Source organism: Adiantum capillus-veneris, chromosome 29 (genome assembly GCF_014529385.1).
Source record: "Adiantum capillus-veneris isolate H3 chromosome 29, ASM1452938v2, whole genome shotgun sequence".
Classification (NCBI taxonomy): domain Eukaryota; kingdom Viridiplantae; phylum Streptophyta; class Polypodiopsida; order Polypodiales; family Pteridaceae; genus Adiantum; species Adiantum capillus-veneris.
In genome coordinates, this window is record NC_140959.1 from 34890677 (window position 1) to 35034855 (window position 144179).

At 41.2% G+C, this 144179-nt stretch overlaps 4 pseudogenes; 2 read left to right on the top strand and 2 right to left on the bottom strand.

Annotated features, from left to right (window-relative positions):
* Positions 1–64914: 64914 nt before the first annotated feature.
* Positions 64915–102522, bottom strand: LOC147419024 (uncharacterized; annotated as a pseudogene).
* LOC147419025 (uncharacterized) lies at positions 67122–72894 on the bottom strand (annotated as a pseudogene).
* On the top strand, positions 72930–74065 carry LOC147419026 (cell number regulator 6 pseudogene; annotated as a pseudogene).
* LOC147419027 (uncharacterized) lies at positions 86524–87052 on the top strand (annotated as a pseudogene).
* Positions 102523–144179: the final 41657 nt, after the last annotated feature.

Below are 144179 nucleotides of genomic sequence, written 5' to 3' on the forward strand. Positions count from 1 at the left end.
TTTTAGTCAATTTGGACACATGTCTGACATTACAAAGTAAAGTGCGTGGCATTCCTTAGATGCAATTTGATGTTTCCGACACCCTCAATGTCTAGTTCATAAGCATCACCAAGTCTCACTTTGCCACAAGAGTGAGAATAAGTAGAGAACCAATCTCTATGTGGTGTCACATGGAAACTCGCACCAGAATCTATTATCCAATTATGTGCATACTGCACATCTTCTGTAACAAGAGCCTCGACAAGTAGATCTGTTGTGAAGACCAATACGTCAGATGTAAGTGGCATAACAACCGCTAGAAGAGTCTCTACAATAGGAGCATTTGAAGACTCTAGCACATTGATCTCTTCTAACTTTGCTTTACCCTTGTTTGAATCATCAGATTTAGAAGTTTTGCCAGATTGTTTATCCTTCTTGCTTTGCTACCATTTTCTACAATCCTTCTTCACATGCCCTTTTTTAGGGCAGTGATACCACTTGACATTACGCATAGAACCCCGAGACTTACTACGTGAGCCCCCACGTTCCTTGCTTTTGGCATGACATTGAGTGCGACCCCTCTGTCTATCACTACAATATTGTTGGAATTAGGGATGCAAAGAAACACACACAGCTTGGAGAAGACGAAGGAAGCTCGAGGCACACAATAGAGAGTGTGTTACTTAGTATGAAATGGAAAGATAGATAGCCCTAGAGTGATGGGCGTATATGCAATGCTCGGGGGAAAAAACCTCCTAAAGAGGGAAAAAATGCCCCGACGGTCCTAGTGTGTTCACACACATCACTACCACATGTATACGGTAACAAATACCCCCTAGAGTGATGTGGTGAACGAGAGCTGGCACACGAGTAAAGGGAAGTTCCATGCCCTGAGGACATGATCAATCCACAAAGGGGAGTAAGCCCAAAGCTTTGCGGAAATCTTCAAGCTTCTCCCGAGACAATGCCTTTGTGAAAAGATCTGCAAGGTTGTCCTGTGTTGGCACATAAGCCAACCTGATCTCTCTTGCTGAGAGCCTCTCCCTAACATAGTGGTAATGCACCTCAATGTGCTTTGTGCGAGCATGAAAAATTGGGTTCCTTGCAACTGCCAATGCGCTCTGACTGTCAATGTAGATAGTGTTGGCAGTGTCCTGTCCAACACCCAAATCAGCCATAAGGCGTCTGAGCTATACACACTCAACCGTAGCTGTGAAGACTGCCTTGTACTCATCCTCACAACTTGAAGTGGCCATAGTAGGTTGCTTCTTGCTCAGCCATGATATACATGAACTTACAAGAATGAAACAAAAACCACTTGTGGACACTCGTGTGTCAAAACAACCAGCCCAATCTGAGTCTGAAAAAGCATGTAAGTCTGGCGGCAATGATTCCCCCTTGGGATAAAACAAGCCAAGATCTAAAGTGCCACTAAGGTAGCGGAAAATCCTCTTGACATCCTGCCAATGCTTGGACCCTGGGCTATGCAGAAATCTGCTGACCTGTGAGACTGCAAACTGAATATCGGGCCTTGTGTTGCATACATAAATGAGGCAACCAACAACAGTTTGGTAAAGAGTGGCATCATCAGGATCGCCAACATCATGTAGACTCAACTTCAAACCTGTTTCCATGGGAGTGGCAATAGGTTTGCAATCCTCAAGTCTGAACCTACATAGTAATGTCTCTATGTAACTTTTCTGACACAAAGCAATACCACTATCACACTGCTTAAACTCTATACCCAAGTAATGATGCAACAGCCCCAAATATTTCATCTTGAAATTAGCATTCAAATCAGCCTTAAATTCAGCAATATGTTTCTCATTTAGCCCAGTGATCAGCAAATCATAGACATAAAGAACCACAATGAGAAGTACATCACCCTCACGCTTTACATACAATGTGCTTTCTGCTGGACTGTTACGAAAACCTTGTTTGTCCAAATGAGTGTCAGCTTTCTCATACCAAGAACAAGGAGATTGCTTCAACCCATACAAAGCCTTCTTACATCTGCACACTTTGTCCTCCTGTCCTTTTATGACAAAATCGTGAGGCTGTGTTACATAAACTTCCTCAAATATGTCACCATTCAAGAAAGCAGTAACAATGTCTGATTGATGTACATCCCAACCAAAATGAGCTACCAATGCACATAGAAAAAGCACATTAGTCATACGACAAGTGGGAGAAAAATTCTCTTCATAACCTATGTCTTTTTGTTGTGCATAACCCTTTGCAACAAGTCGAGCCTTATGGCGATCAATCTCACCATCCGGCTTGCGTTTCAACTTGTAAAACCACTTCATACCAATGGCCTTTTTTTCTAGGAGGCAAATCACATAAAGTCCATGTGTCATTTTCTATAAGTGCATCATATTCTGATTGCATGGCAGCCATCCAATTTTTGAATTCTGTGCTTCATCAAAAGACAGAGGCTCCTCAACATCATGTAAGCTAGACACAACCAAAGAATAAAAATCTGATGCATAAGATGCATGGCGAGAGCCTGAACGAGTACGACTAGACAAAGGTGCATCCAGTTTACTGTCCCGCAAAGTGTGCACTAGTCATTTTGGCATACCTCTAGCCTACTCATTCTCAGCCCTTTCCTCATCAAGTACATCATGTACATCTGCATCAGTAATAGGCTGATCTATAACATTTCAAGAAACCCCCATAGGCTGTACATTTGCCTCGTTGGAAATTACATTCGTATTTCCACCACTGAAAAGAGGCAACAAAGTGTCATAAATGTCCTGCGAGCTTACATTACTGTCTCTAGTACATGATAGCAGGGGCTGAACAGAATCTTCCACAAACACTACATCTCGTGAAACCAGAATACGCTTTGTTTGTGGATGATATAATCTGTATCCTTTGCTTTCATCACTATGACCAACCAAAATACATTTGACAGCCTTATCATCCTATTTTTTGCGCTGCACTTGTGGCACCAAAGCATATGCCAAACAACCAAAAACATGCATGTGCTCAATAGAAGGCTTTCTATCATGCCATGCTTCATATAGAGTAATAGACTGCAAAGCTTTCGTAGGACACCTGCTTAGTACAAAAGTGGCACACATGATGGCCTCAAGCCAAAAAGAATGCGGCAAAGCTTGACTTTTGACCATACATCGTGCCATTTCCGTCAGTGACCTGTTTTTCCTCTCAGCAATATTATTTTGCCGAGGTGTATAAGGCACTGTACATTGGTGTTTTATCCCACAACTAGCCAGAAATGCATTAAATTCATGAGACATATACTCCCCCCCTCGATCGGAACGAAGGGTGCCCATAGTACATTTTGATACATTTTCAGCCATAGCCAGAAATTTTTTGAAGCACATAAAAACTTCAGACTTTGCTTTAAGCGGAAATACCCATGCATGCCTGGAGTAATCATCAATGAAAGTCACGAAGTAAAGGTAATTGCCAAAGGACGGAGTTTGAATGGGCCCACAAACATCACTATGCACAAGCTGCAACCTGCATGTGGCCCGAATTGAACCATCTTTTGGAAACTTAGAACGCTGCATCTTACCCAAAAGACAGCCTTTACAAACATGTTTGATAGGTGTTTCAAGAGGGGGCAAAGAAGCAACCATGTCAGATTTCTGCAAACGCAGCAAACTGCCAAAATTCAGATGACCAAAACGTACATGCCAAAGTTTTCCATCTGAAATATCCCTTGAATCTGCAGCAGAATTTGCAAAATTTTGTCCACACTTGTCATACAACGTGAGCTTATACAGCCCACGACACAAAAGGCCAGATGCAACAATTTCATCACCAAAACTGAGATCATGAACTGTACATCTGTCATCCACAAATTTGACTACAAGTCCAAGTCTAGCAAGTGCAGATACAAACAAGAGATTCTTTTTGATCCCTGGTACATAAAGTGCATCAACAAGTGTGAAGGAACTGTCATTAGCAGTAGTGAGCACAATCTTTCCAACTCCCTGAACTGGAAAAGAGGCATTGTTGGCACAAGTGACAGAATTCCCATGAGGGACAAACTCGAGAGAGGTAAACAATTCACGATGTGAGGTAATGTGCTTTGTAGCACCACTATCGAAATACCACACATGTGAATCTGTAGCAACTGACAAGCATGCATCATGGACAACAGGATTGTAAGTGCACTCTGCGCTAAAAGCCCATTCTGCATCAACATCAGCATCACAGTCTCCTTTCACAAAAGTCTCAACAATGGCTGCATTTGTAGTGGAACCAGCAGTTGCAGTGGAACCACCCTCTTTCTTCTTAGCCTCTTTCGCCTTCAACTTAGGACACGACTTGATCAAGTGATCATTAGCTTTACAATAATGGCAACGCATCTTCTTTTTGCCCTTATCACCATGATTTCCAGACGAAGTGCTGCCAGCCGAAGCATTAGGAACATAAGTTTTGCCACTCGTAGCAGAACAATAAGAAGTGGTTACATTGCTGTTACCACCCTTTCGTTGAGAAGCAATAAAAGCCTGTTCAATTGCACGTTGTCTAGTCCTATTTTTCTCGAAAGTGACTCTTGCAACAGCAATGTGCATAATGCATCAAACTTGACAACTTCTGGATTTCCTTGGGTCATAAGTCTCCAAGTACTAGCAAAAGTCTGGTAAGAATCTGGTAAGGCATCAAGAACAGTCTGCACAAGGGAGCTGTCTGAAATGAATTCTTCTGCAGAAATAAGTTGCTCATTGATATCCTTGACTCTAGCAAGGAAAGTGTCCATATCATCCTCCTCATGCATAATCTTCGACTCTAGCTCTTTACGCAGAAAAGCGCCTATTTTGCCGATTTTGTTGAAGGGATGTGAGGAACAATGGTGCGATTCACAGACAACACAATCAATGCATGAGCTTGCGTATCCTTAACATCCCAATGAGCTTGTTCTGCCATAGGCAAAACAACTCTAATAGCACCAAGCCTTGCAGCAAGACCTGCAACATCCTCAACATCGCCTACATCCTCAGAACTAGGACGTACATCAATGCCATGCACAATATTCCAGACGCCCTTTGACACAAGAACATGTTGCATCATATAAGCCCACATAGGGTAATTGTCCCCATCGAACCTATCCTCAACAACAAACATCTTAAACACATCTTCGTTGTTGTTGTTAGCCATGGTAAATGCTACACTTGATGTGAAAATTTCCCGAAAATAGAAGAAACGGAGCAAGAACAACACGTGCTATATAGCACAAACCGTAGAAGACTATAAGGCACTTGTTATGCAGAAAACATCACTGACAAAAATTTTGCACAAAATGACGAAATTGCATGTGCAGACTTGCCTGTAGTGGAAACGGAGGCCGAAATGAGCCCAAATCAAAAATCTGAGCAGACTATGCTCTACGAGCTCCCCTGAAATATTTGTCGACTTTCAAACGCTCGCCAAAGCTCACTGAAATCGGAGAAAGTGAGCAGGCGTGCGCTTGAGCAGCTGGCGACTAAGCCCGGGATGACGCAACCTGCTCTGATACCAATTGTTGGAATTAGGATTGCAGAGAAACGCACACAGCTTGGAGAAGACGAAGGAAGCTCAAGGCACACAATAGAGAGTGTGTTACTTAGTATAAAATGGAAAGATAGATAGCCCTAGAGTGATGGGCGTATATACAATGCTTGGGGGAAAAAAACTCCTAAAGAGGGAAAAAATGCCCTGGCGGTCCTAGTGTGTTCACACACATCACTACCACATGTATATGGTAACAAATATACGCATCACCATCCTTCTTGCCTTCGAGAGATTTCTTGCGAATCTCTTCGGTGAATAGACTCCCAAGGACGTCATTGTACACTAGACCGGTACCATGTGCTGAGTTGCTAATCGCAGTACAGAACGTATCCCAAGACGAGGGTAAACTGCATAGCAAGAAGATACATTTGATTTCCTCATCGAAGACCAAACCCTGAGTGAAAATGATATTGAACTCATTAATGGGAGTAGAAATAGTGCCCTCTTCCTTCATACAAAGGTCAAACATCTTCTTCATCAAGAAAACCTTTTTAGTGGCAGTTTTGTCCTTGTAACTAGAACACAACTTATCCCATACATCTCTAGCAGTCCTTTCTCCAACTATAGTTAAGTACACAGATTTGTCCAAATGCAAACGGAGGGTAGATTTGGACTTAGCATCAAGTTTCTCCCACTCAACATCTGTATACTCACCCTCTGGGTGCTCCATGATAGGATTTAGCTTGCCCTTTTGTATAAGAACATCTTGAATCTGCTCTTTCCAGATAGCAAAATTTGTTCCATCAAAATTTCAGATATTGTAAATATCCTTTTCACCACTAGATGACATGACTTCAAGCTAAAGATAATATGGCGATAACACTGGTAATTCTGGGAAACATTCGGCCAAGTTTCCCCAGAAAACCTGATAGAATCTCAATCCAAAATTGTCACAAGAGATCAGTAACACATCAAAATTAATGCTCTCACACCATAAGACACGCGCATCAACCACTAACTGTGCATAAAAATGTCAAAAACTGACCCAAGACTTCCAACACGGCGTCAAATGCACCTAGCCCTCTCTATACATGTCCTATGGCGAGGCCACAAAAAAGGGGTACTCCGCATTTTGTATCACCGAAATGATCTCAACATTTGAGAATCCCCCAGCTCAAGAAAACCTCATGCTATCGTCCCTCACAAAAGGTTATGTAGACAAGAAACCAGCCCAGTATCAGAAAAGGGCCTCTGAACCGAGTCTCAAAAACGGTTGGGACTGCCAGAAACAAGCCAAATTGGCTCCACAAAAGGTACATGTGGAAATTTCCACAACTCAATGTACATTCACTGTCAAAAATAGTGCAAGGTGCAATATACGTGCTCAAACAAGCACCACACAAAATGTGCAAGAAATAACAAATTCCTGCAAGGAGTAATACCTCTCTCAAAAGAGCTCAAGCACTATCAAGAGTGCCAAAACAATGCATATGTGCATCAAGTACTCCCACGGAAATCTGTGCTGATGCAAAACACTGCAACCTGCAAGAAACCCGGATGTCCTGTATGTATGCAAGAACTTGTGAGGAGATGGATGCCTGAAAAACCCAAGACAATGTTGATGCCAAAAGTTGCTCCTAATCAGCCCATAAACACCATATCAATAGCACATAATGTCCATAAAACGGCTACATACAATCCCAAAATAGTCTCTGAACAACTTGCACCTGTACCTGTACCTCTAGCAAAAGTGGAGTTGAAAAATAAAACTCCTAAAGCGTAGCTCAGATGAAGCTTTCGATTGCACGAACAGCTTTGAAAGGGGGGTAAAATCCCAAGATGCCTATTGGAAACGCTCTCGAAATGCTGAATTTGCCGATGCCAAAATCAAAAACTTGTTTGGACTTTTGAAAGTGCACGCCTATGCGGAACCAAAAACGGCAAGCACAAACCTTGCTCTAATACTAGTTGAAGGTTCCGCGGGAAGCATGTGCGAGTGCAAGTGCAAGAGCAGAGAGAGAGACATACTATTGGGTGGAGCACACATCAACGTTATCTTGTTGCAGCTCCTTATTCTGTTTGTATTAAAGAATAAGTGTATATATGGTTAAGTTAGTAGATGGGTTAATGAAAATAGGTTTGGACTCCTCACTTGGGTCTGCTAACCCTATTTCCTTAACTATCACTCGACCATCATAGACTCCATTACTTCCATTGATAGGTGTTCTCTAGGCCTTTGTATACACAGCCTTATGCTCCTCCATGGTGTAGGATTTGAAATGCTCAGGTGCAAGGTGTAAGTCTGTGGGATCTTGTTGTGTTGTGGACTCCAATTTTGCTTCCACTTCCCTTAGTTGTTGAGCTAACTCTCGGTGGCGTCTCCTTATAGTACGGCTCGACTTTGGATTCTTTGAGGCCTCTAACTATGCAATGTCAGTGGGTTGTGGGTTGTACCACATGACGCTTTGAAGGTATTCAACCCAATTCTCTACCAACTTTCAATGAGCATCACATGCCCCCACATAATTAAGTCATTCTGTGGTAGATTTCTTTTCATTTATCCTAGCATGCACATTTGCTTGATATCATCGCCTCTTATATCTCTTACTTCTCTTGTTTAATTTTTTTATTATGACCATCCTCCAGTGAAGAGTCACTACATGAATCGCTACTCGTGTCTTCTCCTCTCCTGGGGGATATATTCTCAATTAGGGCATTGTTGGGCTCCGTATGGTTTGTTTTCATATTTGCACCAATATTTAACTCAAATTCTTTATCCTTAGAGTCAATCTCAATTGATGATTCCGACTCCAAATCGTGTGGGCTATAGTCTTTTGAGACACTACTGGTTGTAGTGTCCATCAAGCCTTCACCTTGTAGGTCCCTGCGAGCTATATGCCTTGCTACTATCATATTTAAAGGTACAAGTTGTGGCATTTCATCCCCCTCAGGTGTTACCCAGGTTGTTCCCCTATTTCTCCAAGTGTTTATGGTGCTAGGTGGACCCAATCCACATTGTCAGACTCAGTCATTCCAGGTAGAACATCCATATAAGCGCAATCTTCCCTAGCATCAATGTCCTTTTTACATGTGCACCAATATCGCAATGGGGCCGAGTGATTGTGGTGTCAGATCTATGATCAATTATACATCTGTTTCCTGGAGGATGTGCTCGACCAGTTACAAGATCAACTCGAATAACAAAGCCTTGGAACTACAAGTAGACATGGTTTTTAGACCATTCATGCACCATTTTTTCTTCCCTCATCAAAGGACGTCCTAAGATCGTCTCAGATGACATAGTGTGCTTGAAAAAATCCATAACAATGAAGGTATGCCTTATTTTGTGTCCAAGGACCTTGACCTTGAGACCTTCAACATCCCAATAGGTTTAACAATAGTCCCATTGGCCATCTTTACCACTATATCTGTAGTCCCAAGGTGAGGTAGTCCCATAGATTCACATCAATTTTTAGTTATAATGCTAACCCCAACACCACCATCAAGGATTTCCTTCACAGTTAATCCCTTGGTAGTGATTGGTATGGCTACATTGAATTCATCGCCTTCAAAGTATTGTCCCAACTCATTAATATGTATTTCAACAACAGAGTTCTCATCTAGGTTGGGTTGTGGATCTAAGTATTACTCTTCTATTGGAACCTCCCTAGATCCATCCATCTGTGAAATTGTGGTAGCCCGACTTTCAGTTCTCCATTGAGGAAAGCTCGAAGAGCTAAGAATACATGATGGTGGTTCTAACTTCTGAATCCATGAAATCCATCAATTTAGCAATATTTAATGTCACTTTTTGAGCTTCAGTCCCTTGACGTGGGAGTCAATTTTTTCTTGGATGACACTAGGTATGGCTAGTGGTCTATGGTTTTTGCGAGGTTGATTTTGCATAGGGAACACTATGTCTGTAATCTAGATTTTCCTAGGTGCTAGTTGTAGACCCCTTTGGGTCTCTTTCTACCAAACTCATTAATTGCTTGACTCATTCAATCTCCTCTATAGGGTTTAGGTAAGCTCCTATATTCTTCTTGGGTTTGCTGGGTCCTGGTCATCCTTGGTTGTTTCTTTCCTAGTGACCATTTTAGTCTCGATGGTCTCATTCAAATTAGAATCCTCTTTAGCGTCATTCATATACATGGGGTCCTCAACAGTCCTTATGTTGGTCTTTGAACTGGGGTCTGATTTCGCTGCTTTTTGCCATCTCTTTCAATGTATTCTTCTTCTTTTGAAATTGAGCAATTGATGCCGTGTCTCTTTCTTCAAGAATATAATTTTGGTTTTGGAGCATCGGTTGTGTGAGTACATTTACTGGCACCACATGTGTACTTTGTGATGGCTCCTTGATAACCTCAATTAAGTTCAATGGCATGAGCTTTGGTGCATTTGGAGTATTAGGACGTTGGGCAATCAAATGATCTATGCCACATCGATTACACATGAGTATCGGTGTCCTACTTGTACTCGCTTGATTGGTTTGCATTAGTGTGGAATTCTTTTGTAGTCTAATTGGACACTCGGCTACACGGTGTGGGTCCCCACACTTGTAGCACTAAAGAGGTGGTCTCTTGGTAGTGAAATTGATATTTTAGTCTCTTGCTGCAAGAGCAGCTACTTGATAGACATGTTTAACTTGTCCCCACTAGTCCTCCATGTAGTACTGTGGACTTTCTTCAAGCGCATCAATCCCATACGCAATATTAGGGACTAACTCATCCTGGCAACCCACACAAGCAATAGATGACTCACAACCCACTTGATTCAAAGAAGTGATTCTCAGATGTGGGGGTTGTGGTCCTAGCACTGGAGGTGGTAATGGTGTTGTTTGAACAACATTTTGGGCCCTAGAGATCATGTGTTGTGATGGTTGTTCAAGAGATGGGACCGACATCAATGCAGACACTTGAGGTGTGTCCGTACATGCTAAGGTTTTTCTATTGCTATTGTGCATTTAAATATTGTGCAATCCTTGGCTTGATGACCATATCTCCCACATGCATTGAAATTCCCATTAACTTTTAGTCTAAATGTAGGGCATTCACTGGTACTATGTGGACCAAATCAAAATGAGCACCATTGTTGCTCCCTTTTGGGCTACATATGATTGTTTTGTGGAGCACGATTGTCTTTAATAATTTCTTGAATGGACTTGGTGAGATCTGCTAAAGTCATCTCAGATATATTTGCCTCTTTAGCAATAGGCTTTATGGTCATTGGCTCATGCCCCGATGCTTGCGAGCTAGTAGATTTAGGCTCAACAGACACTCTTTCTCCTTGAATCATTAAATTGTCCTCCAATTGGATCGCATTCGTGGTGATTGCTTCCCAAGTGGTGAGACCTCTAATGACTAAGCCATTGTAGATATCCTCATGTTGTAGTCCCCTAATGAATCTATCAAGCAATTAATTATTATTGAAGCATTCATTTGGATTACAACAAGAATTCAAATGCTTCAAGTGACTAATAAAGTCTCTTGCGGACTCTCCTTCCTCTCATTGGGCTTTTTGGAGCTGAGAGGCTACACCCAAAGCACTCCCTCTTGTATGTACTCTTCCAAGAACATTCTCCTAAGAGTAGGGTAAATCATTTTATCTTTCACCCTTAGGGTCCTAAACAAATACCTATCCTTCCTAGTCAAGGTCAGGCTTAAAGCATTACTCTTATGCACCTCATTGTGTTCTCCTAGGGAATCACATATTTGTTCAAATAGTTCGATATGATTTCTCACATCCCCATCTCCACTAAATTTTTGTGTGAGCTTGGCTATTTGTACTGCCTTACTTCTAGGCTCTCTATTAGGCGTGCTATGTAAATTTTCAGTAATAGATCGATCGATAACTTGAGTAAATGTTGCCAAGTCACCCAAGTGAGCAGGTATAGTGGGGACATGCGCTCTTGAGACTGCATGTAGAATGGGGGTTTGCATCGGGTTAGGAATACAAGTGATCCTCGGGTCCCAATCTGGGTATAATGTTGTGCCATGTGGTGGCCCAAAGCTCATTTGTGTGGCCCTAGGTATAGCACACGTGGGATGTGACATGCTAATGCTAGAAAAGATGGTCTAATTGAAATAAGGGCTTGTATGTTGTGGCTGTGGAGCATAAGTTGTTGAAACAATGGGAGGGGTAGGAGATACATGAGCACAAGGGCCCATAGGTGCTTATGATTGATACACACTTGTAGGTACTGTTGTAAGGATTGGGCCACCATGTAGTGGTGATTTACTAATAAATGAGGTCCATAGCTTGTTTTTTTTCATGCCCATTACTGGGATAGGCATGGTAGCCATGGTGTCATCAAGAGAAAGATGAGCCAGATTTGGAAAGGTAAAGCTATGTTTGTGGGATCAAACGGGAGTCTCCATTTGTGATAAATTTGGTTTCTTAGCCTTTCCTGTATCCAAGAATCTCATGAGACCCGTTGAAGGCATGTGGATCCCACTATTCTGCCTCTCCAACTCAATAACCCTATGGATGACATCACAAACTCTTTTTTGCTGCTCCTCTACACTAGTATCACCCGATGTGGATTGTAGGACATCTAGCCAACCCAGGTGATAGGTGTGACATGTATATAGGTCGATTAAAATTCCCATTTGTAGTTCATACTCCCAATTTTCATTTAAAAATGCTCCATCTAGAATTGAGGTGCCAGGGATGTCCATTGAACTAGATGTAATGTGGCTCTGACCCTTAGTGGTTGCTAATTTAGGAGCACTCGATTGCTCGACTAGCATGGATGCTGACATAGGGACCTTCGCCTTTATCTCTCTCCGTTGTTGTGCCTTGCATAAGTTTTCAATTTTCTTTTCCCTAGTTGCTGCAAGGAGATATCAAAATTAGTCAGTCCAAGGGTGTCATTGTGAAGGGAAGGGTGGAGGACTTGAAGGAATTGTCCCACATGCCCTCCCTTCCTCTTGAGGGGGTAGTCTATATATATATATATATATATATATATATATATATATAGTAGTGTCTATATTATATCATAAGATTGAGGATTGAGGCCGGGGCTTGGGCTTGGGTTTGGGAAATAATCCCAATCTCTTCCTTCCTTTTAATATAAGCAAAATTTTCAGGCATTTTTTAAAGAACTTTTTTTAAAGATTACTTTTTTACTTTTAATTTTATATATATTTTTATGTGGATAAGGTTGTGCTACGTGGACGTCGAGCTCACGGACATAGAGCGTTCCTATGTACATAGTGCACCTTGCAACTCCGTCAGAAGTACAACTACGTGCTCCATGCCTAGTAGAACTAATTAACAATGCCCACTGCAACACTAACAGAACTAACAACCTTCTACAAAAAACCTGCACATTACAGAGCTACTAACACTAACAAGTATGCTCAAACCTTCACATTACAAAGCTTTAGTATATCTAACAAAATCTGCACAAAGTAGCACCTTGCAGCACTAACAAATCTAATCAAAACTCAAGAAAAACCAAAAAGGATATAAATGAATGGCTTCACGAGGCAACACAAAGTGCTCCTCAAGCTTGGTGTAGGGCATTGTTTGACAGTGGTGCCAAAAAATGTGCACTTCTATCGCACGTGTCGGAGGCTGGGGACTTGTCGAACATTGTGTGTGAGCCACGAATGGCTACAAGCACACAAGCAGAATATCCTAGTAAGCTCAAAGGGGGCAATGGTGTGTCACTCACCGCTCTATGCTTGCCGTCGTGAAAGATTCCGTGCCGCAAAGAAGAGGGAGCCACCGCTGTCGTGCTCAATTGCCTTGCCATGGCTGATGCAGCCGCAATGCTTGATCTCTCTCTCTCTCTCTCTCTCTCTCTCTCTCAAGAATACACACACATACACACTCGTTGAGCACACGATGGAGAAGAAGGTAGAGGTAGAGTAAGAGCATTTCTTTAGCATGTACCTCAAGAATGAGGATTGCAGGTCAAAATGGACCTTTTATATGAATCTGACCCATTCACACATGGGCACCCACAATGGTCGATCATAGCAAAAATAATGTAAAAATGAGATAAGTGGTGCGTATCTCATCGGTGATCACCTACGCACCTATAGGACTAACAAGCCTGGTCCATGACTCAAATAAAGTGATAAGGCGTCCGTCAAAGGTGATAGGGTGTCCGTAAGTGGTTAAAATTAAAACTAAAATAAAATTCATTTGAGGCTTCTGTTTAGAAGGCCATCACCCCTTCTAATACAAGTGGTATTTTTTACAATAGGTTGTAAAAGTAAGTAGTTAACCCGTTTTTTAACAAAAATTTATATATACTAATTAGATTACATTATGTTCAGAAGGTCATCACCTCTTCTAATCCAAGTGTTATCACCTCTTTTTATCCAAGTGTTTTAACCATTTATCCGTGTAAAGCCTTTTTATCAAACCACTTTCAGGTTTCAAGATGTTCTTGCTTGTAATGAAATCTAAGGTCAACAAATGGTTTAATCTCATCTTAGTCCAAAAAATCTATGGTTTACTCAATTCTTAGTAAAAGAATGGTTTACTCATCACTAACTATCAATACAATATATATGTCTAGTTTTTAAGGCATGTAGTTTAGTCATTACAAATGTTAAATCCTTCCTAGTTAATAACATAGCATAAGCTAGTTAGTAGAAGGTATTATCAACCAAGCATTAGGTATGTTATGAACCCACATTTATCAAAGTAAGTGACATTAATAAGCTAGGGTTGTGATGAAAAAGGGGGTTAAAGTGAACAATTTAACATGTGTAACCTAGAAACATTACCAAGTAGGAAAACCTAGCAGCCCTAAATCAACCAGGTAATCCAAGCTAGTAAGTGGGCGCTAACGGGTATCCTGAGCTATCACGAGACATTATTCCGAAACAACCTTTTTGCTAAACTACTTGCAGTCCAAATTAGTTTTTGTAAACAAGAGATAGACCTAAGATCTTACATGTGTCATAAGCAAGATCCTAAACCAGCTAATGTCCAACCCATTGGTGAGGTTTACTCACTGTAATGACCGAAAGGTATGCTAACCTTTAACCAATAATTTAGGTGATAGTTTATGCCAAGCTGAATCTACATATGAGGTAGAAATTTCCTATCAGATTTAGTAAAACCATATGCTAACATCCAGCGGGCATTACTTCCAGTAATCCTTATAGACAAACCACATATAGATTATAGTGATTTTATCAAAGAAGTCAAAATTATGAAAAACTTGTTAGTAGCTAGGCATTATAACTTGACTGAGATCATAAGAGAGTAGATGATCAAAGAAAACCTAAATTATATCTACCATAAGGTATAGTATAATGTAGGAAATCCTAATAGCACTATATCAGCTAGGTAATTTGAACCAACAGATGCCCAATCAGTGCCAAGTCTAGTATAGCTCCATTAGTTTTAGATATAAATGATCATAATTCCTATAAACAACCAATCGATGAAAGCATCAGGAGCTAGCAAGTTCTCAGCCAACATGAGTCAAAACTTAAAATTAGGAGCAGTAGTCTAAGGCCAAAGTAAGCCCGTCCTAGTCAAGTTATGAAATTCCCATTACCAAGGTATGCAGCACCGATGAGCGAGTAGGTGACATAGCCTAGGCCAGCAAAAAATCATTATCACTCTGAGAAAAGTATCATATTAAGAGTTGCCCAAAGTATCCCAAGGAAGTAAATAATCCAAGGAGACCCAACCAATTAACGGTAACTAGGATCAACTTGTAATTAGAGTGTAAGTATTATAAACAGCATCATGGGGAGTAATAGGTAGGTAATGGTCTTTACCCTAAGCAATGGAAGTAAACAACCATCAGGAGCATATTCATTACTTGCAAACAAATCAAGAAGGGAGTGCTAGAAAGAGTAGAGCTTTTACGATTGTAAAAAACTTATCTTTTACGATTGTAGTAAGATCTGAACAAATAATTCTTATTCCCAACAAAGGAGCAGATTTCAATGCCTAAAAAAGTGTTCCGAGTTTATGCAATCTACAAAAAACAATACCCTCCCTAGCTTAATTTATTTCAGAGCCCTAATATACCATGTAGACTCCTAAAGTGAACCCAACCCTAGGTAGGTCATGAAATAGTTGTAACCAAGGTATGCAACATAGGTATCCATTCTTAGAATAGTCAGCCACAATGAAAGTGGGATATGTGTGTGTGTGTGTGTGTGTGTGTGTGTTGGTGTTTTTAGACTTATACTTATACACAAAAGAACATAACAGTTCAAAAGATAGCTAGCTTTAGACAAAGGACAATGATTAGCACAAAAATACAACTCAATCTTTGATTCATTTTTTACATCATAGTAAGAATGAGGTATCATTCTAGTGTTTTGTACATAAGATAGTCAAGAACAACTTATTCTGAAGTGAAAAAGGCCAGGTTCGATAGTGATGGATAGAAGCTTAGACAAAAAGATCCTAAGTAAAGATAGAGTCCTCACCTACATCCATATAAACAAGACAATAGATTTGTTAGTCTTGAGTACGTATTACAAGTGTCAACGAACTTATAAGTTTTTTTCCATATTCTAGTTATAACCTTTTTAACTTATACCTACCATCCATGTAGTGTTAATTATCACCAAGTATCCATTCTTAGAACAGTAAGCAAAAGATGAAAGTGACATGTGTGTGTGTGTGTGTGTGTGCGCGCGCATGCACTCACCCTAGCCCATGCACCATAGTCAATGAGTCAACAATAGGACCATTCAGTATGGGCCTACGGCCTCATCAAGTAGATGAGAATAGAATAGTTAAATCTGAAGCCAAAGAGTTGTACTATATTAGAAAATCCATGAGTCTCATCGGAGCTATAAGTGAAAATTTTAATAGAGAGGATATACTCCAATCAGAGAGTAGAGAATAGTATGGATGTCGTTCATAGTCAGTCATAGAAGTTTTCCATGCTTTAACCAGTTTCTATGGATAGTCCTCAAAGGAACCGTCCATCCAAGAGTAGTTCATTTATAGGTAAAATGTTCCTAAAATCATAAGAATCGAAATAATTACACAAGAGTAAATAATTTTGGATTAACTTGCAACCTAAAACCAGCAGAGTCAAAGACTACAATAGCTGTGAGCAAGAATCCAATCTATAGACAAGAAAAGACCACATAACAACTATCAACCTAACAAGGAATTATAGAGAGTGGGTCCATCAAAGCCTATAGGAAAAAATCTCCAAGTCCAACGTCTTGGTTTTTCAACTTTCTAGGAAAACCTTGTGTTTAGGATGTGTGTGTTGGTTTTTTTAGACTTATACACAAAACAACATAACAGCTCAAAAGAGAGTTGACTTTAGACAAAGGACAATGATTAACACAAAAACAACTTAGTCTTTCATTCATTTTTGTACATCATAGTGAGAATGAGGTATCATTATAGTGTTTTGTACATAAGGTAGTGAAGGAAAACTTATTTTGAAGTAAAAGAGGCCAGCTTCGAGAGTGATGGATAGAAGTTTAGCTAAAAAGATCTTAAGTAAAGATAGAGTACATAAGGTAGTGAAGGACAACTTATTCTGAAGTAAAAGAGGCCAGCTTCGAGAGTGATGGATAGAAGTTTAGCTAAAACAATCTTAAGTAAAGATAGAGTACATAAGGTAGTGAAGGACAACTTATTCTGAAGTAAAAGAGGCCAGCTTCGAGAGTGATGGATAGAAGTTTAGCTAAAAAGATCTTAAGTAAAGATAGAGTCCTCACCTGCATCCATATAAACAAGACAATAAATTCATTAGCCTTGAATACGTATTACACGTATCAATGAACCTATCATTTGTTATCCATGTCCTACTTAAAACCTTTTTAACTTATACCTACCATCCATGTAGTGTTAAATATCAGTAAGTATCCATTCTTAGAACAGTAAGTCACAAATGAAAGTGACATGTGTGTGTGTGTGTGTTCTTGGGTTTTTGGAGAGATGGTGAGACGTTGATGGTGAAAAAATATTGAATAGTTGAAGCTTCAATTCTCACAAACTCCTAATAGTGGTATCAAAGCAAAGATTCATGGAAAACTTGATTTCAATTTCTAAGAAGGAATTTTTGAATTTGCAACATCGGATTTGGAAATCAAAGCTTAATAAAAAAATCAATCAACCAATCACGCTTATCCATTGTCGTAATCCGGTATGACAAGCTTTTAATTTACAACAATGGCTAAAGTTTTGTGGATTGTGTAGTATGAATATGCTAGAAGAGGAAGTTTTTGAAGAGATAGGCTAAGCAAAGATCTCAACTCAAAAATCAAGGAGCCTTGAAAGAGTTTGGAAGAATCGGCCTCAACGTAATAAAAGGAAAGTAGAAGAGAAAATCTCTTGATTCTGCTAAAAGAACAATCATATAAACATTTGCAAGGTTTCAAAGGCTCTATTGGCAGATTGAAATCTCTAATAATCAAAATTTAATGGCTTGAGAAATCCAAAATTTTTTGACCTAGAGTTTAGCGATGAACTTACACTCAAAATTTGAGAATCCTTGATGATGTATCCTACTGCTCAAGAATATTTTTGCTTGAGGAGATAATTGATTGATCAATTTTGGGCTTCTTTTGACCTTCATCTTTATTGAACAACTCATCTCGACACAAAATCCATGTGATCCACCCCTTACACACATGTAAGCTTTGTTTTTTATCTACAACAAACTACAACTACAGGATTTCAAAGTGGCACCTTGTATTGCTGACCAATTTAGTCTTCTTACTCATTTACACAGCTCACTGCACGTTACTATCTCCCCAGTAGTACTCTTGTTTCCTCTCAGCTCACTGTCAACCAACTCTTTTCACACACTATCAGCCAACTCTTTTCACACACTTTTAGCAAAAGGGATGTGGTTACACTATTGATTACTTGGTCGGACGCCCATTGGTTGTCCAAACTCCAAGGCCACCCACTTTCAAAGTCCTTTGGTTGGCTGCTAATTTGATCAATTCTGGGTGGTCGTTACATAACCACAAATCCTTTTTCCACCCACAAACCCTTCAGCCAAAGCCTAACTTTCACAACTCTCTTCAATCGTCCACTTTGGTTTCTTCAAGCTATCCAATTTAAATTCTTATCCGATTGTCCACCTAGCCAATGTAATGTACCCAATATTTTTCAATAAAACTATTGAGATTACTTTGCAAAAGTATTTGATGTTCCCATTTTGTTAAGTCATAGAGCATTTCAACAGAACAATCGTATCGGAAATCGGACTCCTTGACTATTAATTATGGCCCTTACTAACATGGGAACAATAGGTTGCTATGAGAAACTTAAGCCTTAAGACTATAATTGAAGATGAGAGTTGACCCTTAAGAAATAAGGAGAAATTTTAGGCTAAGGTTTAGGAAAGAAGAAGTAGTTTTAGAAAAGAAAGAATGTTTTTAGGAAAGGTAGAATATTATTATGAAAGAAAGAGTATTTTTAGAAAAGAAAGAATGCTTTTAGGAAATGAGTATTTTTGAGAAATAATGTATGTTTTTAGAGAAGTAAATCGACATTAGAGCTTCTTTTCTTGGAAGCCAGGCTTCTCTTAAAATTAGAAATTCAAAATCTTGCATCAGGATGTGTGTCTGAAAAAAAAATAAAATAAAAATAAAGACGAAAGTGGACAAACTTATCTCTATGCCTTTTGCTATTCTTAGCTTTTGATTTTGGCCTTGAGAGCCTATAGGAACGGAAGCTCTCTTGCCTTGATGCCGGAGTTACCTTCTCTCCCTCAACCTCTCACCCACAATCATCTCTATCTCCATCTCCATTTCCAACTACAAATCCTTCTCTACCACCATCGTGTTGTCCCTCGGATTTCTCGAGCTCTCTTTAGACTCTCTTTCCCTTTTCTCTTCCGCGACATGATGGCCCCGAAGCAAGTGACTCGTAGGTCCAAGGATGCTCTAGTCACTCCACCTCTAAGAAACGTACAAAGGAAGACATCAACTACTCCAATTATGACTCAAGCGGAGGTATCAACTGTAGAAGAAGTTGAAGCCGCCCAACCCCCAACACAGGAGGTAGTCGAACATATTGCTGATCCGATGGAACTCACGATCAACGAGATGATTTCGTAGTTAGCAGAGAATAACGTGAGATTATCAGCTCTCTTTTTGTCCCTTGCGATTAGCAAGATGCCTTATGGTTAGCAGGATGCCTTGCGGTTAGTGATTGGAGAAGTTTGCACATTTTGTGATTAGCAAATAAGCGTTGTTTATAGATTCTAAATATTTCAATGGGATTTCATCTTTATGTTATAGGAAATCACTTCCATTAGAATCCTTCATTTATCAACCTGGCTTGTGGTGTATGACCATTATAACCATGATCATGATGGATAGAGGACTTCCTCTCTTTTGTTGCTTGGATCCTTACTTCATGGAATCAGAGTAAAGGTGTTGTCAATGGATGAGGATCAAGGAAGGCCACCTATCAAGTCACCCCAATCTTTCGGGTTGGGGACCTCACAATTCGTAGCAGAGTGTTAGGTTTAAAGTTTGGTTTCTTAATAGTCTGCACTATTCTTGGGATTGATTGCATGAATACTTAGATTGATTGCAGAGTGTTAGGTTTAAAGTTTGGTTTCTTAATAGTCTGCACTATTCTTGGGATTTATTGCATGAATACTTAGCTTGACAATGTTATCTTGTTTTTTTGGTAGCATACATTTATGGACACCAGTTGTTTAACTGTATTTAAAGAAATGCATCACACTACTTGCCAATCACCAATCTTCATATTCCGAGGGAACGTGTTCTGCATTCTTGACAAGTTTTTTGCACCTCACATAAATTTTGACCCACCAAATACATGGTTATATACAAGTCGCTGGGTTCATGGAACAAACTTGCTATCCGAGCACATCACGATTCACATTAAACACTTGGAGATTGACCTACATCAAATCAAGTGGGTTGAAGACTTGAAGTTGGTTCTACACTTTCAATTTTACGAAGCACCACTAACTGTCATTCCTTTGATGGAGTCACAATTTGTAATCAATGGGTATATGACAAACTGACATCAATTATCTTGACAATCGAGTTGTTATCGACAATCACACTTGACCGACCTTCAAGGAAAAAGTTTTCATTGGCTATCCCAAACTTCCTCTTGTGTATTGTTTTCTACCCATGGCCCGACCCACCAAAATATTACGACATGCCAGATGATGTGTATCACAACTATGGTTGAAACCTCTATTATATTTTCTCATGGAGAGATCTTTTGTAGACCCCTATATGACTTTTTGATGATTTTATGAATAGTAAATCAAGTTGTTTTGCTTCAAAAGATTTTTTTTTATTGGTTAAGTCATTTGATTGAGTTTTCGTAGATTAGATAATTCATGAATGGTTAAGTCATGTGATTGTAAGTCATGATTGGTTAAGTCATATGATTGAGATTTTAGCAGATTGGTTAAGTCTAAGCTGGAAAATATCTTAGTATTTTAAGTTATTACAAACATTGATATTAATATATGCGTACACTCAGAGGAACCCTCAAATCACTCCTATAATGGAAAACCCTTAGAATGATGCTATTTACATGAAAAATAAAGAGAAAAAATTGTTGCTCAAACAAATGCAACCACCTTCTTTTAAAGGAGAGGGTTTTGATATTGAGAAGGACTCAAAACTATGGCTTAAAGCTATGGATGATTACTTCTTGGCTGCAAAGACTGCACTTGCAAACCAAGTGATGCTAGGAATGTTTCGCCTCTCAGGTGAAGCAAAATTATGGTGGAAACAACATTGCCACAACATGGGGGTATTGAAAAACTCCCAGACTTGGAGGGAAATTAAACAAACAGTGAAGGAAAGATACTTATTTCTTTCCCATGAAGCATTAAAGATGAATGAGTTCTTTAGCTTGTAACAACACAACTTATCCTTGGAAGAGTACTACTCAAAGTTTGTAAGGCTTAGGCGTTATACTCTGCCAATGACCATAGAGTGCCAAGTAGCCCGTTTCTATCAAGGTTTAAGAGAACCAATTAGCTCAAGATTAGAAATTCCATGAAACCTACCAGTGTGCAAGATGCCTTACTACAAGCTAAGCCCTTAATGAAGGAGTAAGGCATTAGAAGAGTTGAACAAAATTAGAGTTCTAATGGTGCTAGACGATCGGCAAGGTTTTCCAATAACAATGGACAACCCCAAAGATCTTATGTCGCTAATGCCCAAAATCTTTCACACTTGGATATTCGATGCTTCAAATGTGGAGAGTTGGGACATTATCGGAACAGATGACATGTCTAACTAATATAGCAGTAGCAATGATTGAAGCAAACCAAAGACACTGCCCTTTTGGACATAAGGTGGACGAGGTAGAGGGCGAGGAAGAGAAGCCAGAGCCTTTGAAAGAGGACAAGGTAGGAATGCCCATAGACATGTAGGAGAGCCTACTCTTGGTGAAGAAGAAGAGAGAGCAACTATTTATGCATCTATTGACAATCCTGGAGCCCAGAGAAAATTTACTGTTATTCAAACACCGACCATCCATTAAGGTAAATATTTTAATCTCCTCATCAATTGTGGCAATACTCATTCTTTTGTATCCCCAAAATGCTTGCAAAAGTTGAACCCAACTAAAAAACAAGCTAACCCCGTGAAAGTAGAACTCGTGGTATCACAACATTCTGTGGGAACCCTTGATTTTGAACTAGGAGGGCATGCTACTTCAGCTTTCTTTAAAACCCTACCAATTGGGATGTATGATGGGATTCTTAGGATTCATTGGTTATCTAGAAACTAGGCTAGCATCCACTATGGCCAAGGTAGTGTGAGATTTAGAGATAGTCAAGAAAGGCAAGTTGAAGTACAGGGAAAGAATGGGATTCCAAGGATTTAGTTAGTTAAAGCAAACACTCTACTCAAAAGTATGAGAGCTGGGCAAGCTGAATAAGGTTGATCCAAAATCAAGCATTACAAAACCCTCTTGGCTTCATGAATATAAAGATGTCTTTCTTGAAGACCTCACCTCTCTTCCTCTCAATTGAGAGATTGATCATGAGATAGAGATTCTCCCAGGAAGTGAATGAGTGTCAAAGAGACCTTATAAAATGGTGCTACTAGAGGCCATTGGATTGAAGGGACATCTTCCTCAACTTATAGAATAGAGATTTATTAGCGTAAGTAAATCAATTTGGGGAGCACCAATACTCTTTCAAAAGAAGAAAGATAGGATTCTATGACTCTGCATTGATTACAAAGGATTGAACCAGGAAACAATCAAGAACAACTATCATATACCACAAATCCATGAATTGTTGGATAGGCTACATGGTTCCAAGGTCTTCTCAAAGATAGATCTAAGGTCTGGATATGATAAAATCACATATTCCAAACACAGCTTTCAACACTCGATATGGCCATTTTGAATTTATAGTAAAGTCATTTGGTCTGACTAATTAGCGTAAGTAAATCAATTTTGGGAGCACCAATACTCTTTCAAAAGAAGAAAGATAGGATTCTATGACTCTGCATTGATTACAAAGGATTGAACCAGGAAACAATCAAGAACAACTATCATATACCACAAATCCATGAATTGTTGGATAGGCTACATGGTTCCAAGGTCTTCTCAAAGATAGATCTAAGGTCTGGATATGATAAAATCACATATTCCAAACACAGCTTTCAACACTCGATATGGCCATTTTGAATTTATAGTAAAGTCATTTGGTCTGACTAATCTACTCAAAGAATGAAAAAGAACATGAAGGCCACCTGAGGAAGGTGTTAAAATTCTTCAAGATCACAAGCTATATGCAAAGATGAGCAAGTGTTCATTTTTCACTCCGAGTATTGAGTATTTGGGAATTATTGCTACACATGAAGGAATCTCAATGGATCCTGCTAAAGTTCAAGACATTGTTGAATGGCCTCAGCCATCTAATGTAAGTGAGCTTAGAGTATTCTTGGGAATCAGAAGCTGGTATAGAATCTTTATAAAGGGTAATGGGGTGATCGCTTCACCCTTGACTGACCTTCTGAAGAAAGGAGTGAAGATAAGCTAGGAACAAATTCACCAAGAAAGGTGTGACGAACTTAATTAATATGTGACTACAGCTACCAGATTTTAATCAAGCCTTTGAAGTCATCACTGATGCTAGTGGAATAGCAAATGGAGGAGTATTAGTTCAAGAAGGCAGACCAATAGCTTCACCTTACGTAAGCTTAAGATTCATGAAAAGAACTACCCAACTCATGACCTCAAACTATCGGCAGTCATTCACGCTCTGATGTTGTGGAAACACTGCTTATTGGAAAGAAAGTTTGACTTATAACCGACCATAAAAGTTTAAAGTAATCTTCACCCAAGCAACCTTGAATATGAAACAAAGGAGATGGGTAGAAATTGGAATTCCTATAGTTTTAAAATGGAAAGTTAGAACCACATTCCCATGCAATTGATGGCGGTGATTTTGAAAAAACCATTTGGAGTTCCAACTTGATCTTGGGAGTCAGATATGTTGAGATGTCGAGCTCTACACCTTGAGCTGGCATCCACTACGGTTCTTGGCCGCTTACGGCATTTACTCATTGGCGCGTTAGGTGACCAACACGGAGGATCTCTGCCAGTGATTCTACAGCTGGACTACACTTATAGTGCCAGCCTAGTACGCTTCTAGCGAGTTCACACTTAGTGACCGCATGTACATATGTGCTACTTTTCAGCTTTAGCACTTAGTCATTTTGTACTCTCTTTTCTTTGAAGAAGAAGAAGAAGCTTTCCATCTCTGTGTGCTTTGTGCTTGTCTTGTGTAGCTCTCTTGCATCCTCATTCTTTACATGGTATCAGAGCCTGGTGCAGGCAAGAGAGGCTAAGAGAGCAAGAGCATCACAATCCCTTCGTTCGCAATCCACGACCAGATGCTGATTAAGTTTTAGGGGTTTTTCGCACAAGTTTCTGAACAGGTCTCCAAAGTGCAGTATACAGAGATTTACTGTACAAGTACAGTGGTTTTATGTACGCTTGATTGTGGACACTCATTGAGTGTAGAAAGCGTTACAGGTACCACGATAGCAGGTTCAACAGATTTGCAGGTTTTTGCAGATTGCAGCTATTTTGTCTTAGTGCTTCAAGATGTCTGACGATTTCAGTCAAATTGTTACTGAGAAGCTTGAGAAAAAAAAATACCCTGCATGGAAGTTCAGAATAACAAATTTCCTAAAAGGAAAAGGTTATTGGGACTATGTAGAAGGAGACAATGAAAAGGAACCAGAGATTCCCGAGGCAAATGCTACAACAGAACAAAGGAAAGCTTTGAGGGACTGGCAACAAGGCCAGAGCAAAGTGATGTATTGGCTTTCTATGAGCATCACAGATGGAATGATGGGCTATCTACAGGATGCTGAAACCCCCGCCATTGCATGGAGAAACTTAGGCAGAGTGTTCGAGGTGAGCACCAAGGCCAGGAAGCTTAAACTAAAGTCGGAGCTAAATCAGGTTAAGAGGAACAACCTCTCAATCAATGATTATGCCTTGAAGATCAAGAGTATCATTGAGTCTCTTCGATCTATTAAAGTCTCAGTGGAAGATGATGACATTGTCCGTGCATGCTTGGATGGTCTAGGAGATGAGTATGTACATTTTAGGTCTTCCATGAATACAAGAGACGACATCCCCGTGTTCCAAGATTTGATTTCTATGCTTATTCTTGAGGAGAAGAACCTTGACACATCTTCTTCTCATGGCAGAAATAATTCTGAACAGGCCTTCTATTCTAACTCCAACAGAGGTAGAGGTAGAGGTCGTGGTCGAGGCCCAAGGGGTTGCAGGGGCCAATTTCTGGAAGGTAAATCAAATCAAAACAATACAGGTGGCAGGGGAAACCAATCTCAAGGCAGGGGGAGTCAAAGAGGTCGTGGTGCAGGATCAAGCAGGCAGCAACATACTCCAGATAGCAGAGAATGTTGGACTTGTGGTGAAAGAGGTCACATGTCACGTGACTGTCCAAAGGGAAAAGCAAGTGGAAAGAGAGAACAGGGAAACTATGCATCTACTAGCAGACATGCAGATGACAACAAAAACGAGCGCATGTTTGTTATGCAGCATGTAATGAATACAATGACTGCAGAGAATTCCACCCAAGATGATGTTTGGTATGTGGATTTAGGTGCCTCTAATCACATGACGTCTCGTGTAGAGTGGTTTAGAGATATGCGCAAACCAGATGTGTCAGGCTATGTGCAGACAGGAGATGACACAGCTCACCCCATTGCTCATGTAGGGGACATACCTCTAAATACGAAGAGTGGGAAATCAAAGTACTTAGCAGATGTACTTCATGTCCCAAACATTACAAAGAATCTTGTTTCTGTTGGACAAATGGTTGAGCAGGGTTTGCAGGTTCGCTTCAATCCAAATGGCTGTTATGTAGAAGATTTCCAGAATGGCTGTAAGCTGATCATAGAGGGCAAATGTGTGGGCAAAATTTTTACGCTGAATGTAGACATGCCTAAGGTAAAAGCTGCATTATTTGCACAGGGCACAATTGTTGTGTCTGATGTTGATATTTGGCACACGCATTGGCCATGTCAATGAGCAGAGATTGTGCAGCATGCAATCAAAACAGATTGTAAAAGGTTTGCCCAAATTCAAGGTGGATGGTATGCATAAAGTGTGTGCAGCATGCCAGTTTGGAAAACAGTCAAAGGGCTCATTTCCACATGAGCGCAATGTATGTAAAAAGCCACTTGAGGTGGTGCACACAGATGTTTGGGGTCCAACCGATACTGCAAGTATACATGGTTGCAGGTATTATGTCTCTTTCATTGATGACCATACAAGGAAAGTATGGGTCTACTTCATGCGTAACAAAAGTGAAGTGTTTGGTCACTTTCAAGACTTCAAAGTCATGATTGAGAAGGAGACAGATATGCAAATCAAGACATTGAGGTCAGATGGAGGTGGAGAGTACTTCTCCAATGATTTTTCAGATTTTCTGCGAATGCATGATATACGCAGGCAGTTTACATGCAGATATACTCCACAACAGAATGGGGTCGCAAAAAGGAAAAACAGGCACATTGTAGAGGTTGCACGTGCATTGATGAATGAGAAGAACATGCCTCATCATTTATGGGTTGAAGCCGTAAATATAGATGTGTACATTATGAATAGGACACCTACAGCTGCGGTGCATGATGTAACACCTGAGGAAAAGTTTACAGGTACAAAGCCTGATTTGGCACACTTGAAAGTGTTTGGCTGCATAGCTTACATGCATGTACCAGATGAGTTGCGTAGGAAATTGGATCCTAAAGCAGAGAAATGTATTCTTGTGGGATATTCCCTTGAACAAAAGGGGTACAGGTGCTACAATCCTACTACACAAGAATTACGAGTGAGCAGAGATGTAGTCTTTGATGAGATGAGCAGCTGGTACAGTAATGCACATGGCACTATTGGGACTGATGTAAAAGATGATGTGGTTGTACAAAATGTGAGGCCACAGTCACAGGTTTTGAGTGGACCACAAGAGTCCTCTTCTCGTGGCTCTATTGAGAAACCATGGAATGGTAGACTACGTACACAGGTTACTCCACCAACAGGTACAGGGAATGTATCACGAAAAGGAAAGGAAAAGTTTGATGAACCTCCCTTTATGGCTGATGCATCATCAGGTTTTTCACATGTAGACATGGATTCAGATGGTTCTGAACAAAGTCTTGATGAGGAATTTGGAATTCCGGCTGTCAGGAAACCTGGTGTAAGGAAAGTACAAGAAGATGCTAGAGGGAAAAGGAGTGACCCAGGACCGCGCAGATCTAATAGAGTCAGAAATCCAGTTCAGAAATTGACTTATGATGGGTATCTAGCGCATCACCAAGCCTACATGGCTAAGGTGATACAGGATGTGGAGCCCACATGTTTTGAGGATGCACTTGGAAATGTGCATTGGGATGATGCAATGAATGAAGAGATGGCTGCATTGGAAGCAAACGACAAATGGGATTTGGTGCCATTTCCAAGTGGCAAGAAAGCTATTGGCTGTAAACGGGTGTATAAAACCAAGCATAAGGCTGATGGTAACATTGAGCGTCACAAGGCAAGGCTGGTCGCAAAGGGTTATGCACAGACGTATGGCCTAGACTATGAGGAGACCTTTGCTCCAGTGGCAAAGATGACGACTGTGAGAGCTGTCATAGCAGTGGCTGCATGTAGAGGATGGATTATGCATCAAATGGATGTAAAGAATGCCTTCTTGAATGGTGAGTTGCAAGAGGAAGTGTATATGGATCAGCCACTTGGTTATGTCGATCCAGGTTACCCAGATTATGTATGCAGACTTCTCAAAGCTTTGTATGGTTTGAAGCAGGGCTCTAGAGCATGGTATGACAGGATTGCCAAGTAGCTTGTCAGTATTGGTTTCAGGAGAGCTCATGGTGATCATTCACTCTATGTACGTGATAGTGATGTGGGGATTGTGGTCATTACCATATATGTAGATGACCTTATTATTGTTGGTGACAATGCTATGGAGATTGACCATGTGAAGGGTCTTCTCAAACAGGAGTTTGAAATGAAATATTTAGGCGAGTTGCGCTACTTTCTTGGCATTGAGGTGATCAGGACTCCAGAGGGTGTATGGCTATCACAGAGACATTATGCTTTGGAAATGTTGTCAAAGTATGGTATGGCTGATTGTAAGCCAATTTCTATTCCCTTGGATGTGAATGCAAAGCTGAGTGGAGAGAAGGGTGATGTTGTTGAGGATGTCAACATGTACAGGAAGATTGTGGGTAGTCTAATCTACTTGACTATCATGAGGCCAGACTTGAGCTACACAGTAGGCTTGGAGAGTCAGTTCATGCAGCTTCCGAGGAAGCCACATTTGGATGGAGTACGACGCACACTTAGGTATGTGCAAGGTACTCTTGACTACGCATTGTTCTATGCAGCAGATGCACCATTAGCATTGTATGGGTATACAGATGTAGATTGGGCACGTAGCATTGTTGATAGGATATCTACGAGTGGCTTCATGTTCTCTTTTGGGAGTGCTGCTGTTACTTGGAGCAGCAAAAAACAGCCTACGGTTGCTTTATCGAGCACAGAGGCCGAGTACGTAGGTGCAGCAGTTGCGGCGTGCGAGGTAGCTTGGCTACGCACATTACTTGAGGACTTGGGAGTGCAGGTAGACCAGCAGATTTTCATCCATTGTCACAACCTCAGCAGCATGCAGTTGGCTAGGAACCCAGTGTTCCATGCGAGGACCAAACACATAGAGGTCCATTACCACTACGTTCGAGAGCGAGTGTTGGCGGGCGACATCGACTTGGTCTACGTCAGCACAGAGGAGCAGATAGCGGATATCTTTACCAAGGCCCTCGGAGCTGAGAAGCTTCGACGTTTTCGGACTATGCTTGGACTCTGCGACATGCAGAGCTCGAGGGGGAGTGTTGAGATGTCGATCTCTACACCTTGAAGTGGCATCCACTACGGGTCTTGGCCGCTTACGGCATTTACTCACTGGCGTGTTAGGTGACTGACACGGAGGATCTCTGCCAGTGATTCTACAGCTGGACTACACTTATAGTGCCAGCCTAGTACGCTAGCAAGTTCACACTTAGTGACCGCATGTACATATGTGCTACTTTTCAGCTTTAGCACTTTGTCATTTTGTACTCTCTTTTCTGTGAAGAAGAAGAAGAAGCTTTCCATCTCTGTGTGCTTTGTGCTTGTCTTGTGTAGCTCTCTTGCATCCTCATTCTTTACAAGATACACAAGAACTTCTCTCTTTTTTTCTCGTTTGATCACGATTGTAGTATTTTCAATTTCCTATTGTTATGATTTGATGGCTTATGCATAGATTGTGGAAAGAGTTCCTTATGCATTGTAAGAAATTTTGTAGCGTACCTAGGAAGGTGCTGGCCTTTGACTGTGAGAGTTTGCCGCTAAATTGATGACCTTGGAGTGTGAGAGTTTGCCACTTCCTCGATGAAAAAAACAACTTATTCAAAAGATAAAAACAAAAAGAAAAACACTTCAATTTAGCCATGTAAGCTCCACTCAATCATAAGGCCAACAAGAATCCAAAATTGATGTGTGTGTGATGGTATTATGTAGCTTCAAATAGAGTGCATGCTTGCTTTGGCGGAAAACAACTTCCTTTCTCAACGTAGAGATGATTTCATGGAAGCTTGGGAATTTCCATAGATAAGCTCACACACCATTTTGAATAGAGATAACCCTAATGGGAACCCTCACACACTTGAATACAAGGTAGGAGCAACACACCATTTTGAAGAGACAAAACCCTAATTGGAACCTTCACACATCATTATGAAGAGAGAAAATCCTAATTGGAACCCTCACATACTCGAATACAAGGTAGGAGCAACACGGGATTGCACTCACACACCATAGGAGAAGCCTACATACTCTTCAAAGAGGCTTGAAATGCTGATCTTTTGCCCAAACGAGCCAGCCCCTTGCATGGCATGAGTGATGTGGCATTTTTAGTCTATTTTTCTTGAAATAGTATTTGTTTTTTATTTCATGGCCTTTTTTAATCCATTTTTAGCTGAAAAATGACCCATTTTGGTCGTGAAAAGCCCAAACAAGCTCAAAAACACCACTAAAATAGTCGCAAAATTCCCTTGAGCTCAAATTTTTTTTATAGCCCATCTCTCTAATGTCTTGACCTCTAATCACACCATTGACGACTATGTATTCCAATTGCTATTTTTGAACGGTGTTTGCCTGCATTGAGCTTTCTAAGTGAAACAAGTTCAACACCATGATGCACATGACATATGTACATTTATATACCAAATTAGACATGTTCCAATGTGATAAAACACGCAACAATATTACTTCTAGGGCCTTGACTCCCTGGTAAGGTATGTAACAATTGCAACCACTACAAGTGCTTTTACACATATGACACTATATGTTGGGGTAAAGGCTTATGGTTCTACAGGTAGCTATTTACTCTTCAAGTGTACCCAATAAAGGGAACACGCACACTATTCTTGATGTGTGGTATTTCTCCCAAACTTGCTTCTCCTCTTCTTCCCCTTCCCGCATGCACGGGCATGCTCCTCCCCTTTCAACTGGTAGCTGAGCTGCTGGTTGGTGGCATCGAATGCTTCATGAGGATCTTCTACTCACTCTTAATGGTGGAGGAGAAACCTAAAGGAGATAGCACATAAGCCTTTGCTATGGGGCTTCCAACTTGAGCCGATTATAGAAATAGAAGCTTCTTTGAAGCTTTTGGGGAATCTTGTTGAACATTAGTAAACAAAGATTTTCAACAACGATGAAGTTTTGATTTTTCTTGGAAAAATGGGACCTGCCATGGTAGCATTGGAGTTTTGAGAAAGCAAGCAGTCAACATTTCCAGAATCTAGTAAAAATTTGCAAAGCAATGTTGGCTTGGGAAAGTGTATGCACACACACATTTTTTCTAAATTTAGTAATATCAGATTGAATTACTAATGGGAAACCTCAAAATGAGGAAAAACCATAAAAACAGTACACGTGGAAAATCAGAAACAATCAAAGTAGAGCTCATAATGAAGGGAGGAGAGCTCATCCAAGTCATGAGAAAATTTAAGGGATTGACAAAGAGAGGTTTTGAAGAGGAATATGTAGTCCACTTGTACTTTGCTGAAACATGAGAAGAGTACGTGCTCTCCTAACTGTCTAGAGCACCCAAAAACGAACCCACGTAAAAAAGTATGCATACACCTTAAGCAATGGAAAAAGTATTCCAAAAAGACATAAATATTGACCAAAATATATCCCAAGGAAGGTAATGCGAAGGCATGTAGAGATGTAATCAACAAACCGATGTGTATGAAAGAAATACCACAACAAATGCGGGATAGTCTCAATCTTTGCATAGCAACGAATGCATTGTGAACCTCTACACCGGAAACCTTCAAACTTAGCTTGACAGACGTCTTCAGCTAACGGCAACTACCTAGGCTTTGGCAAACGACCACTACCTAAGTATCAACTACTCTTCACAGGCGGCCTTCTGACACTGGGGCAACAACTACTCGCTCCGCCTTGGGGTCACTACACTAGCAGCCTCTAAAGATAGTGGCATCTTGCCTATCTACTCTCTGCAGTCGCGACACCTACAACACCTATGGCCTGTAACACTAGTGGCGTCCCCCGCAGCCAGTAGTTCCCCTTAATCTCTTCAAAGCCTTGACTTTGGAAAATTTCACTACAATTGGCGGCTGTCAACCAAGCACTAATCACCTCAAGTAGCTGCAATGACCTCCTCATGGAATTTTTCTCTACAATTGGTGGCAGTCAACCTAGCGCTAATCACCTCAAGTAGCGTCAACCAAAGCGCCAATCACCTCAAGAAGTTTCAACCACCTCTATGTCGTTAACTGCAATCACTTATTAGTCGTAGGATTGCAGTAAACCTCACAAATTTTTGCCTTTTCTTCTTATTCCCTTCCCCTCCCCACCCTTAAACCAAGTTCCCGTTATGGAAACCCCTCCCTCTCCTTTTACTCCCACAACCTTAACCCCTGTTCCCGAAGCAATGGTGATAGATGGAGGGTCCGGTCGTCCACTCGCAAATCCCCCCTCGACCATCTTTGTGGCAAACCCTCCAAACCACCAATCTTTCCCGCCCGCCCCCCCAACCCTTGCCGTTACCCTAACCCGCAATACCCCTCTCGTAGGCAATAGGCCCTTTGCCGGCTTTGTCTTGGCGGCTAGCCTCATTGACCCACCTTTGTCAAACTTAACCACCCCGATGCAACCTTGTACCCCTTCAATTATGTCCTCTAAGAAGGTTTTTTTTTAGCCCAAAAGAAATCTTGGGGCTTACCGTGAACTTTCCAATAGAAGATCTCAACCAACTCTCCATTCCCTTTACAAATAACCGTGGCAAGGGTACCCTTTTTATTCGTCTTTCTCTAACTCTGGCATGGCTAGCCCCTCTTTCTCTAACTCCAGAGGATTTTTCTCCAATATCCTTCATAATGGCATCCTCACTAATCCCCCCCTTACCTTACCCTTTTCCTTTGGCTCTCTCTCTGCTAGCTCTTCAAACTTGACCCCTTCTCCCTCTCCAATATCTCCTCCCATTTTGCCGGCATTAGACAAACCATTGGAATTTAAAAATTTGTATCCCTCTCCTTGGAAGAGTTTAAAGCCCTCAATTGTAAACTCAACAAATCTAAGTCTCACCTTACCTACCTTCAAAGCCTTCTCGCCAACCAAAGAGCACCTCATAGTCTTTGCATGAAGCCTCCGTGTCTTACCTTAGAAGACTCGCATGCACAAGCACTCTTTAGCGCCAAGATAGAAACCCTCAATATCCAATTTCAACTAGATTGCACAAAAGTCTACATCCAAGCCCAAACCCTACTTGTAAAGAATCTCCAAAAGAGCTTTGATGATTACCACGACATTATGGAAGAAAGTGTGGGATGGGTGTCTAACCTCACTCCTATCTTATTGCAAATTTAGCAAGAACCACAATTAAATTGTCAATCCATGGGACGAAACTGACTTGACTAGTGCATAGAGGCTACAAGAGGTTGTTAATCTCTCAGAAAACAACAAACAATTCACATCTAACTCAAGCTACACTCAAGTGACTGAAATCACCAAAAGCCAATCGCTCATTGGCAAACAAATCACATTCGTTACAGCATCAAACGACATCCAAATGTAGCAAAACTTCTAGGACAAGTTTATAAGACGTAAGAACACTTGCTTATGGTCTCAAATCCCACTTTAGGTCTAGTGCAAAAATTACGATTATTAATAGCAGTGGATTTTTGACCTGGTTGTTTTCGACCCAGAATGCATCTAAATGCTTAGCAATGATGCCCCAATACCCCGTCTATACATAGTTTTTGATTTTGAAGTGTAAATTCCTACTTATGATGAAATTAGGCAGCGGATCGACGATGCCAAAAGCTACGAAATATCGTGAAATGCTTATGTCAATGCGTAGAGCTCTTACCTGCGGTTGCAATGCAACAGACACGATTGCAATGTGACAATTGGGGAGGAAGTAGGAAGCGTGAGAAGGAGAGAAATAAGCTCTGTTAGCTTACGCTGTGTATTTCATTATCCAAAACTCAAAAATAACTTACAAAAATTGGCTTTTATACCTTACCCAAGGTTTTTGGTGGTCAAAACTAATAATCTGGGAGCTCTAACTAAAGATGGGTAAAGACAGGTTGATACAATCTGGAAGCTTGTAGCCCCGGCTCATCAATTACAAAGCTTATCCATAAAATAGGAGTTACAATATTCTCGATTCATCAAAATAATAAGTGTTTTTTCAAAGAGAGCTCCAGAAAATGGTACTCGAGTTAGCTTGCTGCTAACATTCCCCCCCTCCCCACCTGTGTCATCCCTTGACACAGCTTTATGGGTTGAAATAATCTTTGGGTTGATGACTGGCGAGGTGGTCTTTAACTGCATGTAGAGCCTTTTCATATCTGATCTTTCTCTCTTTGTCTTGAACCTGCAAAAACTGCATAGTGACTTTGTTTTTAAGCTCGACTACATAGTAGCCTACAAATCTTGAAGTCGGGTTGATGATCACTCGCCCAAAAATCTTCGTTTGGAAAGTGAAAAACCCTATGTAGACGCTTCCTCACATGCCAACATATTATGAGAAGGTAAGAACATGCATCGGGCATAGAACCCATAGAGGACTTCTTTGGAAGGTTGACCACTGAGATCGTAGCATAAACCCTTATTGCCCTCGAGAAAAGACATCCACGGGGCTTCTCCTTGCTCTGGCTCATGAAAAATTTCAATGCAGGTAAGCAGCATTCAGAAAATTTTATAAAGCATAGCACATGAAAGATCAGGTAGACGTTTGAAGAATGCCATGGCGCCCGTTAGGGTTTCCACCATGTATGCTTTGGTCGGCGATCCCTCTTCTGAAGCTGGGAATCTTAAATAATTTAGCCATGTAGGCCGCTTCTTTGTGATTGCCTCATGTGCTTGCTATGTCCTTACTCTTGGTATAGGGAAAAAAGTTCGATCCTTTTGAAGTGCGGTAGGTGCTCTTGTGAACAGAATCAAGTATCTTGGATTCTTGTTCAACCAGCTCTTCCTCCACTTAGGGTGAACTTCATCTATGCCTTCTACTTGCATGTCTTTATAAAGTCTTCCCTTGACCTATAGCAGCTCCATCTTTATTAAGGGATATGGTAGTGATTGTTGATGCCATTGTGCATTGATTTGATTGGGAGTGAGTTGAGTAGCATTGATAGAGTGAATAACTCTCAACTCCCAATCCATCCTTGCTTTCCACTGCTCATCAGTCTCTTGTCTAACCTTTTCCTTAAGTGCATCTTTCTCAGCTTTTGACAGCTGAACCATTCGCACCTCATCAGCTTCTATTAATGGTACTTGGAAATCCTCTTCACCACCTGGACCTTCCGCTAGCTGTGTTTCCATCTGAACAAAAGAGAATGAGGGAATATCCATATGTAGCTGCTTTGACGTACTTGCTTCTTGATGTGTCTCTTGTTGTCCATCTCGCAGTAGCTGATTGACTCTTTTCAACTTGGCTATTTCCTTGAGCAGCTCTTCTTCTCGTTGTACCCGCATTAATGCAAGGTCTCTATGTTGTGATTGCTCTAGCTTTAGCTCTCGCTCGAGATCTTTGTTCTTTTTCTCTAGTGCTTTGTACACTTCGTCTGTTCCTTTGATCGAGGCAACTGCGGGATTTTTCCTAATTTGTTGTAAAGGTTGCCTAATTGTTGATCCTCTGATCTGAATATTGCAATCAGATGTTTTCCACGTCTACCTGCACTTGAATCTTTTGAACAGAGAGAGTTGTAGTTAAAAGTTTGTTAGTAACCTCTGTCAGTTGTTCGTCTTTAGTTTTGTAGGCATCTGTTAACTTCATGAGAAGTTTTCCTAACTTTTCCATTTCCTTTTGTTGCTTGTCTCTTGCTAGGTGGTGTTGTTCAGCTTTAACTTTCAATTCTTGGACTTATCTTTGCAGATAAATGATGACATTTAATCTGTCTTCTAACTCTCCTTGGAGAGTGTCGATCACTATCTCCAATTCTTTACCTTTTGTGCTACGACTAAGTGCAGCTGATTGTAGTTTTTCTGTCATATCCTGCGTTTGCTTTGCATATTCATTGACTTGTAAAATTACCTCCTCATTGGTCTACCAGTCTTCATTTGTGTGAGCTGCCTAGACGTTTTGGCAGTCTCTTGTGATTCTCTTGGTGGGGTTGTGGCGGCTGGTTGTGGTAACGGCCGGATTTGTTCTTGCCCTTGAGGCTCTGCTTGGCCCTCTTCTGCTTTGTCTTCTTGAGGCTTCGTGGATGCCTCGACCGTTTCTTGCTGGGTGGTGGTAGATGGGGTTTCCTCTGTTTCTTGTTCCTTTGTTTTCTCAAACCTTGTTGACGCACTCCTCTGGTTCAGGACTTGCTTCTCTTTGCGGTTCTCGTTCTTTTGCTTGGGCTTGCTCTTGAGTAATTGCTGCATGTTGTGCAAATTTTGCTGCTTCTTTCTGTTCAGGCTTTTTTTCTTTAGTGGGCTGACCTTGTGTGGTTCTATTTGTTAGTGATAGTGGAGGGCTTGCCAAGGGGTGGTCGTGCTATTCAATAGGTGATGATGGTCGGGGAGACATATCCCTTTGTTCATGTTGGATTTCTGTTGTGTCTCTTTGACTTGTCCTTACTGCTCCGCCGCATCTTTAGCTTTTCTTTCTTGTTCTTGAGGTTCTTTCAACTTCAATGCCTCCGCCTCCTAATACATTCTTTCCAATAGGTCGTTCAGATTTCCTGCTTCTCATTGTGAAGGGTTCTTTGTTCTTGGTCCTTTCAATTCTATAGGTACCCACTTTGCAGGGTCCTTGCCTTGAGCTTGGCGGCTTCGTTCATAAGAGTGCTTCTCTCTCTCTCAAACCTTGCCTGTTTTTGTTGAGGCTCCTCTTGATGTGCTGCGATTGCTTTTCTTTTCATTTCTTCAATACGTGCTCTTGTTTCATCATTTTCAGAGCTTTGGCTACTATGCCTTTCTGGAGAGCTCTTAGCAGACTCTTCATCGGATTTGTAAGTTCTTTTGGTGGATCTTGTGGCTCGAGGGGATGGTTGTGCAGACACGATCCATGAATTTTGATATGGAGCAGGTGGCACGTTGTCTGCCATGCCGATAGCATGGTAGGAAATTCTTGTGAGTACCTTAGGTGTCTTCATTTTTTCCATCTGAGCTTCGTTGCTATTTATTATTAATTTTTGACCTGTTTATTGAAAAAATCAAGGAAAATAACAAAATACGCTAAAAAGTAAAGTGAAAATCCAATAATTAAGAAAATCCATTAAAAAACATAGCTTTATTGTTTTCTGTTGGATTTCTTTGGTTCTTAAGTCTCAATATCAAGAAAAATGATAAAAAATAAATAAAAAGGACTATTTTTTGATAATATATACACTATTTACACTCATTGGGGAGATATTATCAGTTAAATTCCCCTGTTGATGATTTATAAGGGCATTACTAGGTAATTTTGCCAAAAATCACACGTTAACATCAAACTTTTTCCTCCCTCTTCAAAAACTGCCCTTAATTACTTACTGCCCTTCCACCCCTCCTAGATGGCGTACTCCGGGATGACTGTGTGCATGGGTTGAAATAATCATGTCTAAGCATAGCCTTGGTTGGCTCTACCATGCTTTGAGGATCAATGCAAATCAAACCATCATGCTGTGCAAGAGTTGGGTTTTGAGTAATTAACTCAAGGGTTTCTTATGTCGAGGCTTGCTGCTGTTGTCTACCAAAGAGCAAATCTTGTAGCTTGTGTGCTCTTTGCTTGATTGTTCCATCAGGATTCTCTAGCACGATGATTTCTTTAGCTGTTGGTATTACTTTTGACTGTTATCAAGCTTTTACCCGCCATTGATATCTTGGTTCATCTTGGTTAGAATGGTGTGGTTGAGTTTTTTGAGACTTAACTCTCCATTGCTTGATCGGTTTTACAGTTTGTGGAGAAGATAAGTGTTCCTTTTTCTTCCAAATCCATTTCATGTTAGGTTCCTTGCTTGGAGATGCTCGTCTCTGTGTTTTGAACCTTGGACCCGTCTTTGGTATTGTCGATGATGTTTTGGGCACCCAGATTTGAATCGGCTTGTCCTTAAGCTGTGCTTTTGATACCCAAATTTTATTGACTCCTTGCATGCTACTTGTAGCATTTACTTGTCGATAGGATGGAGAAGATTAATTACTTTGTGGTTTGCTCTGCTAGTAATTGCCTTTCCATTCCTCCTTGCTTGGTGCAATTGACAATGAGTTGTCCACCTTTACGTGATAGCTTGAGCTGATTGGTAATCTGGTACTGCCTTGTATGTCTGCATCCACGGGATTCCAAGAATCATTGTCTCATTCATGTGTTCATCTAGTAAGCATACAAACAGATGAGGACATGAACATCCATGTACTATCACATTCGAGTTGACTACTCCCAATGTTGGTGTTGGGTTCTTGTTGCAGCCTTTGATAGTCACTATTCCTGCTGTCAAAGACTGACTTGTTGCTTTCTTGTATGTGGAATAACTGATTGAATTTACTCTAGCTCCTATATCGTCCAATTCCTTTGTGCTATGGTTGTTGAGCTGTACTTTGATGCGAAGGTCCATTCCATCTAACCATTCATCATCTGTTGGCACTACATCTTTCCGCAATTCCCAGTGTTGTTCATCTATTTCCACGGTGTTGATGGGAATAGGTATTTGTTGATTCTTGAGAGCAGCTTTCCTTTTTAGTACTCAAATCCAAGCTTCTTCTTGGGCTTCATCAATAACCTGCTGTTGTTTTATCTTCGTTTTCTTAGCTACATGCATCCTCTTTAGCAATTCATTGGCTAGTGGCAAATTGTACTTCTTTAAACCACATCCACTAATCCAATTAGCCATTGGTTCAACTTAGCTACTCCACTTGGAGATACATCTTCATTGATAAATGGTCGTTTCCCTTTTTCTTAAACTTGGGAATGTGTTGCTTAAGGGAATATACTAAAACTAAGCTCCCTTTTTTGAAGATTTTTGTAATTAAATGGGAATCAAAAAACTGTTTTTGTTTCCGCTTTTGTGCATAGATGTGAGCTACAACAGTTAGTCTTTGCTCATCTAGTTTCTCTAAATCTTCAAGTCTCTCTAACAGTTGATGCCCAGTCCACTCAAGATCCTTAGCTACCCTTAGTGTCGGCAATAGAAACGCTATTGGCAATATGGCATCAAGACCATAAACAAGGTTAAAGGGTGTAGCATTTGAAACTGTTTTGAATGAAACTCGATAGGCCCATAGAGCTTCATGGAGATTCATCTCCTAGTCTGTCCTTCCTGAACTAACCACTTTAGCCAATACCGAGTAAGAATTCTATTCGTATGCTCAACTTGTCCGTTTGCTTGTGGGTGATAGGGAGCTGATTTATTATGGATGGCCATAAATTTGTTAAGCAGATACTCGATTACCTCTTGAGGAAATGAGTTCCCCTATCAGTGAAAATTTCTATTGGTAGTCCATAACACATACTCATATAAGAATGGGTACATATGCAACTTTATCCTCTTGTCCTTTCTTGACAAAACTGCAAGGCTGTGTTACATAAACTTCCTCAAATATGTCACCATTTAAGAAAGTAGTAACAATGTCTGACTGATGTACATCCCAACAAAAATGAGCTGCCAATGCACATGGAAAATGCATAGTAGTCATACAACAAGTGGGAGCAAAAGTCTCTTCATGTAATCTATACCTTTTTGCTGTGCATAACCTTTTGCAACAAGCCGAGCCTAGTGATCAATCTCACCATCTGGCTTGTATTTCAACTTGTAAACCCACTTCATACCAATGGTCTTTTTTCCAGGATCAAATCACATAATGTTCATATTCTGATTGCATGGCAACCATCCAATTTTTTTAGTTTTGTGCTTCATCAAACGATAGAGATTCGTCATGTAAGCTAGAAACAACCAAAGCATAACAATATGATGCATAAGATGCATGGTGAGAACCAGAACCAGTACTAAACAAAGGTGCATCCAATTTTCTGTCACGCAAAGTATGCACCAGCCATTCAGGCATACCTCTAGCTTGATCATTCTCATCCCTTTCCTCATCAAGTACATCATGTATATCTGCATCAGTAATAGGATTCTCTATAAAATTTTAGAAACCGTACCCCCATAGACTGTACATTTTCCTCATTGGAATCTCGGGGGGTTCACTTAATAATTATGTGATTATCACGTGAGTGCAGCAGAAGGGGTTATTAATTTTTATTTTTTCTCACATTTCACGTACAGAAGGATACCATAAAATCAAATTTGAAAAAAATTTACAGATTGGATAGGTAAAGGATATATTTTATTCGTAAAAAAATAACAAATAAGGAGTTAAAAAAATAGTCCTTGAATGCACGTGATATACACAAATTATGCATAGTGACCCCTCGGAGATTGGAATTCACATTCAAACTTCCACCACTGAAAAGAGGCAACAAAGTGTCATAAATCTCTTGTGAGCTTACATTACTTCTCTAGTACATGATAACAAGGGCTGAATTGAATCCCGTGAGACCAAGATACACTTTGTTTGCGGATGATAAAACCTGTAACCTTTGCTTTTAACACTATAACCAACAAAAATACATTTGATAACCTTATCATCCAATTTTTTGCGCTATGTTTGTGGCACCAAAGCATATGCCAAACAACCAAAAACACTGTCACGCGACAGGAAACATGCAAATACATTGATAATGAACAAAGAATATACAGAGTACGCATAGTAAATAGATGAAATAAAGAGTCTGTATGGATACAAGGTAATCATTATAAGAAGAGCATAGCTCGTTTCATAACCTCCCGACCACCCCCGAGCTATCTCAATCACACTCTCACTCTCACTCTCAATCTCAATGTTATGCATAATCTCAATCTCAATCACACTCTCACTCTCAATCTCAATCACAATCACACTCTCAATCTCAATCTCTTGATGATAGCAACGATCATAATCGAAATCGCAACACGATCACAATCCCAATATCATGACACCCTGCATCGTCTACAAAATAGCCAAAAGAACATACTCGTGCAACCAAATCAACATGGTGATCAAATTCAAAACATCAATTTTTACCATCATAAAAGAGTATAATCACTTCTTGATTGGATCAAACAAAAGAGATATTACTTGTGTATATCTGTTTGTAAGCTAACATGTTGTTGCTTGTAGGTAAGCCTGTTTTTGCTGGCAATTTGTTTCTGTCATAACTTGGTCAAACAAACTCAGAACATAGACTTCCAGGTACTCAAAACGACGGAAACAGGTCTGGTCTACAAGGCTTCGCGTACAGAATTGTGAAAAACCTCTTTATTTGGCTGAAAACGTAATTTTAGGTCGCGACTCCTAAAAACACTATTTTTGGGTCTCCACTACTTTTTCAACTTATTTTAAGCCTAACCATGATTTTTAAGCTAAAACACATAAATATAACACATTGATACTAATAAAAATCTCAGTTTTAATTACGTTTTTATTATACTGTTCATAGACAGACTATCTGTTGTTCATTAATCTTTATGAAATATGTCTTTGGTGTAGTATTTGAAAAGAGGAGAGTATATTTTCTCTCTTAATATCTTAAACTCATTCATATAAGCTCTATCTAATAGACTATTCAACAATCTTTCAAATCGTGCTAAACAAAAGATATGGCTTACTACATTCTTTTCGACTTTAAGAACTTCAAAATTTAGTCCTATTACATTCTTCCCTTATCAAAATTAACTCTGTCCTGAGAGTTGGAAAGAGGGGTTTTTAACATACAAAACATCAAATTCAATCTAAAAGGAATCTTTTACATGATAAGAAGAATCCTACTTCTAAGTTGTCTAACTCTAGAATCAAATTGGTTTTTAGTATTGCATTCACATCTTTTCTTTAGGTTAAGATTTCAAAGAAGAATTTACAAACACACATAAGCAATCATGATAATACAAATAATCCTTATGTAAACAAAATTTCTTCTTAACCATCTCTCGTAATTTTTTGGTTTAATTTCAGGTTTAATTTCTCAGCCATATTAGAGGACAAGAATCAATGTGTACTACTCGGATCAATTAAAAAATTCAATTTCAAATCTTAAATTTTATGCACGACTTTGATCATAGAAGATTTCAAATGATGCATCAAAGACATAAAGCATCATAAAGAAGGGTTAGATGACTTACCTTTATCATCCACATCATCAATAGTCTCCAATTCAACCATCTTTGTACATATTCCCTTATCAATGGCTTTGCTCCGGCATTTGAAAGTCTGGTGGCCTTACTCTTCTTGAATCTTGATTGATCTCGCAGCTTCTCCCGCATCGTCATCGTCTTGATCATTGATCCTCTTTCGTTTCTTCTTCTTTGATCCTTCATCTCTCATAGACGGCGATGGACCGTTTCCATGTTGAACTTCCATCTTCTCCTCCACTTTGTCTTCCTGCACCAGCTATTTGCTTTCTTTTATCCGATTCCTCATATCCGTTAAGATCTTCATTGAGCCATCGAATAATCTCATCTTGTCTCTTCAATCACTACTCCTATGCTTCCATCGCTATCGCAAGATTGAAATCGCTCGGATACCACTTGTCACGCGACAGGGAAGAGGCAAATACATTGATAATGAACAAAGAATATACAGAGTACGCAGAGTAAATAGATGAAATAAAGAGTCTGTATGGATACAAGGTAATCATTACAAGAAGAGCATAGCTCGTTTCATAACCTCCCGACCACCCCCGAGCTATCTCAATCACACTCTCACTCTTACTCTCAATGTCAATGTTGTGCACAATCTCAATCTCAATTACACTCTCACTCTCAATCTCAATCACAATTACAATCACACTCTCAATCTCAAACTCTTGATGGCAGCAACGATCATAATCGAAATCGCAACATGATCACAATCCCAATATCATGACACCCTGCATCGTTTACAAAATAGCCAAAAGAACATACTCGTGCAACCAAATCAACATGGTGATCAAATTCAAAACATCAATTTTTACCATCATAAAGGAGTATAATCACTTCTTGATTGGATCAAACAAAAGAGATATTACCTGTGTATATCTATTTGCAAGCTAACCTATTGCTGCTTGTAGGTTATCCTGTTGCTGCTGGAAATTTGTTTTTGTCATAACTTGGTCAAACAAACTCAGAACATAGACTTTCATGTACTCAAAACGACGGGAATTGGTCTGGTCTACAAGGCTAAGTGGACAGAATTGCAAAAAACCTCTTTATTTGGTTGAAAAAGCAACTTTTAAGTCGCGACTCCTAAAAACACTATTTTGAGGTCTCCACTACTTTTTCAACTTATTTTAAGACTAACCATGCATTTTAAGCTAAAACACATAAATATAACACATTGATACTAATAAAAATCTCAGTTTTAATTACGTTTTTATTATACTGCTCATAGACAAACTATCTTTTGTTCATTGACCTTTATGAAATATGTCTTTGGTGTAGTATTTGTAAAGAAGAGAGTATATTTTCTCTCTTAACATCTGAAACTCATTCATATAAGATCTATCTAATAGACTATTCAACAATCTTTCAAATCGTGCTAAACGAAAGATATGGCTTACTACATTCTTTTCGACTTTAAGAACTTCAAAATTTAGTCCTATTACAAACACGCATGTGCTCAATAGAAGGCTTTCTATCATGCCATGCTTCATATGGAGTGATAGATTGCAAAGCTCTCGTAGGACACCTGTTTAGTACATAAGTGGCACACATGATGGCCTCAAGCCAAAACAGATGTGGAAGAGCTTGACTTTTGACCATACATCGTGCCATTTCCATAAGTGACCTATTTTTTCTCTCAGCAACAACATTTTGCTGAGGCGTACAAGGCACTGCACATTGGTGTTTTATCCCATGACTAGAGAGAAATGCATTGAATTAATGAGACATATACTCCCCCCCCGATCGAAATGGAGGGTGCCCATAGTATATTTTGAGACATTTTCAGTCATATCCAGAAATTGTTGAAGCACATAAATACTTTGAAATTTGCTTTAAGCGGATATACCCATGCATGCCTGGAGTAATCATTAATTAAAGTCATGAAGTAAAGCTAACTGCCCAAGGACGGAGTTTGCATGGACTCACAAACATCACTATGCACAAGCTGCAACCTGCATGTGGCCCTAACTGCTCCATCCTTTGGAAACCTTGAATGCTACATCTTACCCAAAATACAGCCTTCACAAACATGTTTGTCAAGTGCTTTAAGAGGTAGCAAAGAAGCAATCGTATCAGATTTTTACAAACGTAGCAAGCTGGAAAAATTCAGATGTCCAAAACGTGTATGCCAAAGTTTTGCATCTGAAGTAGCCTTTGAGTCCACAACTGCATTTTTAAAATTCTATCCACACTTATTCGACAAAGTGAGCTTATACAGCCTATGACAAAAAATGCCAGATGGAACAATTTCATCACCAAAACTGAGATTATGTATTGTACATCCACAAATTTTGTATTTGTGGATGGCAGATTATGTATTGTACATCTGGCATCCGCAAATTTTGACTACAAGTCCATGTCTAGCAAGTGCAAATACAGACAAAATATTCTTCTTGATCCCAGGTTTATATATAATGCGTCAACAAATGTGAAAGAATTGCCATTTGCAATAGTAAGCACAATCCCTAAGCTATAGGGATTGTGCCTTTCAATTTTGGTTCCATTTGGTGGCCTCTAGGTCTTCCTAACAACCGGTCTACAGTATGTGTGCACAGGTTGTGATGGTGCTGTAAAGAATGAGGATGCAAGAGAGCTACACAAGACAAACACAACGCACACAGAGATGGAAAGCTTCTTCTTCTTCTTCATAGAAAAGAGAGTACAAAATGACTAAGTGCTAAAGCTGAAAAGTAGCACATATGTACATGCGATCACTAAGTGTGAACTCACTAGAAGCGTACTAGGCTGGCACTATAAGTGTAGTCCAGCTGTAGAATCACTGGCAGAGATCCTCCGTGTCGGTCACCTAACGCGCCAGTGAGTAAATGCCGTAAGCGGCCAAGACCCGTAGTGGATGCCAGCTCAAGGTGTAGAGCTCGACATCTCAACATTCCCCCTCGAGCTCTGCATGTCACAGAGTCCAAGCATAGTTCGGAAACGTCGAAGCTTCTCAGGTCCGAGGGCCTTGGTAAAGATATCCGCTATCTGCTCCTCTGTGCTGACGTAGACCAAGTCGATGTCGCCCGCCAACACTCACTCTCGAACGTAGTGGTAATGGACCTCTATGTGTTTGGTCCTGGCATGGAACATTGGGTTCCTAGCCAACTGCATGCTGCTGAGGTTGTCACAATGAATGACAATCTGCTGGTCCACCTGCACTCCCAAGTCCTCAAGTAATGTGCGTAGCCAAGCTACCTCACACGCCGCAACAACTGCACCTCTGTACTCGGCCTCTGTGCTTGATAAAGCAACCATAGGCTGATTTTTGCTGCTCCAAGTAATAGCAGCACTCCAAAAAGAGAACATGAAGCCACTCGTAGATCTCCTATCAACAATGCTACCTGCCCAATCTGCATCTGTATACCCATACAATGCTAATGGTGCATCTGCTGCATAGAACAATGCGTAGTCAAGAGTACCTTGCACATACCTAAGTGTGCGTCGTACTCCATCCAAATGTGGCTTCCTCGAAAGCTGCATGAACTGACTCTCCAAGCCTACTGTGTAGCTAAAGTCTGGCCTCGTGATAGTCAAGTAGATTAGACTACCCACAATCTTCCTGTACATGTTCACATCCTCAACAACATCACCCTTCTCTGCACTCAGCTTTGCATTCACATCCAAGGGAATAGAAATTGGCTTACAATCAGCCATACCATACTTTGACAACATGTCTAAAGCATACTGTCTCTGTGATAGCCATACACCCTCTAGAGTCCTGATCACCTCAATGCCAAGAAAGTAGCGCAACTCGCCTAAATCTTTCATTTCAAACTCCTGTTTGAGAAGACCCTTCACATGGTCAATCTCCATAGCATTGTCACCAACAATAATAAGGTCATCTACATATATGGTAATGACCACAATCCCCACATCACTCTCACGTACATAGAGTGAATGATCAACATGAGCTCTCCTAAAACCAATACTGACAAGATACTTGGAAATCCTGTCATACCATGCTCTAGAGCACTGCTTCAAACCATACAAAGCTTTGAGAAGTCTGAATACATAATCTGGGTTACCTGGATCGACATAACTAGGTGGCTGATCCATATACACTTCCTCTTGCAACTCACCATTCAAGAAGGCATTCTTTACATCCATTTGATGCATAATCCATCCTCTACATGCAGCCACTGCTATGACAGCTCTCACAGTCGTCATCTTTGCCACTGGAGCAAAGGTCTCCTCATAGTCTATGCCATACGTCTGTGCATAACCCAATGCGACCAGCCTTGCCTTGTGACGCTCAATGTTACCATCAGCCTTATGCTTGGTTTTATACACCCATTTACAGCCAATAGCTTTCTTGCCACTTGGCAATGGCACCAACTCCCATGTGTCGTTTGCTTCCAATGCATCCATCTCTTCATTCATTGCATCATCCCAATGCACATTTTGCAACTGCATCTTGAAAACATGTGGGCTCCACATCCTGTATCACCTTAGCCATGTAGGCTTGGTGATGCGCTAGATACCCATCATAAGTCAATTTTTGAACTGGATTTCTGACTCTATTAGATCTGCGCGATCCTGGGTCACTCCTTTGCCCTCTAGCATCTTCTTGTACTTTCCTTACACCAGGTGTGCTGACAGCCGGAATTCCAAATTCCTCATCAAGACTTTGTTTAGAACCATCTGAATCCATGTCTACATGTGAAAAACCTGATGATGCATCAACCATAAAGGGAGGTTCATCAACCTTTTCCTTTCCTTTTCGTGATACATTCCCTGTACCTGCTGGTGGAGTAACCTGCGTACGTAGTCTACCATTCCATGGTTTCTCAACAGAGCCACGAGAAGAGGACTCTTGTGGTCCACTCAAAACCTGTGACTATGGCCTCACATTTTGTACAACCACATCATCTTTTACATCAGCCCCAATAGTGCCATGTGCATTACTGTGCCAGCTGCTCATCTCATCAAAGACTACATCTCTGCTCACTCGTAATTCTCGTATAGTAGGATTGTAGCACCTGTACCCCTTTTGTTCAAGGGAATATCCCACAAGAATACATTTCTCTGCTTTAGGATTCAATTTCCTACGCAACTCATCTGGTACATGCACGTAAGCTATGCAGCCAAACACTTTCAAGTGTGCCAAATCAGGCTTTGTACCTGTAAACTTTTCCTCAGGTGTTACATCATGCACCGTAGCTGTAGGTGTCCTGTTCATAATGTACACAGCTGTATTTACGGCTTCAGCCCAGAAATGATGAGGCATGTTCTTCTCATTCATCAATGCACGTGCAACCTCTGCAATGTGCCTGTTTTTCCTTTCTGCGACCCCATTCTGTTGTGGAGTATATCTGCATGTAAACTGCCTGCGTATACCATGCATTCGCAGAAAATCTGAAAAATCATTAGAGAAGTACTCTCCCCCTCCATCTGACCTCAATGTCTTAATTTGCATATCTGTCTCCTTCTCAATCATGACTTTGAAGTCTTGAAAGTGACCAAACACTTCACTTTTGTTACGCATGAAGTAGACCTATACTTTCCTTGTATGGTCATCAATGAAAGAGACATAATACCTGCAACCATGTATACTTGCAGTATCGGTTGGACCCCAAACATCTGTGTGCACCATCTCAAGTGGCTTTTTACATACATTGCGCTCATGTGGAAATGAGCCCTTTGACTGTTTTCCAAACTGGCATGCTGCACACACTTTATGCATACCATCCACCTTGAATTTGGGCAAACCTTTTACAATCTGTTTTGATTGCATGCTGCGCAATCTCTGCTCATTGACATGGCCAATGCGTTTGTGCCAAATGTCAACATCATCCACAACACCTGTGCCCTGTGCAAATAATGCAGCTTTTACCTCAGGCATGTCTACATTCAACGTAAACATTCTGCCCACACATTTGCCCTCTGTGATCAGCTTACAGCCATTCTGGAAATCTTCTACATAACAACCATTTGGATTGAAGAGAACCTGCAAACCCTACTCAACCATTTGTCCAACAAAAACAAGATTCTTTGTAATGTTTGGGACATGAAGTACATCTGCTAAGTACTTTGATTTCCCTCTCTTCGTATTTAGAGGTATGTCCCCTACATGAGCAATGGGGTGAGCTGTGTCATCTCCTGTCTGCACATAGCCTGACACATTTGGTTTGCGCATATCTCTAAACCACTCTCCACGAGACATCATGTGATTAGAGGCACCTGAATCCACATACCAAACATCATCTTGGGTGGAATTCTCTGCAGTCATTGTATTCATTACATGCTGCATAACAAACATGCGCTCGTTTTTGCTGTCATCTGCATCTCTGCTAGTAGATGCATAGTTTCCCTGTTCTTTCTTTCCACTTGCTTTTCCCTTTGGAGAGTCACGTGACATGTGACCTCTTTCACCACAAGTCCAACATTCTCTGCTATCTGGAGTATGTTTCTGCCTGCTTGATCCTGCACCAGGACCTCTTTGACTCCCCCTGCCTTGAGACTGGTTTCCTCTGCCACCTGTATTGTTTTGATTTGATTGACCTTCCAGAAATTGGCCCCTGCAACCCCTTGGGCCTTGACCACGACCTCTACCTCTACCTCTGTTGGAGTTAGAATAGAAGGCCTGTTCAGAATTATTTCTACCATGAGAAGAAGATGTGTCAAGGTTCTTCTCCTCAAGAATAAGCATAGAAATCAAATCTTGGAACACGGGGATGTCGTCTCTTGTATTCATGGAAGACCTAAAATGTACATATTCATCTCCTAACCATCCAAGCATGCACGGACAATGTCATCGTCTTCCACTGAGACTTTAATAGATCCAAGAGCCTCAATGATACTCTTGATCTTCAAGGCATAATCATTGATTGAGAGGTTGTTCCTCTTAACCTGATTTAGCTCCGACTTTAGTTTAAGCTTCCTGGCCTTGGTGTTCACCTCGAACACTCTGCCTAAGTTTCTCCATGCAATGGCGGGGGTTTCAACATCCTGTAGATAGCCCATCATGCCATCTGGGATGCTCATAGAAAGCCAATACATCACTTTGATCTGGCCTTGTTTCCAGTCCCTCAAAGCTTTCCTTTGTTCTGCTGTAGCAATTGCCTCGGGAATCTCTGGTTCCTTTTCATTGTCTCCTTCTACATAGTCCCAATAACCTTTTACTTTTAGAAAATTTGTTATTCTGACCTTCCATGCAGGGTAGTTATTTTTCTCAAGATTCTCAGTAACAATCTGACTGAAACCGTCAGACATCTTGAAGCACTAAGACAAAATAGCTGCAATCTGCAAAAACCTGCAAATCTGCTGAACCTGCTATCATGGTACCTGTAACGCTTTCTACACTCAACGAGTGTCCACAATCAAGCGTACATACAACCACTGTACTTGTACAGTAAATCTCTGTATACTGCACTTTGGAGACCTGTTCAGAAACTTGTACCTGTAACGCTTCCTACACTCAACGAGTGTCCACTATCAAGCGTACATACAACCGCTGTACTTGTACAGTAAATCTCTGTGTACTGCACTTTGGAGACCTGTTCAGAAACTTGTACGAAACAATCTGGTCGTGGATTGCGAATGAAGGGATTGTGATGCTCTTGCTCTCTTAGCCTCTCTTGCCTGCACCAGGCTCTGATACCATGTAAAGAATGAGGATGCAAGGGAGCTACACAAGACAAGCACAAAGCACACACAGATGGAAAGCTTCTTCTTCTTCTTCACAGAAAAGAGAGTACAAAATGACTAAGTGCTAAAGCTGAAAAGTAGCACATATGTACATGCGGTCACTAAGTGTGAACTCGCTAGAAGCGTACTAGGCTGGCACTATAAGTGTAGTCCAGCTGTAGAATCACTGGAAGAGATCCTCCGTGTCGGTCACCTAACACGCCAGTGAGTAAATGCCATAAGCGGCCAAGACCCGTAGTGGATGCCAGCTCAAGGTGTAGAGCTCGACATCTCAACAGGTGGTGCTGGCGAAGTTTTGCGACTAACTGAAGTAAACAACACTTAGAGTCAGTGTTGACGAGCATACCTCTCATATCTAATGTCGATCTGGTGACCGTGCGTGATGGGTGAGCTCCTGGAAGTCTCAAATGCTGTAGGGAGCTCTCTCTCTCTCACAATGGAAAATGACTCAAATGAGAGATTTTTAGCCTAGCCTCTCTATATGTAATCGAGACTCTAACACAAAATTTTCCCATCTTTTTTCTGTGGCCATAAATTTTTGCGAGATGCGGTTTAGGCTCGCAAATTTCTTGATTTGGACCTCGGTTGCTCCAGTTCTATAATTTGTGCAGATTTCTCCTTTTGGAGGTCCCGTCATGACGGTGGTCATTTTTGCCATGTCACCTTTGCAGTCCCTATTTTTTCTGTGTCTTCTTTACAATGCTCTGATCAGGCGTCTCTTCAGTTGTGTTTCCATTTGGATTATGGATTTTTTAAATATATTTTTTGCTAGAAAATGGCTAAAATAAAGCAAATAAATCCCAAAATAACCTGAAAATAGCAATTCTAACCTATAAAAATACCAATGAAAAGCAAAACACTTTGTAGCTCACTTTTCTCTCGTCTATGTACATTCTCACTCTTAAGCGTCAACCTTGGCCTATTTTTTTGCTGTTTTTCGATGTTTTTTGGCCAGATTTGACTCTCTTTATAGTATATACACATCCCTAGGGGCTCATATATGATCATTTGGTCCCCAATTTTGATTAATTATGAGGGCATATTCTTTTCCCATACACATCCCTAGGGGCTCATATATGATCATTTGTTCCCCAATTCTGATTAATTAAAAGGGCATATTCTTTTCCCAAAAATCACACAATAAAACGCAAAAATGGTTGAAAAGTTAATCACAAACATTGCCCTCTAATATATGAAGTGAGTCCGTATTTGGAATGCCTTCCCTCCTCCTAGTTGGAGTCCTCCCAGACGACAGGGTATCGGCAAGGGTATGTGCTGTGCATGGGCGTGAACTCGTGCTAATGAAGGCCTTGTAATGTAGCCCTATATGCATGTACAGTCAATGCATGTAGAAAGAATTTATGCGGTGTAAGACGAAGGTATAAGCGATTCGCTTATTGGCATTTGTCGTTGAGGTTTCCTGTGGTCGCCTGAGTTGGCTGGCAGATTTTCTTTTCAAGAAGAAGTTGTAAATCTACCGCTCTTTGTTTGATTGTTTTCCACGGTTTTTGAATTGGCGTATGTGGATCCTTTGAAGTCGATATTGTTGTATATTTTGTTGCATTTTCTGGTGGAACATTCTTTCTTTTCCATTGGATGACTTGGGTCTTACAGATCCTTGTAGTTATGGTTGTGGATTCTGCTTGTTTCCTCGCACTGGTTGTATGATTTGGCTTGGCATTGACAGTTGTAGACAACTGTTCGGTGGTCTTCTTTGGCATCCATACTTGTGTTGTTGGCACGTTCTGAATTGGTAATTTTGGCCGCCATACCAATATAGTCCGTTGCGTATTCGACTGGTTGACTATTGTGCTTTGAAGCTTTGCTTGCTTTTGGTATTTTGTCTGTTCTTCTGTCCACTTTTTTTACAAGAATTAGGTTGTCTTGCCTTATCCAAACTTTATATTTCCGCCTTTGATGAAATTGTGCCTCGGCTAGATCTGTACGCCGTATCCAAACTTACCTGGTTCCCTGCATGATTGTTGATTTTTGATAATACGTTTCTTGACACGTAAACTTTGTTTGTTGTTGGTCAATGCCTTGCGGATGTATTGACTCCTGTCTCCACCTTGACATGTATTGGTCATATGATAAGAAGGGTTCTGAAAAGTTTTCATTTCTGAACAATGCTTCATTCGTATCCAAATCAATGAATACCCTGTTAGCTTTCATCCATGACACTGCTAAGATACACGACGTTGCTGATCTACTTGGTGGCAGTACATGGAACTTGGTAGTGTACGGGTGTGCCTGCACTTTGATTGATAATATATAAGACCACAACATGGTCACCTCATCACCCGATGCTACTTTCAACCTGTGTGTCTCTGGGATCTTCCTCATTGGTCCAAGTTTCTCAAAGAGCTCAAAGCTGATGACACTCATTTTTGCTCCAGTGTCAAGCAATGCATAGATTTCAACTTGTTCTGTGACTGCATAAGCTTTTATGTAAGGACTACACCACGTATCTTCCAAGTTTTCAATGGTGCTTTCGTCCTAAGCCATAAAGTTTGTTATTGTCTTTGCTAATTCTTCGCTTTGTATATCCGCTTCGATTGTTCAGAATGTCGAAAGAGGATATTCGTCAGTCATCATTGGTGTGACCATGTTTATTGTCCTGAGAAAGTGCTTTCGCTTAGCAATGCATTCCTTGGCTACTTGTTGTGCCTGATCCTGAATTCTTTGTTGTTCTTGTCTATAGTCTTTTTCATAATGCAATTGAAATAACATATCCGATGTTAAAGTTAGATGATATTTTTTCAAACGACACCCACTAATCCAGTTCGGCATTTCTTTTCCATCTAGAGTCGACAGTTTTATTGCTCCGTTGGACGATATTTCTTGGACCAAATAAGGCCCCATTCCCCTTTTCTTTAGCTTCTTGGCATGCTGTTTAAGGGTGTATACTAAGACATAGTCACTTGTTTTAAAGTCCTTGTTCTTGACATGTTTGTCAAAAAACTCTTTCTGTTGTCTTTTTTTTTGCATATATGGCTGCTACAGCATTGAGCTGTAACTCATCTAATTTTTCAAGGTCCGCTAATCGTTCTGAAAGCTCATGCCCCATCCAGTCCAATTGTGTGGCTACCCTTAGTGTGGGGATCAAAAATTCAATAGGCAATATTTCATTTAACCCATATACCATATTAAATGGTGTAGCATTGAGTGTTGTTTTATATGCAACTCGATAAGCCCACAATGCCGAATATAGCATTTGATCCTAGTCCGTTCTTGTTTCACTAACCAGTTTTGTAAGAACTGTGCACAATATTTTGTTTGTCGCTTCTGCTTGACCATTGGCTTGTGGATGGTAGGGTGCAGATTTGCGATGAATTACCATAAACTCATTTAAGAGATGTTGGATAACTTCATTTACAAAGTGTGTCCCTCTATCACTCACCAGCTCGATTGGAAGGCCATAACGTGTAAACACATATTCATATAAGAATTGTGCCGTGGTTCTAGCGTCTGCTTTCATTGTGGCTTTTGCTTCCACCCATTTGGTCATGTAATCCGTGGCCACTATGATATATTGTTCTTGTGAACGATACGCTGGTGGAGTAATAGGACAACCAAAGTTGAATCCCCATTTAGCGAATTCTCGAGCACTCATCATTGGTCTTAAAGGCATTTCGTCTCTTTAAACTGGTACCTTAGTGCGTTGACATTCATCAAACCTTTTCACGAATTTTGCTACATCTTGAATCTTGGTCGGCCACCATATACCTGCAACCATAATGATTTTTACGGTTCTCTCCGCTGAAAAATGACCTCCTGCTATGCCTGCATGAGCTTGTTCCAATAATTGAAAGTAGTCATTTTCATGAGGAACTAACCTCAGCTAGTCATCAGTTCCTCTTTTATACAATTGGTCACTAATGAGGGTATACCTATTCGCTTCGATTTGTAAAGCCTTTTGTCTGGCTTTAGACCAATCTCCATGAAACTCCTTATTAGTCAAATATTCCACAATAGCATGGCTCCATGCGGGTGCTACTGTCACTTGGTATAATGTGGCATAATCCACAGTGGTATTGAATGTACAAAAGTTGCATTTCTTGATGTAATTAGCTACATCGCCTGCCATTCCTGGCCAATACACTCCAAGTCTTCTTAATTGTTCATAGGTCATTTGATTTCCTCGATAGAATCCCCCTGTTTGTGTATGGGCTTCCTCTAGATACGCTTTGTACTCCTCTGGGCCTATACACAACCTTAGAATCCCATCGTTTCCATGATGGTACATTCTTCCCGCAAGCATTGTGTAATTTTGTGCTTGTCTGACGTCTTCCACCGTGTGTTTGTCGTCAAGATTCATTCCATTTGTCAGCAACAGAATAATTTGCTCTGACCATTTCGGTACCATCTCTATATTAAACAGGTATGCATCTGGGAGATCATCATCTACCCCAGTAGCTTTTTCGCCATGTAGTAATCGAGAAAGGTGGTCTGCTCTTTGATGAGTTTTTCCTTTCTTAACTACTACCGTAAAATCAAACTTCAACAACACAATGAACCATCTTACAATTCGTCCCGTGTTACAAGGTTTGTTTACTAAGTATAAGAGCGCCCGATGATCCACAAAAAATGTGAATTTGTTCGCAAGTAAATAATGCCAAAATTTCTTTACCGCATATATCATACCCAATCCTTCTCTTTCAGTGGTGGTATAATTCTTTTCTGCACTGTTGAGTTGTCTACTAGCATAACTGATCGAAAAATCTGTATTACCCTCCCTTGGTTGTGCTAATATATAGCCTATTGCAAATGCCGAAGCATCTACATGTACATGGAAGATCTTTGACCAATCTGGTGCTTTTAGAATTGGTGCAGATACTAGTGCATCTTTTAGTTTCTAGAATGACTCCTCACATTCATTGGTCCATATGAAGATCGTGATTAGACTATACAAGGGTTTTGCTATTACAGCGTACATGTAAATAAAACGTCGGTAGTATCCACAATGTCCCATAAATGATTGTACCTTTCGTACGGTGTTTGGTCTTGGCAATTCTATGATCACCTTTACCTTGTCTTCATCAGTGGTAATTCCATTAGCCGATACTATGTGGCCTAAGATTTTAACTTGTCTTACCATGAATACACATTTTTCTGGGTTGAGGCAAATCCTATACGTTCTTCATTTTTCGAATACCTTTCTAAGATGATCTATATGATCTTCTCTCAATAGAGAATAGGCACACAAGTCATCCATGTAAATATCCAAGAATATTCGCAAGTATTCTTTAAAAGCATGTGTCATTAATCTCTGAAATGTGGGTGGAGCATTGGTCAAGCCAAATGGCATTACCCTAAACGCATATATGTCCCATTCTGTTGCAAACGCTGTTTTGTATTGATCTTCTAGTTTGACCCCCAATTGGTTATAACCAGAGAATCCGTCCATGAAGCTATAGGCTTGCTTGTCTGCCACTCTTTCGAGGACGTGTTCAGTGATAGGAATAGGATAGTTGTCCCTTATTGTTGCTGCGTTTACCTTCTTGAGATTCACACACACTCGTAATTTCTCGCTTTTCTTAGGTACCACCACTATCGGTGACACCCAGTCCGTGTGCTCTATCTCATAAATAAATTCAGCCTCCATAAGTTTGTCTATCTCCTCCTTTATCCTTTTGGCGAATGTCTCATTGTAACGTGTATGGACGTTGTTTACTTGGCTTTGCATCAGACTTCAGAGGGATTGAATGTTCACAAATGTTAGGATCCACCCCCTTCAGATCTTTGTACGACCAGGAAAATACATCACAAAATTCCTTAAGTGTTTTGATCAGTAAGTCCTCTTCTTCCCGGCTTAGATCTGTGGCAAGGTAAGCAGGTCGAGGACTTTCTCGTGGCTCTGCTAAGTCTATTTTCTTGGCATTCTCTGGCCCATCGTATGACTCGTTTGATTTAGGCTCTGTCATTGGTTGCTGAACTACCAATTTTCTTTCCTGAATGGTGTAGTTACAATAGTGAGGAGGTACATCTATCTTTTTACTCCCATCACTAGCGTTCGTTCCATCGCTACTTTCCATTTCAGTTGTCCATACATTTTTCAGTTTTTGTTTCACATCATTGTATCTCGTTTTCCGTTCAACTTTCGTTATAATTGGATCACCGGAGACATCCAATTTTTCTGTTGCAACTCTTTTTTTTGCTTTGCTGGTTTTCTTAGGTTTCAACAGTCTGGACTTAAATCTTGAGTCTTCAGAAACCTTAAGAAATCTTCCTGACACTTTGTCCTTAGCACAATCAACAACATGAATGTTCATAAGGAAATGTGTCTTACCCCTGAACTCCGGCATAGGTCTTAGCCTAGTTGGTAGACTGTTATGGTGTCGCCTACTCTTGTATCTTTTTTGGCATCTCCCACTTTGGTTTGAGAAATTGTAGAAGACGTCATTGTCTTGATCTTGATGGTCGTCTTCCTCCGTATTTTTTGACTTCTTGTCATCCGCATTATCCTTGTTTTCACATTGATCAGAAGAATCATAAAATTCTTCTCCCTCCTGCTCGATTTCTTTAGTGGGGATGTCCACATAGCCCACTATCTTAATCTCAAGTTTCGTTTCCGTTTTATTGATCCTCGTATTCTCAGTATCTCCATTGTTCTCGTTTTCTCCACAATTTTGCTCAACATGTAGTATGGTATGCTATCGTAGCCATTCTTGTCACAAAATTTGGTGGGAGTGACTTCATTGACGCATATATCCAATGTAGACAAAATTTGAGACCATTCTAGGGGTTCGAGCTTCTCTTCAGGAAAGGGTTCTCGTATATAGGCATCGTCTTCCAAGACCCTCTCTAGTGTCCTTTCATTGTGGTCAAATTCACTACATTGAGATGCTCCACACATCCATATCTCCTTTTTCTTACAGAGCCACGCTGAGACTTCTGATCCACTAATGGTGGCTGAGTCAAATTCTTCCACAGGTGTTCTCGTGACATCATGGTAGCTATGATTTTTCATGTTTACACGTGTAGTGGTTTCAGCATGTCTTAGATACAAATAATCATATCCCCAGTCTTGCACCATCTTGAGTTGCCTCATGAACGGCCTACCAAGGATAATTTCATAATTTTTCTTCTTGCCAAAATCTACTATGGAAAATGTATGTTCGTACTCTATGCCACATGAAGATACCACAATTGCCTCAAGCAATCCTATAGGCCTTTCTATGTGCCCATCCTCCAGTTGCACTTTCATTCTAGTTGTTCGTATTGCTGGTTTTCCCCATTTTTCCCATAGTATTTTGGTCGCAATGGCAATGCCAGCTCCGCTATCAAGTATGGCCTTATTCTCTATGCCGTTATACTCAACTGGTAGAGTAGTGTTACTGTCTTCACCCTCACAATACTCTCCGACCTTGTTGAGTGGCACTGGTCTAGTGTTGACTTTCTTTGGTTCTGTGTCATTAAGCTCAATTTCGAAGAACTTAAGAGGCGTCCTTATACCAAATTTTTCAAGACATTTGCCCACTTCCGTCCACATGCTTGGCCTAACTTTTAACAATTCTGCCAATGTCAACAAGTCTGTCAAGATTTTAGTGTCCAATTGATTTGACCCTTCTATTCTTTGAGAAGGTACTCTTCGAATTTTTGACCTTGCCTCGTAGTCTCCCATGTATGGTGGCAAATTTTTGAGTGATGCTAGTCTGCTATCTTTGGATGCAACTGAACCATTATCTCCTTGAAATGATTTAGCATCTAAATCCCATGGAGGCTTATTCAAGTTCAACTCCGAGAAAGGCGTTGACTCGACTCTTTTTGTCTCATATTTTTCTTGAGATTTTCTCACCGTTTCCCATAGCTCTTTAGGCCAATTTTCTTCCACAATAGGTGTATATGATGGAAAATCTTTCAGTGATTCATCAGTGCTATTGGGCACGATTCTTGCATCCTCTACATCAGGCAAGGATTTGACGTTTTCTATCTTGTCAGGTATCCTTTGTTCAGTTTTGAGAGGTGTTTCATTGTTTGGAGGTTTGATTATTCTATCTCCCACTTCCATAGATGGAGGCTCTAGTAAAGCTTTTGCAGTTTCAATCAGCTGCTTTCACATCTCTAGTCTCTGTTTTTCTACCTCAGGATATGGATATGTCATCCACCTTTGCTCTAGAGTCTGTCTGTTCTTCAATCTTGCTTCATATGCTTGCAAGACTGCATCTAAGGGTTCGTTGACCTTATCTACCAATACAGACCCTCCTGAGATTGTGCTTCTTGGTCTCTCCGATGATTTTAGAGAGTCAGACTCTCTTTGCTGTGTAAGTTGTTTGCGAGCTATTGTTAGCTCAGCTTCTACATCTTTTCGTTTTTGCTCACGTCTAGATTTCATTTTCTCTCTTCGTTCTTTCCAAGGATTATCACGACTAACGCTAGACTTGTCAGTCTTGATTTCTTCTTGATTTTCATCATTACTCTTGGGCTGATTGTCATTTTTCCTTGTTTGGGCTCTCGTCAAGACCTTAACAGGAACCGGAGTTTCGTTTTCTGACCCTCCACTGGAAGGCAATGCTCCCAGCATATTCAAAGTAGTTTTTGCTCCTTTGATCGGGTTTTTAGGGCAATCAGGGATCAATTGAGTAATTCCACACTCGGTGCAATATGCGTTGACCCTAATGATTTCATCATGAGGATAGCCCCTCAGCCAATGGTCTCCACCACACTTGTAGCATGGTCCCTTAGGCTGTTGAGGTCCTTCTTGAGCTCCTCTTTGTTGGTGTGCAAACCTCTGCCCACTCATGCCTCCGCTGGCTATGAACAACAGTGTTCTTTCATCCAAGTTATATCTTCCTTCCCCGGCTGCCTGTGCAGCAGTTGGTGGTCCTGTATTTCCTATCATGCTCCATGGTTCTGGTGTGGAGGGTTCTTCTGGTGGATAATAGACAGAGTTTGCCGCATATCCATTGGGCTCGTCGTAGTATGCATGCATAGGCACCGAAGACTTGTCATCCGATTCAGTTACTGTTGGTGTGTATCTTATGCCGACTGGTCATAATCGTGGTAGGGGTGGTTGTTGTCCCAACACTGGTTGTGGTCTTTCTACACCTACAGGTCCTGGTAGGTTGCCTATTTGATATCTAGGCATCGGTGGGACTTGAGGGGATGTCGCCTGAGCTTGCGGAGCATATGGTCGTTCTCTCACATATCCCTTGTTATAATAACATTCCTCCGTCCCATGGTTTGTCCATTTTTGTTCAATCGCACACCATTTTGGTTGTTTAGCTTGTGGTTTGGAATACAAGTTAATCTTTTTAAGCACTTCCTCTACAAGCTGCTCTTGGCTCACCGCTACTTCTCCTTTCGGTGTTGTCTTAGCAGACTTGCTTCCGCTTTGTTGCGAGGAGGAATCATCGTCAAGATCCTTGAACTCACCCTCTTTGTAGACCGCACAATTGTCCACAAGGTATAGAGCCTCCTTAGTTAACTCATTCAACGTCGTGCTCCTTTTCATATGTAAGTCCTTATGGAGATCTGCATTCCTTAGTCCTTGGATAAATATAAGCATAAGTCTGGACTCAGTTTGCAGTTCTTCCACGGGGCAGAACTTAACATATCTTTTTAATCGGAGGGCTGCCTTTCGCACAGACTCTCCATCTTTCTGTTTGAATTTATGGATTTGTGAGACTGTATTATGAGCGATTCCCCTTTGTGAGAATTCCTCGATAAACTCGTCAAACACTTCCTCCATAGACTCAAAGTCTCTTCGCTCCACTGAGTCAAACCAAGTAGCAGCATCATCCTCTAAGGTTAAACCAAATCCTGCAAATTGGGTAGGAAAGTCTAACACCTCTTCAACTCTAATTACATGCACAAAGGCTGCTACATGATCTCTCGGATCCCTGCTTCCCGTTTATTTCTTGTTTACCCATTTTTGCACTTGAGAAGGTCTAATTCTACGATGGTCTACAAATCTCATCATGGGATCTCCCTGTCCTAGTTGATATACCTCCTCTGGTCTTCTGTAGTGGCCAGGTTCCTCTCCCAATGGTTCCTCTACGAACTCGTTCTAGGGGTGGTCTTCCACACTCAGTTGACCCCTGAGTCTTTGGCTTTCTCTCTCCTTGGTACTGTGCATAGAGTGGTGGTTCTTGTAAATCCCTTAGCCCTCATGCGGTTTGATAACCCTCTCAGGTTCGGTCTTGTTCTAATGTAGCACTCTGTCGAAGCCATGCCTGCAATGATGGTTGAGTAGCTGGTTGGTCCTGGTAGTTGAACGTCGGTTGTCGGGTAGAATGTGAGGTAGCGTCATACTCTTCTGAAAAGGGATCTGTCGACTTGCTAGGGGTGTAGTTGGCTCTTGGTACTTTGTTGGGGCCATAGGTTGATGCTCCCGGAACTGTTGCCTTTTCAACCTCTTCTGGGAGAATAAGTTTGTATTCTCGCTCGTACCTGTCAACAAAAACAATATCCTTCCCCATAGCAGTTTCATAAGAGAATAAGTAAAGAACCTTGTCTTTGCTTAATTCGTTTGGGTAGGGTTCCTTGCATCGAAAGTAAGAGACTATTCCCTCACTTTCATGCTTGTAAATCCCCACATTCTCATTATAGGTTGGGACCCTGGTTTTTTTCTTATCATGCATAAAAAGTGCTCTAGGTCGATCAATGTTAGGAGGCGGTTCTTGGGTTTCTGAAACCATTTTCCCTTTTGCCACGTTATCTCCATATCTGTTGTAATCCTCAGGGTTACTAACTATCAGATAGTGGTTCCCCTTTTTGTCTTGGAATCTGTCTCCATCATCATAGACTCAAATTATCTCTAGTCTCTGAGCCGATCTTTCTTCAATACAAATACACTTGCGTCCTCGATAGTCAGAATAAACTAAGGCTCCCCTCGAGTTTGTTCCTTCCAAGAAGATTATAGTGAACTTGGTTTCGTTTAAAGGATGTAGGGAGGTGCTTCCCCCTGGCATTGGTCCTTCACCGTTGAACCCTCTTGGCTATTGACTCCCCATCATGAAGAAGAACTTTTCCGACGAAGTGTCAGTATCACTCCCCTCTTCAATGATCGGTGTTAATGGGTCTAGTCTCATCTGAGTTACACTCTCTTCGGTGGACATGGTGCTTACTTGACTTTTGACACTTTTATCTCCTGACTTAACAAAGGCTCCGGACCTTAAATACATAAGAATGAAAGCTGGGTTGCAAACTTAAAGCTTACCTGGACTCCTTCTTCCTGTGCGGCTTTGTGATGATCTCCTTCTAGGATCTACACAAGTATGGTTAGTCTGTTCACAAGGGTTTTCCTTGAACCACGAAAAATATTTCAAGTATGTACAACAACCACTTAGTCAGTCTTCTGGTGGTCCAATTTCAAATATGAAATGATGGTTGGGATCTATGTGGAGAGTATGTCCTAGCAGTATAGTCACAAATTGCAAAATATGTTTGAATCACTACTTTCCTAGTCTATCGCGATAGACTGACAACTTGCTCAGCATAAGTCAATTTAAAATTGTGACTTCACCCTTGAGTTCCTTTTACCCTCTATAGCCTATCCCTCAAGATTTATGAAGTTTGGACACTTGGTGGGTTTTGGTCCCATTTTAGTATTTTGGTCAGAGCTTGATTCTCTATCTGGGCCTTAGATTGACTTTCAGTGATCTAAATGCCTTGAAATTTGGTGTGCATGATGTATAGGCTCTGATAAAGCTCTTCCTAGGGGAAATTTGAAAGATCCTCAATAGCAGTTTCCCTAGTCTATCGCGATAGACTCGGCATGTTCTCCATTGTTGGTATTTTTCTCAAGCTATCTCCACAACTAGTTCATCCTCTCCCTGTGTAGTGCATTGATAAATTTTTGCACTATTTGGACATTTGGTCAAAGTCTTCTTGCCCTTGTCTCTGAATTCAGTCTCTAAAACACCAGTTTTGAAGTTTTGTGGTCAAGATGGTGTTCAGTTTCACTCAATTTTTGTGAGTACCCTTGTATTGATGTGTTAAACCTGTGGTATGAAGGTTTTTTCCTGTTGTTAGTCAATCACCAACTTCATCAGTCTATCGCGATAGACTAGGCAGAGAGCAATGGGGATCTCATTTTTTGTCTGTTTTTGGACAGTTGTGTTCTCTGTGCCCATATAAGTCTATCCCTCAAGTTTTATGAAGTTTGGACTTATTTTGACCTTGGACTCAAGCACTTCCCAAATTTCACTTTTCTATGGCAATTCACAACTCAAATGCACTTGAAGTGATGTAAATTTGATGACACTTCATCTTAAACTTGTGAATATCAGTCGTACCACATGACACAGTCAGTTTACCCTAGGCTAATGGTTATATCTCTTCTTGGCCTCTTTAGGTTCACTTAGTGTTTTCTTATGACAATCACCTGTTTCTTTTTGTTGGTTTTGGTCGCAATTTTTATGTTTTCTCAAGTGTTGGATCATAAATTTCAATGTCTACTCTTTTCACCCCCTTCAAGGGTATATGGTGTGGGTTTTGCTTTCAAGGCAAGCAAACAGCCTTATTGTTTCTTCTTTTTGTTTGTTTTGCGTTTTTACAGCCCTATTTCTACACAAGTATAACAAGCACTCAAAACCAAAAACCATAACTCCACATTATCCTACTTAACTAAATCTAACTAGTTATCCTACTTAACACAAACAGTGTCTGTTTTCAACAATCAAGTGCTTTATGGAATGAGAAAGAGATTAGCTACACATAGATATTCATAAACTTAGGTTTCGCCCACTTTTGGATTATGACCGTTGTCTTGATATCATTCGCAGCAATGGCTGTCGGTATCTGTTGAGATGTTGTGGAGATTATATCCAAGTGCCCAAAGAAATCTTACAGATTTTTGCTAAGTGAAATCTAGAGCCCGGCTTGTGTTTTAATCTGTGCTAGCACTAATTAGCAAACCCTCGCCACTCCTCATCTCGGAAGTAACTAGAAGCTGGTCATTAAAAAGCACGATAGTTAAGAAGAACGAGACTCAAAATAACATCAATCTAAAAAGAGAATTATATTCTGAACGTAGCATGACCAACGCCATTGCTACTTACGAGATTTTTCATGTTGTTAGGCTAGTCTAGGTCTAAGTCTCGGTGATTGAGAAAGATCTGAGTCTCGATGACTGAGGAAGACTCGATGCTTATGGAAGAACATTGACATCCGGTTGTCAACTACCTACTATGGAAATGCTTGGCTACTCTGACGTTTGTCGCTAGCCTGCCAGAAACTAGGCGGGATATGGTAGTTCAGACAAAGCACTACGGGCCATGATAGTTTTCCTGCAGCAATTTTCGGTACAATCCTTTCTTGTGCTCTCCATCTCTGGGAGGTTACTTGGTTCTGCCAACCCTCAGCTTTCTTTCGCCGCCATCATCCTTGAGACATGCTTTTGCTTCCCATGCAACATGGTCAACGTCAAAAGGGCCACAACGATGCAGAGTCAACAGGGCCAGCATCTACAATGTGTATATCACAAGTGAGCTTGCTTGCTCACGAAGCCATGGCGGACACTCTTCCTTACTTACTCTGCATCTTGCAAGCACACACGTATTTTCAGTGTAACTTAACAAATTTTATCCGACAAACGTAATCTACATTCTCAATCATAAAACATAAGCAACTAAGAGAATCCAATAAATAAAAGTACTTATCTTCATAGTTCCAGTTCTGATACCATGTTGAACGTGAGAGGAGAGAGCGCACGTAGACGACACCATCGTATGTAAACCCCAAAGTGTGTAAAAAGCACACACTGAGTACACATATATAGTGGAGACTCTTAGCTATATATAGCATAAGTGTGGGCACTCTATATAGCTCCAACCACTACTACATTTGCCCCCCTATAGCGATGGCTACAACGATGAATTATCATTGCATTAACGAGGGAAAAAGGCATCGTTGTAGCCGTCACTATTGTACGTCGCATAAACGAGGCTTTTGATGAGGGCTATAGCGATGAGTAACCGTCGCATAAGCAATAGAAATAAGACGTTTACTTTGCGTCGCATAAGCGACGCGTGACAAAATGTGTGGAATAAGGGACGCATAGCATAAGCAGGGAGATGCTTAAGCGACGAATTGTTTTTTTTTTGAATCAGCGACGCTTTGAACGCGCAACGACTATATGACGTGCAGGTTTCATACATTAGGAAAAGTTTGGACTCAAAAATGGGCCTCATAAGAATTGTTGATGTGGCATAGCTTTCAAAAAGTGGGGATTGGTAAATTTTTTGTAAATAAGATCCAAGGTTGTCGGAGGTTGGATATTTAGAATCTATTCTTCAAATGCTATCTATTGATATATAGCATGCATGTATCGGACATTGCCTTCATGTAGATCTAGAAAAAGGTGATTTTAGATTATCGTAACGCGTGGCTGATTGAAAAAAAATGGCATAACTTTCATAGAAGTCATCCAAACTTTTCGGACCTTGGCTCTTTAGAATCCATTTTTCAAGAACTTTCCAATGATAGGTCATATCATGGGGTTCTAAGCAATATTTAGAGGGGTCTACCGGGTTGCTTTCTTTTGTACAACTTTGATGATGTGGCACTCTTAAAAGGCCCAAAAATAAGTTCAAAATTTTCCTAATGAGTGATCTCTCTCTGCTCCCTCTCTCTCTCTCTCACACACACACACAGTACATACAAAAATCTAGCTCTAGTGCTCTCTCTCTCTCTCTCTCTCTCTCTCTAGCTCTTCTACACACACATACAAACTCTAGCTATCAAGTGGAACACACACGCCCACAAACTCTAACTCTCTCTCTCTCGCGCCGGTGTTCTTGCATTTGTGATTGCTCTCGTTGCTTATATATTTGTTGGCATTTCGCATAGTAGTGCGGACGTTGGTCGGACCGGTGCGTACGTAAGTGATATAAATTTACAATTTCGGCTTCAAGATGAATTATGGTAAACAGCTCACTCTCTCTTTTTGCTAATTTTTAAAGTTATAACTTTAAATTAAATAAAAAATAGACGATTATGTTTGTTTAATAAGAACATAGAGTCTTAAATAGTAAGCCCTCAAGCCAATATTAAATCTCAAACCCATGATTTCTGTCATGTAGCAGATGTTGCTATAAGTCCTAAATCAGCTCCCTTTGTTTAGTTAAGAAAAATTTTCTTGATGTATAACATAAATAATTCTTGCGAACTTCTAAAATGATCCATTGGCCAGCCGCTTCAGATCTCGTGAGCCATATAGCTTGCCAACATGCCTCGTTGGCACATGGACAAGCTATGTGGGCTCACTAAAGCTCAAACGGCTCGCAAATGGGCCATTTTCAAAGTTCAAACAAGCTATATAACTTGTTCACATGCCTCATTGGCACGTGGACTCCATGCGCTAAAGCTCGACGATCGACCATTTCTGAAGTCCACGACCAAAAAAACGCTTGCGGACTACTTTGGACGGACTACTTTGAAACGGCCCATTCGCGAACCATTTAAGATTCTGCGAGCCCACATAGCTTTTCTGCATGCCAAAGAGGCATGTGGGCAAGCTATAGGACTCGCCGAGAGCTCAAACAGATGACCGATGTATTGTTTCTGAGTGTTTTTTGCTCGAGGACTTTGAGAACGATCCATATATCGACGAGTTGTTTGAGCTCTTAGCGAGCCATATAGCTTGCCCATATGCCCCATTAGTACATGGACATTCCATGTGGGCTCACAAGAGCTCAAACGGCTCACCGATGGACTGTTTCTAGAGTCCACGATAAAAAACAAACTTGTCCCTATTTCATACAACTCGGGACATGTGGGTTTAACATGAAAATAAAGAAAACTTGGTACATGGTACATGTTGATACTTGGTAGTTGGTAGTTGGTCCTTGCTTTAATTTGGCTGTAGGTTCCATGATGAAACTTTGTACTTGCAATTGGTACATGGTCCATGGTACTAATTGGTCGGTGTAACTTTGTGGTATTGTAATAAATTAACATGAAAACAATAAAACCTCTTTAGTGTTAGATTTGGTATAAGGTACTTGGTACTTGGTACTTGATTTGGTACTTTGTACTTGCAACTTGAAACTTGGTACTTGATTTGATACAAGGTATGTAGAATCTAACACTTAGCGTAAAATCTGCTACCTTTACAAAAAATATGAAAATCAAAAGCTTGTTAATACTAGAGCTTGACATAGAAACCAAGAAAACTTGTTAGTGTTAGATTTGGCAGTTGATTTAGGGTTTGGTATCAGGTTCCATAATGAAACTTGATACTTGTAGTTGGTGCATGGTACATGGTACGTAACTTGAAACTTCAAGCGTATGATGCTTGTAGTTGGTGTATGGTACATGGTACGTAACTTGAAACTTGGAGCGTATGATTCTTGGTACTTTGAAACATCATAGTTCAAATCTTCATCTTCAAAAAAACATTAGAAGCCTTTTTTAACAATGTGTAAACCGACCGTGCGAAAAGCCACAGGCGGTGACCCAAAACCAGGACAACAACTATTGAACAGAAAGACTAGCGTTCCTAGCGATATTTCTTTTATATTCTTAAAGACTTGCACAAGAGTGCTATAAGATCAAAATGCCTTAGTTTTGAGAAGTAGAGCAACTAACAAAAAACTTAGGACTAGGTTTCACATGCCACATCATCATTTGGTAGCACAATGACCACGATTTCAATCTATCATTTAAAAATAAAATAAAATAAAGACAAATAAATAACATTGAGATGGTTACTTATGCTAATTATCTTATCGACAAATAATTAATTGTTTGACAATAGACAAATTCAGTGATGCAACAAACACATGTCAGTATATATCATCAGTAAGTTTATGTACATGTGTCCAAAATGTGTGGTGATCAATCCTCACATATACAAAACAAATCTCACCGTCACATACGATGTAGTAATGCACACTGAAAAATACATATATAACGATCCCAAATATGCAAAAGAAATCTCTACGTAGGATCACTATCTGATCCATCACTACTGGAAGAATCACCATCATCGGTCTCATGATCGCTAGTGCCACCACCAATGGTCCGAACCGTGGGACTACGAATGTGCCCATCATGGCAAGTGATTGGGCCGCTGCTCCTCTCAGCCTCTCGACATCGCCCCTCGGCCTCCTATCGAGCCACCTCTATCATATCAGCCTCCCCATGCTGCTCCTGTATTAATTAGTGAAATAAAAAAGAATATATTACAGTTACCATGAGAAAAACTACAAAGCAAAACAAAGATACGTACAAGTGGATCTGGAGTGTCAGTAAGTGTCTGACACAAAGTACGGTAGCTGCAGTATGTGGCGTACTCTATCTCCTGTGCCGTCGGTGGACAACCATAGTCTTTCATCTACATTAAGACACAACCAAAGACTTATTAAATTTTGCATTCAATCATACTACCTTTAAAAGTTAAAATGTGAATGGTCTATACTCACAAATGTGGCCACAAATCCATCCCGTCCCATCCGCCCTAGTCTAGATGTGTGACGTAAAGCTACTCTCTTTCGTGCTGCCTCCTAAGCAAATTTGAATAAACAAAATAACATAGATTAGAGAAAAGTTAGAATCAATCTAGGAAAGTTCATATTAACTCTAGTATATATTACCAAATGCACACACTTTTCTTGGGGTAAATTAATGCGTAGGCGCATCTCCTTGCGGAAGAATTGCCATGTCTCCATGAAAATGGTTGCCTTTCTCTTGTTTTCCGGCACCATACAATAGCGCCTGCTTATTTTTTAAATTACAATAAGCGTCAGAATATACCATATAACTATTAGACTTCAATGTTTTGTTACTTTTATTGAATTTTTTGTTTTGGTCATTTGATAAATGTCTCATGTTTTTATGGTAATTGAAATCTAGATTCGGATCAATCAAAGGGTACACCACCACCTCCTACTAGTGGTAGCCGGGGTGCACAGAGTTCCGATACTGCACATGAACCCATTTATGATGATTTATACTATGATGAGCCTATTATATGATGATGTGCTCATTGTTGTGGCACGTATCGCAGGCCACGACAGGAGTGCTTTTCACATCAGATGACTTATGGTACTTTTGAGCAAGCACCACCACTTGAGGAGCGACATCGACCTATGGTATATTTCTGATCTCCCTTTGTTTGATATTGGAGTTTTAAAAATCAAAGATTGATATATATAATGTAACTAGATTATATATGTAGGTATCTTCACTTGATGACGAGGATGACTTTACTACCAGTGGTGCACATGTCTCTCGCACACGGCACGGAAAGGTCATTTGTAAGTTTGCAGCTCGAGGTTTCTCGACATCCTCTACCTCCTCCATTGGAGGCTGAGATGGGTGGAGATCATCCGTTGCCTACTCATTTACAGGATCTAGTACAGAGCTACAATCGTAGACGATACGGAGTCTGGCAGGGAGGACCACTTCCTTCAGATGGAGTGGTTTTTGGCTTTTGGGGCAATCGCTACATGATTGCTCCGTCGACCATCAGTGGAGCGGGATGAGACGTCTTTATTGCACAAGATTTGCATGTGCCCCCTCATTCAGAGGTCACCCTTGTGTCTTTTTGTGGACCTATATATAGATGGGGTCCATGGCATCAGATCACTCGCTACATCCAGAGCATGACTACTTATGGATTATGTCTCAATGTAGCCTCTCTTTTTGCTAGAGGGATTACACATGCAGAAGGCCAAAGACTCTATGTTAATGGAAGACCTTACTCTCAAGAAAACATAGCAGGTTTAATCAATAGTAGTCGAGGGAGAAGTGCAAGAACCAATTGCACATTTGTGGAGTGTGAGAAAAGTCATGAACCAAGGCACATGAGTAGGGATGTACCAAGATATATACTTGTCCATGCTATTAAATCATTACGCGCTGGTGATGAATTTGCTAGTCAATTATGGATGGTGTAGACCTCCACGAGCACCCTTAACAGATGAGGGTTGAGAGCTCATTGTATACAATTCCTAAGTTATTTTGAACTCTTGTACCCTAATTCTACACTTTAATTTGCATTACGTTCCGTATTGTCACTAATTTATTTTGATATTATTTTTTGTTGTCTCCAAATGTTATTGAATTCCATGCACATCTCTCTCTCCTTTTATATATAAGCATGCTATTGATACAATCTTCTTTACCTTCAAATATACAGATTCTAGATTATGACATTGATAAAGTCACAAATCAACATTCACATGACGTATCTCAAATGTCAATAGAGTGCATGAGGATCCTACACAGGAGTGATCCTAATACGTTGTCGAGAAATTTGCGGTCTTGCCAGGAAAGCACCGGGCTTATGGCTGTGAAAGTTTGTGAGAGAACTCAAAAAAAGAAACTATATGAAGGAGTTAAACCATGATATCATGAAGATTAGGGTTTGGAAGGAAGTGCAATCAAAGAAGCCCCACTCTTTCTCTCTTGCCCTCACACACACAAAGAAAGAACACAAAAGAGAATGTCAAAACAACACAAAGATAAAAACATCAAGGCTATGGTCATATCGTATCATGGGTAATATGAAAGGGTTAACAGATGAATTAATGGCATTCAATCTTGGCTGAACAAATAGGCTATGAATTGTTCTTTGGAATTGTAGTTTTGTGCTTACCATAATATATATATTTTGTCTAGTGATTGGGATTAATTGTGTGTACAAATCCTCTTCATTCATAGTGATAGCCGTTTTTCGGCTTTCCATAACTGCCATAGTAAGCTACCTCACCCTACCAAATTCACCCAAACACTATGGCTATCCCTACCATTTCACTGTAAATAGGCGTGTGTGAGTTAGGGGGCTTTTCCCATATCTTCTTAAAATCCTCAGCTAGTCACTGGGCTAGTTGAGTCAAAAAAAAATAAAAAATAAAAATATTATGGCCCATTTTTGTGTAAATATTGCATTATATATATGGCCTAAATATAGAGATTTTTATAATTATTCTGGTATTTTATTTAAATATTTATACTTAGGTGTGTGTTTTATTAAACCTGTGTATGCCTTCTTTCATCCTCTTACACCATAAGTATATTTTTTGCCAATATGTACATACTCTAACCTTATATTTTTCCTTTATACAAATCACTCCCACATTTTCACCCTCCCCCTGGTGAAAACAAAAAATTCATTTCTACTCATTGGTCACGTTTATTATATTATTTACTTGCAAACCTTTTCCTCTTTTACCCAAAATAATTCAAAGAGGGACCATATCATATGATTCCAATATCTTTCCATATCCATAACTCCTCCATATTTTTATTATTATTTTTACTCATTATTCTAACACCATGTGCTCATTGAGCTAAAGTCCATGAATAGTCCATACACTAGTCCCACCATGTATATATTTCTTTATTCACCAATAATCCTCCTCCATGCATGGGTCAAGGGCAACTTGGATGCTTTGTATTATAATATGACAAAGGAGGGGCTCACTCTTGGATGCATTGTACAAATTCAACAAAGGAGGGAGGGGTCCACTAAAAGACTTTTGCAGGCATAAAAACAGGCGTTTTGGTGAGAATTTTGGTACCTATCTCCACTCCGAATTTGGAGCGTTGGTCAAAAGAGCATATTAGCATAGCTTAGCTTAGTAATTAGCATGGTAGAGGAGATGAGCATGCATTGAATCTTGGCTCTTGGTTGGATTTACATCACAAAGCCAAGAGTTGTTGGTGTAGGCATCCCTTCTCACAAGCTTGGAGTAGGTGGTAAGCTTTCCATTAAATCTTGAGAAGGAGAGAGAGTCTTCTTTGCTTCACACATGAGATTGTGTGAGTGTGTGTGTGATAATGCCTTGCAAAAATGAGCCCCCTCTCTCTCTTGGTCAACCCCCCTTGCTAAATGCTCATGCTACAGCCCTATTGGACCTCCCTAGCCTAGCCAATGGAAATTAAGCAGCATAAGTGATAGACTTCTGACATGTGTCCCCATTTCCCCTTTTGTGAGAGCTTTAGGTAATCAATAGATGCAACTAAACTCTCATTGTACCCCTTTGCCTCCTGGCCAATAGGAATCAAGCAAGCCATTGGTCTGCCGAATGCTCATTGGACCCCTTGGGAGACTGTCCAATAGTCTTCTAGAGAGATTAATTCTTATTGGGTCTTTTATTAAGTGTTTTTAATTAATTAAACTAGATTTACTCTAGCTTAATTCTCATTGGTCCACCTCCAAGGCCATCCAATAGGAATTGAGTACACCTTGTGGGCATCTGGGTTAGGGAGTTGACATGTGTCCCTCTTTTCCTTTGTGTACAAATGAAGCTTGTGAGTGAGTGTGGGTGTTTCTCTCTCATCCCCTACTTCTTGGGCTCGCCCCCTCCTATGTAGGGCTTAACATAGACTTTTTGGGACACACACAAAGCATCCAATTCCCCTAAAGTTTGACCTTTTGACACAACCTTTGAATTTTGGAACCTTAGCATTTTGGAAGTCTTAATGGGCTGAACCTTAGGGTCTTTTGAGCCCATTGTTTCACATAGCTCTTTTGCAGATGGCCCCCCCTTTGGATCCCTATTTTCCCTCCTTTGGATCCCTACTATGGAAGGTTTGCTAGCTTAACCAATATTCTAGCTTTTTTCTCCCCTGGCACTTGCCCATATTAAATGATCAGTTTAACATGAGAAAATCATTTAGGAGAATTAGATATTGATTATTATGACAGTACATATAGTTTTATGTATATGTACATCCGTTTTGATGTGTCTATTACATCTAATCAATACCAATGTCATGTAGCAGTTGCCAATGGCTTTTGCAATGATTTAAAAAATAGCTATTGAATCCCCAGATAATAGAAGTTGGAATCCTCACTTGCAACCATCATGCAAACAAAAAAATCATTAGCATGAATCTTATTTAAGCATGGAATCCATGTATAGAGAGAACCCAGAAATTGTTATGCATGTCTCTATTATCTCCACATTCATGTCTATTCTTTAAGCTTTTTGGTGAGATTTAGGTTTGCATGATGATATCATTGGTATGTCTATGTATAGTTGTAAGGAAAAATATTTTTCTTGTTGTAATTAATGGTTAGTACTAGCTTTAGGCGGTAGCTACCAAGCTTGAGTATTTATTGTGCTATCATAGACCATTAGTGGCTTATGTGTTAATTCGTTACTAAAAAGACAGCTTTTAGGGCATCAAGAAGGACTTCACTTTTTCTAATCAAAGTGGTCTTGTCAAAAACTTCATTTGATTTCATGGAGTCCTACCAAACCCCGAGCGAAAACGTCCGAGCAAACCAAAAACCGAGCAAGGTAATTTGTGCAAGCAAGGTAGTTTGCATAAACCGTAACTAAGCTCCCATTATTCATGGTTTGTAAGGTGATATTCTTTATCTTCTTTCCAGACTTGACCATAACTTCAAAATGATAGGGATGATCCTCTTATAGTGCTACTCGGTTACCTCCACCCTAGTAACCAGGAAGTAGCATAAACCATTGGCTAGTGTTCACAAAAATTAGGGTTTAATATATTTGTAGGCGGCTAAAAATTGTGACTTTGTTGAATCTGTGAGACAAGAATCTGTGAAAAATGTTGTTTACATAAGGAACACTTCAGAATCTGTGACTTTGCCAAATTTGTGACAAAAGTTTCTTACATAAGATACACTTCAAATTTTGCATATAGATGTTGGCAATTCCTAAATTGCTACTCATTAGACGAAATTGCTAGATCTAGGACTCTATGTCAGTGTTGATTGTTAGAGAGAGAGAAACTTAAAGCGAAAATTAGTAAAGAACTCAGAAGAAAAAGAAGAGAATTTTTAACAGAGAGAGAGAGAGAGAGAGAGAGAGAGAGAGAGAGAGAGAGAGAGAGAGAGAGAGGAAGGGAGAGTCAAAATGCGATGGCAAGAGGAGAGTTTTTCTTATAAAATAAAGGTCCTTGTTGTTGGCACGCTCGTTAATCATTAACAACATAAGAAGAAAGATGGGGGTGAAATCAATGGCATACTCATTCGTAGTATTGTTGGCCCTGCTTGAGCATGACGCCTCATCCGGGGTAAGGACCCATTTTGAGAGTTTTCTCTTTATACTCTCAACCCCTATTGTCCTCAAGCTTTTTCCCCTCGACTATTAGAGAGAGAGAGAGAGAGAGAGAGAGAGAGAGAGAGAGAGAGAGAGAGAGAGAGAGAGAGAGAGAGAGAGAGAGAGAGAGAGAGAGAGAGAGAGAGAGAGAGAGAGAGAGAGACAAGCTGGCCAAGAAAACCTGGATCCTTCCTACGACTTCGACGTTCAAGCCATGAGCATCGAAAAGCTCCCCTTCATTTTCCCCGTCGTCTTCACCATTGGCCCCAAAGCCACCCTCGTCAAATACGGTCGCCTCATTGCCCCCATGAACAAAACTACAACCATGTCAATGACCTTGTCAAGGGCATCATCCAAGGCGAAACCCACATCCTCGCCGCCCGCCATGACCATGGAGGACATTTTCAAAGGCACCAAACAGTTCAAGCTCGCCGTCTTCGAGAAAGTGCAGCTTGAGCTCAATGAATTTGGCCTCCTCATATACAAGACAATGTCAAGCAGCTCTTCGATGTCCCCGGCCACGAGTACTTGTCCTTCCTCAGCCAAAAGACGCGGCCACTAGCACTAAGATCGCCATCGCTGAAGCCAAGTATAAGGGTGATGTCGGCACCAAGGAGCGGTAGGGTCTCACGCAACATCAGAATTCCGCAAAAGCTGACACCGAGACCAAGGTATGTCACTCCAGCAGGTCCAAATTGCAAAACAGAAGGAGCTTCTTATTCAAGCAGAGACCAAGATCTTTGAGAACACTAGGAAGGCTGAGATGACTCAAGCAGATGCAGAGCTAGGAACACTAGGAAGGCTGAGATGACTCAAGCAGATGCAGAGCTAGCCAAGAAATCTGCGTTGTGGTCACAAGAAGTAGAGCTTGCCAAAATACAAATAAAAAATGTGACCGCCATACAAGAAGCCGAGCTGAATACGCGTGCATCTATGGTTGTGCTGACCACTTTGATTCTTGTTGGTAATTAGGCTTGATTTTCCCATGTGTCTTGTTTGGGAGGAATATCAAAATACTGAAGTACCGGCATTATAGTAAGCGCGGAACACCCGATCCCATTCCGACCTCGATATGTGAAAAGCGTTTTCGGCCAAGCGGGATTTTATTTTCAAATCATACATTTTGGAAACGACTCGTGGTCTCTCTAACAAAATTTACTGAAAATTTTTTATTTGGTAGGAGGCGGGAAAGAGAAAAAACGCTCTCTTTTTCGTGCTCTAGCTACCATCAAACAGTCCTCCTCGGATAACTCGTCCAATCCGAGAATAGCTATAATATCTTGAAGTTCTTTGTAACGCTGCAAAGTCTGCTTAACCCTTTATGCCGTCTTGTAATGCTTCTCACCCATAATCCAAGGCTGGAGCATAGTAGCGGGGGAATCCAACCCCCTATTTGACTTGGACAACACCCTGCACATGCCATGTCATATTTGTGGAGGGTGGATTGGCACTTGCCGCTACCATTGTAGCCTTTTGTGCAGTCAATCCTCATGCGGCCTTTTCTATTAGGGAAGGACAAGTTTTTACGTGGTGGATGTGTGGCATATATAGAGGACTATTCCGGCAAGCCTTGCAAAAGAAATTCTATCTGCAGAATTCTCCTTGTGATCTTTGCTTAGTCCACTGTTGTATGCATTATGCCAAGAGCATCAAGTGATGCAGGGTAGGCTTTTTGATGATATTGTTATGCCTATGACAATCATAAACCCACCTCCTTCGCAGGAAATGCATATTCCTGAAGGCCCAAAGACTCTTTCAGCTAATGGTAATGATCAGAGTGTAAGTGTTGTACAAGTACAAGCTCCATGATCTATTCTTTGTCTTCACCAACTATTTTGTAAGAAAAGTTTTCAAGCAATAGTAGGTGAAATTGCAAATGTTAAACCTCTTTCGCCTTGGGAGGCTTGGCTATGTGGTTCCATTGTTTCTTGAGAGGCACCAAACACACGAACCTATACTAATGTGAAAAAGTGTTGGATTCTTTAGTGGAGAGAGAGAGAGAGAGAGAGAGAGAGAGAGAGAGAGAGAGAGAGAGAGAGAGAGAGAGAGAGAGAGAGAGATGGCTCAAGCTATGGAGTATTTACCGCCTTGTGATGGTGGTGTGATGGTAATGCTGGTCACCGATGGGTCTTAGACGGTGCTAGCTGCCAAGGCTACTTGCCCCGGCACTCGGGAACTCTATAGCCGATGTAGCGAGTATGTGCTAGGCTCCAACCCCCCACCCCTACTGCTAATAATGGATGTTGCAATCTCCTCAAATCATCTAGCTCTTTGTGCCTTTGCATTCTATCCCTCACAACTTCAAAAACGTCATCAACCAGCAGGGTATTCCAACATCAAATCCATCTACAAGATTTCAGGTTCCTTCTGCATTCAAGTTAAGGTGTACTAGTTATCAAGGCCCACATGTTCTCCCTTAATACCAATATGCCCATCTTGGCCAAGATAATATGTCATTTATCTATGTCACTCAAAAATAGAATGATATGCTATGAAGCTTCCAACTTGTATGGCATGCATCATCACAAAAACCTTTTCATTATGATGAGAATGCCATTTTGTGAATAGTATACATACCCTCTTTACCACAAAGAGAGAGAGAGAGAGAGAGAGAGAGAGAGAGAGAGAGAGAGAGATCATTAAGAAAGAGATGATGGAGGATTGTGTCAATGTCTCAAATGGAAAGTTCAAGGAGAGATGTTTGCAGTTTATGACATAATTGAGACCAAGATGACATGATGTAATACAATGTACATAATTTTGGCACAGAGAGAGAGAGAGAAGGGAGAAGTTTGAGCAATGCAAAAAACACACCTCCAATCATAGTGTAGTATTACAAAAAAAGCTGCCATAAGGTTTCCTCTACCACAAGGGCATACAATATGTCTGGTGACACTTGTTAACAAAAAGTGGTATGAAATGTGTTGTTTGGGTTTTAGTGCCTAATTGGTTGTCCCAAATTTGAACCAAGTGAACAACGTTTTCTTGACAACCCTCAAAGATATGTGCAAGAACTAACACTTCCACATGGTCTAAGCTCTCACGTGAATATGGCTATGATCATACTGGAAAGAGCACATTGGCATTGAGCTTAAGAGGCCAATGTATTTCTCCTTCTAAATCATAAGAGATATTCTAAGATGAGAATTTCAACTTTGTAACTTCTTTCTTACCTCATCTTCCTTCACCCTGATTATTCCTAAGTTTGATAATGACTTCTTATGTATTATTCTTTCTATTTTGCTCAGTTTTTGGGACAGGTCGTGATAACTCACTCGGGTTTTGGGGTTCCTGGTTCTGTTATTTGAAAAAAATTAAGATATGACCGGTTCATTTTGCTACTCTATATTGTTCAATATCTAAACTATTGCAATGTTGATATGCTCTTTTCTATTGTATATATTCACTCGGTTTTCTGTTCGCTCAGAAGTATTTGCTCGGGGTTAGAGATTCCTCGATTTCACGACATGTGCTACAAATAAAAGTTATGAAGTAGCCACGAAAGAAAAAGTGAATTAAAGTACTTTAATCGTTTGTTAAGCTTAGTCAAGATAAAGAGAAAACAAAAGCCTATGCATCCAACAATCCCTACATAATGTAGCATAGGTTTGAATTTTTTACTACAAAGGAAAAAGAAATTCATTAAAGTTGATCTTATTAGTTTATTGACTGATTTCATTGTATTAAATTCCCTCCTCGTCTTATGATTAATGAAGTTATTGTTAAGGTTTTTTGTAAAGAAATTGATCACCATATTTTTTTTTAAAACATTGTATGCTACCGTCAACAAAGAGAGTTTAACTTAAAATTGCAATGTAAAAAAAGAAGGTAAGAGTATCAAAACTCCCAAATGACAAAAATATTGGGGACAATAGTAGCAATAATCCTAGGATGCAAACTCATCCACAATTGGACTTGTACCTATATTTCTAATTGGCACCTAGTTTACTAGTTGCATATCTTGGACGAAGCGTAGAGAACCATTCTTCTTTGGAACTGTGAAGCACCTGTTTGAGTATGGAGCACAAGAAGGTTCCAAGATTCCCATTTTGATTTTCTCATTCAGTAGCTCTACTAACTTTGGCAAATGAGCCTTTGGAACTGGAATCTCATGTGGCTCAAATGCAAAAGCCTTACCATGATTTGAAAGCATTTCTTTGAAGCACTTTTTCTCCTCCTGTGTTAGAAACTCCTCGCAACCAATTTGCAACGCTTGAAAAGACTCTTTTGTGAAGGTATGCCCAATCTTTTTAGGATTCCTCAAACTTGGTTGTAAAGAAGCCTGCTCAATCTTTTCCCTATTGTTGGGTGGTAAGGGTGAAGCTACTGGTTCCACCTTCTTTGCTACACTCTCATATTTAGTTTCAACATGGACTTCTGGGCCAACTGTTTGGCTTTCTTTAAAGGCTTCTATTACTTGATACATTTCCATAGAGCAAACTTCCAAAACTTCATTTTCAAGATGCAAACTAGACCCCATTATAACATCAAGCTCACCCATAGTATCTACAAAAGAAACTTGTTCACGGAAACCCAAAACATTTTTAGTAGGCTCTAACAACCCACTCTTTTTCATGCCTATTTGTACATTATGCACATATTGCTCTCACATCTCTTCAAATATTCAAGTTTTTTAAAACATACTGATCCATTCCTTGTTACCAAGGAGCTCGTTGAGAAAGTTTTACCTATTTTTGGATCAGGCGAGACCCTTTTTCTTTCTGTACCACTGCAATCCCGCTTTACAATGGTACTTGGCCAAAACCCATCATTTCTCTATGATCATGAAACTCTTTGCTCACCTTTGGTAGAGGATGTTCTCTGAGGTTTTCACGATTTCTTTCGTGGTTTACACAAACTGTGAGAAATTGGACAGCTCGTTTACCATCTTTGCTACGTATCCTAGCATATGCTGAATCATCATCCATTACCTTTGTTTCCATTCGAACTCCCACAATGTAGGGCTGTCCAAGGATGAGATGATATGAAGATGTATCCTGTACAAAGAAGTTTTGGTCAATCTTTACATCACCTATTGTCACCTTCACACCAGGACATGCTGCATACAATTCATCGGATGAATTGTTTGCCACTTTCACCATCCAGCCATGATCTGTGTCCATCGGCCATTTGCACTTGTTGTAGAGACTCTTTGACATTATGTTTTTTTTTGAACCATGGTCAATCAAGGCAACAAATGACTCTTCAAGATCACCTACCTTGACCAAAGTTTTTGTAGTAGCCCTTTCCTAGTGACTTCAAGAATAGTAGCTCCTAGGAATAGCTTCAACTTCTTTATCATCATTTGAGAAATGCAGTTGCTTCACTCTCCCACTAGATTGGTAGCATCCTACCACAGCTCCATCATCCTCCTTATTTTGCAACTCCATCCCTTGTGTCTTCAAGGTTTCTCCGTGAACCCGTGAATGAGAAACCTCATCAAGAGTTTGCCTCTTTCTCTTGATGATGTCAATGATCTCCTCATGGAATTCACGCTTTGCAATGCCAAGAACTTCTCCCAAAGTAAACTCAATCTTACTATTCAAGATCCTTTCCTCCAAGAATTTCTTTAAATTTGTAGCAACCTCAATATCAGATTTAGTTTATAAGTTGGGCCTTTTGTCTTACATTTTGTTGGCTCTTTCTTCTTTCATGTTGTAGAGTCCTCCATGAGTACTTCAGGTGGAGATGCTCCTTGTGTCAAGGGTGTTTGAGAAGGCATTGAGTCACTTCTTCCCCCACATCTAGAAGCTCTTTTTGATGGTCCTTCATTAGCATTCTCACGTCTATGCTTATCTTCTGCAATCGCCTCATTTTGTTGGCATTTTGTAATGTAGGCATGCACTGACAATGAGTCCACTAGATCATTCCATCCTGTTTCTAGACGTATGCTTCATGTAGAATCTCTTTTTAAAGCTTTCCCAGTTTAGCTAATTGCATGACATTTGGCCAAATTTGATGGTCACTCACCTCTTCATCACTAAGATGCTCAATTTTTACTCCATAAGTAGCTGCCTCAACTGAAGAGGTGGCATGCTTAGTTGCCATATCTTCAACTAAGGTTTGCATTGCCCCCTTTCCAAATTTAGTTCTCAAGGGTAGACCTGTCTCTCTTAAGTGGATTTTACCATCCTTAAGAAAGACAACATCTTTTGACAAAGCATCACTAAAATCATCACAATCCCTTCTTACATGGTCTATACTATCACACCAAATACATCTATTAACAAACCCTTCTTTGGGCTGTTGTCTTTGCTTAGAAAGTGGCCCGACGGTTGGCCTTTTTCTTTAAGCTTTGCAAGCTTCACCTTCAAGTCACCCATTCCCTTCACAAGCTCATCTAGCATGGACTCATCAAACTTTGGAGCGATAAAAGTAGGCTTTACCATTTTGTCAGAAGTTGAGGTGGAAGGACTTGTAGTGTTTACTACCATCTTGTCCCTTCTTCTTTGTCGTTTGGCAAGTAGTGAGATAGCACCTTCAACCTCATTCCAGTCGGTCTTTAGTCCTTAGCATCTTTATCTTCAAGAAGAAGCTCCAAATTTTCTTGAAACTCTTTACCTGTAGCTTGTAAGAAAAGATCTGTCTTCTCTGCATATAGTGTGGCCCTTTCTGTCCTCGTGAGTTGTGCATAGCGCCGCTCAAATTCCCTACGTAGCTCTGTTATTGATAGTCCTTGCTTTGGCTTGACTACCCATTCTAAGAATGTCCTTTTGGTCACTCTCTCAGAGTCCTCCATGAAATATTCCTCCTTTAAAGCTACTTTGAGTTCTTCCCAATTTCTCCCATGCCCATCTTTAATTCCCCTAACAAGTTCTCTAATTTATGGAGCAACAACTACCTCAAAGCTTTGAATCATCTCACCTTCTGACACGCGATGCAGCTCCATCTCCTTCACATACTCGCGTAAGTACTTGGTTACATCTTTGCCATTAAACTGATCCATTCTATTGACGACTGCTTGTATGGCCTTTGTTGCTGAAATCTCCCTTATTTCAGTGGCATGTTGTTGTTGCATGAACATTGCAAATTCTTGAAACATTTGCATTGTTGTTGGGTCAAAATGCATACCCTGTTCACCCATGGTTACCCACAAACTCTAACCCTAGCAGTTTCGCATCGGGTTCACCAAAAATATGTCGAGAAATTTGCGGTCTTGCCAGGAAAGCACCGCGCTTATGGTTATGAAAGTTTGTGAGAGAACTCAAAAAAAAAAAACTATATGAAGGAGTTAAACCATAGATGTCATGAAGACTAGGGTTTGGAAGGAAGTGCAATCAAAAAAGCCCCACTCTTTCTCTCTTGCACTCACACACACAAAGAAAGAACACAAAGGAGAATGTCAAAACAACACAAAGATGAAAACATCAGGGCTATGGTCATATCGTATCATGGGTAATATAAAAGGGTTAATAGATAAATTAATGGCATTCAATCTTGGCTGACCAAATAGGCTATGAATTGTTCTTTGGAATTGTATATATATTTTGTCTAGTGATTGGGATTAATTGTGTGTACAAATCCTCTTGGTTCATAGCAAGATAACTACGCTTACGTCAAAAGAAAAGTTATAGTCTATGGAGGTAGTATGATGGGATCCGGTAATAGAAGTATTTCATTGAGCCTTTCTGGGCAAAAGAGAAACACTATACGTTGTTGAAAATGTATTTTACGGCTAATCCGTACGTTAATTCTAATAGATCATACAAAGTGAAATCGATAGAAATTATCATCATGTGGATTATTCATCTAGGATAACTCTAGTATGTGCACAATGTAGATATGAGAGAAGAGAAGGGAAGAGAAGAGAAGATAAGAGAGTTTCCCAAAACAAGCCCTATTCTTGCCCGTAGGCAATAAGGATAATGTGGGGAGAGATGTACCTGTAGCAAGGAGAACCTAAAATTTGTAAAGAGGATGAATTACTAAGAGTAAGAGAGATGGATTTGTTTAAGGAGATGAGATTAGATATATATATATTTTTTGGATTAGAGATGAAAAATAAAACAACAAGAAATCAAGAAAACATCAATGTAGAACACATCTTACTTGACAAACCCTTCGGCACCATTATTGATGGAGAGAGAAGAAGAGAGGAGAATTCAACTTTGATTGATACGCCAAGTCCAAGGCCTTCTTTGATTAGAGTTGATCTTCCAAGGATAGCATGCAAGAATGGCTAGTCTTCCTCTAGGAGAAAGTGTAGGCTTTAAGCTTATGTTAATGGCTAAGTACGATTTGGCATTATTACTCACTCCCTCATGAATTCCTCTCATCAATGGCTTGAATGCTTAAGTGGTAAGGAAGAAGAGGTCCCCTTTTATAGGTGAAGGGAACCTCCAAGGGTTTACACAAGAAGAGAAGAGCTAGTGTGAATAGAAACTGGAAAAGCTTGAAATGAGCTGTCCCTGCATGATGTGGACAGATTGGGGTCCAGTATTTTCATCATATCTCCTCAACCGTGGCTCCAAATAGAAAAGTAAAAATATGGGCAGAAAATTCAGCTCATTATCTACAACTTTCATTCTAAATTTGTTTTCCAATTCGGATTGAAACCTTGTGTTAAAAAATTATCAAAATAGGATCCATTTCTGGTAGCAAAAGTCTTCCTGTGGTCCCCTTAGCCTAGACTTTCATTTGATTCCAAAGGACACCTCATGCCATATGAAAGCATGACATTGCTCCTTGACAAAGTTTTGTAATCATGCTTGCAATAATGCACTAAAATAAGCGTATCTTTGAAATCATGCCACCTAGTGTCCCACTAGGATTTGATTCCCTCCTAGTAGATATTTAAAAAGAAATATAAGAAAAATACATAGAATATATATATATTGGAGTTTACCCTAGGTATATGATCTAGCTATGGTGTGAGATGATAATAAGATAGTAAAAATAAAGAATCAATGCTTTTTTGCCCCAAGTTAAAGAGGCGGAGCTATTGATGCTTTTCCCATAGTATTTTCTGATGGTAAAGTAAGAATAGGTTACCATTGAGATAAATAATAGGATGAGATAGAAAGAATATTATTATACTTAAATATGCATATATTCATTATAGAAAATATAACTATGTAATAAAGTTACAAGATAACTCTTGTAGCATGAGTTCTCACTATGTACGTGTCACAACACGACAACGTATGCAAGACTAAAGGAACAATATTCTAAGGACTTTAATGGATGTGATGATATCTTTGATAATGACGATGGCATGGCTGATTTTATTGAGGATTGGCATCAAAATGATAGTGCGAGAGATATTCCTAACAACGAGAAGTATCTTCGAGACGAAGCTCTAAAACATATCTACGAAGGAAGCCAACTGACACGACTAAGTGCAAGCTTACTTATTCTTAAACTTCAAAACCGTTTTGGATGCAGTAATGTATCCGTTTCAGCACTATTGAAGTATGTATACATCTAACATATTTATTTGTTACACTCTAAACATTGGTGCTTGTTATTGATCATATTTTTAATCAACTTGCAGGCTAGTCTCTCAAAAGTTCTTGCCAACAAGCAATTCCTTTCCTACATCACACAATGAGGTGAAGAAGATGATAAGTAGTCTTGGACTTGACTATTCTTCCATACATGCATGTCCCAACGATTGTATTTTATATAGATATCAGTACGAGGACAATGTGACGTGCCCAAAATGTCAAATGCCTCGTTATAGAGATTAGAAAGGTAAGGTCCCTAGAAAGGTATTGAGACATTTTTCCTTGGCTCCACATATAAAACATATGTTTCAAAGTCCCGAATTAGCTAAGCTTATGACATGGGGAGCGGAGCGCAAGAGCAAAGATGGTGTAATGCGAATTACGCAGGATAGTCCTGCATTTGAGCATATTGATTCGCTATGGCCAGATTTTGCAAAAGAATCACGCAATTTAAAGATGGGTGTAGCATTAGATGGTGTGAATCCATTTTTTATAAAATCAAGTAAATGGTCTACATGGCCGGTGGTAGTTATTAACTACAATCTACCCCCATATCTTAGTATTAAGAAAGAGCATTTAATGCTCTCACTCTTAATCCCAGGAAAGTGACAAGTTAAAGACCTGAATGTATATTTGGCTCCTCTCATTGACGATCTTCAAGATTTGCGGAGAGGGATTGATGTCGTGGATATGTCAAGAAGCATTGGTGAAAGACGGTTCATTATTAGTGGGATTTTAGCATGGACTATCCACAACTTTCCAGGATATGATTTTTGCTCAGGTAAATGGTTTAGATATATACATTTTCTCATGCGTTTTTTGTATATTTATTGCGCTAATAATATTTGTTATGTTTTTCATGCAGGAATAAGTACCAAGGGTTATAAAGCTTGTCCTGTGTGCGGTGATTGGTTGAGATCAACTTATAGCAAAAACTTCAACAAAAATATATATCTTAGACACAGACGATTTTTACCTGAAGAGCATCATCTACAAAATAGAAGGCAAGCCATACATTTCAACGGGAAGGTAGAAGAAGGGAAATGTCCAATACCAAACACACCAAAGGATTGGTATCTAAAGTCGACTGTTGGACTCGCTATCGATTCGGAGTCGGAGATCATAAGTGGTCATGATGATGATGCTGTGAAGATGCGAGCCAGAGGAAAACGTTCTCTGGCTCAAAGTCCTTCGATATGGTACACTTTGGAATATTGGAAGGTTTTGAAGATATGTCATCTTCTTGATCCTATGCATATATTTAAGAACGTTGGTCATTCGTTATGGCAACACCTTGTTGGATTGAAAGACACAATGGCAGTAAGAAATGACTTAATGGATCGAAACTCAAAGCCTAATCTATGGCCACTTTCTGATGAAACTGGACATGACACAACCTACGAGCCTCCCATGGGTACTCAGAGCAGAAGAGGTGCATACTATCAATAAGAGGATTCAATTGATTCGTACGTCTACAGGATATGGAGCATCTTGTCCAAACATATTCACTTTAGATGACAAGAGCTTGTCTAGTTTAAAAACACATGATTCGCACAATTTTGTGAAGATAATGTTTTATCAATCTTCGCAAGTATTTATTTTCTTGCATGTTTTGTTGATTGGATTAATCATGTATACAGCATGTTCTACCCCTTGTTATTGATGGATGTACTACCCAAGGAGTCCGAGACGTAATATATCGCTTTGGATCGCTTGCAAGGTATTTATCGCTCATTAAATTTTAGTTGATAAGTTCTTAATTCAAATATAACTTTAATATCTTCTTTCTTTTATTGATAGATGGATTACATCTAAAGAAATTGACAAAGGGTTAATTCCACAAAAGAAGCGTGAATGTATAGAGCTTCTTTGTTTAATGGAGAAGGAACTTCCAACCTCCTTTTTTGATATCCAGGTTCATCTGCTAATCCATCTAGTGGACGAGATAGAGCTTGCTGGTGTTGTTTCTACTCGATGGATGTTCTGGGCCGAGAGATTTATGGGAGTACTGAAAGGTTATGTACGTCAAAGAGCAAGACCAGAGGGTTCTATGGCGAAAGGATGGATGCTTGAAGAATGCATGTATTACGTTTGTGAATATCTTGAGTAAACCGATTTTGAAGCTCCACACGTTGTCGAGAAATTTGCGGTCTTGCCAGGAAAGCACCGGGCTTATGGCTGTGAGAGTTTGTGAGAGAACTCAACAAAAACTATATGAAGGAGTTAAACCATAGATGCCATGAAGACTAGGGTTTGGAAAGAAGTGCAATCAAAGAAGACTCACTCTTTCTCTCTTGCATTCACACACACAAAGAAAGAACGCAAAAGAGAATGTCAAAACAATACGAAGATGAAAACATCAAGGCTATGGTCATATCGTATCATGGGTAATATGAAAGGGTTAATGGATGCATTAATGGCATTCAATCTTGGCTGACCAAATAGGCTACGAATTGTTCTTTGGAATTGTAGTTTTGTGCTTACCATAATATATATATTTTGTCTAGTGATTGGGATTAATTGTGTGTACAAATCCTCTTAGTTCATAGCAAGATAACTACGCTTAAGTCAAAAGAAAAGTTATAGTCTATGAGAGGTAGTATGATGGGATCCGGTGATAGAAGTATTTCATTAAGCCTTTCTGGGCCAAAGAGAAACACTATATGTTGTTGACAGTGTATTTTTCGGCTAATCCATACGTTAATTCTAATAGATCGTACAGAGTGAAAGCGATAGAAATGATCATCATGTGGGTTATTCATCTAGGATAGTATGTGAGAAATGTAGATATGAGAGAAGTGAAGAGATGAGAAGTTTCCCTCCCAAGCCCTATTCTTGCACGTAGGCAATAAGGATACTGCGGGGAGAGATGTACCTGTAGCAAAGAGAACCTAGAGAGGATGAATTGCTAAGAATGAGAGAGATAGGTTTGGTTAAGGAGATGAGATTAGATACATATATATATGTTGGATTAGAGATGAAAATGAAAACACAAGAAATCAAGAAAACATCAATGTAGAACACATCTTACTTGAAACCCTTCGGCACCATTATTGATGGGAGAGAGAAGAAGAGGGGAGAATTCAATGTTGATTGATACGCCAAGTACAACACCTTCTTTGATTAGAGTTGATCTTCCAAGGATAGTGTACAAGAATGGCTAGTCTTCCTCTAGGAGAAAGTGTAGGCTTGGGCTTATGTTAATGGGGCTAAGTATAATTAGGCATTACTACTCACTCCCTCAAGAATTCCTCTCATCAATGGCTTGAATTCTTGAGTTATTTCCAAGGAAGAAGAGGTCCCCTTTTATAGGTGAAGGGAACCCCCAAGGGTTTACACAAGAAGAGAGGAGCCAGTGTGAACAGGAATTGGAAAAGTTCGAAATGAGCTGTCCTTGCATGATGTGGGCAGACTGGGGTCCAGTATTTTGATCATATCTCCTCAACCGTGGGTCGAAATAAAAAAGTAAAAATATGGGCAAAAACTTCAGCTCATTAGCTACGATTTTCATTTTAAAATCGTTTTCCAATTCGGATTGGAACCTTGTGTAAAAAATTCATCAAAATAGGGTCCATTTATGGCAGCAAAAGTCTTCATGTGGTCTCCTTAGCCTAGACTTTCATTTAATTCACAAGGACACCTCATGCCATATGAAAGCATGAAATTGCTCCTTGACAAAGTTTTGTAATCATGCTTGCAATAATGCATTAAAATAAGTGTATCTTTGAAATCATGCCACCTAGTGTCCCACTAGGATTTGATTCTCGCCTAGTAGCTATTTAAAAAGAAATATAAGAAAAGTATAAAAAATACGTAGAATATATATATATTGGAGTTTACCCTAGATATAGGATCTAGCTAGGGTGTGAGATGATAATGAAATAGTAGAAATAAAGAATCAATGCTTTTTGCCCCAAGTTAAAGAGGCAGAGCTATTGATGCTTTTCCCATAGTATTTTCCGATGGTAAAGTAAGGATAGGTTACCCTTGAGAAAAAAAATAGGATGAGATAGAAGGCTTATTATTATACTTAAATATGCATATGTACACTATAGAAAATATAATTATGTATCTAAAAAAATACAAGATAGATCTTGTAGCATGCGTTCCCACTATGTACGTGTCACAGCACGACAACGTATGGACAAATGAGTCTTCTTCTACCATGTCAGACGAGGTATTGTCTGGTAAGGGAGTCCCTTTTCAACTTAAGATCCAAGATAATTTGGATATTTCTACTTTTATTGTCTATAATAGCGAATGCATGCAACAATTTTTTGAGGAGTACGAGGAGAAACTTGCAAACTAACGAGTTGGCAGACATAACGAAGACGTACCTTCTTTCATGGATTGGTTATACACCCATATGCAACGGGCAGATAGAGATCATGAGACAATCTCAAGGGAACAGAGAGACTTTATGATCGGATGTGAAAGAAAGGTAACTTTTGGGCTTTGAAAACTTTAAACTAAACAAGCAATATTCCTTTTTTTCTTATATCATTTATATATTGATCTAGGCTTGAATGTATAAAAACATGTGGGCTTATGGTCAACATCTTCGAATAAAAGCTATTGACGACTTACATTTAGCTCAAGATTCTTCCGTTGTTGCCTCTTTCAAGCAATTATCACGTGCAAGTTCAAGAGACACAAATCTTGTTGATAGAGAACTGGGTTATGTGGGAAATATAGTCGGCATTTATGAAATATCGTATCGGATCTTCAAACAGGTGAATGAAATCCCTCTTCATACAACAATGACAGGTGATTCTGAAGGTGGATTGGTTTTGTGCCGAGTATAAAGGCAATAGTGCCACAATGAAAAGAGAACCGTCCAAATTTTGGTCCGTCGACTCCTCAAAGTTAATGCGTGCAACAAGAGAGCCTTATATTCTGCCAACTCATGTTGAGCAAGCGTTCTTTTACAAGAACCCAGATTCTCATCCATGGTGGCAAGTTGTGCATGTCCAACTTAGAGGTCGTCAGTTGTTTGATAGCGTTGACCCTGAGGAAGCAAATCAGGATGAATTGGTAACATCCTCGAATCTAAACACATCCATGTTAGAGACGTGTAGAATTTCCCTTGCCGTTCATGATGACATTGTAGATGATGAGAACAACAACCATCCGTACTCTGACACTACAGACACCTAAGAGGAAGAAATAATGGATGTTGAGCACATGGAGGAAATGAACGTCAACACAGATTTAACGGCAGAGGAGTTTGAAGAAGTAAACAAAGATAATGAAGATGAGATTTTATTGACGGCTAATCTCAGAGATGACGATGAGGACTATTAGCCGTGCGTATCAACTCACAAATCAACCTATATTGGGTAAGATTTAATCTCACAGTAATTCATTTTGTTAAGTCATGATTTTTATTGTTTTGAAATCTTACTAATAAGGGTGGGTGGTGGGGAGTCTCGTGGTGATAGCCCCATATGGCTAGTGTCAGGGTTCGATTCCCTTCAGACTGGTTTTTCTTTTTGTAGCTATGTACAAGGTAATCAAAACACGCCGCTGCCCAAGATACGAGGATGCTGCCACCGATAGTGAAGCCCATCTAAAAACCCTAGCATTTTTGCATGACGGATCAGCCCCGGCGTTTTTGCACTATAGATCAGCCTCGACAGCAGCACGAGACAGATCAGCCCTAGCGTTAGCAGATTCCACAGCAAGATAGCAGATCAGCCCTAGCATTTTTGCATCAGCATAACCATCCAACATTTTGTTGATCTACCACGACAAAACCCAGATCTAGACTAACGTGTTTAGTTTTTAGCAATCCGACTCCACCGTAGAATCATCGAACCTCACAGACCTCACCTTCTTGCAGCAGTTCCTCGCTGCATGGTCAGATCCACGAGCGTTTGCAGTTTCAACCCAAAAAATGCAGATTTCAACATCTGCATTTTCAGCGCGGCGTCGTTGCATCGTCGTCATCGACATAGAGTCAAAATTTAGTGGATAAAGATTTGTAGATTTCAGCCATAGCGTTTTTCAGATTCCGGCCCGTCTCGTTGTCGTCCTCATCATCATAGACGTTGTCGGCAAGTCCATAGCATATGATTTAGTCTCCATTATGTGTTGATCATCAAAGATACTAGGTAGAGAAATTATGAGAAATCATAATGCTTAATTTGCACCAAAAGGACTATTAACCAAGCACGATAGTGAATCATTGTGTAGTCCATTGTGAGGCATAAGGCAATGGACGAGATATAAAACAAACAATGAATTCACCACCCTCTGTCACGTGACACATCCAAGCCTATGTGTCCGTGGATAAGCTACAACGTGATCAGGGTTCAGTCAGTCCAGTCAGTATAGATTAGAAGTGATCTGGCACTTTTGTGAGTCTATTCGTAGACCGTGCATGCCCAGTCACTTGGTGTAGATGCATATCCATCGATAGCAGAAGCTCAGCAACCATCGACAGTAGAAGCTCAACAACCTAGCGTTTTTTACAGTTTTTAGCATGGCGTTTTTCAGCAATGAAAGACCAGCAGATTGAGCCCCTAAAGAGTAGCACATTCAGCCCCAAGAAACCTCAGTTTTCATCCCTAAACCTATAGATTTTCAGCGTCAAAGACCTACAGAACAGTCCCAGAATCAACATTTTTGGACATAGTCGTAGATTTCAGTCCATAGCATTTTTAAACAGCAGATACGAGATTGCAAATTTCAGCCCTTAGGATGGTGTCATCATCCCGATCATCATCACCGACATAACCTAGACTTGCATCAGTTCCATGCATTTAGCTTGATCCAGTTTGTGCAATCATAAGTAGACCGCTCGTGCCGGCGAGAGTGCGTGCAAATGGTCCGTCGACTCCTCAAAGTATAGATTAGAAGTGATCTCGCACTTTTGTGAGTCTATTTGTAGACCGTGCATGCCCAGTCACTTAGTGTAGATGCATATCCATCGATAGCAGAAGCTCAACACAACCTAGCGTTTTTGGAGACCCATCACCTAGCGTTTTTGACAGTTTTCAGCATGGCGTTTTTCAGCAAGGAAAGAACAGCAGATTAAGCCCTTAAAGAGTAGCAAATTCAGCCCCAAGAAACCTCAGTTTTCAGCCCTAAACCTGGAGATTTTCAGCATCAAAGACCTACTTAACAGTCCCAGAATCAGCGTTTTTGGACATAGTCGCAGATTTCAGCCCATAGCATTTTTGGACAGCAGATACGAGATTGCAGATTTCCTCCCTTAGGACAGTGTCATCATCCCCGTTGTCATCTCCGACATAGCCTAGACTTGCATTAGTTCCATACATTCAGCTTGATCCAGTTTGTGCAATCATAAGTAGACCGCTCTCGCCGACGAGAGTCGGGCCTTCGGAGGAGGGTTTTACAACGTCTCTAGTGTCGTATCTCTCTTCTCTCTCTATCTCTCAGCCTCATTCACTTGCACGCACAGTGTCCATTCACCTTGTTTGTGATCATTTCAATCTCTCACTAAGAACGAACGTCTACTACAGCCTCATGTGTCCTTTCCTCATCAATACGCACCAACAGTCACGGCTGCCACTACAAGAGGCTATTCATATTAGCGACGCTCACACAGCGATGCTCAAAAAAAAAAATCCCGGCGTCACTATGAGCGTCGCAAATTTACAAAGAAATTTGTGACGCTCATAGCGACGCCGACTGGGCTAAAAAAATAACAGAGAGCGCCCAAAAACTCAGATCTCAGATCTGAGTTTTTCCGCGCCCTAAAGCAAGGAGCATGTAACGCTCTCCCTCTCTCTCTCTCTCTCTCTCTCTCGCTTTCTTCTCCACACACACACACACACACACACACGAGGAGAGGAAGGAGAGCTAGGTATGCTCCTTCCCTCTCCTCACTCTCATGTTCCCTTCCCCTCTTTCTCTCTCCCTCTCTCTCTCTCTCACACACACACACACACATAGTGTTTTTGAGAGAGAGAGAGAGAGAGAGAGAGAGAGAGAGAGAGAGAGAGTACAAACACAAACAAAAACGCACACACAAATACATAAACAAAGAATGCACACACACATTGAGAGAGAAAAAGAGAGAGAGAGCATGCATAAACAAAAAACGCACACATTGAGAGAGGAAAAGAGAGAGAAAACATGCATAAACAAAAAACGCACACATTGAGAGAGGAAAAGAGAGAGAAAACATGCATAAACAAAAAAATGCACACACATTGAGAGAGAAAGAGAGAGAAACTAATTTAACGTTGTAGGAAACTAATTAAAATTAAAAGACCTAAAGATCTAGCCGACGAGGAGTTGAACTCAAGACCTATTATTCAAGAGGGAAATGGCATAACCAATCTATCATACTTGGCATGGGTGATAGAAAGGTTATACCATTTATCTCTTTTTATTGGCACACACATCCACACACGCGCACACACACAAGAAGAAGAGAGTTATAACATCGTAGGAAACTATCCTAAAAGACGTTAAAGATTAGGTTAGATGTAGACTTACGTTAAATTAGATTTAGGTTTATTTAAGTTAAATTAGATTAGATTTAGGTTAATTTTTAATTAGATTTATGTTTATTTACTCTAGATTTAGATTTACGTTATATTATATTAGATTTAGGTCTCCATAGACTGCGATGCCTGCATGAAGCGGGTGAAGAAAGCCCTCAATGGAATATAGGGTATTGCTGCCTTCACTCATGGTGGGCTCCGTCGATCCAAAAGTACTGGTGAAATATCTTCAGAAGATAGGGAAGAAGGTGGATCTTCAGGGCGGCAAGAGTCACTACATCCCCGACACAATGACCATCTAGACAACCTCTAGTCATTCAACAGCAGCTTCAAAGTTAGTAACAAGAGCAAGAACGGTCTAAAGGGCCAATTGCTGTCGTCAGATGTGGATGGAGATGAGGCAGCGTCACCGCCGGAAGTTAACTCTCACATCTTTAGTGATGAGAATGCCAACTCTTGCCGAGTTATGTGAAAAATTATGTGTTAAATCAGTTTTAAGGTTCTTATAATCCCTGTTAGTTTAGTTCTTTGTTTTTAACATAATTTACGTTAGATTTAGATTTATGTTATATTAGATTAGACTTAGGTTTATTTAGGTTTACCCACACACACACACACACACACACACACACACACACACACAAGAAGAAGAGAGTTTTAACATCGTAGGAAACTATCCCAAAAGACGTTAAAGATTAGGTTAGATGTAGACTTACGTTAAATTAGATTTAGGTTTATTTTTAGTTAGATTTACGTTTATTTAGATTTACGCTTATTTACGTTAGATCAAGTCCACGCAAGAATTACTTACGGTTTAGGGTTTAGAGTTAGACGAACAGTGAAAAGATCTACTGTGAAAAGATGTTAAGATGCTGTGAAGTGCTACAGCTAGAGAAGAGGCAAAGGGGTTTTGTCCACTACATGCAGTATCATGTAGACGTGGGTCTGTAAATTTCTTGTACCCACAAATATAGGTATTGACCAATAAAGACGAGATTATAACCCGGTGGTTCTGATCTCCGTGCACCTCTAGACCGAGGTGTGCGGGGATTGGACATGACTAGAGAATGTGAGGTAAAGAGAGAGAGAGAGAGAGAGAGAGAGAGAGAGAGAGAGAGAGAGAGAGAGAGAGATAAGACGAAGAATGCCAATAGAATATTAAATTTGTTGTCCAGGTTATAAGATTTTTATCCTCATTATGAGTAGTGACGAGGATGTGGGACTGTCCAACCGAAACACCTATCTCTCAACGAGGGTCTTATGTCCTTGTAATCAATGCAAGCATGTTGTGCGACGGACAAGACGTGTTTCTTTGTAGCACGTTCATGAATTTGGCGAGTTCGATCCATCTATTATAGATCGAGTTGTTGCCAATTATAACTCGTCGGACTTTGACGCTGGCCAACAAGCAGCAATCTTGCAACCCAATAGACGTGTTCGCAGGCGCTTTGGTCAAGCAGCATATGTGAGGCCACAAAATGTAGCCTCTGACAGCTCGGGGGATGATCATGCAGAGCACATTCCCAACGAGGCAATGTTTGAGCCCGAGATTGATGAAATGATCGAGACGATCATGGATTCAGAAAGGCTTATCTATGATGATATGAAAAGTGAAGCCGATACGCCATTGTATAATGGAGCACGTATGTTTAGATTGAAAGCACTCTTGGTTCTTCTCAACATGCAGACAAAGTTTGGACGGAGTGACACTAGCGTCACAGCGCTTTTCAGGTGATCTATTACAATTAGTTTACTTTAATAAAACTCTAAATGTATAATGATCTGATAGATTTTTACACGACTGTATCGTATGTTTATGTTGTGTAGATTGTTTAAAGAGCACAACATAAAAATACGATACGACTGTATCGTATTTTTATGTTGTGTAGATTGCTTAAAGAGCACATACTACCAGCTGACAATGTGATGCCAGATTCCCGAGATGAAGCAAGAAAGATTTTGCGAAACTTGGGGATGGATTACAATTCTATCCACGCTTGTCCTAATGACTGCATTCTTTTCAGAGGGGAATACATAGACATGGAGAAGTGTCCGAAATGTGATTCCGAAAGATATCGAGTAGATCTCCACGGGACAAAAATTCCACAAAAGGTTTTGCGACATTTTCCTTTGCTTCCTCGCATCAAGCATTTCTTCGAATGTAAGTCCATGGCCGCCCTAGCATCATGGCATGAGGAGGATAAATCTTCGGATGGTGTGCTACGAATTCCTGCAGATTGCACAGCCTAGAAACATATAGATGGAACATGGTCGGATTTTGCCAGGGAAGCTCGAAATTTGCGCTTAGGCCTGGCTATGGATGGCGTAAATCCATTTGGTCAAAGATCAACATCTTACAGTGTATGGCCCGTTGTCATCGTCAACTACAACATTCCCCCGTGGTTGACTACGAAGAAGGGGCACCTATGGCTAAGCTTGATTGTGCCAGGGCGATATAAAGTGGGGAATATGGATGTGTATCTTCGTCCACTATTGGAAGAGCTACAACAATTGTGGATTGGCATAGAGGTGGTGGATATGAGCCGACACACAGGACGACGGAATGCTTTGATCAGAGGCATTCTAATGTGGACCATGCATGACTATCCCGGGCTAACAGAATGCTCAGGTGATCTATTGACACTCCTCACTCAGACACTGTAAATCTTGTTTTTTCCCATAGTTGATCTATTATCATGTGTATACATGCAGGGCTTCAAACAAGCAGATACAGAGCATGTGTCACATGTGGACCTAGACTGAATGCACGTAGAGCGCCCTCACTGAAGAAGAAAATCTACGAAGGTCATCAAGCGTATCTTCCAGAGAATCATGTGTTACGCGACGGCTTTTTGGGAAGAGAGCCACCAAGGATGTCTGCACAAGCATGGTTAGAGCAGAAGGAGATGTGCGATGACGGATTGCCTCCAGGGATGAAGAGACTATCTCTATGGTACGAGTTACCATACTGGCCCCAACTCATGATCAATCACTTGCTCGATCCAATGCACATATTCAAGAATGTGGGTAATCTACTATGGGACCATCTGACCGGTAAGAAAGATACTTTGGGAGCCAGAGTTGACCTTAGAAATGTGGATCGTATGGAGCAATATTGGCCGCAAACAGCGTCTGATGGATCGATAAAACTCCCTAAAGCACCATGGATTTTCACAGGAGCCCAAGAACGCAAAGTAAAAGAGACCATTCGATCTTTGCGGACCCCCACTGGCGTAATGCACTCGCTCCGAACGTGTTTTACTAAAGAAGGAAAGCTTACCGGTTTGAAGTCACACGATTGGCATAAAATGTGTCAGGTACGTTCATAGTGGACTTTAATATCATTGCATAAAATGTGGACTTTAATATCATTGCTGCACATACTTTACAGTTTATTTTACCGGTTGCCATTGAGGGATGTTTGTCTCTCGACATCCGTAACACAATCTACAAACTTGCAAAGCTGGTGCAATGGATCTCACAAAAGGAGATCAACGTAGACTCCATACCATTCGCCAAACTAAATGCTGCGAAGCTTGTGTGCATGTTTGAGAAACATTTTCCTACTACAATGCTAACCATTCAGGTGCATCTTCTTGTTCACATAGTTGATGAGGTGGAAATAGCTGGCACAGTTCATTCCAGATGGATGTTCTTCTTAGAACGTTTCATGAAAACGCTTAAGGGATATGTGCGTCAAAAGGCACGTCCGGAGGGTAGCATGGCAGAAGGTTGGTTGGTATCAGAGTCCCTAGTGTACATTGGAGAGTGGCTAGACGGATTTGATAAAGCCCGGGACACGCTATGGCGAACCATAGATGATGAGCGCATATCTCGGATTGTCATGTGCAATCTCGGTGTTGAGAAGAAGATGACGGAAGATCTAGAGGCTAAAATCAACCGATTTTGCATGCTTCACAATCCAGTGATGCAAAAGTGGATTTCACAATATGAGGATGCAAAGCAAGAGCGACAAAGGGCACGAATCGAGTGGAGACGGGGAAGACGACCACCGATGCACTATCCGACGGTTCTGGAGAGCCTACCAACCTTCATGAGCTTAAGATGGTTGCACAACCAATTGAAAAGCGCACAACAATGCGGTGACGAAGTGACTGAGGAAGAGTGGGAGTACTCTCGGGGTTGCGCGACCAAGGTAAGTTTGCAATGTACGACTAGCTAGTGACTTTATTTCTAAACGTTTGAACGGCCACTCATAATCTTTGTTCGTTGTAGTATAAGTCATACACAACAGCATGGTGTAAAGGTCGACATTTTAGGGTGGAACGAATCGACAAAAAGCGTTTTACTCAAGATTGTGGAATCATGGCAAAATTTGAACAGTCTAGTCGACGACGTTCCTCTGATGCAGATCCTGTGGTGGAGGAACTCACTTACTTCGGCACGCTGCAAGAGATTTTGAGGATCAATTACAAAGGATTTTTTGTCGACTTGTTCGACGTGCAATGGTTCAAGATAATCATGGAGGGTCGCAACGCTAATGTGCGTAGAGGAGAGTCTGGTTTTCTTGAGGTGGATTAAACTAAGAAATGGACTGACCTAAGAGACACTTTCGTACTACCCGAGCATTGTGAACAAGTATGTAAATAGTTAACATCCCCCTTTCACAAGTTATGTGCTTGAAAGCTCTCATGTAAGTTATGTGGCTCTGGCAGGTAATATTTCATCCTACAAAGTCTACATCAAACTGGTGGTACGTCATAGAGGTAGCCCCTTGTAGTGCAAGGATGTATGAAGGCTACCATGTGCCAATCACAACGGCATCAATGGAGGAGATCAGAGAAGATGCTCAATCAAAAGCCGCTGCGGTGGTGCCAGACGAGCATCAAGATGCTACTACTCTATATGGCGTGCATGCAGAGGAGCTACAAAATGAAACAGAGGATATGTGTTTAAACGGAGAGCTCTATATAGATATAGGAAGTTATGCTCAGTTATGCGAGGATGAGAGAGAGATCTCTTAAAGCCACAAATATTGTATTTGAACAATTTTGCTCCGTGTTGTAAAAGCTCTGGCTCTCTAAGTACCTTCCATGGTGTATAACGCTCTTTTCTACTCGTGCTCACATCTTTTGATTGAAAATTCTGAGTTTTCGACTTGCCTCTTCTATCACTCAATTCATTGCGTCATTGTATTTATATGCGTCATTACGTCATTGTATTTAATGGTCTTTGCGTCATTGTCTACTCTATTCATTCAATATTAAGTTTAAATATTCGTGTGTTTAATGCAGGTATGGATGATGAGGAGTTTCTTTCTTCTTTGTCACCGCAGCAGAGACAGTGGTACGTGGAGCGTCATCGCTTTGGCGCATCATCGCGCGTTCCTACTCCATCCGCATCTCCCTCTATTTCGGAGCATTCGGCGCGCTCCGAAGCTTCGGCGTCGACGAGACGAGCTTCACACTCGTCTAGACACCGGCGCTCTAGTGGTGGCGGTGGCGGTTGTTGTGGGGATTCCGCCACCGATGCCTCCACACCGCCTCGTGTTCGACGAGGCTCTTTACCCTCCCCTTCTTTGCCCGCCCCCACACCAGCCACAGCATCGCCATCTACGCCAGGTTTTGCACGGCTGACTGTTCCTAGCAGCTACACACCTCTACCTACTCCGCCAGGAGCCACCCCACTCGACACTCCTCGCTTCGGGGCCCAGACGCCGGTGGAGACACCTGACGTCCGTACCCCCATCGACACGCCGCTAGAGACCCCTGCCGGGACACCCAGGTTCACGCGTCACCGGCCAGAGGCTTGCCTTACTCCGTCGACTTCAGCGGCGGCATCATCATGGATGATGATGGAAAGAAGGTGATCTCGCGCATGCGTGGTCTTTGCTCTCAGCTGTTTAGACACTACATACTAAACAAATGGAGTGAAGTACCAAGTGATTTAAAAAACAGTCATCAGCATACTTCATGATGAGTTTTCCATTCCAACACGGGATCAGCGCTTCAATGAAGACCTGATGAAGATTCGAATGCGCGAATACTGCAAACACAAGCGTTCCGAAGTGCAAAAAGCAATCAAGCATGGGTGGAATAGGCCAGATTCGCTGGCCAAAGAAGATTGGAAGAATGCGAAGAAAGTAGCGCACGAGAATCCCGACAAGTGGAAGCAACAAAAGGATGCAGCCAAAGCGCGAGTAGAGGCAGGGAGCTCGCACCACTTGGGGAGCGGTGGATGGGCATCATTTGAGGCCGATTTTGTAAGTGTTTTCGCATTGCTCTTTATGTTCGATAGTTTAGGGTTTATGAGTTTTTTAATTCTAACATAATGAATTCTTTGTATGTTTTGACAGTGGTCGATGACAGGACGTGATCCCACACCGTACGAGCGCGAGTACACAGGTAGGAAGGGCTTAAACGCCTTGATGGACATTCTCAGTTCTCGCGGCGGCATGGTTAGTATTAGGGTTTACTCTTTTCTATTTTTTGTATTGTTTTATAAATGTCGTTATATGTTTATACTTACTGAAAGCTGTCTTATTGTCTTTTTTTGCAGAATCCGACAGATATGCCGCTTGGACGCGATGAGACGTCTGACTAAACGACGTCAGTTTAGCCGTAGCTAGATAGCATTAGTTTAGGGTTTCTCATAGCTTATGTATCATGAGACGGATTTTATACGTCTTTTTGAACCATGTATATTATTACATTTGTCACCGCAGTTCATTTTGGCAATCAATTCTTTATGCCTATGATGTTGTACAATTGTCATTATTACATTTGCCAATCAATTCATTTTGCCTATGATGTGTACAATTGTCAATTTTACGCTTGTCAATTTTGCAAACAATGCGTCTTGTGGGTGACTATTTTGGGTCTATTATCTACCCTTGCACTTTTTTTAAAAAGTGAATCAAGTACAATATGGTTGATGGGTAGCAGGGCATTCAATGCCCTGTCACCAAAAAAAATTTCTCTCGGGCGTCGCTATAACCGTCGCTATTTATGGCTCTGTAGCGTCGCTATAGACTTCTATGTAAAGGTCGCTATAACCGTCGCTATGAGCGTCTCTATATAGCGACGGTTATAGCGACGCATATAGCGACGCTCTCGTAGCGACGGTTTTAGCGACGCCGGGGGTTATAAAAACCCAGTGTATTTCCATCGCTAACAGCATCACAAGAGCACACAACCTCTTGTAGTGTGCATCGCCAAGCTAGTGGCAATCACCATATTCAGCATCAACCTCGCTCTTCACAACAATGTAGTTCTCGCTCATGCGAAACACAATTGCAGTTGCAGAAAGGATACCTCCATAATTGACAGAATCACTCAGGTGCATGGCACCCACCATATTAATAAAGAGATGGCTTCTCTCGCTCGTGCCCACGTTCCAGGAAGCTGTTGGTATCACACATCTCTATCACATAAGTATATCAACAAAGAGAATTTTCAGCAAGATTATAACGGGACTAAACTCTGCCATTTTGGGTCTCACCGTGGAGTAGTACCTATTGGCAGTTTACATGGAGAATCTTGGCTGTGTCAGCTGTTGCATCAATGCAAACATCAAACAACAAGGATGTTGCCATTCTGTGGTTTTAGAAGGATCTGCGGCTTGATGACCATGTAGGCCTCTCAATAAGCACAACCTACCAGGCTCTCCTCCCAGTTTGGAAAATTTGATTGCACTGACCAGAAAGGCTTTAGATTTCTCGTGAAAGAGGCTCGCTTGTTTGGTTCCCAACAATTCTACTTGGCAACTTTCCAGCTTAAAAACCTTCATATGTTTCTGAGACAGTGTCTCTGCCTAGAAAAAATTGATTGGTCCTCCTAGGCAAAACAGTTAAATTCCCAATCATATATTCGTTATGACTTGGTACACGAACTTCCCAGCTTTAGTCTGTCATTCAACCTTAGCATACCACTTGTCAAATAAATCCTGCTACATCATCACATCCTTTAATTCAATCATCTTCCTTCCCTCTTTCCTTGCTAATCTCCCCAGCTCCAGCTCTTTCACCTCAATTGTCTGCCACATTCTACGACAAGAGTTATCACCCTGCAAACCATAGTCCACACCACTATGACTCAAGATGTCCAGAAATATCCCCACATGACCGCTTCCATCTTGTGCCTCTTCTTGCGGGATTGCTTTTTCCAGGTTACCCTCAATGATCACCCCTCATCATGCAACGCCTCTAACCTTTCAGGAATTAGAACTTGGTATCAGGATTTGCAACAACATTCTATAATCTAGGACAAAGCTAAAATGCCCTAACTTGCTTGACGAATTTTCCTTTTTTTTTCCCAAATTTGTTGAAGCTTTACTCATATTAGATCCATGATTCCATAGAAGAAGAGCAGACTACAGAAGAGCTTAGGCTTGTTCAAGTTGCTCATTCTGTACACCATAAGGAAAAAAATTCAATGCCTCTAAGCTTCTAAGAATTTGGATGCAAGTAACTCAACTTGGCATCAGAATTTGCAATGCCATTTTATAATCTAGGACAAAGCTACAATGCATAACATGTGAACGCTACAGAACAAACTTCTACTTGCATCAGAGTATACAAAGATTGCTCCCTCTTTCCTTTCCAAATTTGTTGAAAGCTTGTCCCAATATCAATCTCTTTTGTCACACTCTTCTTGGAAGACCACATTTTCTTGTAAAATTCTGTGTGTCATAGGCTCATATGATACTTCGATTGCTTCTTTGTTTTGCGATGATACTCCATGTAACAGGCTCATATGGTACTTCACGTGCAACAAACTAAAGTTGCTATTGTAAAAAATAGGGAATGAAAAATAATTGGGCCACAAATATCATTTGATTAGGTTCCCACAAGCATAATGAATAATGGTTGGGTTGCTTCCTGCACCTCATGCCAAACAATACTTGTATAATATGCAAGGCATAGACTGATGCCAACCTCCGAGCTCAAAAACCTTCATATGTGTCATCCACAGTTTCTAAGACACCGTCTCAGTCACTGATTGGCATGAAGACACTTGTAAAAAACCAACGACAAGAGCAACTCATTAGCCCTCAAAACATGTCTTCTCAGGCAGAAGTAATAAGCTGGTAGACTCTCAGTAGAATCAGTATGCCAGTACATAAACAACATACTTCCCTCAATATGCCCAGCTTGGGACTAAAAACATTCAACCTTAGCATCATACCATTTGTCAAGGGGTGAAATAAAGCGTGAAAGAATCCATCTACTTAAGGTAGTAGTTTGCTTGCAAACATCCTAGAAAGCGTCATAAATGATCAGGACGACATTATCTGTCACGAGAACCGAATAATAGAGATAGACAACAAAACAGAGGAAGAAATCTTTGTATTAATAGTGTTTGATACAACAGAGGAGCAAAATATATGGGCGCACTCCGTTGTACGGAGTTCGAACCTCCCGACCACCCCCGAGCTTCAATTCGCTTGCATGCAGCGTCTCACTCGCACTCGCATTTGCACTCGCACTCGCACTTGCAGAAGAGAAATCGGTGAATCCCCCCAAAACGCACCACCCGTCCTTCTATTCTCCTTTCTCCTCCAAAAGCCTGCGACCTCTTAAAATAGCCGCTTTTCTATTTTTGGCGTTCGGTCGACTCGACTTGCGCGCCAATATACCTGCGAGAACAAGGTAAAAACGTGATCGTGAAGCGATCCGTAGAGGTTAGATTTTTTTTTTAAAAGCTGTCTTCAACTGAACATAACTCCCAAACGGAGCCAAAACAGCCCAAGTCCGTCTCACACAATCTTGTTGCCCTCGCTGCGCTCTTCGACGGCTATGTGATGGAAAATTTCCATAGCCTGCTCTGATTTGCTGAAAATCAACCTGCAAAACAACATTTTCTACAAAAACGATGCAAAAACAGCAAATCCAACTTTTTTCTTAATCTTTGGCCCTCAACGAGCATCAAAACATCAAAATCTCTAAAGACTCAAAGAACCAAAGTTGTTTATTATAACGCAGGCTTCAATCGCTTCATACATCACTTTTTCAAAATCCCACGTTAACGCCTTCAAAAATGCCCCAGAAAGTGCCTTCCGGATCAAAAAATTTTATCAGACGAAAACAATACACACATCCTTCTACACAATGGACTAACTTTAAAACGACCAAAACTTCCTAGAAAACAAAATTTATTACTAAAACACCTCAAAATCAAGTCTTGTTACATTATCCATAGACAAACTATTCAGAAAATGCATCTTGCGCACCATGGATCTTCACAGAATGAAACCAACACCAAAGATATCAAATCTACAGCTAGCACTCCTTTGGTTTGTCTTGCTCAGTGTCTTTTTCTGTTGGAGCCCAAATTGCTTGGAAGTCGAGCAAAGCTGAGCAGCACCCCGCTCCAAAGTTGTCTAAGTACATCAACTTGGCTGATGCATACTGGCTTGTTTGTTTGTTTCCCAGGAATTCTACTTGCCAACTTCCTAGCTCAAAAACCTTCATATGTTAATCAGACGATGTCTCCATCACTCAAGACAGGCATAAAGATGCTTGGAAAAATAGATTGGCCTTTAAAATAGGAGAATCAATCACACCACTTCTCCTACGCAATTGCAACTACCCAGTCACTTAACAGCAGAAGCTCAGCAACCTAGCGTTTTTGGAGACCCATCACCTAGCGTTTTTGATAGTTTTTAGCATGGCATTTTTCAGCAATGAAAGACCAGCAGATTGAGCCCCTAAAGAGTAGCATATTCAGCCCCAAGAAACCTCAGTTTTCAGCCCTAAACCTCCAGATTTTCAGCGTCAAAGACCTAGAGAACAGTCCCAGAATCAACGTTTTTGGACATAGTCACAACTTTCATCCCATAGTGTTTTTGGACAGTAGATACGAGATTGAAGATTTCATCCCTTAGGAAGGTGTCGTCATCCCCATCGTTATTGCTGACATAGCCTAGACTTGCATCAATTCCATGCATTCAGATTGATCCAGTTGGTGCTCTCCTACGCAATTGCAGCTATGAAGTTACACCTGCCTCCAATGGGTTACTAGCATGGGAGCTTTTGATGGACCAAAAAAACCAAGTCGATCTTGTTCTGATGGAGGTCGTGATGCCCTGTTTATCAGGCATAGGTCTATTTGGGCGAATTATGAACCATGGGGCCCTCAAGCACATTCCGGTTATCATGATGTCCTCTCATGACTCCATGAATGTGGTATTCAAATGCTTGTGAAAAGGAGCTGTGGACTTTCTTGTGAAACCAGTGAGGAAAAATGAACTGGAGAACTTATGGCAGCATGTTTGGAGGAGGAACCATAGTTCAAGGACCAGAGCATTGGGAAGATAAAGATTTTGATCTAAGAGAAGTGGCTACTGCAATAAATGCACCTTTTATAGACCTTGTGCCATCAACACATGAAAATTCTGGGATAGCTGGAAGTGTTGAGGATGCTCATTTGGAAGGACACCATGTACATTTGATTTGTCTCATATGGTCCCAAGCGGCGAGCATGATAGAAGAGAGGAAAAATCATGCACCCCAATAGTGCATGGTGCACCCTTGCGAGAGTTGCCTACAGCATGCCTCTACTATACGCTACACCTACTCAGAGAGCAGCTCCGATCGATTTCCACCTTGACAGATCGAGAGTCAAGAGATGAGAGAGAGAGAGAGAGAGAGAGAGAGAGAGAGAGAGAGAGAGAGAGAGAGACATAGATGTTAGAAATATTTCTTACCATGATGCGTCGCGTCGATGACCCATGATTTTGCACGTTTTCCTGACCATCCACTTGTAACTCCATCCTGTCCCATACTTCATCTCTAGTGTGTTGATAACATATTTCTTGTCATCCTCATGCTAGTCACTACAATGCAAAATAAAGTCGATTAGTAATTCAACTAACAAATTAAATTTATATTTTTTATGTTCATTAATATTTACTCCCATGGTATATGAACCTGCTTTAGATAAGACGAGCAGAGGTCTCCCATCCAACGTTTGAGGGCGATGCCGGCTCCGAGTTGGAGGATAGCCTCGTCAGGCAAGATGTCGCATGTGACACCCAAGCTGCCAATGCACGTGCACATTGGTGGAGGTGGAGGCACTGATGGGGGAGTTGGCGGCTGAGGCGGTGTCTCACGAGTCGATCGACCTGGTGGCGTGCTACTCTGCCGATGATGCCTACATGCAATATAAACATATGGCAGATTAGATGAGAGTTCCTAAAAACTACTTGATATTTAATCCATAATCACCATAATAGATATACCTCCGAGACTGACGGCCACTAGCCTGTGAATCAGGTGTCAATTGAGTACTAGGAGGTACATCAGGAGTAAGCCGCTGACTCTCATGATGTGATGTACCTGGAATAGGAGTCCTAAGCAAACAAAGACATCAAGGGAATACATATATTAAGATTTCTATATTAAAAAAAGAATAACATTAATTACTACTTTATCAATCGAGAAGATTATTGATGTGTTATGGTGCATGAGAGGAAGTCTCCACTCCTGTGTGTGGCTGGGAGGATGTACCCTCTCTAGGACGTACGGGCAAACTGAATCGCCCAAGAAACTCGATGGAGCTGTCTAAACTGGCATCATAGCTGACAGTGCCTAGGTCTCATTTGCAAGCAGCAGGGCGTTTGCTGAGCGATGTCGATATTTCGAGCCGACGTGTACGTCTTACCGGCGGAAACCACCTCAGCGCGCGCGGCGCCACCAAGGCCCATGACTTCCTCTGGGCCTTCATCTATCAATCTGAGGAGAGCAGCAAACTAGCCCAGCGTCTTAACTTTCCGGAGGACGTGGACTATCTGCGCCAGCTGGTGCAGGTGACTGCAGGAGCCCACTCGACCCGTCAGACAATCGCTTCCATCGCCACCAATGTCGGTGACCTCGAGGATTACCGCCTGGCCGATTTAGCTGCTGCAGCTGAGGAGGGGCACCTGACCAATTGGACAACGGCCTCCAAAGCTGAGATTTGCCACGAAGAGGCATGCGCTGAAGAGGAGCAGGAGCTAATTAATGTGGAAAACTCCCTGCAAGAGGACTATGGTCGCCAGGAAGCAGCGAAAGATGAGCAGGGGCTACTTAATGTGGACTTCTCCCTGAAACACCAAGAGATACAGCAGGAGCAGCCTCATCAGCATCAGCCCCTGCAAGAAGTAGATCAACATCAACAGCCACCCTGCCTTTGCCCTCTGAGCACGTAATGTATGTGCACTTCTTGATTCGAAAGCTTTTGGAGAGAGCCATTTTGATTTCCTAACGATACACATGAGTGAGACACAATTTCAAGGAGGAATTTTCAAACCCAAGCTCCTTTTATATCTTTTTCCTCAAATGTGTTTCCTTTTCTCTTGTTGACGACATTATTTGAGGCATTTCCCAAAAGATGAAGCTTCATTTTAGGACCTACATGAAATCGCGCAACTAGACATGTTGATGCAGGCGATGATGCAGGCGATGACACAGGCAATGGCTGACTCTCAAGCATCCATGACATTACCCCCCTCCTCTAGCGCCGAGTTCCACGAGGAGCAGTGATGTTCCTTGACTGGGGCTTCCATGGATGTTGTTGATGGAATTTTTGGACTTTGAGAGGTGCATGCTGAAGATTGTGTGTTGGTTCCGAGGTTCTTTCACTGACATCATAGCCTTTCCAATACACCAAGTATTGTAACCTGCCACGTGAAACTCGAGAATCTAGGACTTTCTCGACCCCATATTCGTCATGTCCTTGAATCTCAACCAGAGAAGGTGGTTGTAGGGTTCTTTCTAGGATGTTAGATGTGTGACAAGGTTCTAGGATGGAGACATGAAAGACCGGATGGATTTTCATGAATGAGGGCAACTGGAGTCGATAGGTGACTAGATTGACTTGATGGATAATCTTAAACGGGCCAAGCCTTTGGTGTTGAGCTTTTGACAGGGACGAGATGAACGTAGATCATGCCGAGGGAGCCACACTTTATCCCCCTCTTTGTATTTTGGATGCGGCATGCGATGGAGATCTGCACTTTCCTTATACTTGGATTGAGCTTCTTTGATATGAATTGTAAGTTCTTTGTGACAGATAATTGTTGTCCAAGATGAATAGCAGTTGGATTCTTGACTTGATGGTCCCTGTGGATATCTTGTTTGGGATGTTGACCATAATTAGCAAAGTATGAAGTGTGACAAGTGGAGGCGTAAAAACTGTTATTGTAGGAGAGTTCGGCTAGTGGTATTAGCTTGACCCAATTATCCTGGTGATAATTTATACTACAATAGAGATACTCTTCCAAACCTTGATTTACTCTCTCTGTTTGTCCATTGCTTTGTGGTGATTGGCTGAGGAGAGGTTGATTTGTACTCTGAGTAGCTTGAATAATCTTTTCCAAAAGCAGGAGATGGATTGTGGACCTCGATTAGAAACCATGTCATGCGGCAATTCGTGATAACAAAAGATATGGTGTAAAAAGATTTTGGCCGTACCTTCACCGATGACGGTTTTAGTGGTTGGAATGAAGTGTGCCATTTTTGTAAACTGATCCAGGACTACTAAAATGGAGTCAAATCCTTGTCACAAAAGTAGTAGCTCTACAATGAAATCCATGGAGATGGATGACCATGGTTTTCTTGGAATAGGCAAAGGATGGAGTAACCGATGAGGACGATGACGAGGCGCCTTTGATCTATTGCAAGTGTCACAAGTTCCTACATACTCCTTGACAAGCTTTTACATTTGAGGCCACCAAAAGTCATCGAAGAGAAGCTAATCAATTGTCATACTAACCCCAAAATGCTGTTGGTGCAGCCAAAGTTGGTCCAAGCTAGGAGATGGTTTATGCCAAGCAGAAGCAGCAGGCAAGTGCAGTGCAGAAGGCTAGGGCAGGTACCAAGGTCCTGGGCAGCCAAAGGGTAGCGAAAGTGTATGTGGAAAACGGTTGTTTAGGCCAAAAGTGCTGCGGGATGGTTCAGATTGTATGGTAAATGGAGATGCCCAAAATGCCAAGTCAGTACTTTGGAATGTAGTGTTCAGTGTGCTCTAGAATCGAGTGTAGATGACTCGTCAAACGAAGCCCCGATGCTCAAGATATTGCAGTTTAAAGGTAGAAGGTTTAGCAGATCCTCGATGGATAGGTCAGCTAGGGACAGCTGGTCCAGGAAGGTGTCAATGGATATTTGTGTAGGGATCAAGTTATGGAGCATGCCGATCTTCTCGGATTGCGAATCGGAACTCCGGTTAGCAAGTTATGATCAGTTGAAGATTTTTTGAGCGCTAGTTATGAGCCCACTTGCCTGCATCGGAGAATGCGCCATTTGGCATCCTTTTGGCCTCACCAAGGTTCCCAAAGGTAGTATGCATCATGTGGAGCTATCACAAATAGACAGCTCGTCAATCGGGTACTTAATCAGCAAGATACGATAGGATCAACTTGGGAGAATTTAGCGGTGGAAAGTTGGCAGGTGATTTTTAAAATTTTTTATGGCCTCAGATAGCGAGATCAGAGGAGTCCGAAGATGACGAGGTTTGCACGGCACGGGATTGACTTAGTGAAGGTCCAACCCGGCTTGGAAGTCTGAGGTTCCAACCATTTGGCAAAACATGGGAAATGAGGGAATAAGGGCAAAAAGTGGAGGGTTTTAAATATGTCTTTTGGTGATTTTTGATGGGCTTGAGGCCATGGGCCATGAGTCTCCCACATGGAGTGCATTATTCCCACTTCTGCTGCTTGACGTGAAAGATGTTGTCTATTTAACCGGGGGCATGAAACCATTTGGGGTTGTGTAAGGGAAGGCGAGCTCCCCTTGGAGCTCCGTGAGCTATGGTGGATGCCGAGCGGCCCTGCATGAGCGTGTGCTTGGCGGCGCAGGGCGTAAACGCCGGTGTTTTGGAGAGTTGGAGGCGGCACCATCGCTGCACATGCCTGTCTTGACATTGGTGATGTGGCGGTTCAATGAGGGTCCGTTCCACGGCCTTAGGGCCCCAAACCTTTTGAAGGGACCCCCCCCCCCCAATAGCGACCTCACTATTGCTAGCAAAAGGGGAGGGTCTCGTGGACAGTGAGCAAAGAGAGAGAGAGAGAGAGAGAGAGAGAGAGAGAGAGAGAGAGAGAGAGAGAGAGAGAGAGAGAGAGAGAGAGAGAGTCCAAGAGCTACTAGAGACAAGGGCAAGGGGATGGGCCCATTTCAAGGCTGGCCAAGCAAGGACCAAAAGCAAAGGAGGAGAGAGCAGAAGCAAGGGCCAAAAAGGCAAGTATGAGTCGGACAAAGGGGACCAAAATTGGGCCAAAAAAGCACTGCAAAGCTAGGTCCCCACAAAGGGGTAAAAATGAAGGGAAAAAGAAAAGTAAAGAGAAGCCTAGGGGCAATATCAACATCGCTATTGCACCCCCTTAGGTGCAAAAGAGAGAAGTATTGAGCAGATGAATCAAGGCGGTGCCCTCTTCCCAAAAATACCAAATTAGGGTACCAAATGGACCAATGAGAGGGCAATTTTCCAAATTGAAGACCCCCCGTATAAAAGTCAAAATTGAATCAAATTAGGGTCTTTTTTCCTGGCTTTTTTTGTGCCGTTTGAAGCCTACAAAGCGGAGTCCTCTGATAGATCAACCCCTTTCTAACGTTTTTTTGAAAATGGCCATAGTGATGGCAGTGCAAAGCAGTGTACATGTTTTTTGAAGTGTAATCAAGCCACGGTTGTGTAAGAAACTAGGCAACTAGGCTCTAAAAGATCCTCCTCCCAACCTCCCTTCATAGGGTGGGCTCCTAGCCCCTTGCCCTGGACGGATCCCTTGTCCACACTGCCTAGCCCGGACCGTGACTGTAGTCCTTGCCTAGCCTAGTTCTTAGGGTACAGGACCCATGTCCTGACATTACTCCCCCCTTAAAGAAGAGTTTTCGTCCTCGAAAACAAAAGTGGGAAACTTCTTCTTAAGAACACTAATGTTTTCCCAAGTGGCACCTTCTTCACGTCGGTCTTTCCACTTGATTAAGGCTTGTTGTCGTACATGATGGTGTGTACGCAACTCATGATAATCCATAACACGTTCAGGTTCATGCTGTAACGTAGGAGGTTCAATGTAATCGACCAAAACCTGTTGGTCAATGACGTTGTCGTCCCCATGTAACCGCTTCCGTAAATGGCTAACATGAAACACCGGATGAATGGGAGAGTGAGATGGTAGTAGTAGTTTGTAGGCGTGATCACCAACTCGCTTGAGTATTTTGAAAGGCCCACAATAGTGGGGAGATAATTTAGGTGTCGGTCCACTTTTCAGACTTTCTGAATGTTCTGGCACACGTAAAAATAATTCCTCCCCTTCTTCGAAGGTAACTTGCCGACGTTTCTCATCAGCGTATTTCTTATACCGATCCTGTGCTTGTCGGACATTCTGACGAACAAGTTTCAGCATATCCATGTGGTCTTGGAGGAAATCCTTGACCTGTTGGATTTTTTCGGTTTCCAGTCCCACCGTAACTGGTGACCTAGGTTGAAACCCGTACATGAGCATGAAAGGACTAAAGCCTGTGTGACATGCTTAGAACTGTTGTAGGCAAACTCGAGAATAGGTAAGTATTCTTCCCAGTCTGTCTTTTTTTTGCTGACGTATGCTCGTAGCATATCCTCTAGCACCTGGTTAACCCGTTTCGTTTGACCATCTGTTTCTAGATGGTCAGCTGTACTTAGGTTGAGTTGTGTACCCAATCGTTTAAATACAGCTTGCCAGAAGTGACTGTTAAACTTTGGGTCAGGATCACTAACAATATTACTTGGAAACCCATACAATTTGTACAGATTGTCCACAAATAATTTTGCTAGTTCTGGTGTCTTAACCGTTGATTTGGTCGGAATAAACTTACGTAGTTTAGTCAACCTATCTACGACCACCCATACTGAGGCATGACCTCGTATAGTGGTTGGTAAACCTACTATGAAATCCATGGAGATACTTTCCCATTTTCCATTGGGAATTTCCAAGGGATGTAAGAGTCCTCCTGCTTTCAGGCGCTCTGCTTTGTTAACTTGACATTTTTGGCAATGCAAGACATAAGCTTGAACAAAACCACGGAGACCTGGCCAGTAAAACTGTCGTCGTACGAGAGAGTAAGTTTTTCTAATCCCCGGGTGCCCTGCACTTGGACTATTATGACATTCATAAAGAATTTGACGTCGAATGTTTGTGTCTGTCGGTACACAAACTCTCCCCTTGTGGAGTAGGTACCCCTTGTCGATGGTAAAATGCTTCCATCGCTGTAGTTCATCACTTGATAAAGGAGAACTAGGTGTGGGAGTTAACTATGCACTACCTGCATTGGAGTGAGAAGGATCCCTCTTTTGAACATGGGTCCACACTTTGGAATATGTTTCATCTTGCTCCTATTTGCCCTTGGGAGAATCTAAAAATTCACTACGAAGTTCTGTGAACAATAGCGAATTGATCTCTGGCATTCGACTGAGAGAATTTGCCACTATATTGTATCGGCCTTTGCGATACCTTAACTTGGTGTCATATTCCTGAAGGATCTCGGCCCATCTGGCTTTCCGACTCTTTAAATCTGTTTGTTGTGTAAACCATTTGATGCTTTCATGGTCAAACACAATCTCGAACTGAGCACCATACAAATAGTGACGCCATGTCTTTAAGGCAGACACGATTGCATAGAGTTTACGTTCGTAAGCAGAGTAATTCTGCTGAGCTGCATCCAGCTTCTTACTTTCGAATGCAATTGGCCGTCCGTCTTGTAACAGGACTGCTCCAATAGCACGGTCCCTGGCATCCGTTTCCAAAACGAATGGTTTCAAAGGATCGACAATAGCTAGTATAGGAGCTGTAGCTAATGCATCCTTGAGTGTTTCAAAACTCTGTTGTTGAGCGGCACCCCACTGGAAAGACCTACCTTTTCCTTTTGGTTGGTCCGTCATCGGTACAGCAAGGTGAGCATAGTTTTTAACGAACCTTCGGTAAAAACCTACGAAGCCGAAAAAGATCTGTAATTCTTCCAGATTTTTAGGAGGTGGCCATTTCCGGATGGTATCCACTTTGGATTGATCCATGTATAGGCCATTAGCTGAAATGACATGCCCTAAATAATGAATTTCTTCCTTTAGAAAATCACATTTAGATTCCTTGGAATATAACTTGTTTGCACGTAACAACTCAAACACCTGCCTGAGATGTTGTAAGTGCTCTTCTTCAGAAGCACTGTAAACTAGGATGTCATCGAGGAACACAATGACAAATTTGCCCAGATATGGTTTCAAGACACTGTCCATAAGTGTCATGAATGTTGCAGGCGCATTGGTTAACCCAAAGGGCATCACCAAAAACTCATAATGTCCAAACCGTGTTCGGAATTCCGTCTTAGGTATATCAGCAAGCCGGATACGGACTTGGTGATATCCTGACCGCAAATCAATTTTTGAAAAAATTCGTTTGTGAGTTAGCTTATCAAATAACTCATCGACCCTTGACGATGGGTATTTGTTCTTAATTGTCACCGCATTTAAACCTCGGTAGTCTACACACATGCGCATACTGCCATCCTTTTTCTTCACCAAAAGTATAGGCGAAGCCCATGGTGAAGAACTGGGTTGTATAAACCCTCTGCTAAGGTAGTCAGTAAGCTGATGTTCCACTTCAGCAGCCTCTGAGTAACTCATACGGTATGGTGGTTTACTAACAGGCTTACAGCCTGCAGAGCCACGTCAATGCCATGTTGCACTGAACGTGTCGGCGGTAAACCTGATGGCAAATCATTAGGAAAAACATCTTGAAATTCCTTTAACAATTTTTGTAACTGATTAGCAACGTTTGCGTGTGTAGAATTAGAAATTGGTGGAATAGAGGAGAGAGAAGCATGCGGCGTTGAGGAATGTTCAATAGACTCAAGATTGGAAAGAAAATGAGACAATGAGTAACACAATAAAACCTGTTCTATTTCATTATCAGAAATGAGCTGCATCAGCTCAACAGTACAAATAAGTGGTGATGATGGTATATCCTTTTCTCCTAACAACAACACATGTGTGCCCTGGGAATCAAACATCAAACTGTTGTGCTCATAGCTACGCTTCAGTGACGGTCCTAGGCTATGCAACCACTCCCTACCAAGAACCACATTAGCCCTTTCCATGTTCATAACTTGAAAATCTAAACAAGTAGAGTACCCTTGTACTTCCAATGGAACATCTCTGCATTGAGTATCCCATACTTCACGGTCATGTCCATTCATCATTGCTACCTTGTAGCGGTGGGTACTCGGAGTTTGAGGCAGTTTGAGTTTTTTCACCAATCCATAATTGATGAAATTGTGCGTAGCATCGTCATCTACCAAGATGCGCACCTTGTGCCCTTGCAGATATCCGTGCATACGTACTAACTCCTGTGGTCCAAAGGTCTGTTGCCACATGGAAGCTGTGAGACAGCATTCATGCACCACCTCAGTGTGTGCTACTTCCACTGTAGAAAACTTGGAGGAAGACTCGAGAGGTAGTAGTTGCACCGTGTGCACTACTTTCTCCTTCCCCTGGGCAGCAGATTTCCCCTTGGGACAATCCTTTTTGCCCTGGCCTCTTCCTAAGCATTGAAAACATAGCTTCTCTTTCTTTTCCTTATCAAAATCCTCAAGAGAGAGAGGACCCTTGGACCCCTTGGGTTTTTTAGATGCATCTGAATAGCAACTATAAATTTTCGTTTATTGTGCCCGTACAGAGTGAGTGTATTATTATGTGTACTAGCAGGCACGTGACTATTATGTGTTTTTTTTATCATCAGGGTCATCATGAATATGTGCTTTCACTATAGCTTCCTCAAGTGTTTTAGGGTCCTGAGATTTGACGTACTTCTTAAGTTCTGGAGTCAGACCTCGTATGAACCCTCGTACTTGCTGAAAGGTGTCCAATCCTTCCAGCTTGAGGATAACGTCCCGATAGTGAGAGATATATTCAAGGAGTGATGGATATTGGTGCATGGAACATGTGTCCCAGTTGGTCCAATTCTGATCTGCCTCATTTGTAGGCAAAAACTCCTTACTGAACATTGTTTCAAAGGCTGCCCAACTCTGTGGTATGATGTTCTTCTCCTTGAGAGACATCCACCATTTGTAGGCCTTGCCTTCCAGAGTTAAGCTCGTTTGCAGAGCTCTTACTGCATCCGGAGCGCGCCGTAAGACGTGAATTCCATCCCATTTACTGAGGAAGATGGTCACTGCATCCTTATTGCGGTCTCAGTCTTCGCCTTTGAAAACTGGTGGTTTAAAATTCTTCAACAAATCATCTACCTCTTTGGCAGTGAGAGTATGCAGTGTTTCATTAGTTGGGTCTTGCCCTTGTGTTCCAACGTGCTCATGCATGTGAGTGTCAACCGGACTCTTAGTCTGCTGTTGCATCAATTGAATGAATAAAGTAGAAAGTTTAGTAACATTTTCATTTAAAGCCTTAAATTTTTTTTCCATGAATGTCATGCGTGTCTGAAGTGCACAAAATTCCTGAATATCGAGCAATTCGTAAGTATCTTCTCCTGCCATAGCGTCGCGGGTACTCTCCTTGAGAGTATCGGGCCGTGAGCCATCATTGGCAGGAGCGGGAATACTTTGCTCAAAATCGAAATTCATGTTGATATCCAAATCCATGGCTACACAGTGCAGTGTAAGAAGTACTCAGGAAAAAAAATACATGATCTTAGTAGTACTTGTAAACTATAGCTACTCCGTGTTGTAGCATTGAATCGTCGTGCTAACTCCGCCTTGATTTCCAAGCAATACTCTCATAGTCGTAGTTTGCACCGTAGCCGAGAATTAGTCGTGCTAATTACGTTGGTCGTCAAGGCTTTGAGCAATCCGTAACTCTGTGATGCTGGATACTGTTTGAAAACTTACAAGTTGTCGTCGACAAGCTTGACATCCTTCAACGAAGCTATGGTTACCGAGTATGGTCGACTCGGATGGTGCTTTGAAATCGTTGCGACAACGCAGTAAATATTGTAATTTCTGCAGGCGGACCATGGGAAGGTCATCGTGATTTTAGGTTGGTCGAACTGCTTGGCTTGCTTCACCAGAAGCTTGCCGGGGCCCGGCACTTGCTTATGCCGCCCCTTTGGTGGGAAGACTCGTGGGAAGGGCCACCTGTAGCGGCCAAGGCCTTCAAATAATGGCCAAAGGCCCTGTGTAATGTGAAATTAGCGTAAATTTTGAAGCTCCCCAACGCTGGCAGCGGGCCGACGCCTACGGGCTTGAGCACGATGATGGCGGGGCTCACCCCTGTTGGCTATGGCCGCAATATGATAGCGCCCCCTTCTGCTGTTGCATGGTGCACCCCTCAAGCCCGAAAACCCTCTATTTCATGCACCATAGGCATGCCTCCAAAAAGAGAAGGTCTGCCCGTTTCGGCAAGTGGCCCGGCTAAAATTGGAAAAGGCTTTAAAAAAGCAGTGGTTCTAACAAAAGGGGCAAGTTTTTAGGGGCCAAAGATGACCACGCCTAGAGAGAGAGTGGAAGCCAAGCTCTTATACCAGTGTAAGAAACTAGGCAACTAGGCTCTAATAGATCCTCCTCCCAACCTCCCTTTATAGGGTGGGCTCCTAGCCCCTTGGCCTAGACGGATGCCCTGTCCACACTGCCTAGCCCGGCCCGTGGCCGTAGTCCTTGCCTAGCCTAGTTCTTAGGGTACAAGACCCGTGTCCTGACACGTTGCCCCCTATTGCTGTTGTTTCCCCTTCCTCCCTTCTCTTTCTCTTGCTTTCATGTTTCCCCTCGGTGCCGGCAGTGTGGAAGTGTATGCCCCCCCGGATCAACGGTGTTTTGTGTGAGAGAGTGAGATTGAGTGGATGTGTGCGTGTGTAGGGGTGGAGACAGACCGTGGCAGCAAGTGTGCAATCTGTGGTGGATTTGTGGAGTGTGTGAGTAGTGGAAATTGAGCAGGCGGTGGTCTCCCAATGTAAAGTGTTTTTTTGAAGGTGTTTTCGGAGAGGACAGGGGTGTTGTGGATACCCTGAGCTATAGAGAGGCCCTTGTGTTGGTGCCGAGTGTGGTCCCCTATTCCCCCTCTCCACCGTGCTGATGGAAGATCATGCTACTGCTGAAGTACCTCCAAGTATGTTGGTCCTGGAGGAATATAGAGAAGACATTTATACTATACTAGTCCATCGATTTCTTGAAAGTCCGCATTAATCCCTTGACCTTGTAGGAGAATTTGGCTAGCGGTAGGAGCTCGACCCAATTATCCTAGTGATAATTGATAGTACAACGGAGATACTGTTCTAAAATATGATTTACTCTCTGTTTGTCCATCGCTTTGTGGGTGATTGGATGCGGAGAGGTTTATTTGTACTTTGAGTAGCTTGAATAAGCTTTTCCAAAAGCTAGAGATGAAGTGTGGGCCTCGATCAGAAACTATGTCATCCAGTAATCCTTGATAACCATAGATATGGTGTAGAAAGAGTTTGGCCGTACCTTCATTGGTGATGGTTTTAGTGATTGGAATGAAGTGTGCCATTTTTGTAAACCGATCCATGACTACTAAAATGGAGTCAAATCCTTGTGACAAGAGTAGCTCTATAATGAAATCCATGGAGATGGATGACCATGGTTTTCTTGGAATGGGCAAAGGATGGAGTAACCCATGAGGACGATGATGAGGAGCCTTTGATCTATTGCAAGTGTCACAAGTGCCTACATACTCCTTGACAAGCTTTAGCATTTGAGGCCACCAAAAGTCACTGGAGAGAAGCTAATCAATTATCTAAATACCCCAAAATGCCGTGCTGATGGAAGATCATGCTACTGCTGAAGTACCTCCAAGTATGTTGGTCCTTAAGGAATATAGAGAAGGAATTATACTATACTAGTCCATCAATTTCATGAAAGTCCTCATTAGTATTTGAGTACATTATTTAAATGACTTTCATGTGCCCATTTATTTCTCAGCGCGACGGACATCCCCCCTCCATACCTATTGTACATGTGGTTTGAGAGAGAGATAATATGCACGTGCCTAAGTTGGACTAGAGCATTTTTTTTGAAGAGGACCATGTGGTGCATAATAAGTAGAGATACATAGTCAATAAAGAGGCTATCAAGGGTGGAGGTAGAGGCTATTGAGGGTCCATGAGATCGTGACGAAATAAGTAGCAAGAGTGATATCATCTTATGTGTAACATAGCATTGAGGATGATCGAGTATTGCAACATGTTTGTTGTTGGAGCTATATATGGCTTACTATACCTATTTTTGTCTCACCTATATCTATGTAACTTGTTATGATCGCGTATAGAGCTAGAAGAGAGCAAGAGGAGACCCTCACGATGTACAAGAACTTGGACTTGATGATAAGCTTAATATTGATTACAAGACTTAATACTATATTAGGAGACTTGGATTACATGACTTGAGTACAAGACAATGCTTGATTCCAAGCACAAGAATTGAACATAAGAACTAGAAGAGAAATTTCCTCATAGGAGCCTCACAACTTGTGTTGGCAAACTGAGGGGCTTGTGGCCCAAGACCCCTATTTATACTAGTGCTTGAGGAGGTTAGAACTTTCTAGGTTCTTGTTGAGGAGGCTAGAATCTTCTAGAACCTTTTTGTTCCTTCTAGTTATTCTAGAACCTTCTAGATCCTTCTTCCACTTTCTAGAGCTTCTAGATTCTTCTGAAATCTCCTCCAAGCTTCTAGAATGTTCTAGTGATCATGGACGATGACATAGGCGATGATGCACGCGATAATGCAGGTGATGATATCAGCGATGATGCAGCTGATGAGGTAGGCGATGATGTAGGTGATGACAGAGGCGATGATGCAAGTGATGACACAAGCGATGATGCAGGCGATGACACAGGCAATGGCTGACTATCAAGCATCCATGACATTACCCCCCTCCTCTAGCGACGAGTTCCACGAGGAGCAGTGATGTTCCTTGACTGGGGCTTCCATGGATGTTTTTCATGTAATTCTTGGACTTTGAGAGGTGCATGCTGAAGATTGTGTGTTGGTTCCCAGGTTCTTTCACTGACATCATAGCCTTTCCAATACACCAAGTATTGTAACCTGCCACATGGTAAGCATTTTATATGGTGTATTCATTATAAGGGATTGTTTTTATTTAATAATGTGGATCGTTTACTCATGTGAACATCATATCTTGTTTGCGCATGGTGCATTTTTTATGCACAAGTATGGATCGCTTGAAATTTTTAGCACTCAAGGCATGGAGAAGTCCCATTATCGAGCAAGGGGAGTGTACTTCAAATATACTCGACATGGTGGTGGAATGGTGCAATCCAATTATTTGTAGGAGATGTTCAATTGGTTTTTTCGCACAGCATTTGCTCGTAAGCTCACAACGGAGCATGCGCGACAATCCAAGATTGCTATTGAAGTGCGGAAATGGAGTCTTCAAGGAAATAGCAACAAGTGGCAAATGTCGCAAGGTCCCACCAAGCATGTTGCATGGCGGCGATGCAGAGTGCGACAAGGATCAAAGTGGATACTGCGGGAGTCACTAAACGTGAACGCAAGGTCCAACTCTTAGCAACATGTTTATTTAAAAAATAATACCTTTTTAAAAAAAATTAGTGTGAACAGGGCCCTTTTTAAATGGGCCCTTATAAATATTGCATGCTCTCATAAACCACTCATTTCTTACGAACAAGTGAGCTCTTACCAACGAAATGGCGCACACCAAACAAACCGCAAAAGAGCATTCACCTGCCAACAAAAACACCCTCCAAGGATGTGAGAAGCCGTCATGGCTTAAAGGCACGAGAAAACGGCCACGAACGCCTGGCCGTTCCAGGAACTCATCTGATAGTGGGCATGGTGGTAGGGCACGAGAGTCATCGAGGACTGTTGAATCTCCACCTCCTCAGGATATAACACCTAGAAGGAGAATGAAGCAACGTGCCCAGCGCTGGAGAGAAGAAGAGGGCCAGCAAACAACAGAGTCCGATAGGGAGCAGCCGTTGCGTCACCAATCACAAGCAGGACCATCCAGGACTCAGGTGGTCCATACAGACTCTGAATCAGAGAGTGAGCCACCATGGCTGTGAGAAAAAATACCGTGCACACACTGGGTGGCCGTTGGGGGGAAGGCATTGCCTGGAGGCCAGGGAGCTCTCTCCACACGACAAGATCGGCAGCCAAGGGAAGAGGAAGAATCAGAAGAGGCTGCAGAACCAACCCCTAAGCATGTAAACAGGCGTAAGTCTAAGTTTTTCAAGAATCCTAAATGCCGCCCGCCAGCAAATGTGAAACTGCCCCCAAGACAACCGCAACAGCGCCAAAAAATAGCAAGGGCATTTGCAGAAATCCGCCACTACCAGAAGACGACGGAGCTTTTGATTCAACGCGCCTCCTTTGCTCGCACTGTGAAGGAGGTGCTTCAAAGCTATGGAAATCAATATAGAATGCAAGCAATAGCTCTAGAGGCTATTCAAGAAGCTGCACAGGCCCACATCATTTCGGTGTTGGAAGATACCAACCTATGTGCCATACATGCAAAGCGAGTGACAATACAGCCAAAAGATATGCAGCTTGCACGTCGATTGCGACGAGACTTCGAGCATTAGCCGAAGTTACCCCTCTTTTTGTATTGCACACCCTTATCTTTGTAATGATTTGACTTTCCAATGACAATATGATCAACAGTTGTGTCTACTGTGTCTATTATCTTTGTAATGAAAGAGAATAAAAGCATCATGCTCTCTTACCTTTCCCCAAGCATGGCATAGAGGAGATCCTTTGTGGTGAGTTTGGTGAGTCTCCTCCTCTTGGATTTCAACCAAGGAAGCTCTAGGAGGATCTTGGCGGTTGTTCTTTTGGGGACAAGCACGGTACGCATGCTCTTGTTCACCGCACTTGAAACACCGGTTAAGCTTGCGATAATGCTCAAGCTCTTCAGGAGAGATTTTGTTTTTACCTTTGTAAACTCCCTTCTCTTTAGCTTTGTTGGAGTTGCCCTTAGGAGACTTTTGGACATTGTCCTTCCCTTAGGCTCATTGGAACCCTTGTTTTCCGTGGGCTTATTATTTCTTTTAGCCCCCGTTTGGAAATTGATTCGAGAGGCCACCATAGTATGGTGTATTACCACTGATATGGTACGTGTCCTTTGGGAGTTGACATACTCCGCCATTTCTTCAATTAAGACTGCAGAAAATTGTTGCTTTTTCTCTCCAAAATCCAACTTTTTGAAGACAGTGGCTTTGAGTTGTAGGTCCCAAAACTTGTCTACATATTTGTGGATGGATTCATAGGGAGAGAGCTTTAAGCTTCGCCATTCGGTGAGTATTTGTCTTTGGCATTGGTGGCCAAAAACTACTTCATAATGTAAGCTCTTAATGCTTTCCATGTTCGTGCAGCTTCACCATTGGCTCATAGGCTAGACCAACATTTCCTGGCGGACTTTTGACAGTGCATAGCTACATGGCATAGCTTAGAGGACTCTATGAAGCCCTCATCTCCAAACGCCACATCAAACTGTTGGATAAAGACCAAGACTTTGTCCGTAGCACCAAAGGTACCATCATAGGTAATGAAGGAGATGCTCTTCCCTCCCTCTTTGAATTTCTTCAGCTTGGACGACCTCTTCCATGCGGCATAGGATTTCCTATGGCCTCTTCTTTTTATGGTTCAAAGGTTGCACCATCACTTTCTTCAGAAGGTGAAGAATTTGAAGAAGGTGGAGAAGAGGGTGACCTCTTTCTCGCCTTTTTCTCGTCTTGATCTTCGTCGTCTTCACCATCACTTTCATAAGAAGAAGAGGATGAAGAAGATGGAGAAGAGGGTGAAGAAGATGGAGAAGAGGGTGTCCTCTTTCTCGCCTTTTACTTATCTTGCTTTTTATCATCCCTGTTTGAACTATGATGTGGAGAAGAGTGCGATGGTCTTCTCCGCTTTTGGTGATGATGGAGAGCGTTTAGCCCGCTGTCTTCGTGGAGCCATCTCCCCCGACGTGGCGGGAGACTCACTTCATTCTCGTTCCTTCGGTGGAGGCTCTTGAGTTCTCCTTTGGGAAGGAGATGCATCATCAAGAAGTAAATTCTTGAGCCCTTCATATAGATTCTCTTCTTCTTCCCAAATCGGACAGAGACCTATTTTGGGAGTCTCACAAGGAGGCTTCCTAGGTGTTCTCTGGTCATGGTGATGAGCTTGGAGAATCCCGTGAGCATGAAGCTGCCATTGCACTTCACTTTGAAGACATCGATTGCCCATGGCTTGTTGAAGCCTAGAAATAAGATAGTTAACAAGCATTGGAGCATCATTAGTAGCTTGCTCATTAGCAAAATCAAGGTTATCAACATTAATTTCACTCTCTTTACTATTGTCAGCCATTCTAACAACTTGTGTGTAGCAGAAATTAGCATGAACATACTGGGCATTTCATTAGATTAGATTCTAAATGAGAATTACAAGAGTGCTTGGGTGGAGAGAGCAACAAAAAGCATAACACCTAGTTAGATAGCATAAACAATACTTTCAAAAGAGAGAGAAATTAAGCTATTGACAACAACTAAGGACCGGATCGGTCCGCCCTCCAAAAGGCTTTGTATTATGGTTTCTCCCATCAAGAGAGACATTGTAGAATACAATTCTTTGTGTTCCTTCAAGACTAGCTAGTGCAATGAAGATGAAAGCTTCATGCACTAAGCAAAACACTTAGCAAACACAACATTAATTTTCCCCGGTCGTAGACCAAAGATGACCTCACACACCTTCGAAGATGGTGAGATCTAGCAAGGTATGAGAGTAGATTGAGAGGAAGAAGGAGTATCTTACAAGAAAGATGTACATCTTCTCACAAAATCACTGATATTAGCATAGCTTAGCTTAGAAATTAGCATGGTAGAGGAGATGAGCATGCATTGATGCTTGACTCTTGGTTGGATTTGCATCACAAAGCCAAGAGTTGTTGGTGTAGGCCTCCCTTCTCACAAGCTTGGAGTAGGTGGTAAGCTTTCCATTAAATCTTGAGAAGGAGAGAGAGTCTTCTTTACTTCACACATGAGATTGTGTGAGTGTGTGTTTGATAATGCCTTGCAAAAATCAGCCCCCTCTCTCTCTTGGGCGAGCCCTCTTGCTATTTTCTCTTGCTCTACCCTCATTGGACCTCCCCAGGTCAAGCCAATGACTATTAAGCAGCATAAGTGATAGCCTTCTGACATGTGTCCCCCTTTCCCCTTTTGTGAGAGCTTTAGGTAATTTAATAATTCAACTAAACTCTCATTGGACCCCTTTGCCTCCTGGCCAATAGGAATCAGGCAAGCCATTGGGCTGTTCAATGCTCATTGGACCCCTTGGGAGACTGTCCAGTAGTCTTCTAGAGGACTTAATTCTAACTGGTTCTTTTATTAAGTGTTTTTAAATTAATTAAACAAGATTTACTCTAGCCTAATTCTCATTGGTCCACCTCCAAGACCATCCAATAGGAATTGGGTACACCTTGTGGGCATCTGGGCTAGGGAGCTGACATGTGTCCCTCATTCCCTTTGTGTAAAGGGAGCTTGTGTGTGTGTGTGTGTGTGTGTGGCTTTCTCTCACATCCCCTACAAGAAAGGCTCGCCCCCTCCTAAGTAGGGATTGCAAAAGACTTTTTTTGTACACACACAAAGCATCCAATTCCCCTATGGTTGACCTTTGGACACAACCTTAAAATTTTGGAACCTTAGAATTCTGGAAGTCTTAATGGGCTGAACCTTAGGGTCTTTTTAGCCCATTTTTGCACATGGCTCTTTTGGAGATGGCCCCCCTTTTGGATCCCTATTTTCCCTCCTTTGGATCCCTACAGTGGCCGGTCTACTAGCTTAACCAATATTCTAGCTTTTTCTCCCCTAGCACTTCCCCACATTAAATGATCAGTTTAATATGAGAAAATCATTGAGGACAATTAAAGATTTATTATTATGACATTACCTCTCTCTTGAAATCATAGTCGTCCTCGACTATGGTGTAGAGAAGTTAAAGCATATTCATGAGTCCTTTTCTTAGCGGGTAGAGGATCCCTATGTTACCCTACGACATCGTTCAACAATGGATGACTAGTCCATTTGGCGCTTGAGAGCCTGAGGCTACCGCAAACATGACTGCACATTAGTCCTTCTCAATCTTCCATAGTAGAGTGACAAGCTCTACTTGGTGTTTGGGAGACGTCGTCTCCGCAAACTTGATCTAAGTATGCATACTACTTCATTTTTGTGCACAATAAAGAAAAGAGAGTCTTATAAGACAAAAACTTTGTTCGTTTTTAAGATTTTGTACATTTGCTTACTCTTGGGAAGCATTGTAAGCATTGACAAGGTTTAGGTTATCTTTTAATTGTATGCCTTGCATCCATGTAGCATCTTCAAAAGGATAATTCTTAAACTTAATAAGATATCGTCGGATAGTCTTACCGCCTCTTAATACCTTGTCTTCATGTCGGAGAATGGACTCGGGCTGCAGCACCTCCTCTTGGTCCTCGATCTCCGGTGGGTCTTCAATGGTTGGTTCTTGAGGTGGCTCTCCTTTGTAAGTCTTTAATAGGCTCACATGAAAATCATTGTATGAGCCAATCATTGGGAAACTTGAGTTGATAGGACATCTCATTGATTGGCCTAAGAATCTGGAAGGGACCATAGTACCTTTTTGCTAGTTTAGCATAGTACTTTTGGTGGCCCGTAGGATTCTTGCCCGTCGTGTGCCTTAATCGAGCCTTGGGAAACTTTAATAAGACCCAATCATTTTCTTTAATGTTTTGGGCTCTTTTGTGCTTGTCAGCAGCAGCCTTTTGCCTTTGTTGTGAGATAGAGATAGCATCCTTAATCTTTTGAAAAGATTCTTGTAGGTCTCGGCTATACTCATTTGCAGCGAGGATCTTCCCATGTACCTTAAATAGGAAGGGACTTTTTGATCTCCCCTCAATTACCCTAAAAGGTGCTTTTCTCGTGGAAGTATGTACAGTGTTATTGTAAGCATACTCCACTAAGGGTAAGTACTTCTCCCATTGGGATCTTCGATCTACTTCTGTTACATAGGATTTTAGTAGATAGAGAATTGTTAGGTTGGCTACTTCACTTCAAGGCCTTCCGTTTGTGGATGATAGGCCGAAGAGAAGTTTAGCCTTGTCCCTAAATTCTCAAAGAGACCCTTCCAGAAAATTAATGGTCATTCTAGGATCTCTATCCAACACTATGGACATTGGCAAGCCATGGTACTTGAAAATTTGTGAAATGAAGAGGGTTGCCATTTGATGAGCCTTGATAGTCTTTTTGACAGGTATAAAATGAGCTTCTTTACTGAACCTGTCTACTATCGTCCATATTCCGGTATTCCCATGGATAGACTTAGGCAATCCAAAGATAAATTCCATGGATATGCTCTCCCATGGTGAATTAGGGATTGGCAAGGGTTGAAGCAATCCAAGTTGCTTCCCTCTATCAAATTTTGTCTTTTGGCATACAACAAATTTAGAAACATACTCTTGTATGTTCACTTTCATGGTAGGCCAATAGAAATATGTTTCCATTCCCTTTAAGGTAGATTGAATCCCTCTGTGCCCCGCATAAGGTGGAGCATGATATTCATACATTACTTTCTCACGTAGTGAGTTAGTAACGCATAGTCTATTGCCATAGAGAAGATAACCATCTTATAAAGTAAATGGTTCTTCTTTCTTCCCTAATGCAAGGGCTGAAATCACATCTCTAAAATCGGGATCAATAGCATACTCATCTATCATTAAAGATAGATATTGAGAGTTGGTATGGAAACTGCATTCACTCTCGGCCATCTTTAGAATTCATCAGCTACTTGATTATGCTTGCCAGCAATGTGAGCAATATCAAAATGAAATTGCAAAAGGAAATTTTCCCACCTCATTTGTTTGTGGGAGAGCTTGGTCTGCGTCATAAAGTACTTAAGACTTTGGTGATCCGTTCGCAGAATGAAAGGAGTCCCCAATAAATAGTGCTTCCATGAGTCTAAGGCATGTAGAACTGCAAGGAGTTCCTTTTCATATATGCCTAGAGCTTGCTCAACAAGGTCGAGCCTTCGACTCTCATAGCCTATGGCGTGCCCTTCTTGGAGCAAAACAGCTCCAAGGCAATCACCACAAGCATCACATTGGACCTCAAATGGTTTTGAGAGATCCGGTAGTGTAAGCAGAAGTTGAGAGATAAGCTTTTCGAAAGCATTGTTCTCCCTAGCATACCATGTATACCTAACGATTTTCTTTTTTAGGTCATATAATGGTCCCGCAATTTGTGAGAACTTTTTTATGAAGCGTCTATAGTATGCACACATATCTATAAAGCTTCTTAGCTCATAAAGATTTCTTGGTTTAGGCCATCCTTTTATTACCTCTAACTTGGATGGATCCATTTGGATGCCATCTTGAGAGATAATATGACCTAAATACTGAATCTCTTGCAAGAAAATTTCACTTTTCTTTCGATTAACATAAAGTTTATTCTCTCTTAAAACTTGAAATATTACCCGGAGGTGTTGCTTGTGTTTATCTAATGAATTAGAGTAGATGATAATATCAACAAAGAACACTCCAGTGAAGGTTCGATGAGGCCTGAACAGCTTCTCCATCAAGGGGTTGAATGTGGCTGGTGCATTGGTCAAGCCAAAAGGCATTAAAATGTATTCGTAAAGACCAAATGTAGTATGAAATGCGGTCTTTACAATGTCTTGATCAACTATCCTTATTTGATGATAGCCACTTTTTAGGTCAATCCTACTGAAGTAGGTCGATCCTTGTAGCTTATCAAATAGGTCTTCTACCCGTGGAACGGGAAACCTATTCTTGATAGTGATCCTATTTAGTGATCTATAGACGACACACATACGATATGTGCCGTCTTTCTTTTGCACTAATAGCACAGGTGAGCAAAATGGAGATGAGCTAGGCCTAACCATGCCCTTCTCAACTAACTCATGCACTTGCCGCATAATCTCCTCTTGTTTAGCTTGAGAAACTCTATAAGGAGGTTTGTTAGGCGGTGAGCTTCCTGGAAGAAGTTCAATTGCATGGTCATCATTACCTCGTTTAGGAGGTAGCTCACAAGGCATGTCGTCAATAAAAACATCTTGAAACCCCTCGAGAAAATTGGATAACTCTAATTCCTTTTGGTTGCTTTTATTTTCTTTTACTAAAGCATTAGGTTCATTTTGAGAATCTTTAACAAAAATCATGTACACGGAAATAGAGCTCTTTATTGACTTGTTGAAAGTTGGTGTATGTACAATGGGGATAGTGTTACCCATTTCTTTAGCATCTATATACATGTCTTTTTCCCTGAACTTAACACTAGATTGGTAATGGGACACTTTTATGTCCTATTAAGTGACCATTTTCCTTGAATTATGTGAAGAGTTTCAAAATGGATCTTGAGGTGCTATCTATCTAGAAAGTTGTCTCGTGAGCTGAAAAAAACTTGAAATTTTTTCAGAATATCAATTCCATCTTTAACCTTGTCCTTGCACAACATTTCACAACCTAAACTGTGTGAATAAACGGGTCCTGTTTTTAGCTTTTTTCAACTTTTTGCAACTATACCACTCTAGAATTCATTTTTGTGAGGTCTATAATGATAGAGAAATATCTTTAGTATTCCTCAACATGTCCTAATGCTTCTAGGGAGAAATAAATATTAAAGTTGTAAGTTATGACCAAATCACAAAAATTATCAAATCTTGTTTTTTAGCTAATTTTAGCTCTTCTATGATTTTTTTGGTGTATTTCATGATATCCAAATGCATTTTTTATTTTCTATGTCGCATATTGTAACATAAAGCTAATATTCCTTGAGTTTTGGGGCACCTAATACCCTATTTTTCATAGTACACAACGATGGTTGATTTTTTCAATTATAGAAGAAAACGAAACATTCTAGTATATCAAGTATATCTTTTTCAATATTGTTAGTTTCTTGTGACAACTACATGCATTTTGTAGGTAGTAATCATATCTAGTCATAAGGATCTAATTTGTCTAGATATTGAATAGTTTCTATGGGATTCTACAACTCATAATGTTGAACCCAGTTTTTTCATGTTTGCTGTATTTAGCACTTCATCTTTGTCCCCAAGATTCCCCTTGGTAAGAGATGTATTATTCTTTTGACATGCTCCATGGCTCCTTATGAACAAAGAGGAAAATAGGGAACTAAGAAAACATGTATATATTATTTATATTTAGCGTGGCTATAGAAACTTTGATGATAGGTTTGCAGAATGGTAAAAAATCAGCTTTTTTGTACCTATTTATTTTGGCAAAACAAAAAATAGTGAGTGAGAAGCAATCATATGTTATGATCACCAACCCCTTGAAGTTAACTAGAGCATTTATCTCAAGTCCTACAAAAATCCCTAATCTTATTTTTATGCAACAAAATGTAAGAAATGACTGTTTTGATGAAAATGCACTGGTCCATCAACTTTGGAGGCTTGGTGTGACCAAAAGATGAGAAATTTTACAAGTTTCTTATTTTTTCCATGTGTAGAAGGCCTTGAACTATAACCTCATGAAAAGATTTTACAAAACGAGTGGATCTACTATGGTTTTGGAGGTTTTTTTCAAAACCCTGAAAGGACACTTTTATGTCCTGTTAGGTTACGAACCTAGTGTTAAAGGAGATTCTCCTTTCAAGAAATTTAACATTGGCAGCCAGGCGATCAAACCATGGTGCCGCTAGGATTATATCCTCATGCTTGAGAGGAGAGAGAAAGAAGTCCTCTTTGTCCACATAGCCTTGGACATGAAGCCTCAATTTCCCAATTAAGGGAGTGACTGAAGCTTCTTGCCCCTTGAAGGCACTGTCTACGGGTAGGACATCTCCCATCTCGTAAGCTTGTATGCCTAGCTTGGTGGCCAACTCTATAGATATAAAATTGTGAGTAGAACCAGGGTCAAAGAGAATAAAAGCATCATGCTCTCTTACCTTTTCCCAAGCATGGCATAGAGGAGATCCTTTGTGGTGAGTTTGGTGAGTCTCCTCCTCTTGGATTTCAACCAAGGAAGCTCTAGGAGGATCTTGGTGGTTGTTCTTTTGGGAACAAGCACGGTACGCATGCCTTTGTTCGCCGCACTTGAAACACCGGTTATCCTTGCGATAACGCTCAAGCTCTTCAGGACAGATTTTGTTTTTACCTTTGTATACTCCCTTCTCTTTAGCTTTGTTGGAGTTTCCCTTAGGAGACTTTTGGACATTGTCCTTCCTCTTAGGCTCGTTGGAACCCTTGTTTTCCGTGGGCTTATTATTTCTTTTAGCCCCGTTTGGAAATTGATTCGAGAGGCCACCATAGTATGGTGTATTACCGCGGATATGGTACGTGGCCTTTGGGAGTTGACATACTCCGTCATTTCTTCGGTTAAGCCCGCAGAAAATTGTTGCTTTTGCTCTCCAAAATCCAACTTTTGGAAGACAATGGCTTTGAGTTGTAGGTCCCAAAACTTGTCTACATCTTTGTGGATGGATTCATAGGGAGAGAGCTTTAAGATTCGTCGTTCGGTGAGTACTTTGTCTTTGGCATCGGTGGCCAAAAACTGCTTCATAATGAAAGCTCTTAAAGCTTTCCATGTTCGTGGAGCTTCACCGTTGGCTCGGAGGCTAGACCACCATTGCCTGGCGGACTTTTGACGGTGCATATCTACATGGCATAGCTTAGAGGACTCCGTGAACCCCTCATCTTCAAACACGGCATCAAAATGTTGGATAAAGGCCAAGACTTTGTCCGTAGCACCAAAGGTACCATCATAGGTAAGGAAAGAGATGCTCTTCCCTCCCTCTTTGAATTTCTTCAGTTTGGACGACCTCTTCCATGCGGCATAGGATTTCCTATGGCCTCTTCTTTTTGATGGTTCAAAGGTTGCACCATCACTTTCTTCAGAAGGTAAAGAATTTGAAGAAGGTGGAGAAGAGGGTGACCTCTTTCTTGCCTTTTTCTTATCTTGATCTTCGTCATCTTCACCATCACTTTCATAAGAGGAAGAGGATGAAGAAGATGGAGAAGAGGGTGTCCTCTTTGTCGCCTTTTTCTTCTCTTGCTTTTTATCATCCCTCTTTGAATTATGATGTAGAGAAGAGTGCGATGGTCTTCTCCGCTTTGGTGGTGATGGAGAGCGTTTAGTCCGCCGTCTTCGTGGAGCCATCTCCGCTGAGGTGGCGGGAGACTCACTTCTTTCTCGTTCCTTCGGTGGAGGCTCTTGAGTTCTCCTTTGCGAAGGAGATGCATCATCAAGAAGTAAATTCTTGAGCCCTTCATATGGATGCTCTTCTTCTTCCCGAATCTGAAAGATACCTCTTTTGGGAGTCTCACAAGGAGGCTTTGTAGGTGTTCTCTCGTCATGGTGATTAGCTTGGAGAATCCCGTGAGCACAGAGCTGCCGTTGCACTTCACTTTGGAGAGATGGGTTGCCCATGGCTTGTTGAAGCCTAGAAACAAGATAGTTAACAAGCATCGGAGCATCATTAGTAGCTTGCTCATTAGCAAAATCAAAGTTATCAACATTAATTTCACTCTCTTTACTATTGTCAGCCATTCTAACAACTTTTAGGTGTACTTTAGAACTTCAAACCCTATTTGCTACTCCTCTTTACCCCTTTAGAAAAAGCACTCAAGCTACTGTACCCGTGGCTCGAATACCATTAATTGCAAGGAATAGAAGAGAGGGTCTTTCAACACCAAAACAGCACCAGATCCTGTCAAGCTTTTAATAGCTCAATAGCCGTAGGCAAGCCCCGTAGTACTCCACTATTAAGACCATAGATCTCAACAGTGATGCCCCATTAACTGCACGAAGGCAGGCGCACTGCAAGGATGAGGAATCCCTATTCTACTTACTCATAGGCAATTAATAATACCAATCATTTATAGCTAGCTGGAGGACCTCCCTTCTTGAGCAAGAAAAGAGAAACCTTGTGCTCTGATACCAATGTAACATTTAATGGCCTAAAAAACTTGTGTGTAGCGGAAATTAGCATGAACATACTGGGCATTTCATTAGATTAGATTCTAAATGAGAATTACAAGAGTGCTTGGGTGGAGAGAGCAACAAAAAGCATAACACGTAGTTAGATACCATAAAAAATACTTTCAAAAGAGAGAGAAATTAAGCTATTGACAACAATTGAGGACCGGATTTGCATGGAGCCGGGTCCCCCCTCCAAAAGGCTTTGTATTATGGTTTCTCCCATCAAGAGAGACATTGTAGAATACAATTCTTTGTGTTCCTTCAAGACTAGCTAGTGCAATGAAGATGAAATATGCATGCACTAAGCAAAACACTTCGCAAACACAACATCAATTATCGCCGGTCTCTGACCCAAGACCTCACACACCTTCGAAGATGGTAAGAGCTAGCAAGGTATGAGAGTAGATTGAGAGGAAAAAGGAGTATCTTAAGAGAAAGATGTACATCTCCTCACATAATCACTCATATTAGCATAGCTTAGCTTAGTAATTAGCATGGTAGAGGAGATGAGCATGCATTGAAGCTTGGATCTTGGTTGGATTTGCATCATAAAGCCAAGAGTTGTTGGTGTAGGCCTCCCTTCTCACAAGCTTGGAGTAGGTGGTAAGCTTTCCATTAAAGCTTGAGAAGGAGAGAGAGTCTTCTTTACTTTACACATGATATTTTGTGAGTGTGTGTTTGATAATGCCTTGCAAAAATCAGCCCCCTCTCTCTCTTGGGCGAGCCCTCTTGCTATTTTCTCTTGCTCTACCATCATTGGACCTCCCCAGGTCAAGCCAATGACTATTAAGCAGCATAAGTGATAGCCTTCTGACATGTGTCCCCCTTTCCCCTTTTGTGAGAACTTTAGGTAATTTAATAATTTAACTAAACTCTCATTGGACCCCTTTGCCTCCTGGCCAATAGGAATCAGGCAAGCCATTGGGCTGTTCAATGATCATTGGACCCCTTGGGAGACTGTCCAATAGTCTTCTAGAGGACTTAATTCTCATTGGTTCTTTTATTAAGTGTTTTTAAATTAATTAAACTAGATTTACTCTAGCCTAATTCTCATTGGTCCACCTCCAAGGCCATCCAATAGGAATTGGGTACACCTTGTGGGCATCTGGGCTAGGGAGCTGACATGTGTCCCTCATTCCCTTTGTGTAAAGGGAGCTTGTGTGTGTGTGTGTGTGTGGCTTTCTCTCACATCCCCTACAAGAAAGGCTCGCCCCCTCCTAAGTAGGGATTGCAAAAGACTTTTTTTGTACACACACAAAGCATCCAATTCCCCTATGGTTGACCTTTGGACACAACCTTTGAATTTTGGAACCTTAGAATTCTGGAAGTCTTAATGGGCTGAACCTTAGGGTCTTTTTAGCCCATTTTTGCACATGGCTCTTTTGGAGATGGCCCCCCTTTTGGATCCCTATTTTCCCTCCTTTGGATCCCTACAGTGGCCGGTCTACTAGCTTAACCAATATTCTAGCTTTTTCTCCCCTAGCACTTCCCCACATTAAATGATCAGTTTAATATGAGAAAATCATTGAGGACAATTAAAGATTTATTATTATGACATTACCTCTCTCTTGAAATCATAGTCGTCCTCGACTATGGTGTAGAGAAGTTAAAGCATATTCATGAGTCCTTTTCTTAGCGGGTAGAGGATCCCTATGTTACCCTACGACATCGTTCAACAATGGATGACTAGTCCATTTGGCGCTTGAGAGCCTGAGGCTACCGCAAACATGACTGCACATTAGTCCTTCTCAATCTTCCATAGTAGAGTGACAAGCTCTACTTGGTGTTTGGGAGACGTCGTCTCCGCAAACTTGATCTAAGTATGCATACTACTTCATTTTTGTGCACAATAAAGAAAAGAGAGTCTTATAAGACAAAAACTTTGTTCGTTTTTAAGATTTTGTACATTTGCTTACTCTTGGGAAGCATTGTAAGCATTGACAAGGTTTAGGTTATCTTTTAATTGTATGCCTTGCATCCATGTAGCATCTTCAAAAGGATAATTCTTAAACTTAATAAGATATCGTCGGATAGTCTTACCGCCTCTTAATACCTTGTCTTCATGTCGGAGAATGGACTCGGGCTGCAGCACCTCCTCTTGGTCCTCAATCTCCGGTGGGTCTTCAATGGTTGGTTCTTGAGGTGGCTCTCCTTTGTAAGTCTTTAATAGGCTCACATGAAAATCATTGTGTATGAGCCAATCATTGGGAAACTTGAGTTGATAGGACATCTCATTGATTGGCCTAAGAATCTGGAAGGGACCATAGTACCTTTTTGCTAGTTTAGCATAGTACTTTTGGTGGCCCGTAGGATTCTTGCCCGTCGTGTGCCTTAATCGAGCCTTGGGAAACTTTAATAAGACCCAATCATTTTCTTTAATGTTTTGGGCTCTTTTGTGCTTGTCAACAGCAGCCTTTTGCCTTTGTTGTGAGATAGAGATAGCATCCTTAATCTTTTGAAAAGATTCTTGTAGGTCTCGGCTATACTCATTTGCAGCGAAGATCTTCCCATGTACCTTAAATAGGAAGGGACTTTTTGATCTCCCCTCAATTACCCTAAAAGGTGCTTTTCCCGTGGAAGTATGTACAGTGTTATTGTAAGCATACTCCACTAAGGGTAAGTACTTCTCCCATTGGGATCTTCGATCTACTTCTGTTACATAGGATTTTAGTAGATAGAGAATTGTTAGGTTGGCTACTTCACTTCAAGGCCTTCCGTTTGTAGATGATAGGCCGAAGAGAAGTTTAGCCTTGTCCCTAAATTCTCAAAGAGACCCTTCCAGAAAATTAATGGTCATTCTAGGATCTCTATCCAACACTATGGACATTGGCAAGCCATGGTACTTGATAATTTGTGAAATGAAGAGGGTTGCCATTTGATGAGCCTTGATAGTCTTTTTGACAGGTATAAAATGAGCTTCTTTACTGAACCTGTCTACTATCGTCCATATTCCGGTATTCCCATGGATAGACTTAGGCAATCCAAAGATAAATTCCATGGATATGCTCTCCCATGGTGAATTAGGGATTGGCAAGGGTTGAAGCAATCCAAGTTGCTTCCCTCTATCAAATTTTGTCTTTTGGCATACAACAAATTTAGAAACATACTCTTGTATGTTCACTTTCATGGTAGGCCAATAGAAATATGTTTCAATTCCCTTTAAGGTAGACTGAATCCCTCTATGCCCCGCATAAGTTGGAGCATGAGATTCATACATTAATTTCTCACGTAGTGAGTTAGTAACACATAGTCTATTGCCATAGAGAAGATAACTATCTTGTAAAGTAAATGGTTCTTCTTTCTTCCCTAATGCAAGGGCTAAAATAACATCTCTAAAATCAGGATCAATAGCATACTCATCTATCATTGAAGATAGATATTGAGAGTTGCTATGGAAACCGCATTTACTCTCGGCCATCTTGAGAGTGCTTCAGCTACTTGATTATGCTTGCCAGCAATGTGAGCAATATCAAAATGAAATTGAAAAAGGAAATTTGCCCACCTCATTTGTTTGTCGGAGAGCTTGGTCTGCGTCATGAAGTACTTAAGACTTTGGTGATCCGTTCGCAGAATGAAAGGAGTCCCCAATAAATAGTGCTTCCATGAGTCCAAGGCATGTAGAACTGCAAGGAGTTCCTTTTCATATATTCCAATAGAAATATGTTTCAATTCCCTTTAAGGTAGACTGAGTCCCTCTATGCCCCGCATAAGGTGGAGCATGAGATTCATACATTAATTTCTCACGTAGTGAGTTAGTAACACATAGTCTATTTCCATAGAGAAGATAACCATCTTGTAAAGTAAATGGTTCTTCTTTCTTCCCTAATGCAAGGGCTGAAATCACATCTCTAAAATCGCGATCAATAGCATACTCATCTATCATTGAAGATAGATATTGAGAGTTGCTATGGAAACCGCATTTACTCTCGGCCATCTTGAGAGTGCATCAGCTACTTGATTATGCTTGCCAGCAATGTGAGCAATATCAAATGAAATTGAAAAAGGAAATTTGCCCACCACATTTGTTTGTCGGAGAGCTTGGTCTGCGTCATGAAGTACTTAAGACTTTGGTGATCCGTTCGCAGAATGAAAGGAGTCCCCAATAAATAGTGCTTCCATATTGAGTCCAAGGCATGTAGAACTACAAGGAGTTCCTTTTCATATATGCCAATAGAAATATGTTTCAATTCCCTTTAAGGTAGACTGAATCCCTCTATGCCCCGCATAAGGTGGAGCATGAGATTCATACATTAATTTCTCACGTAGTGAGTTAGTAACACATAGTCTATTGCCATAGAGAAGATAACCATCTTGTAAAGTAAATGGTTCTTCTTTCTCCCCTAATGCAAGGGCTGAAATCACATCTCTAAAATTGGGATCAATAGCATACTCATCTATCATTGAAGATAGATATTGAGAGTTGCTATGGAAACCGCATTCACTCTCGGCCATCTTGAGAGTGCATCAGCTACTTGATTATGCTTGCCAGCAATGTGAGCAATATCAAAATGAAATTACAAAAGGAAATTTTCCCACCTCATTTGTTTGTGAGAGAGCTTGGTCTGCGTCATGAAGTACTTAAGACTTTGGTGATCCGTTCGTAGAATGAAAGGAGTCCCCAATAAATAGTGCTTCCATGAGTCCAAGGCATGTAGAACTGCAAGGAGTTCCTTTTCATATATGCCTAGAGCTTGCTCAACAGGGTCGAGCCTTCAACTCTCATAGCCTCTGGCATGTCCTCCTTGAAGCAAAACAGCTCCAAGGCAATCACCACAAGCATCACATTGGACCTCAAATGGTTTGGAGAGATCCAGTAGTGTAAGCACAGGTTGAGAGATAAGCTTTTCTTTAAGCTTTTCGAAAGAATTGTTCTCCTTAGTAGACTATGTATACCTAACGCTTTTCTTTGTTAGGTCATGTAATGGTCCCGCAATTTGTGAGAACTTTTCTATGAAGCGTCTATAGTATGCACACATACCTATAGAGCTTCTTTGTTCATGAAGATTTCTTGGTTAAGGCCATCCTTTTATTACCTCTAAGTTGGATGGATTCATTTGGATGCCATCTTGAGAGATAATGTGACCTAAATACTGAATCTCTTGCAAGAAAAATTCACTTTTCTTTCGATTAACATAAAGTTTATTCTCTCTTAAAACTTGAAATATTACCTAGAGGTGTTGCTTGTGTTCGTCTAATGAATTAGAGTAGATGATAATATCAACAAAGAACACTCCAGTGAAGGTTTGATGAGTCCTGAACAGCTTCTCCATCAAGGGGTTGAATGTGGCTGGTGCATTGGTCAAGCCAAAAGGCATAAAAATGTATTCGTAAAGACCAAATGTAGTGCGAAATGTGGTCTTTACAATGTCTTGATCAACTATCCTTATTTGATGATAGCCACTTTTTAGGTCAATCCTACTGAAGTAGGTCGATCCTTGTAGCTTATCAAATAGGTCTTCTACCCGTGGAACGGGAAACCTATTCTTGATAGTGATCCTATTTAGTGATCTATAGACGACACACATACGATATGTGCCGTCTTTCTTTTGCACTAATAGCACAGGTGAGCAAAATGGAGATGAGCTAGGCCTAACCATGCCCTTCTCAACTAACTCATGCACTTGCCGCATAATCTCCTCTTGTTGAGCTTGAGAAACTCTATAAGGAGCTTTGTTAGGTGGTGAGCTTCGTGGAAGAAGTTCAATTGCATGGTCATCATTACCTCGTTTAAGAGGTAGCTCACAAGAATTGTCGTTAATAAAAAAATCTTGAAACCCCTTAAGAAAAATGGATAACTCTAATTCCTTTTGGTTGCTTTTATTTTCTTTTGCTAAAGCATTAGGTTCATTTTGAGAATCTTTAACAAAAATCATGTACACGTAAATAGAGCTCTTTATTGACTTGTTGAAAGCTGGTGTATGTACAATGGGGATAGTGTTACCCATTTCTTTAGCATCTATAAACATGTCTTTTTCCATGAACTTAAAGGCGATTCTCCTTTCAGGAAATTTAACATTGGCAGCTAGGCGACCAAACCATTGTGCCCCTAGGATTACATCCTTGTGCTTGAGAGGAGAGATAAAGAAGTCCTCTTTGTCCACATAGCCTTGGACATGAAGCCTCAATTTTCCGATTAAGGGAGTGACTGAACCTTCTTGCCCCTTGAAGGCACTGTCTGCGGGTAGGACATCTCCCATCTCGTAAGCTCGTATGCCTAGCTTGGTGGCCAACTCTGTCGATATAAAATTGTGAGAATAAAAGAGAACCAGGGTCAAAGAGAATAAAAGCATCAAGCTCTCTTACCTTTCCCCAAGCATGGCATAGAGGAGATCCTTTGTGGTGAGTTTGGTGAGTCTCCTCCTCTTGGATTTCAACCAAGGAAGCTTTAGGATGATCTTGGCGGTTGTTGTTTTGGGGACAAGCACGGTACGCATGCTCTTGTTCGCCGCACTTGAAACACCGGTTAAGCTTGCGATAATGCTCAAGCTCTTCAGGAGAGATTTTGTTTTTACCTTTGTAAACTCCCTTCTCTTTAGCTTTGTTGGAGTTGCCCTTAGGAGACCTTTGGACATTGTCCTTCCCCTTAGGCTCATTGGAACCCTTGTTTTGTGTGGGCTTACCATTTCTTTTAGCCCCCGTTTGTAAATTGATTTGAGAGGCCACCATAGTATGGTGTATTACCGCCAATATGGTACGTGGCCTTTGGGAGTTGACATACTCCGCCATTTCTTCAGTTAAGCCCGCACAAAATTGTTGCTTTTGCTCTCCAAAATCCAACTTTTTGAAGACAGTGGCTTTGAGTTGTAGGTCCCAAAACTTGTCTACATATTTGTGGATGGATTCATAGGGAGAGAGCTTTAAGCTTCGCCATTCGGTGATTACTTTGTCTTTGGAATCGGTGGCCAAAAACTGCTTCATAATGGAAGCTCTTAAAGCTTTCCATGTTTGTGGAGCTTCAACGTTGGCTCGTAGGCTAGACCACCATTGCCTGGCGGACTTTTGAAAGTGCGTAGCTATATGGCGTAGCTTAGAGGACTCCGTGAAGCCCTCATCTCCAAATGCCGCATCAAACTGTTGGATAAACGCCAAGACTTTGTCCATAGCACCAAAGGTACCATCATAGGTAAGGAAAGAGATGCTCTTTCCTCCCTTTTTGAATTTCTACAGCTTGGACGACCTCTTCCATGCATCATAGGATTTCCTATGGCGTTTTCTTTTTGATGGTTCAAAGGTTGCACCATCACTTTCTTCAGAAGGTGAAGAATTTGAAGAAGGTGGAGAAGAGGGTGACCTCTTTCTCGCCCTTTTCTTGTCTTGATCTTTGTCGTCTTCACCATCACTTTCATAAGAGGAAGAGGATGAAGAAGATGGAGAAGAGGGTGTCCTCTTTCTCGCCTTTTTCTTCTCTTGCTTTTTATCATCCCTCTTTGAATTATGATGCGGAGAAGAGTGCGATGGTCTTCTCCGCTTTGGTGGTGATGGAGAGCGTTTAGCCCGCCGTCTTCGTGGAGCCATCTCCGTCCAGGTGGCGGGAGACTCACTTCTTTCTCGTTCCTTCGGTGGAGGCTCTTGAGTTGTCCTTTGGGAAGGAGATGCATCATCAAGAAGTAAATTCTTGAGCCCTTCATATGGATTCTCTTCTTCTTCCCGAATCGGAGAGAGACCTCTTTTGGGAGTCTCACAAGGAGGCTTCCTAGATGTTCTCTCATCATGGTGATGAGCTTGGAGAATCCCGTGAGCATGGAGCTGCCGTTGCACTTCACTTTGGAGAGATGGATTGCCCATGGCTTGTTGAAGCCTAGAAACAAGATAGTTGACAAGCATCGGAGCATCATTAGTAGCTTGCTCATTAGCAAAATCAAAGATATCAACATTAATTTCACTCTCTTTACTATATTGTCAGCCATTCTAACAAGTTTTAGGTGTAAACTTTTTAATTAGGGGTACTTTGGCACTTCAAGCCCTAGTTGCTACTCCTCTTTACCCCTTTAGAAAAAGCACTCAAGCTACTGTACCCGTGGCTTGAATACCATTAATTGCAAGGAATAGAAGAGAGGGCCTTTCAACACCAAAACAGCACCAGCTCCTGTCAAGCTTCTAATAGCTCAATAGTGGTTAAGCCGTAGGAAAGCCCCGTAGGACTCCACTATTAAGACCATAGCTCTCTACGGTGATGCCCCATTAACTGCACGAAGGCAGGTGCACTGCAAGGCTGAAAAATCCCTATTCTACTTACTCACAGGCAATTAATAATACCAACCATCTATAGCTAGCTTGAGGACCTCCCTTCTTGATCAAGAAAAGAGAAACCTTGTGCTCTGATACCAATGTAACATTTAATGGCCTAAAAAACTTGTGTGTAGCGAAAATTAGCATGAACATAGTGGGCATTTCATTAGACTAGATTCTAAATGAGAATTACAAGAGTGCTTGGGTGGAGAGAGAAACAAAAAGCATAACACCTAGTTAGATAGCATAAAAAATACTTTCAAAAGAGAGAGAAATGAAGCTATTGACAGCAATTGAGGATCGGATTTGCATGGAGCCGGTCCCCCCTCCAAAAGGCTTTGTATTATGATTTCTCCCATCAAGAGAGACATTGTACAATAGAATTCTTTGTGTTCCTTCAAGACTACCTAGTGCAATGAAGATGAAAGCTTCATGCACTAAGCAAAACACTTAGCAAACACAACATCAATTATCCCTGGTGTCAGACCCAAGACCTCACACACCTTCGAAGATGGTGAGAGCTAGCAGGGTATGAGAGTAGATTGAGAGGAAGAAGGAGTATCTTACGAGAAAGATGTACATCTCCTCACAAAATCACTCATATTAGCATAGCTTAGCTTAGTAATTAGCATGGTAGAGGAGATGAGCATGCATTAAAGCTTGGCTCTTGGTTGGATTTGCATCACAAAGCCAAGAATTGTTGGTGTAGGCCTCCCTTCTCACAAGCTTGGAGTAGGTGGTAAGCTTTCCATTAAAGCTTGAGAAGGAGAGAGAGTATTCTTTACTTCACACATGAGATTGTGTGAGTGTGTGTGTGATAATGCCTTGCAAAAATCAGCCCCCTCTCTCTCTTGGGTGAGCCCTCTTGCTATTTGCTCTTGCTCTACCCTCATTGGACCTCCCCAGGTCAAGCCAATGACTATTTAGCAGCATAAGTGATAGCCTTCTGACATGTGTCCCCCTTGTTGGGGTATAAAGCCCAATGTGGTCGCCAAGGTAAGTGGGTAGGCCGCCACATATGTACACATATTCTTTTGTAAAAACCTAATAAGAACTCACTATGCTCTACACATTACAGTAGAGCGATTTCATCATATCGTCGTGCTCTTCTTCTCGCACTCTCTCTCGCGTCGCACTTTCGCTCATACTCCTTCAACTAGTATCAGAGTTCAGATCGAGGCTCGGGGCAGCACTGCAGGAGGCTAGAGTCACTAGCTCAGATTGGAGTGAAATTCAACAGGTGAAGACACGGCCTCAAATCCTGTGGGAGGGCCCTAAGGGCTTGGTGTTCTCAGAATTTCATTCTGAGGTCATCTCGGCCACCGTTCGGCTTCGACAAAGTTCTGCGGAGGCCATTTTCTACTACGTGGTCTCGACGGGTGCAGATCCGACTCTGCAAATTTGGGGTTTTCGGCCTACGACTGCTGGTGCTGAGGATATCGACACTCCCAGAGTGTTTATTTGTGGTTGTCTACACATCGAAGGACGGCTCACAGTTCTTGGAGGCGTGTCACATACGACACGGGCGCATCTACACACAGACTGTAGGTGACATCCACTAGTTCATCAGGTAGCTTGTGTTTGCTGCTTGATATTCCAGATTTCATCCTGACATTGCAGGTACTTCCACATGGGATGTATTGTCAGAGATGATGTATGTCTGTTGAGGGTTTGCTGGCTGTGAGTCACGCAGCAAACAACCGCCGCAGCGGTTACAACATACAGTGGGAAATTTGTGGATGTATGACTTTGTGGGAAGTCTATGTACTGTCAGATTTACTGCAACCTTTGTTGAGGGTCGAGTGAGGTTTTATTGAGCTGGGGGATTCTCGAATGTTGAGATCCTTTCGGTGATACAGGTCTTGGAGCGATCCCTCGAGCACCCTTAGATAGGCAGCTAGGATGTATCCACTGTGAGTTAGACAGTTGGGATTTCATCTTTTCTTTATTGCCGTTGAGGCACTGTCGCAGTCTATGCTTACAGGACAGTGAGAGATAGTACAGGTGCAGGACAGGTTTACCCACAGCTTACAGTGTTAGAGAGACAGTGTTTTTTGAGCTGTTTTTTGGTCTGTTTTTGAGTACACCAGAGCAATTTTACAAAGGAGACTCTGCCAAAATTTATGCAGAATCTGAAACTTTCTTGGTTCATTTGACAGGTTGATATTGGTTCAAAGGTCAGTTTATAGGGGAAACTCTACCGAATTTTTTCCAGGAAAGTAAACTATTGTGAAGCGTAGCTATGGCTGGATCACAGGACACTGCTCTTTACAATATCAAGAAGCTGGATGGAACCAATTTCCCATTGTGGAAGAAGAAGATTTGGCACGTGTTGGTACAAAAGAAGCAGATAAAACCTATAAAGCTCAAGGGGATAAAACCAAAAGATATGGACGAAGATGAATGGAGCGAAATGGATGAATTGGCACTTTCTACCATTATGATAACTTTGGCAGAAAGCGTTTACTTCAATGTAGCAGACGAGATGTCGGCGTATCAAGCATGGTTAAAGCTGAGTGATCTTTATGAGAAGCAGAGTGCAGCTTCACAGGTATACTGGCTTAAGAAGCTTGTTGACTTGAAGATGAAAGAAGGGACACCTATGTCCAATCATCTGAATGAATTCAACACAATCTATAGTCAGTTGTCAGCTCAAGGTGTCAAGTTTGATGAACCTGTTAGAGCTATGTTCCTCTTGATCACATTGCCGGAAAGTTGGGACACTTTTCGCACAGCTTTGAGTAATTCTGCACCTCCAGATGGTTTGAACATAGCAGGTGTAGAAGGAAGTCTTCTTACTGAAGAAACCAATAGAAAGACAATGGACAAAGGCAAAGGAACAGCCTTAGTTTTCAGGGGAAGGACCAAAGAAAAGTACAAAGGTGGAAAGAGGAATCAGTATCGTAGCAAGTCCCGCAGTGCTAAAGGCAAGAGTGACATAGAATGCTACCATTGTGGCAAGAAGGGTCACATGAAAAGAGACTGCAGAGAATGGAAAGCAGAAAAAGGCAAAGAGAAAGCTGAAGACCATGGTGAGAAGAACAAGTCCTCAGTGAAGATCCAAGAAATAAATGTGACAAACACTGTTGCAGAGGATGACAGTCTAGTGTCAGGAGACATCTACTTCTTGAAGAATACAATGGACTCAGCTCTTCTTACATCATCTAATGGAAATGCACTGAGTGACTGGATTATAGACTCAGGGGCATCACTTCATGTGTCTCCAAACAAGGAGTGGTTTACCTCTTATGTGACCACTAAAGATCATGTTCGGCTAGGCAATGGGCAGACATGTGAGATCTTAGGTGTTGGAGATGTTCAATTGAAGTTTTAGAATGGCTCTTCTTTCACGCTGAAGAATGTGAGACATGTTCCCGCAATTACAAAGAGCTTGATCAACACAGGTTTACTTGATGATGCTGGCTATGTCACCACTTTTGGACAGAACATGTGGAAGATATCCAAGGGTTCTATGACAGTAGCACATGGAGTAAAGTCTGGAGGACTTTACATGATCTATGTATCAAATGTCTCTAAAAATGTAATCAATGTAACCGAGCAGCCGAACGTTTCTTTGTGGCATAGCCGCTTAGGACATATGTCCAAGAAGGGAATGGAAATATTGTCTCGTTCTGGTTATTTGCCTGGCTTTTCATTTAATGATTTTGAATTCTGTGAACATTGTCTTTATGGTAAGCAAACACATCAGCCACATAAGCATAGAAGCAGTAGAAGAGATACACAGTTGGCACTTGTTCATAGTGATTTGTGTGGACCTATGCCTAACCTATCTCTAGGGGGAGCTTCTTACTTTATGACATTTATAGATGATTACTCGAGGAAAGTATGGGTTTACTTTCTCAAGAATAAGGATGAAGAGTTTAGTGTTTTCAAAACGTTTGTGACACTTGTGGAGAATCAGAGTGGCAAGAAGCTTAAATGCTTACGCACTGACAATGGTGGAGAGTATGTTTCAAAGGCCTTTCAGGACTTTTGTGAGTCAAAAGGTATAAAACGTGAACTTACTGCTCCTTACAATCCTCCTCAAAATGGTGTTGCTGAGAGGATGAATAGGACCATACAAGAGAAGGTCAGAAGTATGTTGTCTAATGCACAGCTGCCAAATGGGTTTTGGGCTGAAGCTGTATCAACAATTGTTCATCTTGTAAATAGATCTCCTAGCAAGGTTTTGCAGAAGGATTCAGTGCCAGAGATGGTATGGTCAGGCAAAATGCCCTCATACAAGCATCTCAGAGTCTTTGGCTGTGAGGCATATACTCACGTTCCAAAGGAATTTAGGAACAAACTTGAGCCAAAGAGTAGAAAGTGCATCTTTCTAGGCTATGGTAATTCTGGTGAGATGGGGTACAGACTTTAGGATCCCGAATCCAGAAAGGTTATCCGTAGCAATGATGTTCACTTTAATGAAGCCAAATATCATTCTAAACCAGAGAAAGTTGAGGAGATTAGAAGAGTCGTCTTCCAAGAAGATGGACCTGCACGTGCAAGACAAAATGTCAGGGCTCAAGAGGAGCAAGGACAGGATAGAGTGGAACCACAGGTTGTGGCTGAGCCTGAGCCACCTATTGTGCGTAGATCTGGACGTATCACGCGACCTCCTGATAGGTTTGTTCCATCTATGAACTATGTCATGTTGACTGATAGGTTTGTTCCATCTATGAACTATGTCATGTCATGTTTTTCTTCCCTGGCACTTCCCCACATTAAATTATCAGTTTAATATGAGAAAATCATTTAGGAGAATTAGATATTGATTATTATGACATCGTCTATGTCATCGCCCACATCATCACTAGAAGATTCTAGAAGATTGGAGGAGATTTCAAAAGAATCTCAAAGCTCTAGAAAGTGGAAGAAGGATCTAGAAGGTTCTAGAATAACTAGAAGGAACAAAAAGGTTTTAGAAGATTCTAACCTCCTCAACAAGAACCTAGAAAGTTCTAACCTCCTGAAGCACTAGTATAAATAGGGGTCTTGGGCCAGAAGCCCCTCAGTTTTCCAACACAAGTTGTGAGGCTCCTATGAGGAAATCCCTCTTCTAGTTCTTATGTTCAAGGCTTGTCCTTGCAATCAGCCTTGTCTTGTACTCAAGTCATGTAATCCAAGTCTCCTAATATAGTATTAAGTCTTGTAATCAATATTAAGCTTATCATCAAGTCCAAGTTCTTGTACATTGTGAGCGTCTCCTCTTGCTCTCTTCTAGCTCTATACGCGCTCATAACAAGTTACATAGATATAGGTGAGACCAAAATAGATATAATAAGCCATACATAGCTCCAACAACAAACATGTTGCAACACTCGATCATTCTCAATGCTATGTTACACATAAGATGATATCACTCTTGCTACTTATTTCATCACGATCTCATGGACCCTCAATAGCCTCTATCCTCTATAGCCTCTATATTGACTATGTCTCTCTACTAATTATGCACCACATGGTCGTCTTCAAACAACCACAAAAAAAAAATGCTCTAGTCAAACTTAGGCACGTGCATACTATCTCTCCCTCGAACCACATTTGATCTGGAGGGGTGATGTCCGTCACTGAGAAATAAATGGGCACATGAAAATCATTCTTAGAATGTACTAAAACACTAACCCTAACGAGCAGTTGTGTCTCTAGACTCTGCGTATGTATGTCTCTGTGTATGAGCAAGCGGCTTTCGTGTAAGGGAGGCTATAAAACATGTCTAGTTGCGCGATTTCATGTAGGTCCTAAAATGAAGCTTCATCTTTGAGGAAATAATGTTGTCAACAAGGAGAATTAAGAGAAAAGGAAACACATTTGAGGAAAAAGATATAGAAGGAGCTTGGGTTTGAAAATTCCTCCTTGAAATTGTGTCTCACTGTGTATCGTTAGGAAATCAAAATGGCTCTCTCCAAAAGCTTTCGAATCAAGAAGTGCACATACATTACGTGCCCAGAGGGCAAAGGCAGGCTACTATTAATTTGGGTGAGGTGGCTGAGGAGGTTGCTGTTGCTGTTGATCTACTTCTTGCAGGGGCTGAGGCTGAGGAGGCTGCTCCTGCTGTATCTCTTGGTGTTGCAGGGAGAAGTCCACATTAAGTAGCCCCTGCTCATATTTCGCTGCTTCCTGGCGACCGTGGTCCTCTTGCAGGGAGTTTTCCACATTAAATAGCTCCTGCTCCTCTTCAGCGCATGCCTCTTCGTGGCAAATCTCAGCTTTGGATGGCGTTGTCCAATTGGTCAGGTGCCCCTCCTCAGCTGCAGCAGCTAAATCGGCCAGGCGGTAATCCTCGAGGTCACCGACATTGGTGGCGATGGAAGCGATAGTCTCACGGGTCGAGTGGGCTCCTGCTGCCCACGTCCTCCGGAAAGTTAAGACGCTGGGCTAGTTTGCTGCGCTCCTCAGATTGATAGATGAAGGCCCAGAGGAAGTCATGGGCCTTGGCGGCGCCGCGCGCGCTGAGGTGGTTTCCGCCGGGAAGACGTACACGTCGGCCCGTAATATCGACATCGCTCAGCAAACGCCCTGCTGCTTGCAAATGAGACCTAGGCACTGTCAGCTGCGTGCGCCACTTGCCCTCCGGCGTCTTACTCACTCCTATATACTTGATCGCCCGGCGAGGCTGCTGCTGATGTTGCTCTACTTCTGGCAGCGGCTGAGACTGAGAGTCATCAGGCTGAAAATGCTTCTCCTGCTGCTCTTCTAAGTCTCCCAGAGAGATGTCCAAATATTTAAGGTCGTAATCCTCTTGCAGGTAGTTGTCAACGTTAATTAGCTCCTGCTCCTCTTCAGCGCACACACACACATTAATAAAATATCTCTCTCTCTCTCTCTCTCTCTCTCTCTCTCTCTCACACACACACACACACACACACACACACACACAACCAAGTCTGAAGTCAAAGTCCAAAACACGACCGAAGAGAAATTTCTCATATGAATGCATGCAAACACAAACAAAGCTACACTTTTTTTTGGCAAAACTTAACATTCATAGCATCAACTTGTGGCACTACTACAAGGGGACCTTAATCTCATAGAGCCTGGGGCCTCCGCTGCCATTATCAACAATTCCCAATATTCAAGTGGGAGAACATCCTAGTGAAATGTTCTTTTAAAAGTCTCTATATTAGCTTAACAAGAAGAGCAGCGTTGTGCACCCCTTTTATTTCTAGGTATAATTCATTATTTTTCACATAAGCTAGTCTGAGACCACATGCAAGGTAATCTTATTAAGAGGGGCATAGTTATCAGTAATGTGAGACCTAGTAGCTAAGCATAGTAGTCCATGGGACTAAGGGATTCTACACTATGAAAATCTCTAATTGTTTACTGCGACTTCTTATTGCATTTTGTATAGAAAGAATCCTAAATCAGCTGCAGCGGGGGGGGGGGGGTTTCTTTCTATTTTAAAATTTATCGCGTTTTACTTTCACACTTATTACCGTGACAGTTGCCTCTGTATTGCCACATTTATTTTTGCGTTTATTCTCGAAACTTGATTTAGCCCGTAAACATTCAAATTTTAATGTTTCCCTTTGTTTTAGTGTTTCCCTCTCCTTTAATAAAAATTAAAGATCATTATATGAAATTTCAAAAAAAAAAAAGAAAAACATGAAACAACAAAGGGCCTGCTCCATCCTAAAGCAAAACTTGCCACTCCACGTAAAGCTATCATTGTCAGAGATGAGAAGCTAAACATGGACGACATCTTTTGTCGAGGCATGGATATGATAGAGTGAAGTGTGTCCACATTTTACGAGATGGTAGTTAGTTTTCTCAAGCTTTATTTTGCAGCAATGTGTACATGGTCTACACTTTTTTTATCAATCAAATTTATCGCTATCACTAATTGATTATCATAATTTAGCATGCTTCACAAAATTAGAGAGAGGAAGAGGGGGAAGAGAGAGATGAATAGATGACACGACCAAAAACATTCATAACTTAAATTATACAAAATGTTTATGAATCATCTTCCAAAAGGAAGAGGGTAGAAGGTGGTCTCCACTTTATTAGTGGCAATTTACAGGGATTTAATTAGTATTTACATAATTATCACAAATTTTGTGTGATCACAAGGTCTTATTGACACATTTACATGATTACATGACCACATAAAATCTGGTTTAGGGAGACCTGAACACCCACCAAAATCACGCCGGGGAAACTGCAAAGCTCGACGGGGCCGCAAAAATATATATAGGGCCCCGATCGGGCCCATTGGGCATTATTCTTTGAGTCGTCTTCTTAGAGAGAGAGAGAGAGAGAGAGAGAGAGAGAGAGAGAGAGAGAGAGAGAGAGAGACGACCGCCTTTGCATGTTGGATCGAGCTATATAGAGAGCCCACACTTATGCTATAGATAGGTAGGAGTCTCCACTATATATGTGTCTTGAGTGTGTGCTTTTTACACACTTTGGGGTTTACATACGATGGTGTCGTCTCTCTCTCTTCTCGTCTACATGCGCTCTCTCCTCTCCCGTTCAACATGGTATTATAACTACAACTATGAAGATAAGTACTTTTATTTATTGAATTCTCTTAGTTGATTATGTTTCATGATTGAGAAGGTAGATTAAGTTTGTCGGATAAAATTTGTTAATTTTTCTTGAAAGAAAACACAAAAAATACGTATGTGCTTGCAAGATGTAGAGTACGTAAGGAAGAGTGTCCGCCATGGCTTTGTGAGCAAGCAAACTCACTTGTGATATACATATTGTAGATGTTGGCCCTGTTGACTCTACATTGTTGTGGCCCTTTTGACGTTGACCCTATTGCATGGGAAGCAAAATCATGTCTCAAGGATGATGGCGGCGAAAGAAAGCTGAGGGTTGGCAGAACCAAGTAACCTCCCAGAGATGGAGAGTACAAGAAGGATTGTACCAAGAATTGCTGCAGGGA